Source organism: Echiichthys vipera (assembly GCF_963691815.1).
Source record: "Echiichthys vipera genome assembly, chromosome: 10".
Taxonomy (NCBI): Eukaryota; Metazoa; Chordata; class Actinopteri; order Perciformes; family Trachinidae; genus Echiichthys; species Echiichthys vipera.
In genome coordinates this window covers 22,281,431-22,405,933 of record NC_139835.1, presented here as the reverse complement: position 1 = coordinate 22,405,933, position 124,503 = coordinate 22,281,431, and the positions used below count along the sequence as shown (strand labels likewise).

The 124,503-nt window shown below is 40.4% G+C and overlaps 11 protein-coding genes across 13 annotated transcripts in view; 8 read left to right on the top strand and 3 right to left on the bottom strand.

Annotated features, from left to right (window-relative positions):
* Positions 1-5,447: 5,447 nt before the first annotated feature.
* On the top strand, positions 5,448-17,633 carry rev1 (REV1 DNA directed polymerase). 2 transcript variants are annotated; one of them, XM_083922251.1, is made up of 22 exons: positions 5,448-5,689; positions 6,749-6,824; positions 7,695-7,827; positions 8,648-8,816; positions 8,914-9,435; positions 9,568-10,409; positions 10,739-10,837; positions 10,945-11,061; positions 11,858-11,984; positions 12,080-12,208; positions 12,304-12,458; positions 12,539-12,658; positions 12,750-12,970; positions 13,074-13,246; positions 13,363-13,586; positions 13,665-13,858; positions 13,945-14,229; positions 14,844-14,943; positions 15,052-15,257; positions 15,378-15,528; positions 15,608-15,710; positions 15,803-17,633. In XM_083922251.1, the coding sequence occupies exons 2-22, from the start codon at positions 6,759-6,761 to the stop codon at positions 15,912-15,914; spliced, it is 4,248 nt and encodes a 1,415-aa protein (XP_083778377.1). In that variant the 5' UTR covers positions 5,448-5,689; positions 6,749-6,758; the 3' UTR covers positions 15,915-17,633. The 2 variants fall into 2 exon arrangements, with proteins under 2 accessions (XP_083778377.1, XP_083778376.1); XM_083922250.1 differs by having other exon boundaries at positions 15,049-15,257.
* A 1,275-nt stretch (positions 17,634-18,908) lies between these two features.
* Positions 18,909-23,643, top strand: txndc9 (thioredoxin domain containing 9). Its single transcript, XM_083921318.1, has 5 exons — positions 18,909-18,974; positions 21,108-21,305; positions 21,959-22,077; positions 22,672-22,926; positions 23,045-23,643. Exons 2-5 carry the CDS (start codon positions 21,132-21,134, stop codon positions 23,163-23,165), a joined length of 669 nt encoding a protein of 222 aa, XP_083777444.1. The 5' UTR covers positions 18,909-18,974; positions 21,108-21,131; the 3' UTR covers positions 23,166-23,643.
* Positions 23,644-23,797: 154 nt separating this feature from the next.
* On the bottom strand, positions 23,798-26,807 carry mrpl30 (mitochondrial ribosomal protein L30). The gene is made up of 5 exons (XM_083922101.1): positions 26,514-26,807; positions 25,676-25,762; positions 24,916-25,062; positions 24,472-24,545; positions 23,798-24,190 (listed from the first exon to the last, which is right to left on the bottom strand). The coding sequence occupies exons 1-5, from the start codon at positions 26,553-26,555 to the stop codon at positions 24,058-24,060; spliced, it is 483 nt and encodes a 160-aa protein (XP_083778227.1). The 5' UTR covers positions 26,556-26,807; the 3' UTR covers positions 23,798-24,057.
* A 1,559-nt stretch (positions 26,808-28,366) lies between these two features.
* mitd1 (MIT, microtubule interacting and transport, domain containing 1) lies at positions 28,367-31,974 on the top strand. Of its 2 annotated transcripts, none has more exons than XM_083921363.1 (7): positions 28,367-28,556; positions 28,649-28,750; positions 29,792-29,928; positions 30,447-30,533; positions 30,613-30,725; positions 30,895-30,955; positions 31,565-31,974. In XM_083921363.1, exons 1-7 carry the CDS (start codon positions 28,412-28,414, stop codon positions 31,658-31,660), a joined length of 741 nt encoding a protein of 246 aa, XP_083777489.1. In that variant the 5' UTR covers positions 28,367-28,411; the 3' UTR covers positions 31,661-31,974. The 2 variants fall into 2 exon arrangements, with proteins under 2 accessions (XP_083777489.1, XP_083777488.1); XM_083921362.1 differs by having other exon boundaries at positions 28,646-28,750.
* A 4,897-nt stretch (positions 31,975-36,871) lies between these two features.
* cracdla (cracd like a) lies at positions 36,872-43,632 on the top strand (the record flags this gene model as incomplete). The annotated part of the gene is made up of 9 exons (XM_083921065.1): positions 36,872-36,920; positions 37,348-37,492; positions 37,582-37,717; positions 37,808-37,948; positions 39,593-39,847; positions 39,939-40,950; positions 41,211-42,139; positions 43,034-43,154; positions 43,248-43,632. The coding sequence occupies 9 exons, from the start codon at positions 36,872-36,874 to the stop codon at positions 43,442-43,444; spliced, it is 2,985 nt and encodes a 994-aa protein (XP_083777191.1). The 3' UTR covers positions 43,445-43,632.
* A 4,180-nt stretch (positions 43,633-47,812) lies between these two features.
* On the top strand, positions 47,813-51,701 carry creg2 (cellular repressor of E1A-stimulated genes 2). Its single transcript, XM_083922324.1, has 4 exons — positions 47,813-48,271; positions 49,566-49,735; positions 50,809-50,922; positions 51,032-51,701. Exons 1-4 carry the CDS (start codon positions 47,858-47,860, stop codon positions 51,171-51,173), a joined length of 840 nt encoding a protein of 279 aa, XP_083778450.1. The 5' UTR covers positions 47,813-47,857; the 3' UTR covers positions 51,174-51,701.
* A 2,376-nt stretch (positions 51,702-54,077) lies between these two features.
* mgat4a (alpha-1,3-mannosyl-glycoprotein 4-beta-N-acetylglucosaminyltransferase A) lies at positions 54,078-86,511 on the top strand. The gene is made up of 16 exons (XM_083921164.1): positions 54,078-54,528; positions 68,951-69,118; positions 70,076-70,216; positions 76,975-77,108; positions 77,219-77,265; positions 77,375-77,488; positions 78,543-78,618; positions 79,198-79,312; positions 79,752-79,882; positions 79,970-80,077; positions 80,174-80,248; positions 80,965-81,083; positions 82,955-83,033; positions 83,364-83,424; positions 83,852-83,964; positions 84,082-86,511. Exons 1-16 carry the CDS (start codon positions 54,435-54,437, stop codon positions 84,106-84,108), a joined length of 1,602 nt encoding a protein of 533 aa, XP_083777290.1. The 5' UTR covers positions 54,078-54,434; the 3' UTR covers positions 84,109-86,511.
* Positions 86,512-87,272: 761 nt separating this feature from the next.
* Positions 87,273-88,846, top strand: coa5 (cytochrome C oxidase assembly factor 5). The gene is made up of 3 exons (XM_083921200.1): positions 87,273-87,465; positions 88,308-88,391; positions 88,564-88,846. The coding sequence occupies exons 1-3, from the start codon at positions 87,364-87,366 to the stop codon at positions 88,603-88,605; spliced, it is 228 nt and encodes a 75-aa protein (XP_083777326.1). The 5' UTR covers positions 87,273-87,363; the 3' UTR covers positions 88,606-88,846.
* Positions 88,847-89,235: 389 nt separating this feature from the next.
* Positions 89,236-92,878, bottom strand: LOC310952570 (inosine-uridine preferring nucleoside hydrolase; the record flags this gene model as incomplete). The annotated part of the gene is made up of 6 exons (XM_083921210.1): positions 92,802-92,878; positions 92,051-92,238; positions 90,807-90,986; positions 90,612-90,723; positions 89,685-89,821; positions 89,236-89,583 (listed from the first exon to the last, which is right to left on the bottom strand). The coding sequence occupies exons 2-6, from the start codon at positions 92,231-92,233 to the stop codon at positions 89,236-89,238; spliced, it is 960 nt and encodes a 319-aa protein (XP_083777336.1). The 5' UTR covers positions 92,234-92,238; positions 92,802-92,878.
* Positions 92,879-98,121: 5,243 nt separating this feature from the next.
* inpp4aa (inositol polyphosphate-4-phosphatase type I Aa) lies at positions 98,122-109,456 on the bottom strand (the record flags this gene model as incomplete). Its single annotated transcript, XM_083921489.1, has 22 exons — positions 109,324-109,456; positions 109,174-109,218; positions 107,870-107,988; positions 107,586-107,702; positions 107,392-107,471; positions 107,163-107,280; positions 105,904-105,994; positions 105,635-105,782; positions 104,930-105,060; positions 103,980-104,084; positions 103,762-103,870; positions 103,339-103,510; positions 102,427-102,729; positions 102,189-102,336; positions 101,988-102,020; positions 101,010-101,182; positions 100,768-100,891; positions 99,688-99,955; positions 98,794-98,891; positions 98,583-98,695; positions 98,340-98,494; positions 98,122-98,254 (listed from the first exon to the last, which is right to left on the bottom strand). The coding sequence occupies exons 1-22, from the start codon at positions 109,421-109,423 to the stop codon at positions 98,122-98,124; spliced, it is 2,883 nt and encodes a 960-aa protein (XP_083777615.1). The 5' UTR covers positions 109,424-109,456.
* Positions 109,457-116,069: 6,613 nt separating this feature from the next.
* The window catches only part of slc9a2 (solute carrier family 9 member 2), a 10,819-nt gene continuing 2,385 nt past the window's right edge, over positions 116,070-124,503 (top strand). Inside the window, exons 1-10 of the mRNA XM_083921286.1 lie at positions 116,070-116,560; positions 116,723-116,937; positions 117,031-117,279; positions 119,680-119,930; positions 120,021-120,238; positions 121,034-121,233; positions 121,356-121,445; positions 121,548-121,618; positions 122,653-122,820; positions 122,939-123,044. Of these exons, the coding sequence (XP_083777412.1) occupies positions 116,293-116,560; positions 116,723-116,937; positions 117,031-117,279; positions 119,680-119,930; positions 120,021-120,238; positions 121,034-121,233; positions 121,356-121,445; positions 121,548-121,618; positions 122,653-122,820; positions 122,939-123,044 (1,836 nt within the window). The 5' untranslated portion in view covers positions 116,070-116,292. The remainder of the gene's footprint in view (positions 116,561-116,722; positions 116,938-117,030; positions 117,280-119,679; positions 119,931-120,020; positions 120,239-121,033; positions 121,234-121,355; positions 121,446-121,547; positions 121,619-122,652; positions 122,821-122,938; positions 123,045-124,503) is intronic.

The following is a 124,503-nucleotide window of genomic DNA, read 5'->3' as shown; positions in this document are numbered from 1 at the left end:
AGTTTGAGACACTTCTCTGGCTTGTAGCTTTGAGAGAGAGCTGCTCACGTTCACAATTATTGATTGAACTTCCAGAGCCGGTGGAAATACCATGTTGGGATTCTTCATTTAGGTGGTGTTCCCCTTTAACCAGCGGACTGTTTCTCTCGGGCCAAAAATCAGGAGAAGATGAAGAAAACAAACAGACCAGTCGATCGTAATACCACTTTCTCCAAAGTAGGAAACTTGTCTGCATCTTTTTCAAATGAAGGATTTTAATTCTTCTTCTTTTTTAAATCTCTTATGTTTTCACTTTCATGTGTTTTTACTGTGCAATATTTGATGGAAAAAGAACAAAAACCAGAGTTTAAGAAGAAAATGTTGGTGAGTCTCGTTGCCAACATTCATGGTCCTTTGAATGCAAATTGTATTTTTGAGTTTATTATGTAATTTAATGAATAATGAAGAGGTCACTCACTTCTTGGTAAGTTAACTTGCATCTGGTTCAGGAGTTTGTATTTTAAATCCCTATCACTGTAGAGGTGATAATCTCATTACAAGGTCATCTGTGGGTCAACGCCTTCTTAAAATTATCAGCCTGACACTCCTTTAAAAATCAGGATCCTGACAATCAAACCCAAATGCCGTTTTACTGTTGTTATTTTTTTCTAAATTATTTAAATTGCTCAACAAATAAAAGATGTGGGCATTGATTAAAGGTCCCATATTATGCTCATCATGAGATTCATACTTTATACGTTGGGCTTCTACTAGAGCATGTTTACTTGTTTTAATGTCCAGACAACCCATTATTTTTCTCATCCTGTCCGTCTGAGTATACCTGTACTCACCTTCTGTCTGAAACGCTCCGTTTTAGCGCCTGCCTCCTGAGGACCCCATCCTGAAAAAGCCCACTCTGCTCTGATTGGTCAGAGTTTTCAGGTTTTCCGCACCTCCCCTTTTCTGCATCTCTGTACAGCCACTGTAGCAGCACGTTCTACCTATATTTAGGCTACGTTTAAACTTGGCCGGACATTTCGTCGTCCTTGTTTTCAAAAAAGACATCGTGCACACCTGTCCGATTTCAGAATAATGTTTGTTTACCCTAACCCGTGTATGTAAGCCGTTGAGAGCATGCCAAACCTGTAGGTGGCAGTGTAAAGAGAAGCTCAAGCCCACGTTAGCCACTGATCCACGATCACCACAGCCAAATGAAAATGTAAGCATAGATCCTGCCTATGATGCAGGGGCAAGTTCTGGTGCATACTGATGAAAACTCAAGTTTTTCTCTGTCCTGAGTTCTTAGAAAGAATCGTTTTCAGAGGTGAATTCTCCGTTTGCGTGTAAACAAAGGGGATAAACGCAAACCTCCAGCTCCATACTGCTTTACTCGCAGATCAGTCTGGTAACCTGCGGCAGAGAAATTTTGGGGAAGGTTGCCCAACCGACCGGACCAATCAGCGTTGGTTTTGAGGCGACTCGAAGTGTGACGCAACAAGAAGCGATTGTTCAGCGTAAACAATGGCCAATGGACAAGCCGCTCGATAACGCTTTTTTCTCTTGGATCTTTCTGGTGGAATATGGACCTTTTCATTCGTAAAGTCACATCCTCATCATCATATCCTTTACCGACATGTTGTTTACTTTCTCAGCTTACCCCCCACGCAGTTAGCATTTGATACGCGTCGGTAATCTGATTGATTTGGCCCATATGTTGGTGATAAGACAGATGGTTTATCCAATCAGCAACCAGTATTTTCGTCCCTTTCCAAAACGGACGAGAGTTCCCAGATGAATATCTGAGAAAATGTGAATCAATCCATCTGGCGGAGTCAGGTAAGACAAACACAGCGACAAGTCTTTGTTTTTAAAAATAACATGTACGTGTAAACGGGGCCTTAGTATAGTTGTGACATCACAATCGTACAGAAGTCCTGACAGCTCATTTAAAGGAACAGTTTCTAAATACGGGCTGTGTGCATCTCGCTGTGGATTGAGCGTTTTGATACTTTCATAGTATTAATATCGCACCTCCACCTGCTTCATAATCAGATATGGGGATCTCACTTTTTACAATGTGGGACCTTTAAGTGTGACATTTTGCAGCATGCACATACTTCATACTGAGACTTCACACGTCTCATCGTATGCACAGCGTCCCCCCTGAAACAATAGCTACTCACCCATCAGTGTTTGAGAGAAGCTCCCACTGATACATCGATCATGTTTATGTTGCCAGGGTCATGGGAAAGGAAAAGGATCCTAAAGGTTTTTCCTCTCTCTTTCTATCACTGACACACAAACACACACCGCATGCGTGAGTGTGTGAGTCAGACGGCCCCCCCCCCCTCTCTCTCTTCTCTCTACACACTCACACATCCATCAATCACTCTTTTGACTCTCCATCACTGAATCTACTTCCTGCTGCACCAACACAGAAGTTCAGCATCCGATGTCTGGTACCATAGCAACAGAGAGCAACCAATAAGGGGGCTCTTCAGGACACGACAGTCTCCTTAGGTCAATAGCATCGTGCTTTGATTCTGTTGAAGGTATTTTTTTTTTTTTTTTGCAAACGAATCCAATTTTCTCTCCCTGCACTATGACCTATTTTATTACACTGTAATTAACTTGAAGGTGACTGTTATACACATTTAAGTATGCCAACTGATTTAATTCAATTCCATTCAAATTGATTTACAGTGCCAAATCATAGCAAAAGTTATCTGAAGACACACTACATATAGAGTAGGTCAAGACCACACTCTATGAAGTGTTTATGATTTACAGAGACCCAACAATTTGTAATTAAATGAATGGTTCAATCTATTCATGCTCTTTGCAATCTACTCTTTGATGCTTTGATTGATCTAGAAATCTAATAGATCACATGTCAGTGAGTCCAGATGAAATCAGGCAAAAAATTAAAAATGCAAGAGACAAAAAAAAAGACTTTTTGTTCTGGCTCAGTTCTGCATGACCTTATTTCGCTCCATGATAATTGAATCCATTCATTGATCTGCTGACTGAAACATGCAGAAAAGACTTAAATGTGCTTTTTTATTTCAAATATAATGTTTCAGACTTTATGCTACATGGTTATTGTTGTCTCTATGTGACCACCACGCGCACACAGCCTGTCTTTGACGCTGCTGGCTCGTTCCTTCTGCACGTGCCTCTGCGTCACGGCCGTTAGTGCCTGTGTGTGTCGGGCCGTCTGAGGACAGCCGTTTGCTCGGAGCCAGACAGTACAACACCGAAAAAAAAAAATCCTAGACTGGGCTTACTGCAGGGGAGCAGGCGGTGTGGGCGCCCCGTGAACACAACCAATCCTGATTTAAGCCACAGAGACAAATGTAAAAGGTGAACAACGTGTCAGACTGTGATAACGGTTACCAACGGCGGATTCTAACCGCTAACAGCGTCACACCAACGGCTGTTTTGTTCGCGTCGAGCACTTGGGTGTAAATCGGTGTGAAAGCATCGATGTGGGTGGTTTTTAAAAACTGTACAAAGCTTCCCCGAGAGCTATGGTACAGTCAATTCAGGTGACATGCACTCAGTTGCCCGCATAGTGGCAGCATTTACAACACAACTTGAGGCTAAAAACAAGAAGCCGGGGATGAGCTGGATCAAGTTGCCCGGGAGACGATGCGCGGATACCGGAAACTGTGCGTATTTTGATTTTGAAAATAAAATACTCTTTTTTTTTTCTTTTTTCTTTTCTTTTTTGCTTGACAACATATCACTTGTCTGAAGTGACTTACCAAAAGGGAAATTATCAGGCTATAAAATCTTATATACAGTATATGTACAAAAAATATACCGAAGTTATTTGTTTTCTTCCACATTTTAAAAGACTAACCATTAGACTTAGACTTCTCTTTATTCCCTTTGGGATGACTCCTGCAAGGAAAATGGTTTTCCAGCAGCTTAAAGAACACTGTATACAAAAATACAGTATAAGATAGAGACAATAAACTCTGAGCTAAATAAATATAGAAAGTTAAAACAATGAACAGTAAACAATGGACTCTTAGTTAAATACAGAAGGTAAACAATATACAGTAAACAATAGACTCTTAGTTAAATACAGAAGGTAAACAATATACAGTAAACAATAGCCTCTTAGTTAAATACAGAAGGTAAACAATATACAGTAAACAATAGACTCTTAGGCCTGTGAATGTTCTCATTCGTCCAGGTCATCGTTATCCTCAAAGCAATTTCAGTCAAAAACAACTGGACTGGTTGTTTGTCTAGGAGGACGTTTCACCTCTCATCCAAGAGGCTTCATCAGTTCATGTACCCATCTGACCAGTGGGTCAGTCCCAGCCTGGTCAGATGGGTACATGAACTGATGAAGCCTCTTGGATGAGAGGTGAAACGTCTTCCTAGACAAACAACCAGTCCAGTTGTTTTTGACTGAAATTGCTTTGAGAATAGACTCTTAGTTAAATATAGAAGGTAAACAATATACAGTAAACAATATACAGTAAACAATAGACTCTTAGTTAAATGTAGAAGGTAAACAATATACAGTAAACAATAGACTCTCAGTTAAATATAGAAGGCAAACAATATACAGTAAACAATAGACTCTCAGTTAAATATAGAAGGTAAACAATACACAGTAAACATAGCCTCTTAGTTAAATATAGAAGGTAAACAATATACAGTAAACAATAGACTCTCAGTTAAATATAGAAGGTAAACAATATACAGTAAACAATAGGTAAACAATAGGTAAACAATATACAGTAAACAATAGACTCTCAGTTAAATATAGAAGGTAAACAATATACAGTAAACAATAGACTCAGTTAAATATATAAAAAGTAGAGATAAGAATGCAAGTTAAATTAAATTCATCGAAATTAAATTATTGCACTAAGGTGGTGAACAAGTTGTTGCACAAAAAGTAAGTAAGTGTGTAATCCATTTTTGGTTTGTCTTGATGTAAGTAATCAACTAGGTAATTTTCATGATAAAGGTTATTTTTTCCCTTATTTCCATGAGAAAATTAATGAATAGGCGAATACATAGGGTATATTTGGGTCTTTTTTTTTTTTAAACTTTCCCCTAATGGGATTCTTCTGGGCTTTTTTTCCCCTTACTCAGGACATATTGAAGATACAAAGTCAGCTGAGTTTGCTTCAACCTTTTTTCATAAAATGACTGGACTATAAGTCATTTAAAAAGATGTCACTGATTCAACAAACTTTAGATCAGCAGGCAGATCGTATACACATGTGTTTAATAACAGATTAATGTTATTTCCCTCTAAAACAAAACATTTCCCCAAGGTATTTTATGACAACACACGTACAAAAAGTGCAATAGTAAGCGAGTGTTTTATTTTGAAACGTCCCTCCCGGAACTACTATGCTTCTCCTTCCTGGCTTGACGCTCAGTGAGAAAAAGGAAAAGCAAAAAGGGATCAGGCGGTAGAAATGGAGAGCAAAGGGACTGGGAGGGAGAGCGAAAACGCTGAAGAGACATGGCGTGGGAGCGAGACAAAATAATGGGGATCTCCGTCCACCTGAAGGAGTTTCTCTGAAGAAAGGAGCGAAGGTTGACGAGTCGAGCCGATAACTGTCGTTTCGCTTTGCTCTTAACCCTCGTAACCAGGGCGCACTCAAACGTTTGTGTTGGTGTGTATCTGCAGAGAGAAGTGTGTGAAGAACGACCCAGTGTGACAGGATTCAAGGTAAACGACTTCTGTTAGCGAACAATCACTCAGGACTGTTTGTTTGTTTACATGTGACCGCGCTGAAGTCACTAAGTCGTATAACAGCGTTTCTTGTCTGCTAAGCTAATTTTGTTAGCGCGTACAGTCAACACACTTGGACTCGTGGGTTTTTTTTTTATCGCTTGCCTGAATTGACATTATGTTATATGCGTGCACGGTGAACTAGCTGTTCATCGCAGTGGCTAGGCTAACCTTAACTTACTGTTAGCTGCTTACATGACAAACGTGACAAAGTGCCACATGGGGCTGTGCTGTAACCTGCCTGTCAATCACAATCACTGTCAGCTTTAATGGCCAAGTCCGAATTTAACACAGAAGTAGAGCTAAAAACAAGGAGAACAAAACATACACATTTGACTAGACTACGCTGTACGTTTTTAAGTGAAAAAATCTCACAGGACAATGCATTTTTAAACATGACAATAGTGCAATGGTGCAGAGTGCAAAGGGTGCTGGAATAAATATGGGATTATTGATCAATGTGCAGAAGACCTGCAGGGTCATGGCCTTGGACACAAAGCTGAGCATAAAAAAACATAAAATTTATGCTGAATTGGCTGAATTAGACCCCAATTATACATTCACTTACAGTTGGTTTTTACAGTGCCTATTGAAAGTCATGATAGCCTTTTCAAATAGTCACTTTTTTCTGTTTTACTGAAATTATACTACATTAAAAAAATAAATAAAAAATGAAAAACTAGAATAGCAGTTTTGGAAAAGTGATGAGTCCCTTTAGAATAACCATTAAAACGTTGTCAGGAATAACCAATCACCTGTTAATTGGTGTCCACCTAAATTGTGGTGTTTTTGATTACTTCAGAAATAAAATTTCACTTAAATGTTGTAAGGCAAAATGTGTAAATCACACTGGAATATATATATATATATATATATATATATATATATATACACATACACATTTTTCCTCTAAAGAAAAAACCTAATAACCTAACTAAGCGCTTCGCCGTTTGAGCCTGGTGTCCATTGATGAATACCTCCTTGTGCTGCTTTCAGGTAGCTCAGCATGAGTCGAGATGGGTGGGCAAAGAAGAGAGCCAATGCCAGTGGTGACAATGGTTGGGCTGAAAGGGTGAGTATCTTTCATCGTAATCAGCAATGTAAGGCACTGGAAATGCCCACACTTAAAAGGAAAACCGTCAGACTGTTGAAGAAGTGTAACCTTGAGGTAGGTAGATAGGCAGCTGAATGTGCAGTTGTAAAGATTGTGTTAGGGGTTTTAGAAAAAGCAGTGAGAGAATGTATTGCATAGTGAGCTTAACAACATTACTTGGAAACTGGAAGAAGAACGACTGTTCTTCTTCACCCCCTGCGATTTCATTAAGGCAGCCAAGAGCCTGAAGCAGATCACAAGTCACTGTCTAATTAGGTAAAGGCTAGACTGCAAGGCAAAGCTTAAACACGACTGTGAGAGCTGCATATAGTCCAACAACATCCCATAATAACAGTAGCATCACTATGCAGGCAAGATGGTAATTTGACAATATCTAATGTCTGTGTAACTGAAGAGGGAGAGTATTTTTTAAACCTTAACGTACACACAGTAACATCAAGTTTGTAATCTGTGCAAAATGAGTGTTGGAAAACAAAGCAACAAACAAAGAAAGAAATATAGATATAATATAAAGTCTGTAATATACACAGAATTAAAAGTGCTGCTTCATGACAGAGTGTATACAGTATATAGATAATGTTTCCCTATCATAAGAGAAGGCATTGTAATATTCCTACCATCCTATCAAGACCATATATGTTGTATATAGATGAATCTGAGATATTACTACAAACTTGCATAACATGCATATGTGTCAGAATCATGATTATGTACAAATATAATATATTATAATGTCCTAGATGGTCGTTTCAGCAGTGGTATTCTGCAGGCACAGTTGTTGTGAATGGTTCGCTCACCCTGTTCTAACTCTGCTCTCCTTGTTTGCAGGGCGGCTACATGGCTGCCAAAGTTTCTAAGCTGGACGAGCAGTTTAAACTCGACGCCCCCAGAGAGAAACAGAAGGACGGTTCATGCTCCAGTATTTTCAGCGGAGTGGCCATCTATGTCAATGGATATACAGGTAGCACCACGCTACACTACCCCCATATTTTTACATATATCACTAGTTTGGGTCCCTTCTCCCCCTCACAATTTCATCAGTCATCCTCAACAGTTTGATGAACAGAAGGGGAATGTAAATGTAAAAATGATGTACAAGAGGAGCAGCTTTCTTTGTGATTTGACCTGGTGTTTCCTTTCCCCTCGCCTAAAATATTAATTTCCAGATTCAACATGGTTTATTTCATATGCACAAAGATTTCAGCAGCAGTCTGGCAATGACAGTCTTGAGTCTCAGGCTCCTTCAACAATGCAATATATATATATATATATATATATAAGAAAAAGTACAAGAGAAACACAAGTAAAAGAGCAACCTGAGACTTAAATAAACCAAAAAATAGTGCAGATTAAAATTTAAGTGAAGAGAAAGGTGTAACATGAATATAAAGTAAAATGTAGAATAAATGAAATGTAAACAAAATAGAATACTGGACAGGAAATAATCAAATAAAAATATAATAATATATAGATAAAACTCTTATAATGCTCTAGTGAGTTTATAATGCTTTTAAGACTATGCTAATGTTCATTGTCATGGTCGTATAAATCACGTCATAATTTTGGGTTAAACCAGAAAAACAAAATCCAGATGGTCTGAAGAGGGCACGAGTTGTTCTTTCACCACCTTTCAAGTCATGGTTCATGTGATAACTGGCTCATTTTTCTACTCATGTATATGTTTCAGTGATGATCAGTAAATGGGACATTTGTCTTGTGTAGATGCTCAGTTAACTGACATAATGATTTTTTTTGCTGTCTTTTTTATTGTTTGCGAGCAGACCCAAGTGCAGATGAGCTACGCAGGCTGATGATGCTGCACGGTGGCCAGTTCCACGTGTACTACTCTCGCTCCAAGACCACCCACATCATTGCCAATAACTTGCCCAACAGCAAAATTAAGGAGCTCAAAGGAGAAAAGATCATCAAGCCAGAGTGGATCACTGACAGGTGTGTTCAGTGAGAGTAAAGCACATTTTGCTCCTTAATATGTTGTAAAATATTAGCTGAAAATGATAGTGTTAACTTTGGCGTGTGTTTAAAACAGTATCAAGGCCGGGCGTCTCCTGCCTTACCTACAGTACCAGCTGTACTCCAAACAGAAGGGCCCACTTTTCCCCGGCATTACTCTGCGCAAGACGTCAGAGATCGCAGGACCAAGCCAGAGGCTGCTTCAGCCGAGTGTCCATCAAAAGCTTCATCTGCCACCGTGCAGCGTTCAAAACTCTGTACTCAACCATGAGCAGTCTTTGCCCAGCTGCCAGAATAACTGCATCCCCAGTCGACTTCACCAAGGCAACACCCAACCTCAATCCATCCAGCAAAGCTCTGCAGTTTGCTTCATTAACCCACAACCGAGTCACTTAGCTTCCGGTTACCTCAGTACAGATTCCAGGCACAGAAGCCCTTTACACCCCCCCCTGCTGTCTAACCCGAGCCCAACGAAGCACCCACAGTTTACTCCTCAAACTCCTCATACTAATCTCCAGCACCAGAGAACTAGCCAACCGCAACCTCAGAACAACTCTTTTTGTAACAGCACTGGCTGTAAGGAAGGGGAATTAAAAATGTGAGTATGCAAACTTTTTTTTAACAACTTAAATGAGAGATCATAGATATTTTCACAAACAACTGGAACATCTTGTTAAGTGAATTCTTATTAAATAAGACATCTCATCATCTTCATGTTTTTATCTCACAGAAACGGACTATTCCAGAAGTCACTGGACGTTACGAGCCATTCTAAAATTAAAGAAATGCAAGAGTGTGGCAAAGGAGATCCTCGCCCGCAGGTGGTGAAGGAAGCACATCTGACAAATGGACACACTCACCTTGTTAATGGTGCCTTAAAGCCAGAGGACCTGTCCCCTGTGACAGATGAACCCTTTGTTGCCGAGGAGCTGCCTCAGTGCGGAGTCAAGAGTTCAGATGATAAACCTCAGAGTCCTCCAGGACAGTTTCAGACCAAACTTGACCCTTATGAGTTTCCCCACAGTCCTCCAAAGCAATCTGACCAGTCTCCTGTCTTTCTGGAGCAATCCAGTTCACATGGAGCCATCGAGCAAAGACCTAAACCTCCACCACCAACCTACCAGGAGGCTGTAAAAGCCAACGAAAGCCACCTCCCCCCAAAACAGCTCCAGCCATCCCATCAAGTTGACTCAACTCCTGAAAAGACTCCTCTTTCACCTGCATCTCGCTCTCTCTCACATACTCCAGTTCGACTGAATGGAAGTCACCACAATGCCTTTTCATCTGACCCTGCCTCACTGAACACAACCAGCGCAACAGCCCAGCCTGATCCTCCAACTGAAAACTCTTCATCACCATCTAAGTCTTCAGCACAGCTGCTGGCACAGACGGGCGGTCTGATCTCAGAGTTTTACTCTCACTCACGTTTACACCAGATCTCCACGTGGAGATCGGGCTTTTCTGAGTATGTCAATGAACTGCACGGAAAGAGAAAAGCAGCAGGGGGCGCCTCCTTTCCTGGGAAAGACCGACTGAGAAAATCTGCGGCCCAGCGCTCTACAGACAGTCGAGGTAGGACAGGAAGGGTCACTGTTGCCTTTACCCGCTGTTATTCCTTTTATTTGTTAAATAAATATGTTTAGGTGTTATTTTTGACCCAATGGTCCAATACACATGTCACATAACTGCAGTTTACTGAAATGAATTCTTGCAATGTTTCATGTTGCTCTCGACTGTGAACTGTCAATAAAAGGCTAAACGTCTTTAAAAATAGGTACTCTCATCATGAATAAGCAAACCAGCACTCATACAATAAAGTCCTAGAAATACAGAAAGATGTCTTTTTGTGATTTGAAAAACATTCCTCTGATGATCTGCTGTGTAACTATCTGTTTGGTCAGGCACGTCGGCACCCACAAGTGTGAAATCCTGTATTCTTCACGTGGACATGGACTGCTTCTTTGTATCTGTGGGGATCCGACATCGTCCAGAGCTTAAAGGTAAGGCACCCACCTTTTATGTCTATATAAACTGTGTGCACCTGCTACACAGAATAGTCTCCTACACCCAGTCAGTGCTCTTGGTTGAGTTTGTGGTTTTCTTGCAGGGAAGCCTGTAGCTGTGACCAGTAACCGTGGACAGGGGAGAGTGCCCCTGAGGCCCGGAGCCCAACCTCAGGTGGAGCAGCAGTACTACCAGAGGAAACATTCTCATCCTCAACCGGGTGAGACTATCATACTTAACATTTGTCAAAGACAATGCTGACACTGATTTTCATAGACCTGTCTCAGTGTGTTTCCTGTATTTTGCTGTACATGTCTTACTTTATTGCATAATTCCTGACTTAAAGCAATTCTGTGTCAAACCTTTCTGGCAGTTTTACACTTTTTCTTTTGTAATTTCAAAATGCTTCTTATAAGCGTATGGCACATTCAGATGTAAAAGAAAGCCACCAGGTGTCGAAACTCACAAATATTTAATACAAATTGTTTTATTTGGTCCGAATAAAATGCTTTGCCGAGCTTCCTGCCTATCATCAAGGCTATGGAAGGAGGCATGGACATCGGTCAAAGATGGTGGCGCTTTGGGGGTGTGTCGCATACGCAGTGGAACTGGTGATGGCTTCTGCTCAGGTGTTGCTTGGGTGCGCTTGGGCCGTTTCTTCTTCTATTTCTTTGATAGTGCGCCACCTCTTAAGCCTCATGGCAATTGCAGACCAGATTTTACTGCACCTGTCATACCCCCAAAGTGGGTATGACAGGTGTCATTTTTGTGACAGCCATTTTTGTTTGGTGACTTAGCCTCTTTCTTCTAGTCTTGCCTGACATCCATTGTAGCGTCCCTTTCAGTTGCCTAGTGTGGTCACAGCTTTCAAGTCGTGTGCCTCTCTGGCAGAGCGGGGGGAGGGGGGGGGCTTTGGAGGGAGGCGGAGTTGTTCATGTTCAGATTTTTTCTAAGTGCTGTGCGACATGCCAGAAAGGTAAGAATTGCTTTAAGTATACCCTTGTTCTGCCTCTCAGAGAGGGCAGATGAGGATCTACACAGAACTCCTTCACAAGAGAGTCCTGACTCTCATGCTAACGGAGTGGACCATGATGCTGCTACTCTCTCAATGGCAGAGATTGCATCCTGCAGTTATGAGGCTAGGTAAGACATAAACACACAGTCGTGGGCCTTTCATTAATATTATACGGCACAAATATCTGTATTTTGTTCTAACCAGAATCGGTTGTCTCTTACAGGCAGGCGGGTGTGAGGAACGGGATGTTTTTTGGCAAAGCAAAACAGCTTTGTCCCTCGCTGCAGTCTGTGCCATATGATTTTGAGGCCTATAAAGAGGTCGCTCTCACCATGTATGAGACTCTGGCAGGGTGAGGAGAACTTCCTGGTCAATTGTTCACTTGCTTCGCAGTCCTTTACATAAAATGACTTGAAGAACACCTTCTCACATATCTGTTCATTGCAGTTACACCCATGACATCGAGGCTCTGAGCTGTGATGAGGTGTTGATAGACGGTTCTGCTCTGCTAACCGAGTTGGGCATCAACGCCGAAGATCTGGCCAGTGCGATCAGAGCAGACATCAAGGAGAAAACAGGATGCTGTGCTTCAGTGGGCATGGGTGAGTTCATGTTTGTCTCATACTGTAAAATACATCAAAACAGCGTTCCTGTTTAACAAACTGACTGCTCATCTGTTCAGGGTCCAACATCTTGCTGGCGCGGCTGGCGACCCGTAAGGCCAAGCCAGACGGGCAATACCTCTTAAAGTCTGAGGAAGTGGATGATTTTATCAGGGACCTGCCAGTGACCAGCTTACCAGGTAGATGCAGCACCACCTGCTGGTCATGACCATCAGCATACAGTTTTATCTTGTGGTAAATATTTGACTAATTGTCATTTATTTTTTCTAGGTGTTGGTCCTGTTATGGGCAGAAAACTGGCTGCTATGGGTGTGAGGTCATGCGGGGACCTCCGACAAGTGTCTCTGTCTCAGCTGCAAAAGAAGTTCGGACCCCGGACTGGACAAACCCTGTTCCGCTTCTGCAGGGGGCTAGATGACCGACCTGTCCGCTACGAGAAGGAAAGGAAGTCTGTCTCAGCTGAGATGAACTACAACATTCGCTTTACTAAGGTTAGACCTACTTTCTGCCCCTCGATCTGTTCTTTCTTTCTTATCTTCCCTGTATTTCCCTCCTGTCTCTCTGACCCTCCTCTCTCCCTACCTCTGTGATCAGGTTGATGAGGCAGAGTCTTTCCTGACTAACTTGTCCATGGAGGTACAAAAACGCTTACAAGAAGCAGGGCTGCGGGGTCGCAGAGTTACCCTTAAGGTCATGGTTCGCAAGGTTGGAGCGCCACTGGAACCGGCTAAATACGGTGGTCATGGCATATGTGATAATCTAGCCAGGTGAGAAAGCAATGTCAGCCGTGTACGTAACAGGTAGTTGGTAATGCCCTCTCTCCATTGCTCATCCATATCCATCTCTCTGTAGACTCATTTTTATCGGTCTTCCTTTCTGTCAGGACTGTGATGCTCTCTCAGTCCACTGACAGTGGTCAGCTGATTGCCGCTGCAGTCATCAAGCTGTTCCATGCCATGAAGTTGCAGGTTCAGGACATGAGAGGAATCGGCATCCAGGTTCAGCTTCTTGACAGACCTCACACTGTTCCAGAGGACTCAATGGGCCCCGGGACACGCTCCATTAAAGAAATGTTGCAAGGCCAACGTGTAAAATCCAGCAACAGAGGTTTGTATAAAGTCTTTGTTTTCTTCAGTTTATGTCTTTGTTGTCTTAAATTAATTGAGCTCAATATCAATATTACAGATGCTGCTGACAACAACACACATCAGAATAAGACTTCCTCAACCCCAGGCCCAATATCTCGCTCCTCTCCCCATCCTCTGTCCTCCCCCGAGCCGGTCCCAGGGACGAGCAGAGACCTGCAGGCATGCAGACAAACCCCAAAGCATTCTCGAGCGTGTCTCAATTTCAGTATCGAGGTCCCGTCCCCTTCACAGGTAAGGACTTAGATGGAGATGCCTGATTGATTAACAAAGAGTTTAAGAATTAAATGTTTTCAACAACTTTTCTTTACGTATCCAAGGTGGATCGGTCCGTGCTGGAGGCGTTGCCTGCAGAGCTGAGAGAACAAGTAGAGCAGGCGTGGACTGATCGGGATGGGAGACAAAGTAACCGTCGGCCATCCAGTCCACAGCCCTCTGCCCCTGTTCCGCAGCCGCCCTCTTTGAAGCCTTGTCCTACCTCCCCTCCTCGTCCTCCCGCCTCTGGTCCCGCACTCTACACTCCACCTGTTGGCACGCTGCTTCTACAGATTCCAAACCAGCCAGACAGTCTGGGAATTGTACTGGAACTACCAAACTTCTCACAGGTAGGGATGCAACCGCTTGACATTTTGTCTTTTGTAATTAAATCCAATCTAAGTTTGCCAAAAACCAAGTTGTCATAGAAAAATGTGAACACTTAAAGAGATAATTGACCTATTTTAATCCAGGTCTTTGTTAATGGCAATAAGGGCATTGTGTTCAGATGAACAGCGTTTAGGCTCTCTCCGTAGCAGATTTCTGCAGATCTGTTGCTCCGTTCCCGCCATTATTCAAGTAATGATGGAATGAGGAAGATTTTCATGTATATAAATGTCTGTTACGTTTCTATCAATCACATGAGGAGGTAGCACAATGATGATGAGCACACTGATACTGCAATATTTATATCTTTGCAGTATTATAAACTGGGTGTCTTTGGTGACATTTCCTGTGAAAATCTTTATTACAGTTCTCCAACCTTTACACACAAAAAACTCTAGGAGGCTAAACTCCATTATTTTCACACAAATAGAAATTCAAAATCTTAAGGATTGCCACTTTCAGAGGCGCCTTTATTGGAAGGGTAAAAGCTTTTCTCTAAATGTGCATATTAGTCTCCAGTTATACAACAGTTCAGTTCAGTTCAGTTTAACAAAGTCTCTCTGCTCTCTGATTGCAGGTTGATCCGGACGTATTTGCTGCCCTTCCCAAAGAGCTCCAGGACGAACTGAAGTCTGCCTACAACCGCGTGACAAATGTTCAGCCTCAGGCAAAATTATGTAAGTCCCCGGGTGAATTTTGTTAGGATTGAGTTTTTCTTTTTTCCTACTATTATCAGCATGCATGTTCTCTTTATCTCACATTTTTCCTTTTTTGTTTCTCAGCAGCGGAGCAGAAGAATCCACTATTGCAGCTAAAACAGTCAGGACTCGGGGTTGGCATCGGTCGGGTGAAGCGGCGCTACAAGAGGAAAAATGCAGTCAGCCCCGTTAAAAAAGGTCCTTCCCCTCTGAAGAGACGTCACGCTATGAACAGCCCAGCCAAAACCCTACCGCCTCCTATAAAATCACAGGAACATATGAACATATTAAAGGTTAGTCAGTGAAGAGTTTCATACATGGAGATGGTGGAAAGTATGTGAAGATAGACCATTTGTGGCAGTTTGTAATTGAATTATTTAACATTCCAGCTAACCTCTGTTTTCTCTTCCCAGACAGAAAATGGTCCCTCCACATCAGCCTCAAAAGCAGACACCGCAGTGTCTCTGTCCAAATTCATTCCTCGCCCTTCTCCGGTGTTGGCCGGAGCTTATGACCTCAAAGACATTAAAACACTCCTTCGGGAATGGGTCACCACCATAACAGGTATATAGCTCTCTCATAGTGCCTACTCATGCAGATACCTTTGCTGTTGTGCATTTAAATCACCTCATACTTTCTTTAGATCCCATGGAGGAGGACATCCTGCAGGTGGTGAAATACTGCACTGATCTGATTGAGGATAAAGATCTGGAGAAGCTGGATTTGATTATAAAATATATGAAAAGGTGAGTATTACAGTGTAGCCCCCTCCATTCCTCTACCTCACCTTTTTTGTTTTCATTTGTTCCTTTTGATTGATTGATTTTTTCTCCTGCAGGCTCATGCAACAGTCGGTGGAGTCTGTTTGGAGCATGGCCTTTGATTTCATCCTAGACAACGTGCAGGTGGTTGTGCAGCAGGCTTATGGTAGCACCCTGAAAGTAGCATGAAGAAGGAGGTTTCCACTTTGCGCTACCATTACACCACCACTCTATGTTTCGCTACTTTAACAAGTTCTGATGTCTAAATGACGATTTTCCTCCTTCTCAACTTCATGTTCTCAGTGGCCTCCTGAGAGAGACACACAAATTAATGACCACACACACACACACACACACACACACACACACAATATGAGAAAGTGTTAAAAGAGCCATGACAGTATTTGATGAGTGTGTACAGTTCATTCATTTCTGTATTTTCTTTTTTAAGGGGTAAGTAACACAAACTGAAAGGCAACGAATGTACTTACATTGGACTCGCCAAAACTCAGAACCGTGATAATCGTAGCAGCTTTTGGCTAATACATCATTTTTCATATGGAGTTCTTTTCTAAATAAAGATTTGTGACATTTTATATAAGGATTTTTGCAGGCAGTGCTTAACTATTTCTTATACAAGCCAGGGCTTTTAAGATTTAAACTGTCCCTTCCCGTGAGCGTTTTCCTTCTGAAAAAGCTGTTGACTTTTCCTAATTGTTCCTGGTTTGAATAATGTTACACAGGCACATTTTAAATTTTTTCCCCATGTATGCACTTAAGTGAGTCTAGGTTTAAATAAAAAATAAATCTAAATTGTGGTAAACACAATCATTATGTTTAAACACAAAGCACCTTTTAGAGATTTTAGAATCAGTCTTGTAGCACTCCTGTGATAACACCATGGTAGGAATCAAATGTCTTATTTTTCATCAGTGTTTCTTTGGTGCTTCATGCCACATGTACTGACCTGTGAACGATCTACTTCTGTGTTACAGAAAAAAGAAAGCAAAATATAGTCTGCTGCACACATTTACAGTATCTTTATGTAGTAGTTCTTTTTTTTCTTGTCTCTCGCAAAAAAAGTGCCAAACCTTGTTATTATAGTATGTAAATAATGTTTTTAAAGAGACTTAAAGTTTTAAAAGAAAAGACGTGCGTGTATTGTTTACTTGTAGTGAATTCTTAGTAACCGTCTTTAAATTGTAAAATCTTCTCACTCTTCAATTGTTTGTAAATGTTCCAACGCGGATATCAGAAGCTGGCCAAAGCACTTCATGTGAGGTTAACTGTTGATTCTCAGTAGCACTCTGACTTGGGCGGGGGTTATGGCAATCAATAAGTAGCCTATGCAGTTTCTTTTTTCAATGGCAAGCGAGATGTCTCTTAAAGATAATGTCAACTTTCATACAGCCTTTGTATCTGGAGTAGATCTTTTCTAGCACGTTTCCAGCCCAGTTACCAGTTTAACAAATCTGAATATTGAAATAATGCTGGATTTGCAGAGGAACAGGTGACCTGATTTTTAACTAAATGTATGTACTTGTGTACTTATACATTGGAGACATTTGTATGGCTTGTGGCTACATCATTGTATTTCTGTGAAGTCAACTTTTATAATTGGTGATTAGAAGAACTCAGCAGATGTGGCTTGTGATCTCACCATGACAAGACATGCGTGCGGTGGGAAAGTTTGTTTAAAGCAGTATCCCCTATATGCAAACCAAATCAATCTGTCATTTTTTTTTTCCTCAACTCGTTGAAATGAATGTAATTCAGAATGTGCAGAAAGTCTCCACTCACTTTCAAGATGTTTGCTTCTCTTCACCTGTCATATCTTTCCAGAAGGGAATGGCCAGAAGCTAAAATTGGCCAGTCTTGTCTTCTTTAAACTGGCTTGTGCCTGAAGACCTGAAGCTGTGAACTTGTTTGTAAGTTTTCTAAATCTTGGTAATAAACCGTAAACTCTGTATTAATTTATTTGTTCTTTGTCCTTTTTTAAAGTTACAACCTGAATTGTAGAATGGTTGGTTCTGAAAATAATTTTTCAGAACCAGAAATGTCTATTTGTTTTCTAATTCAATTCAATTCACTTCAATTTTATTTATAGTGCCAAATCATAACAAAAGTTATCTCAGGACACTTTACAGACTAGGTATAGACCACACTCTATGACTTATTTAAGATTTACATAGACCCAACAATTCCCCCATAGAGTACGGTGGCAGAGAAAACCTTCCCTTTAACAGGCAGGAACGTCAGGCGGACTCAGCTCTGTGGAGGACAGACGTCTGTCATGTCTACTGGTGTACAATTTGGAAAAAGTGACAAATGTCTAATCTTGAAAGGTCAAGGCCGTCTATCTTCATCTACACTTTGTACCTGATATGACAGGAAGGAGAAGAAAATTACAGTATTATTCAATACTTAAACACTTCAAACTTAATTCGACATAAAGGTTTTTTACTTTTTTTATTGTGTTTGCAGGACAAAAAGCAAAATCTAATATGCATATGTACCTAAGTATTGCATGGTTGTGCCTATAAACACATTGTGGGACAAAGACCGGGACCATGTACAAAATTCATTGGTTTCATAGTGTTAAAGGATAATTTGTACCTGATTCTAGCTAAAAGCTAATTTCCATCTACAGTCCATGAGCGGGTAAAAGCAATAGAAGACAAACACACACACACTCACACACACACAGAACACACACACAACAGTGTTGTTTTGCCTTTAAATATTTACAAATACAATGAAAAGCATTAAAAAAAACCTGAATTCAAACACATTTCAAAATGTATCTATATTAAAAGTCTCTGGTTATATCACAAGTTCAAGATTATTTAGACATTTCAAATGTACTCCCTTAGTTACATTTTAGTTTTTGTGGATCTTAATTCCTTTTTGTATGTTTTACTGTCTTTGTACATTTAAATGTACATGTCATGATTATCTCTACATTTAGAAATACATTATTGGCAGTGTTAATATATAAAATAAATGTTTATATTGAATATTTTCTATAAGACATCCCACATTAACAAAGAGGTTATAATAGTAGTAAAAAATAAAGTAGTAGTAATAGTATTATAACCTCTTTGATGTCAAGTTTGAAAAAAGACTTTTATTTTATGACCGGATGCACTTTGACATCAGACGGGTCTACTGTGACGTTGCTTCCGGAGCAACCGTTTGCATTTCGCGCTGCGCACGGAGCGAAGTGTCTGTAGGCTAACGACATATCAGGTGAGTAAACCCAGCAGTTTAACACGCGTGCTTATGAATTTTCACAGTAGCATTTTCTAAACATCATAAGCGTTTATATATTAATATTATATTATTTTAATCCGTGCGTCTGTGAAACTCTCATGGCTAACGTTGGCTAGCTTGGCAGGCTTACATAAAAGTAGGCTTAACGGTACTGGTATGTTTTTCCGTGATTACTGGCAAAAAAAAAGCACATAGCTACATTTCTCAATTGACTGGTGTGTAATACTTCGCTCCACATTGAGCAGAAAGGGAAATGGACAACCGTAACCAGGCAACGTCACGTTACAGCAGCTAGGCTAACGCTAGCAACCGGCGAAAAGGTGTGTCCAGCTGACAGCGGCTTTGTCTCTAGCGTTGCATGACTCCGCTTTCCTCGATGTCTGGACGGTAGCGTGACGTGCCGTACGTACACTCTTGTTATTCACGCTAAGTGGAGATCACAGTGAGTTGCTGTGTTGTTTTGTTGGGTTAGTTGTCAACCATTTATAGGGAATGCATCACCGGTCGGACGCCGTTATTAGCCCTATCCGGACGGATCTGGTCTGTCGGAGTTTCCGGTCTTTTGTATTTACTGGGTGATCGCCATCTAAGTGCAAGTAGACTTAATTTACACACTTCTAAGAATCTACAAGTGGAGTTTCAGATTTGTACATGAAGATTTACATGTCAAATTGGTAAGATAAAGTGGCGTTGATGAGAGAAAGCAGTAAACACGTTTGGGCGACGCTCAGGTGGTAGTTCACATTAAAAATGTAAATTAAGAACACATTACAGTATACTTTGGAGCTGTTAAAGCATGTTATTTTATTGTGAAGGACTTAAGTATGGTCCTGGATGTATTGACAGCATCGACGTTCATGTGGACGACCAGCAGCTACGGAGAGGAGATCGGGATGTCCGACTTGGGCCGCGATGAACACGCGGCTAATTCACCATTGTTAGCGTCCTTTTGACCACTTTTGTAAACTCAAAGATAAACCAGGCCGTTAAAACGGTATATGGTTACAAATATAAGAAGTTAGACTTTAGTTTAACACCATTGAATTAACTCAAAACACTACACCATCATTTATATTCGTAGGTTAAACAGAAAGTCTGATAGAAATTAGCCAAAAACTGTCCGACTGGTGACACAGTCCCGGGATGACAGTGTATTGGGTGAACCTGGCCTAATACAATAATAATAATACAACGGGCAGTGATGGAGGAAGTTCTCAGTAAAAGTACTCATTATGCAGAATGGCCCGTTTAAGAATATTATAATTAGTGATATGTTAGTGTAATATATAATTTTAATGTTGCAGCTGATAAAGGTGGGGCTAATTTACTTTTTATTCTGCTGTGTAGCTTAATCTATATATCCTATTTTATTTGTTAATAGTTTGTATTCACAATCTAAAGTAACTAGTTAAATCACCAAAAATGTAGTGGAAGAAAAAGTACAATATTTCCTCTGAGATGTTGTGGGGTAAAAGTAGCTTAACATGGAATTACTCAAGTATGTGAAAATTGTATTTATTTACTTGAGTAAATGGACTTTCCACCACTGACAACAGCAATAATAAATCCTGCTGTCATTGTTGTGATGTGCAGCTTGTGTTTAAACTATAATGTTTTGTCTAATCAATGGGGAAAGACTCAGTAACATAAACACTATTCAGTGTAGCACAATACAGTTTAACGTTTCATTACATTTCATTTAGTGGACATTTTTATCCGAAGGGACTACCATTCACACCCATGCACAGCACAGGGAGCAATTTGGGGGTCCAGTGTCTTTACCAAGGACACTTCAACATGTGGCCCAGAGGAGTCGGCCGATCAAACAGCTGATCTTTGGTATGGGGAACACCCACTCTACAGCCACAGCCGCCCCCTAACATCACTATAAACTACAGCCCCCAAAGTGACCATAAAGGTGAATCAACACTAGACTGCATTAGTTCCACAGAATAGTCTCCATTGTTCAACTGTGGATTTCAGTCGTGACAAATGCTTTCAAACAATTCTCTGATGTGATGATTGTGGCATCATGACAACTGGTGCGTTAACCTGTGTGTTGTCTGGTTTCACGTCTTGGCTTACAATATCTGTTTTCTACCTTATCAGATCCGGAGAGTTTTACACTGAGCCATGGCCAGCCAAACAATGGAGGTCTTAACCAAGGTTTTGGAGCAGTCTGCCAAGCTGGTGGAGGAGAAGGTGGATTCACAGTTGAGCAAACTGAATGAAATGGATGAAGATGATTTGGAAAGACTGAAGGAGAGGAGATTAGAGGCGCTAAAAAAAGCTCAGAAACAGAAGCAGGTATGTGGGTTGTTTTCTTTGAACTTTATATATGAAGCAGATTAAACGGTCTGGGCCTTTTCGTAAATACATTGTTACTACAGCAAGTGTAGTATTTCTATCACATCACCACCCACTGATATGAAAATATATTAAAAGTATCCATGACACCATTTTAAATGGTATCTTGAAGCGAGCTATAGGGAGTGATAATGATAAGTTCTTGGAGGTGTTTTGTTCTCATGTGGCAGGCTGATTTCTGGGATATTGTTGAGGGATTGTTTTATAAGCTTAAATCAGAAAGGTCTATACCCTCTTTACTTTTTTTGGACAAAAGCTGTTCTTTATAAAGCCATATTGTTAGAGCTCTTTTAGAAATATTTCATATTAGAATTACAGCAAGTGTATTTCAAAATGAAAACCTGCTTTGTTATGGAAAATGCAGGTAAAGTTATTTACTTAAGGAGCATGGTGAGAAACCCTGAGGCGATTCATAAACTAACTCTTACATTTGTCTATACATCAAAAGTACACATGGATCTTGTTTTTGGCACCTATTGCAAATCAGCCAGCAAAAATGACTCCATGTTTTCATGGTGCTTAAATGCAAAAGCCATTTCTCTACTTTTGGAGATTCATTTTTCTGCCACTCACCGTAGTCCTCTGTTTTTAAGGAGTGGTTGTCTAAAGGCCATGGAGAGTACAGGGAAATCTCAAGTGAGAAAGACTTCTTTGGTGAGGTCAAAGACACCAAGAATGTTGTCTGCCACTTCTACAGAAATACTACCTTCAGGTAAGTCCATCGCTGGTTTTTATTTACATCAAAGTGACAGCGCAGCGGGTGTGTGATTGAGTTCTAAAAATAATCAGAAATACTCAAATAATTAGGTGGAAATGATTTAACTTATTACTCAATTGTCATTGATCATTAAGGTCAGCGGTTTGTTGAACAAACAATCAGAATTGTAACACCCATACACTCTCTCTCTACTGTTGTTTTTGTCGTTGTAGCTGACCGGGAACATACAGCAGGGTCCTCTAGCTCAGGCGTTTCGTTTGCACTCGCCATAGTGTGACTGTCTTGCGCACCAATTAGTATGCTGTGCTAATCTCAACACGTGTTGGTAGCGGCGTAAGGCTAAACGTTCGCTGGCAGTTGTGCTTGTGAGCTTTGGGTCCGCGTGCACCAGACTGTGACAGTTCTGTGCGAATACACAGACAGTTACAGCCTCTATACGAAATGATAAATTGAAGAGAAATAATTAGAAACTTTAGATGCAGCCCATGATTTTGTCACTTTAGATCTTTGTTTTTTAATTAATGGTATGTTGTAGGTTATCATCAGGCTTCTGAACTAATCATTCTGTCCTCTGTCCCCAACGTGTAGATGTAAGATCCTCGACAAACACTTGGCCATTTTGGCAAAGAAGCACGTCGAGACCAAATTCCTGAAACTGAATGTGGAAAAGGCCCCGTTTCTGACAGAGAGGCTGCGGATCAAGGTTATTCCTACGCTGGCCCTGCTACTAGATGGGAAAACAAAAGACTATGTGGTTGGATTCGCCGACCTGGGAAACACAGACGAGTTTCCCACAGAGATGCTTGAATGGAGACTCGGCTGCGCAGACGTTATTAACTACAGGTGAGACACACACTTCGCTCCCACCGTCACCTTTTAGGCGTTGTAGCTACAGAAGTAATAAGCGGATTCAAATATTATGCGACCAGATTTTTACGACGTCCTTTGTTTCCTGTTCTAGTGGTAACCTGATGGAGCCTCCTACAGTGACAAAGAAGTCGAGCACAAAATTCACAAAGGTGGAGAAGAAAACCATCAGAGGGCGCGGTTACGACTCAGATTCTGATTCTGACGATGACTGAAAAGCACCAACAGTCGTCTGGGTTTCTCTCTCCGGGCTACCTCCTTTAAAAAAAACGTTCAGCAGCAGCAGCCCGCTTTCATTTTTCTTCTCCCCTTCTCTCGCTGACTTACGCATTCATTACATATTTCCATATTTGATTTGATCATACTCAAATCAGATTGTTTTCTAAAATATTTTACAGCCTTATTAAATGAACTGTCAGCCATGTTTTATATTTATATTACTAAAGAACAAAGAAACCTTTAGAGGCTACAGTAAGTTTCACTGAGTCGATCATGAATCAATGTTAAGCTTGTGTGAAGTTTGTCCTCATTTAGGTATTTCTGTTTATTGGATGTTCCTTGTTAGTGTGTGAGTCTGATGTTAGAGCAGATGCACGATTGCCAAGATCTTCTTTTCCCATCAGAATACATTTTTACACATTTCCTTGTAGAGTTTGACTTGACTGCAGACTTAATAAAAAAATGTGAAATGAGTTTTTAAATGTTTACTTTATTTTTTATAAAATATTTATTTTTGATTTACTTCTGTAAAGAGATCTAATGGTTAAAAAAATGAAAACCCCTGTGTGAGTGGATCCTCTGTGTGCAGCTGAAACACGGTCAAACTGCCTCTCTGACTCATTTCAAAAGGGTTTTTGAATTTTTAAGTCGTGTTTCATAAGGAATTTGTTGCTAATTTGTCATGAAAAACATTACACTCCGTCAATTGCAATAACTATGAATGACTGATGAGTTGGTATTTCATTTTTACATTTATTGAGTAAATCCAGAACCCGTTCAAACCGAACGCTCGCTATAGTTTAACCAGAACAGGGAGCTCCGGAGCACAAGACTTTCCACGATATTTATGAACAACTGAATAATTCATTGATAGGATTGAAAGCGGAGCTAAGATTCGATTGCCTTGGGGTCCACGGGTTGGAGGAGGCGATGAACAATCAGCTCTCCTTTGGTGTTGATGTAGCTGTCACCCATGTCCTGTTCAGCAGGGAGGCCATAGGGCGTCTTCAGCGGCTCGATCCTGGATGAAAGGGATGAAAACGGGATTAAAAAGGATGCACACAGCCTCCTGTGTGCTTATTGCTCATGGGGGGGAATTGTTGGTTCTCTGTAAATCATAGAGTGGTCTGACTTACTCTATATAAAACGTGTCCTGAGATGATTTAACACTATAAATGGAATTGTTTCTTTAAATGTCCGGACAAATATCTTTAATGTGCATTTATAGGATGTCCTAAAAAAAAATATATTCTGTTGCAGAGCTTTGACAACCATCATTCTGAGTAGATATTAAATTCTTACCTGACAAGGTGCTTGATGAATTTCAGCTGGCTATTGACTGCAGGTGTATTTTTGTGAATTACAGGTACTTGTGCCTAGAACATGGGGGGAAAAGTGTTACAGTGGTAAGAGAGTGATACAGATTACAAATTGAATTTCGCCTCTAGAAAATGTTACAATAAACGGTATTTATGCCTCTACGGTGAATAGGGATCACCCCTCATACTGCTTAGATATTTTGATGAAAGCTGTTTCTTCAGTTTTCAAGGCAAAGTCAATGCACACTGTGTACAATGCTTATTAAGGTGCTAATTTCGTGCTTATTTTGTAGTTGTAAAAAGCACTGAACATGACACTTTTGCACAGGTAGTCCTCAGAAACACACGTTAATATCGTATTTACCAAATCATGTTCACCGAAACATTTCCTTTATCTTTAAACACAACAGGAAAAAACAAGCCTTACCTTTTCTAACCCGAGGTGTTTCACGATCTCTTTCTCCCAGTACGGTCTCCGCATCACACTTTTGACTCGTGTGACTATATGCAGTTTATGCGGTTGGTCTGGATCTCCCCCGTATTTCTCATGTTCTTTTGATCTCTCTACAAAAAGCTGTGAAGAAAAACAAAGAGCCTCTGAACACTGACACCGGAGCAAATGAGCTGAAGTGATGCTTTAATTATTTGAGCAGAACAAAGCAGCATAATTTTTCACACATGCACCGCAATCCTGAACTTATCGCGATGTTACCCCGGAGGAGCTGTATGTGAGAACGCAACTGTCCGAATCAGTCAGAGCGGATATTAAACCGACTTTACCGTCCCAGCTCGCTACAGTCTGTGTGATGATCGATTGAGAATTCACAGCGAGCGAGTCCCGATTACATGTGACTGGCGTGAAACCAGAAAAAAAACCAAAAAACCATCCTAGGGTGAAGAAGAAGTGCGATTGACATGAATACGCCAATGTAAATGTCTAACTTGAGAGACGATGACAGTTGTGAACTCCTGTCAGTAAAGGCAGACACAGAAATCATCAGACAAGTCCAGCAAAGACAAGAGACTCCGGGACCAAATTATGAAGGACTGCGGTGTAATCCGTGTCACGTCCCACCCCCCTTGCCTAAACCAAAGTCTGCACCTGATTCGCAAGACATCGTCAAGGGTTCATATGAGAAAAGGGCAACTTTTACCGTGTCTGGATTTGCAATGACGCTCATTCTCACCTCTTTTGGGATTCTGGCTTTGGAAAATTTGGTGCGTGCAGAAACAAACCACGGGCAAGGTGGCAAAAGTGCAGCTTCAGTCAGGATCTGTAAACAAACAGTGACGAGACAAAAGGGAAAGCAAAGAGCATTAAGGCATAAAGCAGATTTGTTTCCTGATGTAGGGGTGCACAAACACTGTGTACTGTGGGGTTGGAGTGACAAAATGACATGAGACAATAAACATTTTACCATAGTGTTTTAACTGTGGTGGCTATCATTTTAATATATCTAAGTAACTATTCAGCTATTGTGGGCAATGTTTTAATTTTGCATGACTTTGCACTAATGTGATTAAGTACCGTAATGCGTCAGATACAACTAGCTGGTTTACATAAAACAACTTAAACTTACGTCATCGTCAGGTTGTTTTTTTATTTCATTTTTTTCAATAATTTCGTTTAATATAATAACATAATGACAACACAATGAAAACAGAGGCAGGGGATGTATCCATACTACCCAGTAATGTCCTCTATTTATTTATTTTTAATTTTATGACCTGAGAGACAATTTATGACGGATTCATTTTTGTGCATCTTAGAAAATCTATTGAACAAACAAATATTGTGGTTTTACTCAGTTTCTGTAAAATCCCAACCTGTTTTCATAACAAAAGGCAGCAAATCCTCACATTTAAATACAAAATTGCTTTCTCCACAAAACACAATTTATTTCTTATATAGTCCTATAAATATATATTATAATTCCTTGCATATTTAATTTATTCAAATAATCTAAACTTATTGATTCTGTCGTTTACAGTTTGAAACATAAAAAAACACAGTGGTGTTCTTACCTTTCCTGATAAAGAGCTCAAGCCTCGACACACACCTGACATGTTTATCCTAGTTTACACACACCAGGTACACATGAACTACTCGTGCACGCACCAAGGTTAACGTGAACGTGCCGCTCCGCGAACCGCAAAATAAGCGCGTGGCTCAAACTTAAATACACGTCATGAACAAAAACACGAACGTAACTAAATTCACATCACATTTGTCTAATTTACAGGTGCAACATTAACTCTAGAGGTGGAAAACTGCACACGGAATGTCACATTTGTTTTTATCTCCTTCATGGAGATCTGCGCCGGAAGTGTCCAGGAGTTACATTGAAATGGCGCCGATATGACACATGTTCCACTAACAAGGGTTCCTAGAAGTACTTTTATTTTGAGTTGATTTTAATTTTTTAGAAGGGATAATATACGAATTGTGTTTTATACGCTGTGATTTACATAAAGGTATGTTAGCTGCATTAATTAATTAATAATTAATACATTCATTTTTTTAAATGAATGTATTAATTATTTTTTAACAACTTTCTTTGCCAATTCTCCCAAACATCGTGTGACACAAATAATTATAGAATAGTTTGGCATCATACTGATTAAATAATTAAAATAATAATATAATAATAAAGAAATATATATATATATAAGGCAGTAAGGCAAATTATAATAGTATATTATGATGACATAACATAAGTACATTTAAGAAGACAGAGTACTTAAATACAAAAATAAAACAATAAATGAATACAAAGACATATCTGAAAGGTAGACTTTTTATAACCACATTTCTTCGAAAGAAATATTTTATATCAGCTTTAAAAAATACATTACAATCTTACATTATGATGACATAAGTACATTTAAGAAGAAAGAGTACTTAAATACAAAATAAATAAAAAGTAAAGTAAAAAAATTAATTAAAAAAATATCGAAGTGAGGCTGTATGCGTTATAATCACATTTCCTTGAAAAATCTTGTAGTATATCAGCTTTAAAAACACATTACAATCTTACATCATAATGACATAAGTACATTTAAGAAGGAAGAGTACTTAAATACAAAACAATTAAAAGAGTAAAGTAAATTAATTAATATAAAAATGTTGAATTGAGGCTGCATACAGTATAATCAAATTTCCTTGAAAAAAGATTGTAGTTTATCAGCTGTAGAAATACATACAACTTACATTATGATGACATAAGTACATTTAAGGAGACAGAGTACTTAAATAGAAAATAAAACAATAAATAAAAGTAAATAAATAAATACAAAAAATAATTGAAAGATAGGCTGTACATAATCACATTTCCTTGAAAAATCTTGAAGTATATCAGCTTTAAAAATACGTACATTACAATCTTACATCATAATGACATAAGTACATTTAAGAAGGAAGAGTACTTAAATACAAAACAATTAAAAGAGTAAAGTAAATTAAATTAATATAAAAATATTGAATTGAAGCTGCATACAGTATAACCACATTTCCTTGAAAATATCTTGTCGTATATCAGCTTTAAAAATACATTACAATCTTACATTATTATGACACAAGTATATTTAAGAAGACAGAGTACTTAAATAGAAAAATCCAAATAAAAGTAAATAAATAAATACAAAACAATAATTGAAAGATAGGCTGCACATAATCACATTTCCTTGAAAAGATCGCGTCGTATATCAGCAGTAAAGGTACTTTTCTACAGTCCCCCATTAAGTTTCTCCGGGAATTATTTTGGTGACGCACCTGTGTAGTGGTCACGTGGTGGAGGCGGTGCTACTCTTTATGTCTATGACTGTACCCACTGACTTTTCCGCTGACAGCTTAATTAGCATGAGTGCCCGTTTGGTTTCCCGGAAGCTCTAAAAACACTCATTAACTTATTACAGACAGAGAAATGACACAGAACCATGTGTCGGGGATGGAGACCTCCGCCGTGTCGGTGCTGAAGCGGGCGGTGGAGCTGGACAACAGCGGCCGCCTCCAGGAGTCTCTGGTCTGCTACCAGGAAGGCATCCAGCTGCTGATGGACGTGTTGAAAGGTGTTTATGTTACTAACACACACACACAGCAGAGGCAGCACAATGAAGACAAGGACCATGAGTTATTGTTGTTTCGTTTCTGCTGCCAGCAGCTGTGAAAGACGAGTCTAAGAGAGGACACTTCAGGCAGAAGATAAAGGGCTACATGGACAGAGCCGAGCAGATCAAAGTCCATGTGAACCAGATGAAAGAAGGTATCAACACAAACACTCACAGTTTAACTTTTCCACCCTACCCTTCATATAGACTGATACATGCACTGTTGCCTTCCTCTCTGGGATCTGTTGTTATCTGTTTATTGTATCGTCTGTTTACTGTTTTTTTTTTTTTTTACATTATCATCTGTTATCCCTTTGATGTCTTGTTGTTATTTAGCTGTTATTGTTAAATTCTGTGTTATTTCTGTGTTTTTATGTGTATGTTTGTATCCGCTAAGCACAAAATCCCCAGGTCAAATTCCTGGTATTAAATCTATTTACATACTTGGCAATAAATGATTCTAGTTCTTCTAATTTCATTTTTGGTAATTATTTGTAGTTTTTACTGATCTTTGATCTCGCCTTGTTGATGTATGTGTATGGATTTCTATGTGCTTTTGCCTTTGCTCTTGCTGTCAAAGCCCTTTGTAAACATTTGTTTTTAAAGGTTCTATATAAATACAATTATTATTATTATCTGTTAGATATTGCTACTGCATGTTTTTTAATACATGCCATACTTGTATTTTTAGATTATTTCTTGTGTGTAAATTATTTTCTGTTTGCGCTCTCACTTGCCTCTAATTGCCCAGTGAGGGAGAAATGAAGTATTTTGAATTGGATTAGCCTGCTGTGGGGCCCATTTGACCTCCTTCTTTATGGTAATTTATCTTAAGAAGCATTTCTTTAGGAATATGAACCCCTGTGTCTAGAAACAGGTAACAATGTAAAATTAGCAAACCAGTTGATAATGGGCTTTAGTGGTGCACAGATAATACAAATTAAATTCATGATATTTCCACAAACTAATTGATTGACAGAGCTTAATTAAAATAATAATTAAAATAATTAAAAACATGTCTTTACCATTTCAGTTAATACCATGCAAGTTACAGGGGTGCATATCATTGAACAGGTTTGTGTATAATCAGATATGTGTGTTGGGGGGTTTAATGGGGGTTTAATTATTGCAAGCTTCTGTCTGTGTCACCTCTAACTTCTCTTTCTTGTCTCTTTCTGTGTTTCCTCTCCGGTCAGATGGGAAATACCACGAGCAGATCAGAATAGCAGAGGATGCGACTGGTTACAGCTACGAGGCTCTCTTCAAGCCGTACATGAGCAGTTTACTCACAGAGGTCTGGGTACAAGACCCGTACATACGGCACACCCACCAGGTACGATCTCAGCTGGATGAGTGTTTTATTGTTTGGGTTTTTTACATTTTTGTTTACAGATTTTTATTTGGCTTTGTTCAAGGGCTGAAACTACTACCGGTGCTTGTTTTTAATATCAATCAGTCCTCTTAGGTACTTGATTAATACAGTGCTGATTATCAACCCGGGGAAGCAGGTACTCGCAACCTCGTTCTTTCGGTCATTGTAGCTAGCGATGAATTAATTAAGTTGTAACTAACTGTTGAATAAACATTAATAAAACACTTGAAAATAAGACATGAATAATGCCTAATTATACTGTTACTGAGTGTAGATTAATTTAATTTATCTTTCATCTGACACACAAAACAGTTCAGTTAAAATATTATCAAAGATTAATGTTTTAAATGTTGAATTTTTTATATATATATACATTAATATTATTATATTTTTCCTTTTTATTATGTACATTGCACAAAATACTTTGTACTTGTAATCCCAACATAAAACCCCACTGCTCCCCCTCCTTTCCTCTACAGTTGTACAACTTCCTGCGGTTCTGTGAGATGCTGCTAAAAGCGTCCTGCAAGGTGAAAAAGATCCATCTCCTCACTTCGCAGGATGAAGTAGGTAATTCAGCTGCGGAGGTCACACTTCTGTTCAGTCGGGCGATGTTGTTTAACTGTCAATCGTCCCGACCTGCAGGCGGATAGCAGCCAGCAGAGTGGCGCTCTGTCCGAGCTGAGAGAGAGTCTGAGTGCTCAGGGAGTGACTCTGGATCTGCAGTTCTCCTCCACGATACATGACAGAGAGATCAGGTACAGCTGCCACTGACATATGGATGTTTATAACAAAACCTAAGAGTTGTTTTCAAATGGTGGTATGTTCAATTCTTATTTCAGTTTCTAAGGATTCACTTTGCCATTAGCGATCTACTCTCTGTGATTTATTTTATGGCAATAATCCAAGAATTAATTGTGCTTTTAGGTTTGACAATGGCTGGATTATCAAGATAGGAAGAGGGCTGGATTACTTCAAGAGACCAAAGGTGAGACTTTTACTCATTCATATTAAAGGGCCCATATTGTAAAAAGTGAGATTTTCATGTGTTGATTATAAAGCTGGTCGAGGTGCTGTATAAATACTGTCAAAGTATCAAAACGCTCAATCCACAGAGGAATGCTCACAGCCCGTTTTCAGAAACTTTCTCTAAATGAGCCGTCAGGACTTCTGTACGGTTGTGATGACACAACTACACTATATTTAGGTAGAAAGTGGTGCTACAGTGACGTTTCAGTTATTACCCCGCTGTAATGGCAGTGAAGAGACGCCAAGAGCATACATGTGGTCAACCCAGAGACACTGACCAATCAGAGCAGAGTGGGCTTATTCAGGAGGGGTCTTAAAGAGACAGGTGCTAAAACAGAGCGTTTCAGACAGAGAGTGAATACAGGTATATTCAGACAGACAGGATGAGAGAAATAATGTCTGTTTTGAACATTAGAGCATGTAAACGTGTTATGGTAGAACCACAAAATACAAGTATGAACGTGAAAGTGATCATATTATGTCCCCATTAATTTTTCTCTGTTGCTGCCTAAGACAGAATTACGGTGTTTGACCTTTTTTGAATCATTTGTTCATTTTTGTGTTCCAGGGTCGATTCTCTATTGGATATTGTGACTACGATCTCAGGCAGTGCCAGGAGACCAACGTAGATATTTTTCACACCAAACACACAAAAACACTATGAGATTCATAAAGCCTCTCTCCATTATTATAAAATCTAAATGTACTCACCTGCTCTCAAACGCACAGGCATGTCTGCTGTGTTTTTGCATTTGCCTTAACTTACAGGTACATTGGTCTTATAACAACTGTGTTACTGAGCAATTTTTTTTCAGGATTAACAATGTGCTTTTTGTCACATTGGTATGTCTTTAATTCCCAACAACTGTATGATTCTGTATGACGTCAAACTTTGAGTGTCTGTTTACATCTTTCCTTTTTTTAAAGGCTATTTTTAAGACTGTTTTTTTTTAAAAACTTGTGTATTGCTATATGCTTTCAGGCTGACATGCCGCCATCTGGTGGAAAAATAAATTAAAACATTAAAATGCTTTTATAATATCACAAAATGTCTGTTTTATTATTCGATTGTGACCATGATTCGAGCTCATCCAGTGACTTTATATTCAGTGGCTTAAAACTATATTTAACTCAGTGAAGACTGATTTCAGTGTCTTGGTATGCGAAGCTACCACACAAGCTGCAGAAAATGATAAACGTTGTTTATTTTGTTTAAAAAAGAATCTCAACTCAAGGCCCATTCACTCGCTGCTCCGGAGCTTTTGACCATATCACACGGTCTTCATGAGAAGAGTGAGTTGGCTTGGAACGGTTCAAACTTTGCATTATTCTGGGCACCATTGGACTCCTTCATGATTTCTTAATATTAACTATTTCCAAGGTCAATAATTAACTTCATTGCTTGGTTGTATTCCAGTAGGTCGTAGATTTTGTCATTTAAATAGCATCATATCATTACACCATTGTTTCAACTTCAGAAAAAGCAATAACATGCAGCAGCAGCTTTATAAGGGAGGCATATATATATATATATATGAGGAGCTCTTTTCCAAAACGCTATAAATCCATTTTAATAGTTTTCAGGAAAATTACATTTTTTACCTAGACCCACACATTTGGTTAATATTCAATTTATCTTGTCAGAATGGTTTATGGCTCAGTCTGAACATGTTGAATGGACGGACGAAACAAAAAACTCTCCCGCTTCAGAGCGCCGCCATGTTGGATCGCATAGAACGCTCACTGAATTCTGATTGGTCGAGAGGACGTACCATATTTAGGCTAAAACTAGGTTTGGCGCTGGACGCGGTTTGGAAAGGAACTGCATCTTGCGGACCATTTTAAACAAGGAAATATAGCGTTTTGGCATGAAACATTGATGAAGCAGTGAATAGGTTCTGTATACAGCAAAGTGGCATGACAAACTAATTTTTTTTAAATTTGGCTTTTATCTCGTTTTGGAAAAGAGCTCTTCATATGTATCTGTCTATAGAAGTCAAGTCTGTTTTATGTATATAACACATTTAAAAACAACAGGAGCTGCCCCAAAGTGATTCCAATTGAGGCGGATGGGTTAGGATAGAAATACACGATTAAATAAATAACAGGTAGGGCAACTTTATCTGTATGGCACATTTAAACAACAAGGTAATTCAGAGTGCTTTACACAAAACATTAAAAGCATCGGGAAAAATGCATAAAATCACATTTAAACAAAATGTTTAAAAAAATATATTTTTTATATAAAAACAAGGAATGATGCTGAACATAAAACAATGACCATATATTCTGTACAATTTGAGACATGAGTTTAGAATTTAGTCTGGGAATCCAATCATTTGCATAAAGATGCATAGAAAACCAATAATACACGATGTAATACACAACAGAAAGGGCTAGACTCAGATAGATAGATAGATATTTTTTGATTGATTGATCCTAACTTAGAGAAACTCATATGTTGCAGCAGCAGCAGGTTATACAGACATATTTGATATACAGACATTGCATGGGAACAGTAAATATACGCATCGACACTAAAAGAGATTATCTAGAGGCTTTATCAATAGAAAATAAACACAATACATTTTAAAAAAGCTCAATACAGATACAAGAATAAACTTTAGCATACTTTATAAATATATGTATAGAATAATAAAAATGTATATATATAATGCAGAATATAAAGAATACTACTAAAATATAAAACAAACTTATAACATACTATGTACAAGTGTGCACTATGAGGAAGTATAAAAATGTGCAAATTGACCATGTGTACAGTTGCTGAAGGAGCAAATCCTAATGGCAAAACTATTTCCCCCATTAAAGAAAAACAGTCATGGGAAAAATATCTCCCTCATTAAATGTTCATGGGAAACTGTTAGTTTGAGTTCAAACAGCGCCGTGAACGGATTATCTATCGGCCTTAATCTCGATATGCACAGTCCTCATCTGGGCTCTGAGCGGACAAAATTATAATCCATCAGGGAATCACATGAACCAGAGATGACCGCAACGCACGTCCGCACCTTTTGTTTTCTAGGAGCAGAGAGAGAGGAACAAAAGGCTGCAGTTTGTGCTGTAAATGTACAGAATATTTCTATGTGTGCAGGCAGCTTTCATATAGGACATCGGCTGTAATCACATTATGAGATAAGCATACGTATGGTCCCTTGTTAGATTACAGACAATAAATCCACAAATAAAACCACATCCCAGTCTCTTATGTCACAGTTGTCTGTTAACATGTGGTCGGTTGCGTGTAATCCAGATGTCACAGGCTGGGGTTATATTCTGGTGGGAGAGATAAGGATTTGTGTGATGATGAGGAGCCTCATCAGAGGAGCGTCTCAGCCACAAACAAAAATATATGGATTCAGAGATTTCCTCTTCTTGCAGGCCTGCCTTTTAATGCTTGTAGCCCAGTGGCCTAGATAGTGCTCCCATCTGTGGATACTATCCTGTGTGAATGTGCAGAAAGTGGGAATCATTGATGATAAAACATGTGCAGGAGATATCTTTGTTACCACTCTTACTTTTTTATTGTTTCAAGCTTATTTGTTTTGGCATTTCTTTTACTTTATTACACAGTTTACAGTTGAGATATAGTGGAATCAACAACAAAGGTCCATTCTATGCATTCAAAAGTACTTAATTAGTGTTGTTTGGACATTCGTGTATTTATAGAAACACACTATACACACTGTAGAACAGGGGTGTCAAACTCAGGCCCGTGGGCCAAATCTGGCCCGCTGTGTAAATATATTTGGCCCTCAAGATCATAAGGTTAAGACCTGTCTGTCTTGTCTGCAGAGCCACCATGGCTGTAACAAAACAATATAAAATAAGAAACACCACGACAAGTACAAGGACATGCACTGAAAAGGTTCAACATTACATATCTGGAGAGAAGGGAAAACATGCACATTTGCAGTCTTTTTTTATTTTTATTTTTTTTAGTAAATATTGAGTTTGGCCCACAACTTTGTCCCAGTCTTTACATTTGGCCCACTGTGAATTTGAGTTTGACACCCCTGCTGTAGAAGATCACTTAAGCTCTAATGTCTGGTGCATTCAGATTTGAACTCTGGATCTTACCAGGGCTCGGAGATGGCTAATTCATGGTTGGTGTTTTTTTTTAATTTTTAACTTTCTTAGATACACATTACCACACACACACACACACACGTACGTAGACTCCCCTCGGCGATCACCTGGGGGTGTTAGCAACCCGGTGTAATGTGTAAACAGTCCTATGAGCCATAATTCCTGCATGCCTGCCCTCTTTCTAACTGGAGCTTTATTTTTTTCCCTCTACTCTCGTTTCTGGGCCTAAAATCAGGTTAGCGTTTTATAAGAAGCTTAGCGCAGAGGGCCACAGTGTGCCACTAATGTAATAGAGTATCTCTCTCTCGCTCTCTCTCTCTCTCTCTCTCTTACTCTCTCTCTCTCTCTCCTTTTCTCTTCTGTCCTCTTTTCTCTTTGTGCATTTGCTTACCCTGTCATGGAGTGTCCTTCTCTCTCTCTTTTTCCCTGCCTGTTTTTCTCTCTCCTTCCACTTCCCTCGCTCCCTTCCCTCTGCAACTCGCTCCGTCTGCAGATGTGGACGACTCAAGCCTGAGGTTTAAGCATAAGGACAGTGACACAGCTGAGACAAGACAACACGGCCCAGGGAGGAGAACACACAAGGAGGAAGGGAAGCAGAAGTGCTGCTCTTAGACTTTGGGTATGTTCACTCATTTTTGTACTAAAACAGTGAATGTGTGTGTGTTTTAACATGATAAGGAGACATATGCAGTACCTGGCATGAGAAGTTTCTGATTAAGCTCCTGTTGTGGATTATGGTGCTGTGAAATCTCACAAGGATCTCTCTGCAATGTCAATAATCCACTGGATTATCCGCTGTTTCTGGTTGGGGCCATAGTAAAAAAAAAAACTCTGAGTTACGGCCTGATTTATGAGCACATTAGTTTCATTCAGGGCTCTGGTGGGAAATCCACTCACAACTTTAAATGTATTCATAGGGAAAGAGGTTTCAAATGCTGCGTAAGTCACAAGCAACGTTTTGTCCTCATACACTTATATTCTTTTCAATCAGGTATGCTTTTATTCTGAGAGCAGGCTGGGTGATATGAGGTGCAGTGTGGACTTTGCATCCACAACCTGCCACATCTTGTCTTATCAGGCGCTCATGCTGATCACACTGTTAACAGTTTCTCGGCTACACAGCGAGCATTGTACGATTTACAGACCAAAAAGGTGCATCTCAAATAGCTCGCCAGATGTAGCAGTAAAACAAAGGAAACAGGCACTTTACGCTTTATCTTGCACCCAGTAAAACATCAACCCCAGATCTGAATGTTTGTCAGTGTTCATTGAGTAAAGCTGTCTGACAGCAAGATTTTAGCTTTGTTCACAAAATATCTGGCTGCACTGCTGTGTGATACTTATGTCCTACTAGTGCAATGTCATATAAGAGATACTCCTTGTTCTTGATGACGATGCATTTATGCTTTCTTATGTATATGGTCCTCTTGTTAAAGCTCCTTTGATTATATATTGTCCACCATAACTACTCCTCAGCACGCCCTGCCTAGCTACAGTTCCTGATAATGCCAATAAACCTTTGACCCTCTAGTGCAGAGTCATATCTTCAGGCTATCACACCAGTGCATTAAGTTGCACATGTGTGCCTGCCAGAGAACAGAGAAGACACCGCTGGAGTATTCACACCGCCTGAGATGCCCTCCAGCATGTGACAACAGCCTCTAAAAAACTGTACGCCTGCAGGTTTTTCTTGCAGTTGCTCCTCATTACTGGCACTTTTTTAATCACACACTTTCCTGTGGCCTGTTCTGCACTTCTTTCAGCGATGGAGTCTTTCTCTGGAGATACAGAAGAAAGCACTGAGGACATTCCAGGTGAGATTATCTGTCATGTAGTTTTATAGAAGAGTGTTACGGTGAAGAGAAAGCAAGTTGCTGACAAAAACGAGCGGTCAAAATAAAGATCAGTATAACACTGAAACAGTCGCACACATCAAAGACTATTTATTGTCAGTGATAGATGATAATCTAAAACATGGGTTGACATGCACCGGATGTAATCATTTAAAAAAGAGAATATAAAAGTGAGCCGAACCCAGATAAGCGGTCGAAGATGAATGAATATAAAAGGTAAAGTGAGGAGATTAGGGAGTTCTGTGTGTGTGTGTGTGTGTGTGTGTGTGTGTGTGTGTGTGTGTGTGTGTGTGTGTGTGTGTGTGTGTGTGTGTGTGTGTGTGTGTGTGTGTGTGTGTGTGTGTGTGTGAGAGCTACTGTGACCTGGATCTGTCTCTCAATCTGTCAGGGCGTAAAAAGTCCAAACTAAAGTCTCTCAAAACCCGTCTCTTCGGGAGGAGTAAGAGAGGAGGTGCAGAGGAAGACGCCAAACTCAGCCAGTCGGCCAGTGACATCACTGCAGGAAAGGCACTTGGATCCGCTGAAGATTTGGCGTGAGTGTCAACATGATAGTTAATGTTTGCTTAACAGCTCCATTTCTGTTTGGCTTCTAGTCAATGCTCTTCCACTCCTGCTACCACAGATGCTCCCAGGGGATGATGGGATCACGGGCATTGTCCCATGACAGCATCTTTCTGGCTGATCTGGTCCTGACAGAGGCTGAACCAGCCAGGGTCTTATCCCAGGAGAATGTACACAGCAAAATCAAAGCTCTGCAGGTATAGCCTTTTATTCTAGGCATTTTGTTGCGAGCTGTGCTTTTCCAAATGTAGTTCTTTTTTAAAAACACACGTGCCTCTGTGTCACAGATTAAGCTGCAGCAGCAGAAGATGCATTTGGGACCACCACCTCTGGTTCTGCCAATCAGACGTCCGGAGGATCTGGGAAGCAGCTCCGAGGATGGCGGTCTTCCCCACAGCTCCCCCGAGAGCTCAGGAGCCCTCAGCAAGGTGATTTATTATCTCACTTAAATGACACATGGTCAGTTATCTGCTTGATTCATCAGTTCAAGTTCAGTATAAGAGTATTTGAGGGCACATTAGGATTTTGAGAGTTTGCCCTGAGTAGATTTATCATTCAGACTCTACTAATTACTTTTAATCAGGCATTTTGGCTCTTCTCCATCCGTGTGCAACACTCACCAGGAGCCATAGCCCTTTTAATTTAGCAGGGTAGCAGCTTCTTTTTAGAGTGTAACATGCATGCAAATGTCTTTCTTATGCCTGCAGTGCAGTAAGCGCTTATGTGAATGTGTCCATGTGTGTTTCTTTGTGTGAATTTCGGTTCTTCTATGTTTATAGTTATGCAAACCCAACACGCTGCAAGAAGGGATATCCCTTTCAATTTTGGACATTTCTTTCAGTCCTAAATTCTTCTGGTTTCAAATCTGAGCTCAGGGTTTAGTTTAGTTTGAGGCAAAGTTTTGATGACTGAGTGGCAAATAAGGGAGTCGCATATGATTAAGGGACGCACACGGAAAAAAACAGTTGCAATTGTCTACCAGCATTAGATTAGATTCCTGTGATTCTCTCGTGAGGGGCTACCAGTTGAAATCTGGGGACCCATCAGCTATTTGTGTGAAGAAGCCTCTGGGAGTAATGGGAGCAATGTTTCCGGTTTTCCAGTGTAGCCAGCAGATATCCGGACTGCAGATGATTAAAATTTAGTGCATGCAATTAATTTCATGTTCTGGGGTCGCACAAAATGCTTGCAGGCCGCACCTTGAGCAACTATGGTTTACGGTAATTGTTAAAGGCAGTGTGCTCCATATTCAGAACATTAATATAGCAGTAAACAAATATTTGCTATGTAAAGATATAGTAAATAATGGCGTCCTGAACAGAAAATGAAGTCACTCGCCCTCTGCGTTTATTGTCTGGAGTTTATCTGTTGTTTGTTGTGTCTGAAACACTCCAAGCCTCAACCAAGCTCATTTATTTCTACTTAAGGTGCAAATTGAAAACAATGGATCACAAATATACTTTCACAGTAATCCCTAAACAGCTGTACACTGCATGCTTTTTGTAAATAGTGCCTTTGTTGGGCACTATTTTCAGATTAATCTAGTGAGTATTTACATCAGCAGGGTGGTGTGTGTGTGTGTGTGTGTGTGTGTGTGTGTGTGTGTGTGTGTGTGTGTGTGTGTGTGTGTGTGTGTGTGTGTGTGTGTGTGTGTGTGTGTGTGTGTGTGTGTGTGTGTGTGTGTGTGTGTGTGTGTGTGTGTGTGTGTGTGTGTGTGTGTGTCTGTGAGTGTGTGTGTGTGTGTGTGTGGGGGGGGGGGGGGGTAACTCAAAATAAACAAGCATATCCATGTTCACTGTAATGAAGGACCATGTCCCCCAGTGTAATAGTGTGGCTCATTGCTGTATTCATTCATTCATTTAATAGCTGTTGGTCTTTTCAGGGAATTTGTTGAACACAGCCAGTCTTAATATTTAAAGTCAGGGATGTAGGAGATGATCAGCTTGGTGTTATGCATTAGGGAATACATATGATCAATACGTGTTTTGTTATGACACAAATTATACAGTTTATGTATCTTTGCATTCAACCTGTATTTGCAGAGTTATAGTATGATTTTCCTTTCTTTTCAGACCATGTCCCAGCCATCCTCTCGTCCACTCTCACCTATCCCCAAGCTTGCACCAACCAAATCAATGCCCCTGACTCCACCTCTCCTTTTGCCTCTTTCTGTCTCCTCCAATCCCTCTTCTTCTGTTGTTGAGCCCCCGTTGGACTTCAGCTCTCCAGCACAGTTCACCCCCTGCCTGGATACCTCAGCTGCACGCCACCGGATGTCTATCAAGCCCAGAAACCAGAGGGCCAGCACCAAGAAGACACTCCCTGCAGTGAGTGAACATTGTTTCACCTTATATATAGTTGACAAACACACAATTCATGCACTTCCCTTACCTTCATTCTCTCTTTCTCCTTTTGCAGAATGACTCCAATTCTGACTTACAAACCCTAAACAACATCAACCAGCCTGAGTCTGTGAGAGAAGAAGAGCATCGGCTTATTACTCGAGAGGAGGTGACATTGGAAGCAGAACCAGAAAGGGTCATCACGCCTATTACATCTGAGCGTCTTCCTTCAAAATCCCCAGAGGTGGCACCAATCACATCAGAGGCAGCATCCAAATCAACGAGCATAACGCTTTCCCAGCAGGACCAAGCTCTTCTTGGGAGAATGCCCTCTGTACCCTCCCAGGTACTTAGAGTTAAGCCTCACAGACCAGCGGATGCAATGCCAAGTGGACGGCCACACTCATCCTTTATACAGTCAGAACTGAAGGACAACAGAGAAGAATTTGAGATACAGGTAATGTCCTATGACCAGAGAAATGCTCTAAAAAAGGTAGAAGTCTCCTCCGACGAGCCCTCGCCTTCCTTCGTCTCAGTTCACCAGCAGGTTCAATGTGAGACAGACAGCACAAGAGGATTTAAGAGACCCACCCCAGGATCTGGGTCCTTCCATTTCTCCATCACCACTACAAAAAACCGGGATGGAGAAAGACCCCGGTCAGGCAGTTTTGTGGAAGTGCTGGAAGCCAAGCACAAGGCCGTCGGCGGAACAGAGGATAAACCCTTCTCAAGAGGGGGCCCCTCTGCTGTGGGAAGACTTAGACCAGAAGGAGCTCTACACAGAAGTCCGGCTCCTCCTTGGGACAGGAGGGACAGCCTCAAAAAGGTGGAATCAGTGACACCATCTAAAAATGTGACCACAGATACAGAGGTGGAGAGCAGCCAGGAGTCTGTGGAGGAGGCAGTGGAAGCAAAGGAGGTCGGAGAGGATGAAGGAAAGACAGCATTTGGTGTAAAACTACGCTCTACATCTCTGTCGATCAAACTGCGGTCTGACGCCTCTCCTAACCATAACTCAAAGCCACCGGTGTGCGAGGAGCAAGCTGACAAACTAAAAAGACAGGAAATAAGAGACATCCAGCCGACAGGTGAGTCTTATTTTACCATGTAGAATACTGTATGTGTAATCTCAGGTTTACTTATAGAAGAAAAGATATTTACTTATTCCATACTGTGCTAATTCAGTCCCCTATACAGTTAAACATTGCACAGATGCTCACTGCAATTCACACTCCAGAGTGATAAGATTTGTACTGATCACAGGGGACCTTTGTACTTGAAATAGTAGTTAAAATACCACTCAAGCGGGGCTGCCAAGTGTGTCTAACTGAACTGTGTCACTCTTTAGATCCAACCCCATCTGGCTTCTCGCTTCCAGTAAAGCATGACCCACCATCTACCAGCAACTCTCACATAACAGCGACAGAAATCCAAACAACCTCTTCAAACCTCATAGAAGTTGAAACTGCTGCCGCAGTGACCCACGAGCCCCAGCCTGCCCCCCAAGCGGCCTCATCTGAGGTCTCCTGGATGAGCTTGGCAATGGAAAAGACCAGAAGCCTCCAGCAACTTTTTACTAGTAGATTTCCCAGAGATTTTACGGGAGCGCAGACAGTGGTTCAACCAGCAGCACAAGTGCAGACAGAGACACCGACCGGGGTACACACGCAAACTGTAAAAATACTTCAAAGTGCAACACCACTAGAGGCTGCAAATCAGCCACAAACTGATGCAGTCAAAGCAGAAACGGTGCAAAGTAGAAGTCAAGAACACACTATCAAAGCGTCACTAATGGCAGCGCAACAGAAGACGCCTCGTGTTCAGTCGACCACCTCCAGAGAACCACAAACCTTAAAACAAACCAGTGAACCTCAGTCTGCCTCTCAGCCAGCTGCACAGACTAATCCATGCACAGCACAGTCTCCCTTCCTCTCCTCCACACAAACAGAGACCTCATCTCAGTTTGCACAAGGGAGTGTCACACAGTCTCTTGCACAATCTTACCTTTCCTCAGGCCAGCAGCAACCCCCGCGGAGCAATCGAGGTCTTCCCCCTGCCAACCAGCTAAGATCAACAACCTCAGTTTCTAACACTTTGTCAGCTCCAGCTCCTCCTCCAGTTTCTGCATCGGGGAGAGGGGAAAGAGAAGTCACTGCGCAGGAAAAAGAGGGCGCATCACAGTCAGGAAGACGAGCAGTTTGGGTCGGATCAGTAAGCGAGAAGGCTGCTTTTTTGGAGAAACGATCAGACTGGACCACTCCACCTGGAACCAAGGGGGTCTGTGGTACTTCTTTGTAACTATCTTTCATACTGCGTTTAACTGAAGGATTAGACTGGTGTATTCTATATTGTTCTTACTGTCAGCAAATCTCATGAAAAAGCAAAAATAAGAGAATACAAATGGGAGAGTCTAGCCAAGTACATCCATGTAAACCAGTGCAATGTAGTGACTCTGATTAATTTAAGATAACTTTTAAAGGTCCCATATCATGCTCATTTCAGGTGCATACCTGCATTTTGGGGGTTTCTACTAGAACATGTTTTCTTTAGTGTTCAAAAAACACATTATTTTACCTTCTGTCTGAATATACCTGTATTCACCCTCTGTCTGAAACGCTCTGTTTTAGCGCCTGTCTCTTTAAGACCCCCTCCCAAAAAAACCCAGTCTGCTCTGCTTGGTCAGTGTTTCAGAGTAAGCTGCATCTGGTTTTCTCTACAAAATCATTGCAGCTGGGAAATGACTGTAACGGCACTGTAGCTGCACTTTTTATATTTAGTATAGTTGTGACATCAAGACCGTACAGAAATCTTGATAGCTCGTTTGAAGCATGGACACAGAAAAAAGAGGTTTAAAGACACCGTTTCTGAATAACGGCTGTGTGGATTTCTCTGCGAATTGAACCTTTTGATACTTTGAGACAGTATTTATATCGCACCTCAGCTTATAAAAAAAAAAACCATGGAAATCTCACTTTTTTACAGTATGGTATCTTTAATAGTTTTTGAACAATGATGCTCTTTGGCTAGACACACAATTCTTAGTGAGTTGGTTGAATTCCATGTTGGTTTGGTCTTCATGTTGCAATTTCAGCAGATTTATTCTTTCTAACTACTATTGTTTTATACTGAGAGGTTATCCAAAGCAGATGATCTAATTCAGTTTTTCCTCAGGTGGAATTGAAGAAAGCTCAAACAGAGGTGCAGACAAAAGGTGAATCCCCGGCCTCAGTCAAACCAACGGCTCTAAGCAAAGACACAAAACCGGAGGGAACACAAGCGGTGAAACCTGCAGGTGTGTTGACATACATTAATTACAACTGTAGAAATACTTAATGCAGTATTCAGCATCTCAATGTGCAGCAACATGACCTGCTTTTTATTTCAGAATCAAGTCCCACCAAAGTTCCAGACAGGCCTCGTGAGGACAAATGGCTGCGGAAAAATGTGGTGTCATCTTCATTACGTTCATCGTCTCCTACAATCCCATCAGCGTTGCAGTCCATGCCTGACAGCGGCCAGCCATCCTGGATGGAAATGGCAAAAAGAAAGTCAATGGCCTGGAGTGATAAGTCCATGGACTGAGAGGGAAAAACAGACCGACACACTGTTAGATACAACAGTATGGACAGACAAATTATTATGTTGAATTTCTGTTGAGTCTGTCAGAAAGATGTTGATTTAACTCTGTTGTGTTTGTTTTGACTGGTATTCAATTGTTAAGTTTTAATGTTATATTGAGAGACAGAGAAGTACAGTATATATTGAAAATGCCCACATTTATTATAATCCATCTCCAGTGGAAGCACATCTAAATAAATAGTATTTCTGAATGTTTTAAGTGATTCAGCATGGCACTGCTGTTATTAGTTTATACTAAAAATAATAAAATTTCTAATGCTACGTTTCTTTGAGTAATTTATCAAGTGAGTTAATGTAAGGTGACTGCAGAGAGGTTAAATGACTTAATTAAAATATATAATAACTGACTTCATACTCAAAAATTATGCCAAAACTCTCCATACATGGATAAAAATGTTTTTTTTTTTTTAAAAAAAACCAACTGTTTAACTCGTGATGATGAGGCAATAAGGGTGAATGTGGAACAGTTCTCTAACATAGCCAAATTGTAATATTTCTTCAACACCGTATGTGGAGTGTGGGTCAAGACTGAAGTAAGTGTAAGGACATTTGAGTCTGTTGTCCCGGTTTTTCCCTGTGTATAAACTTGGCACCAGTGTACCAGCATAACATGGGACATCCATTTTCTCACTATCTCGGCCTACAGCCCCTTCTGCAGGCCTTTCCCGAGCTGTACATCACCACTGTGAAATGGATTATTGTTGGAAGGTTACACTGCATCTATGAAACGGACACTTTACCTATTCTAACCCAGGCCTCACTCATGGCAGGAGTCATGGTAACCCTACGAAAACTTGCAAAAACTCCCGTGAGACTAGCTTCCCGACCACCTACCCTTAACCATTTGAGTTCAATGCTTAAACTTAGCCCCACTCCAGACACATTATTTACAGTGATATGATTCTTATTTTGTTTTAAATGGTTTTCCCGCATAGAAAGTGAAACTTCTGCAAATCTTGGGTTCCCATCGAGACACAAGAGACAGGCGAAACACTTATCTGAGTAGTGCCCACACTGCCATGACCAGGACCTGGATTAAAATCAGCATAATATCACTTTCATATAGTTTTCTTTTGAAACCAGAGTATGTATTGAACACGTGCTGCCAATACTTAATTGGGTGCAAAAAACTTAAGACCAAAGAAATTTAATTCAATTTCGACACTTGCTCCAATGCCCACTCCTGTTGCAAGATTTTTTTAATTACTTGCTTTTTAAGAAAAACAAACAACAACCCTATAATGGTGATTAAGGCTCATTGAGGGACCCTGTGAGTTTTGGCCAAGGGCCAGAACAGACTCTAGAGTGGCCTCTGGCTGCAACTACACGCATGGCAACTTTAGCTTTGCTGAATCTTTATCATACATTTAGATTTGGATATATTAAAAGACACAGTGCCCAGTAAATAGAAAGATTTCCAGTTCAGACACCTAAAGAGGTAAGTCAGAGTAAAAACTGTAGCAATGTCTTTTACTGTCCATTTAATCATCTTCCAACTCCTCACATTTATATTTGGACCCCCTGAAGAGTCCTGACCCTCACATTAGGAACCATTGGTTAACCTAGAAAAAAATTATATAAAATCTTAATGTGCAGTAACCATGTGAAGTTAGTTAAGTAAAAACTGCCACATGTCAGTTAAGTCATTCAAACCAAGGGCCTCTACACTTCCTGTTCATTTTGGAAAAAATAAAAACAATTAAATTAAATTAAATAACATGCTAGTACAGCAGTGTTATGGGCCTTTTCAATGACTGCAACAGGAAATAAACTAGGACACATTGAGTATGTTTGTGTCTTTGAAAATGTTGGTCTAAAGCCACAGCAGATATTCTGACAAATTCTGAACAATAAAAAACAGTACTTCAGAATAAATCAGGAATGAATCATTTGTTCTCTAAGTTTCTCCAGTGTACTTAGAGGGAACATCTCCACCTTGCCTATAATCCAGTAAACCTATCATCAAGGTTGGGTAAATGTATTATTTTAACTTTTCACAAATTTCTCCTTGCTCATAACTCGTTAGATTCATGTAAATGTATATTTGCAGAAATATATATATATATATATATATATATAAAAACAACAAAAAACATTGGAACGATTATCTAACAATTTGGAGGACCCCCTGCAGTGACTCTGAGGTCCTCCCTGGGGCTCCCGGACCCCCCTTTGAAGATCTCTGTGTAAAGGATTGAAGATTATCAGGAAGTTTGTCCATCCCTCCATCATGTGTTATAAAACAAATGTCCTTGTCTTGTCCGTAGGGGGCGCTGTGCAGGGCATGTGTAGGTTGTGAAACCTCCTCGTGTTTGCAGAGCGAACACACGTAAGGTTATAAACATAGATATAAAGAGTAGATGCCGCATCGAACGTTGGGCCGCGAGAAATGCGGCCGCCATCTTGGATCGGTCCTTCTCCCAGATCAGTTCTATGAGTGACTCGTTGAGCCTCTGAGTTGAGCAGCAGAAGGAACAAGATGCCAGAGCACTGTGCAGCGTATTCCTGCTCTAATCTAATATTACAATATTACAATTCATAATCAGTACGGTACAGTACAATTTTAAACAATTATACATAAATCCATGCATTTTTGAATGTAATAGTGAGTCCCTCAGGCTGTGGCAGGTAGATAAATATTTAGCTGCCAGAGGAGCTGCTGTCCCTTATTATATTATTATTATCTTGTCACAGTAGAGGCGTGGAGATTAGCCTCTGTGGGAATCTTAGTTAATTTACCCCCGGCCAGATGTGTGTGTGCAAGCCTGTGTGTTTGTGTGTGTGTGTGTGTGTGTGTGTGCCTGTGTAGATATGAAAGGAGAAGCAGGGAGGAGAGGGGTTGTCGTACATGTGGTCTAGTGTAAATGGATTGCACATTTCCAGCAGTAGGTCAGCGGAGGATGTGCTGTGGTTTCATGAGAGGAAGACACTTCAGAGACAGTTCATCTCAGGTCACCTCAGATATTCTCAGTTTTGTTTTTTTAAATATTGAACATGACATTGACATGAATTATGAGATAATTTTTCATGTCATGTCACTTTTTTTTTTAAAGTTTAGTCTATCAAAGGAGAAGTGGCAGAATCTGACCAATATCCTTTGCTGTTAAACTGTTTCATCAAACAGGAGCAACATGATGTGGGGTTTATTATAAAGAATGAATTAGAGGTTTACGAGGCAAGCGTGAACATGTATTTCCACTCTGTGCCCGATATTCTCACAGCTGAACAAAATGTTCCATACATTTTTACTTGGTTCTCCACATCTCCACTTAAAGCAGGACGAACGTCACATGTTTGTAAACCAGAACTGATGAGTCCAGGCTTTTTTAGTTCAGTTGTACCAGAGAAGTTGAAACAGTATGAAAAGAAAAAATCATACATTTATTTAACTAAGGAAAAATCTTAAATGGTTTGTATAATTTAAAATGGATATTACTGAACTATGCCCCGTGTTTTTGTTTGCACATTAAATACAATTACTACATCATTAAAATATGTAATAAAGAAGACATTCACATAATTAGACCTTGCCTAAAAACAAAGGACACAGTCATTTTAGATACTATACAAAGTACTCCTCCAACATCACTGTCTTTACCAATTAGAGCTACACTCTAATTGGAAACTGTGCAAGAACAAAACAGTGTGAAAATTATCGATTTAACAAAATGTTATATATATTTTTATACCACACACACTCGCTCAAATGTGGACCCTCCCTCTCCTCTCCACTACCACGACTATGCGACTGGCAGAGCATGGATCATTTCTGAATATTTATTAACATATAGGGTTCGGCTCTTGTTTTTGTTTTTTTAGTGCTTTAAATGGAAGTGTGTGTGTGTGTGTGTGTGTGTGTGTGTGTCTGTTTGACTTGTATTTAGTTGTGTCCAAAATGTCATCTCTCTCTCTGACCTAATTGTATTGATACTCTTGATTTATATGTATTTTAATTTTCTCTGAGTGTGTGTGTGTGTGTGTGTGTGTGAGAGAGAGAAAGAGAGAGAGTGAGTGAGAGAGAGATTTATGTATTCATGTATGAAATACAGCCTATTAATACTCTATAAATGATTTATCTTGTTGTGTTTATATTTATAGTGTTTGTAAAACACCTATCATACATCACATATATCATATATCAGAATATTCTATTACTGTTAATCCCACTGTGAATATTAAAATACGCTGAACCGTGTCCTGTCCTTACACTGAGTGGAGCGGGCGACCGGGCCAAGATGGCGGCTCCACCGCTCGTCAGCGCCAATAGGCCCAACGTTCGATGAGGCGTCTACTCTTTATGTCTATGGTTATAAACAAACAGTGGTCTGAGGACGGCCATTGTCACAGACCAGGGTCATGAGGGCCCGTTACTTCACCCTGGCGGTGTTGGCCAGTGTCCTGAGTGTGTGTCAAAGCTACACCCTGAGGAGCTCGGTGTCATGGGTCGTGTCCTCCAACGACGTGGTGGAGGAGGCGGACCTGTCGGAGGAGGTCGCCCCGGCGTTGCTGGTGGACGGTGCGGGGCTGTGGAAGCAGGCGTACCAGCCCTCAAACGTCCTCGGAGACAGTCTGGAGAGCCCCGGGGAGCTGGTGAAGCCGGAGAGCGACAATGTGGCGCAGCTTTCCTCCTCTCGCCTGTTTTCATACCGGCTGGAGAAGGTGAAGTCCGGCAGCAGTCCTCCCCCGCACCAGGAGACCGCCAGGACGGCCAGATACATAGCTCATTACAGTGACTGGGGACATCTGGCCACCATTTCCACTCTAGACAAGGTAACACACACACACACACACACACACACACACACAGCTGATAACTCTTTGTTTTGTGTTTTACTGTCACCCCCCCCCCCCTTTTAAACGGTTTATAGCAGATTTTTAACTGCCATGCTCTGTTACTGTTTACATAGGCTATTGTTATATTGTGCATCTATCACTGATGTGTTTATTTATGTGCACTATCCTCTTTTGCTGCTGTAACACTGACACCAAAATCTTCTTTTAATTGATTTAAATGAAACTAGAGTCAGGGCTGTAGCAAATGTTTTAGAAATACTGAGGTCCAGTGGTAGAAAGCAATTACATTTGCACCTTTCAAGTAGCCTTTAGTTTTGAAGTAGGCCTTTTTATAGGTGTGTTTACAGGTGTCTTCAGTTATGTGGGTCTATTAGGTTGGAGTTATGCAAATACTGGGGTTTGCAAGGTCACCACTATGTACTAATGAGAATGGCAAAGTTGTAAAGTACCCCACAACAAAAGTAATAAGAAAGCTGAAAAAACAGAAATACCTTGTGTGAACAACTTATTAGGCTATTTTGCACATAAGACTACAAATAAAAAAACAAACAATCATCCGTCAGGACCATGGGGAAAGTGGACCATTCTGCATAATGCGGGTGAATGCAGACAGAGTATTTTTTACATCAGGTATATCTACTTCTGAGTACTTTTTCTGCTGCTCGAGTCATATGAATGAAAACCCCATTCTTTGTTATTTTTATTTTTTTTACCCATTACGTTTTAACAACCTAAACAATTTTTACTGGTTTATTTGGTTTAAGCTTTATTATATTTTTACTATTAGTATTTACGCTGTATCTTAACATGATGTGGTTAAAGATACTTCTGGACCTGGGAGAAATTTTAAATTTGCCAGTTCCTCTTAATTTCCACTGTCTTAAGTTGGATAACCTGTGATATGTGCCTCTATGTGTATGTGACTCGACTGCAAACCAAATCTACCTCCAGGTACTAATAAAGTAACTTTAACTTGTGTATCTAAAATGTTTCTAATACTCTACTGAACTCTATATTTAGGCTTTATTTAGTAATTGAGTTGGCCAGTAACAATGTAATGTAAATAGTTTGAAGTTCAAAACTAGTGGACATGAACTCAGTGGTAGCTACAGCCCGACAACTACCAACCAATCTTTGTATTTTACATTTTATGGATTAAATTAAACATGGACACCAAGGTTAAATCCTTGTTGTTTTTTTCGTGAATATGGTTTTAAGCAACCTATTCCAAGACATATTTGGTAATTTCCTACTTTTTTTTGTTGCACAGATCAAAGGTCTCCCCTTTGGGAACATCTTCTCCGTCAGTGATGGACCGCTGGACAACAGCACTGGAGTCATCTATTTTTATGTGACTCCAATGGACAACACCGTATCCGACCTGAAAAGTAACCCCTACGCTTCTCTCACGTTCTCGGAGGCTGAGGGAGAATTCTGCAGGTAAACCTCAACTTTTGAAATATCTTCCTGAACTAATGAACAGATTAATTTGCTTAAGGGTCCAGGGGGGAAAAATAGTTACTGGGCCCCAAAACTGAAATAATGAAAGTCTTAAAACTCACTATATTAAAACAGAGACCCTCTTTAACACAGGTAATAAAGCAGGACCAACCTGAGGGACTTTATTATGTCAGTTGAAATTGTGCTTAAACAGTGTTTATTTTTTCAAATTAGTTAATATAAGTACAAACAAGTTGACACAGCTTTTTGGGCTCTTTGTTGCCAGATTTGCCTACTTGCTGATGTAACACCGACTTAATAAAATGACTTCAATGGGGTTTAAAGCAAGAAACAGTTTTTTAGCCTAAAAGTTGTCCAGGAGGAAACGTGTACAATGAATTTAATAAAAAATTATATCAATTTAAAACTGCTCTGTGACTGAAATCAGGCATTGTGTCCTGCTTCAAATTACCGCAAGGCTCAGAAATTCCTATTACTGTATATGTGTAACAGTTGTCTGTGTTGTGTAGTTTATTTGCAAGAAGGACTGACACTCTCTTAGCTTCAGGACCGGACTTTTATTGCTGGACAATGATACAGAAATGACTGGTCAGCTTACGGTCAAGCACAGCACTCGTTCGGCACAGCTTCACGGAGTAAAATTAGCAAGTTGGCTCAGCCTTCGAGCTAAGGTTGCTAGTTTTAAACATTAAACAAAATAAACTCTCTGTAACACATTTAGTTACATGTAAAAAAAAACTGTCCCCAGCTTCCTGAACATGATATCATGATAACTGAATCATTACATTACATTGTTTACACAGTTGCAGTAGGTTATAACGTTGTGCTTTGTGTAACAAACCTACCATGGGCTCAATCCTCCCACACTGGCACTGTGTTTCGTCACAGCCCATAGTTATGTGGGCTGAGGAGAGCCCTGCTAACCAGTGAGCGTCCGTGATACATGAATAAAGATAAATATGATTGGCTGTCACTGGGGAGGTGGAATCAACAGCAAAACTCTGTTACATGTGCATGTTTTACAATGGTAACATGGTCCTCCGTGTTTCAAGGCAAATGGTGTATGATCCAGAAGATCCAAGATGTGCACGACTCACTTTAACAGGCAAGATGGTGGAGGTGGCCCCAGAGGAGCTGGTGTTTGCAAAGGAGGCAATGTTCTCAAGGTAACTCAGCTAATGGAGGATGTAGTAGTGCATGAATACATGTTTGGCTTCCTTCAACCCTGAAAATAACAATGTGTTGTGTGTCTGCGTGTGGCTGTTGTTTTTTTAGACATCCTGTGATGGCAAAGTGGCCAGTGGGACACAAGTGGTTCTTCATGAAGCTGGAGTTGATCCAGGTCTGGCTGCAGGACTGGGTCGGAGGCGTATCACTCATCCCACTAGAGGACTACTTTAAAGCTACGCCTTTCTGAGAATATCCCTCCTTCTGCATCATGTCTCCACCTCTACAGATCAATTCAGCTTTCTGCACCACTCCTGTCACTCGAACAAGGGGCAAGGATCCCCACAGCAGCAATGAGCAAAGAATATTTTTTACATTTTCAAATACTGTTGCTGTTATAATTTGTGAAAGTCAATATTCTTCACAAAAGCAGCTCATCAGCTTCCTGTTTGGTGTGTGAATGTATTTAAAGTCAAGAAGCCGATTAAACTGAATGGTCACAGTCATTACAGCTGACAGAAAAGTCATTACATATATTCTTTATAAGCATTGATTACTATTGTATGGGTTTGTATTAAAACGTGTGCTGTTTGAAAAATCAATGAATGTTGGCACACAGTTATCGTGCTTACTTTTAATATTAATATTTTGTGTTCAGTTAGATTTAAATTTTCAAAGGGAATTGCAATGTATCCAAGGTCAAGAATGAACTCTGATCCTAAATAAGCAATATGATTTGATACTGTGTGCATACAAATAAAACAAACGTCGATCTACAGTGTTGTCGGACTCATAACCTGAAAATGTATTACGGTGTTGTTCTGCTTGCATGCACAGAGCGAGCCAGACTCCAATACTAAAGAGACAATGGTGACAAATATTATCTCTAATAAAGTTTCACCAGCTCACTGAGTGCTACAGTGATACAATGAGAATTTAAAGGTATAAATATTTTTGATTGCAGTCATCTCTCTCCACATTTGTTATCAGAAATCCATCTGTTCCTCATTTCTCTCTTTCTCTCTCCTTTTCTTCCTGCTTAACCGGTGCAGACTGATGTCCGTCCTCCACAGAGCTGGGTCTGTCCGACGTTCCTGCCTGTTAAAGGGAAGGTTTTCGTTGCCACCGTACTCTACGGGGGAAGAGTTGGGTCTATGTAAATCATAAATAAGTGGGCGTGTGTGGTCTATACCTAGTTTCTAAAGTGTCCTGAGATAACTTTTGTTATGATTTGGCACTATAAATAAAATTGAATTGAATAGAAATAACATTTAAACATGTGAAGATGTTTCTTGGTTTTAAAGAAATAAAGCTCTTATCTATTAGTGAGTGCCACTGGCTTTGAACATGCCTGATGAAACCAGGATGAAACAATCTATGGACGAAACTGACAACGCCAATTACTTCTACTTTAATGGGGTTGAGGGCCGACCACTAGATGGCGCACTTTCTACTTGAATATAACTAAGAGTGGCTGCTCAGGTTAACTTTCATTAAAGGACTTTCAACCTTTAACTCCCAGAAATTCTGATTTAATTTATATTTTTGATACTAAAATATATCAAGTTTATAATTTTTGACTAAATTACATAAATATGCAAGAAATTAGACTATACATTTGATACGAATATATGATACATTAATTGTATTTTCTAAGATACTTGCTTAAAATTTGGTTGAGTCTGGAAAAAAAATAATACTAATAAAAAAATAAAATAAATGTATGACAGGGGAAGCTGTCTAAATAACAATGAATGATGGAGAAAGTGTGGGATTAAATGTGTATACGTCTTCCCTTCTTTTTGGACATGTCAAAAAAGAAAAAACAAATCAAATATGTGCTGTTTAAGTATCTCTGTGCTTTCTAATTGTGTAAAATTATTTTCTGTTTGACTTATTCTGTTTTTTTTTTTACATGTTTATAATAAGATTGAATCAAAATCAAATCAGATAGACATTTGAATCTTGACACAGCAGATTGAGTTGTCATATATTTGAACTGATAAAATGCAGTTTCTTTAATAACAGCCACCATTTCGAGTTGCTCGAAAGACCCCAGGCTATGTATGTTTTATTTTGAAAGTGTTACCGGAACCTGCCCGTACACACACAGACAGACGTCTATGAGTGCCTCAGCGGTTAAAGTAGGGGGTTTTAAAGCAGTTTGTAGCATTTATTTAACTTAATTTATATTTGTTACATGGAGAGGACGGCCTCAAAGTCTGAAACAAACGTAACCTCTCAACGAATAACAAAAATATAACCTGCTTTTTCACTCATGAAGACATAAGTCACTCTTTTTCATTACTGTCATAACTTTATAAGTCACCATAAACGACAAAATGTAGTAACTGTTATTAAAAAATCAGATTTAAAAACATATTTTTAAACGATATCGAATTTTAAACTACTGAAGAAAAAAATAATTAAAATAATGTATGTAAATCGTATCATTTTATAACATATTAGGTAAATCCCTGTATGTGTTCATGATTGTGTTCAAATCTGTATACCTTTATCTTATTTTATTTTTTATTATTTTACTAATGTCCTGTACTTTTTGGTTTCTTTGTGAATCCTGTTGTTTCTTTAAAATGTATTTGACAAGTGAAAGTAGCCTACTTTTGAAAAATAAACGTTAACAAAAATAATACATCATTTAAAAAAATAAATAATAATAATAAAATAAACTGACGACAAAATGTCATCACTTGAACAGATAGAATAAGCCAGTTAAAGTTTTTCGCGTCAGTTAGTTGCTACGGTTGCTACCGGTTGCTACGCTGATTCGTTGGGTTCGTTAGCAACACATGCTTTTATTTTTTTAAATTCATCTGTTGAAGCGGAATCAACGTGATTTTTTTAACCGTTTTTTAAAATTCTTTTTTTCATCATATTTTCACCATAAAATTATTTTTACACACAAGAAAAACAAATACGAAAACATATATAGGGTAACACAACAACAACAACCAAAAAACATAAAAAATAATAAAAAATTAAAAGAAAAAAAAAAAAAAATCAACGTGTTTGAGGCGTTTGCCTTTCGGGCCACCGTCAGAGAGCGAACAGCCAATCCCAGAGGACTAACCGTCACACACTCGAAATGCCTTCTACTTGTAACTTGTAGCTAACGACTGGCTGTAAAAAAAAAGACAATTTAAAAACAATGTATCAGCAGTTAGTTTGCTCTATCTTAACCGAACATGTAAGCGGTCTTGTCACATAAGGCAGTTGACTCGTGACCGATCGCCAGTAGGACGGTACAGGAGGAGCAGCTGAAGGCAGTTACAGCCCTCCGAACAACGACGAGAAAAGACGCACCGACGGTACACCCGAGTCCGTGCTCACAGTCCCGTTAGCTACAGCGGTTTTTTTCTTTAACCGTTTAACGCCCCGTATGCCGCCCGTCTCGACACCCTGAAGGCAGAGACAGAAGGAGGGAGGAAGGGAGGCAACGGCAGCTCCGCTAGTCCCCGACACTCGAGGAGAGAGGCATCGCTGAAATGAGATGAGGCTCAGAAATGGAACTGTGGCCACTGCGATTATTTTCTTCACGTCCTTCCTCAGCCTGTCCTGGTACACAGCGTGGCAGAATGGCAAAGGTAGGGTTCAACATGTCTACCACACACACTTAGAAGGTGTAAGGCCTCATTAACAAACTGGCTGACATGCAGTAGGTCCAGCAGCAGCAGCAGCAGCATGTCGTATAGGGCAGCAGGTGTTGTTCAATCCAGTGAATGTGTCCTAACAGGTAACGTGACGTTCCTGACATTGTTTTGGTGCAACACATATAGCCCACTCATGCGTTTTCACACTTGATGATGATATAGTGAGCCCCCCCATGTCTCACAGCTTCATTGCTCATCTTGCTTCATCTCCACACTGTTGTTTTCATTTAACCTCAGTTAGTCACTTCTTAGGGTCAGTTTAAAGCACCAGGCAACACAGTTTGCCCAACACTTTAAGATAAACACACCATGCAATGTCATTTCATTTCCTGCACAAGCATTCCAGTCTTTCACTTGAATATTATCCCTATTTATCACACAAGTGCGTCCGTGTTTCATTATAGTACAAGAGTGCTTTTTTTTTGCCAGGGTTAACCCAATCCATGTGGGAGGGTTATTGGCCTTAGTGATTTGTTATCAGCAGAGTGTAAATAATTGCAGCCTTTAGATAAATTCCGAGCCAAGGCTTCATGGTGTGATTACTCAGGAGCTTATCAGCTTGATGAAATTTTTTCCTTTAAATGGAGTCCAGTGAGTGCCACCACTCGAGCACGCTGGGACTGCTCCATGGCTTGACGAAAGTACGTGTGCTAAGCAAAGGTCAAGTGGCATTGCCCTCTGTTCTGTGTGCTTCACCTGTTGATACAGTGTGTAGGCAGAACCCAGAGAGTACCCAGAGTTGATGATATTGGCAAAATGTACAACATTTGAAGCATTAATATCTCATCTCATCTCATCTCATCTCATCTCATCTCATCTTCAATCGCTTATCCGGGGTCGGGTCGCGGGGGCAGCAGCTCTAGCAGGGGACCCCAAACTTCCCTTTCCCGGGCCACATTAACCAGCTCTAATATTTGCAGTGAACTACTTTTGGTTCCCTGATCATAAAGGAGAAAAATGTGAGAGAATGTGTGCATTAATTTGACATGCATTTGACCGTAAATTTTAGTATATAGATGTTTTTGTCCTATTACCCTAAACAACCTGAACTCTCAAAGAAGGTCACTAGGCCATCTTTCATAGCACACTCTTTGACTTGTGATCATGGGACAGTCACAGGTGTTACCAATAACATTAACAATGGCTCTGTTGTGTGTCCCAGGAAGCTGTGACAGTGAGTCAGCATTCGCAATATCAGGACCTTGAAATTCAAGCAAAAATTAATTTCAGACGCCATCAAATGTATTATTTGCTCCAGCGCTTTCCCAACTGTCACATGTCAAAATGTCTTCAGTGAGAAAAGCCTATGAGCAAAGTAACACTCGCTGCTATTGAATTAAAAGAAAATGTGCCCGCCTGTATGGTGGCAGAGAGAGCTCAACACACTGCAACCTAAGAAAACTCAGGCAAATAGACAAAACACAAGCAAATGAAGAGAGCTGGGGGTGTCCTTGTATCTGATCAAGCACGGTATCAACAGATAACCAATATTAAAGGACTTGGATCAGGATCTGGGGCCAAAAAGAGTGAATAGGGACTTAAGGAAAACCTCTTGATAAATAAAAAAACTAGCTAATTTTAAAGAGCAAACAGTAGTAGGCAGAGTTAGAATGGAGACAATGAACCACGCCTAAACTAAAACAAATATGGTTAATTCTTTTTTGAACACCATCGTTATAGTTTTAGTGTGGGTGTAGTATCGCAGCGTTTCCGTATTTTTAGTTTTAGTCGTATTTGTAACAAGCTTCTCCATGCCACATACATGTTGAAAAATCGGAGGTAATGCTTTTTAATTTGATTCTGTTTTGCGTTTTTGCAGCGTTTCTTTCCTAGAAAGCTGTCTCGAATACGTTATTCATTTGTTTTTTTTCTTAAGATGCAGTGCATTAGCGAGTGCTGGATGATTTGGCCAAAGTGTTCTGTTTTGGAGAAGATATTTCATATCTGGACAACGATACATATCACGATATAGAATGTACTCTGGTAATTCAATAAATAAATAGTCTGTGAAACAACCACATTTTAACCCTATTTTTGTATTCTCCTGTGTGAATTTAATACAGAAATGAAAAGTATTTTCTAATTTTCTTAAGAACTGTAGTGCAAAATCTAATCTCAAAATAGATTTTCTGAAACATTAGTTAGTATGTGATTTCATCACGATACGATTCCACTGAAAGACGATAAATGATCATATCGAATCATCAGCCCAACATTAAGCAACATAGTATTGAAAACATTAAACCTATTTGTTTACTCAAAGGATAATTTCAGTTATTTATCCATCTATCTATCCATCTATCTATCTATCTATCTATCTTGGAATACAAACATGCGTCACATATAATCATGTTCTTGGGGTAAACAGGGTTGTGTGCAGTAATGAAGATCTCTTTTGAGCCTTTTAGTGAAAGCTGGAGTATTGATTTATACCATAATTTCTGGGCAGCATTAGTTTTTGTTAAGGCCACTGACACAAATAGCTCTCATTCTCTGCTGAAAAGTTGCATTTCTTGTGCGCAACGCTCTGCTGTTTTCTTTCTTTTTGGGACAGAAATCAAATGTAACACTTAGGTATCCTAGCTAGACGCTAAAGACTTCTCCCAAATAAAATGTGCTTTACTCAAATGCACACTTACATGCTTACAGAAAATTATTTTGTCACATCAAGATGCCTGACACTGAATGTTTATCAGTCTATCTTAAGCTTATATGTCAGTATAATAACCCCAGGGTATAAAACTCTTGATTAGTGTGCAGGCTTTTTTCTGTATCAACATCACAAGCTTGCTTCTTGACTCTATGCTTGTGTTGTTCCTTGATTTAACATGAGATGTGTGAATACAGCTTTTCTTTCTTTCTTTCTTTCTTTCTTTCTTTCTTTCTTATTACATAGAAGGTTCTTTTATGTTCCATATCATTTCTCCCTGCGGTTATATATGTCTGCATCTCTCGATGCTGCCCAGCGTGGGTGTTTGTGTGCTTGGTTTCAGGCATTGAGTCATTCTGAAAAGGAAAATGTCCGGTGCTTGTACACCGAAAGCATATTTGTACATGGGCTCTTAACTGTGTTGTATGATTCAGTTGAGAAGCAATCTTGGGCAACGTTTTTATTTAGAAACAATGATTAGCCTAGCTCTTTGCTTCTGACAGCCTGTCTTGTCCCTGGTCACTTGACTGCTGTGAATGAGAGCTGTGCCAGTCAGCTGTCCAAACACTTCATGTTGAATGACTCTCCAGAATGTGTACTTCTCTGTCAGAGTCCGCCTCATCCCCCAGTGAGAGACTGCTCTCTGGTATCTCACTGGTTGTATTTCAAATAGACCTTAACAATATTGTTGTTAATACAGGATGGATAGGACTAATAATGTAGGGGTTTGAGATGAGGGTGGCACAAAAAGTTAATGCAGTAATATAGTGCAATAATTCCTTTCACATAAGGTTAGGACAAACAAACTACACGGACAAAGTAACGTACACTGGTGACCCAGCAAACGTGCAAAAACCCACCGTGTTTATTGTCAACCTAATGTGAAGAAAGGGACGCTGTATTATTATTTTCCTTGTTTTAATGTATTTTCTTTCTCATTCATATCGAAAGAGTCTCAAAATCTCTTTTACAAAACAGACTTAAAGAATATCACAACAAGATGTGTCAGTCAGACAAAGCCGTCATTAAAACTGTCTCAAATATGAGTAACACATCAGTAAGTAGAACTTTGAAACACCACAGAGGAGTGAGTGTATTTGACTTGAGTTTAGTTTTGCAACACTGTTATAAGGAATAAAAACACATCACCTTCCAGTTGCGAGTGATGACTATCTGACCTTTCCATATAACTGGTGAGTGGTGAGAGAGATATATCTCTTGAGTAATGAATCGAATGACACTGTGGTGTAGACATCGAATTTTAGACAAAGTTTAGAGGTAGCATGAGCATACAGGATATTGTAAATGATGTGGTATTTAATTATATCCTGTTCTTCCTGTTCTTAGTTGTTCTGATACTCATACCAGTATCGGAAATGCCTCATACTGTATAAAAGGTCGGTATCGGTATCTTTTTAGCCTGAAAACTTTACAGTAGATTTGAATATGCTTTTTTCCGTGATGACTGACTGTGAGGCTAGATCATAAAAGACAATTATATGACATTCCCTGTCTTTTTAATATTTTACAAACCTGAACCAGACCATACAATCATACAACAATGATAGCAACCAAATCACATCCATAAAGGGTGAGTAGTGTACAGCTAGGAGGAGAAACTAGCTCTGTTCCTGTATAAGGATCCACGTTAAAATTTTAGTATAGTGATAGAAACAGATATTTGTTTCAGGTGACATCCTTGCTTGTATTTGGATATCACTATAATTGTGGGATTTTAATGTATCAATGCGTTCTCTGTGATTTCTGAGAGTTACAGTAGCACTTACCAATCACAAAACACTTCCTTTTTTAAAAATGTGATTTCCTCCTTGCCTTTCTTGAGACCATGCGTCCCCCTTCCTCTGTCTTTAAAGGCATGGCTTTCTTCCATCATCACGTCATCCCAAACACAATGGGCCAAAAATAGCACAAGTGATTGCAGTAAAGAGGGCAAATGAGTCGGCGGGTAGGGAAGTTGTTAGGCCAGATACATGGTGTATGTATTAGTTGGAATGGGAGAGAATATGGCTGGCACATTGTGTTTTCTCACAGTAGTGTCTGGCTGTATGTGTGGCTGTGTATACATTTAGTCTGTGTGCACTGTGAGGTAGGGCAGTTTGCCAGACAACTCCTGAGTGGCCTGGAAGGAAGAAAAGCGCGGAAAGGCCAAATCTTAAAAGAGAGAGGATGAGAAAAGCCTCAGGTGGGATGTAAGATGGAGAGAAAGGATGATAGTGCTGACAAGGCAGTGAGACCGTGGGATATGTTTTTTTTTTCTGCATTTTGTACCCTGCTTTAGACACACACACACACACACACACACACACACACACACACACACACACACACACACACACACACACACACACACACACACACACACACACACACACACACACACACAGAGTCCTTTTTCTGGCAAAACAGGAACAGGCGTGTTCAACACTTATTGAGTTAACAATCAGCGTTGTTTCCCTCCCTGTGCCTCTGCTCACTTCCTGTATCACACACTGCCATTCATTCATTCATTCATTCATTCATGTTCCTTCTCTTTTTCTGGACAGATTCCCCAGACCGCACACAATTTCTCCTCAGTGTCAGGGATGAGAGATGGTGATTGTTTGGGCTCTAACCACTCTCTTTTTATTAATCTGTGGCTAAGCTAGCCTTCAGGGCTCGGCTCTTCTTCCAATATAGAAATACTCCCCAGTTCTGATATAAATGATGCCATTGCAGCTTCAACGCTTACTTCATTAGGAGTATAACAAGATAGATTTTAGGGCGCACTCACACTGTCCATCCGTACCGTGCCCGTGCTTTAGGGTACTTGTCCCCCCTCCCTCTCCCCCTGCGGCCCAGGCCCGTTTGTACTCACACTGCCTGGGCCTCGGAGCGAATGCTTCTTGCTTGCCTATACGTCATCACGCCGTAACACGTCACACGTCACACGCATTGATTGATGTCATCGCGATGCGCCTGTTGCACTCACACTGGTCTAACGAACTAGACTTTAGCCGTGAAATGTGCTACGGTACGGATGGACAGTGTGAGTCCCCCCTATTGTGATATGTTGGTAACTGGCATCCTGGCTCTGGCTCAAGTAATTAGTATAAATTAGTGTTTTAGTATAATAGTATAGCATTAAACAAAAAGTATATAATAGTATAATGTTAGTATACTATATATATATATATATATATATATATTAATTATACATTTTCTGTACATTTATAGAATTGCATATACTGTAATTGTTTAATATCATTGGTTATTAATTACAATTGGACATACAGCAGCTTAAGAAATGCACAGTTAACATTTATAATTTTCATAGGTTTTGTTCTTTCATCAAGTCCATGTGCAAAAAACTAATGCTCTGCATTAGTGGTTATTCAGGTTTTTAATGTGCTGTCCCATCCAGGCGTTGATTAATCGGTTCATGAAAAGTGACACTGAGGAGCACATTGACTTCATCAGAAGGCAGCCGCTCCCTCCTCTCTGCTGCCGGTGCTTCAGACTCACTAGGCTGTGGGATTGACCGGCAAAGGCGCCAAATGAATAATTAGTTACTTTAGAACATTTGGTTGCATCAGCCTCAAAGGAATTGAACCTCTTTTCTCTCAGCCTTGCAGTACCAGCTTTATGTTTTTTTTCTTTTCGTCCATCTTGATTCACTCCACGATTTCTCCAAATGTCGCTTCTTAAGGAAGATGGGAAAGGGGCGGGTCCAAAAGGACTGGACTAAAAGTAATCTGCTGGGAGAGAGATGCTGTCACATGTAATACCAAGCAGTGGCTGGCAGCCCACTAACCTGGGTCAGTCAACCACACAGCACCTTTTTTTATGTATATTTTTCCAATTGTCAAGTGGCCCAACGGGAAAACTCCCAGTGCTCCAGATGGCCAGTCTGACTATCTGCAGACCTACAAGCACCGTGACAGCTGTGCTCAAGGTGACGGCCTTTTTCATTTGAAGAACAAATGTTCATGACGTGAGTCCTCGTGGCCATGTAGATGCCTTTAGATTTTAGCTTAAGGGCAGATTTATCACTTTCGTACTGCTTACACAATAATTTCAGATAACCACATCAGTGTTTCACTGTTACTTAGTTGTACCATATGTACGTTGTATGTTTTTTTGAAAAGGGAATCTGAAAACAGTGTTAAGACTGTCTACTTCACGATCAGTAAACATAAATTTAAATTAAGATGTATTAGTAGCCTGCCTAATCCCAAATGCTGATTAGTCTGGATCCTCTCATTTGACTTTTGATTTCCAAGAGGCGTAATCAACTGTGCAGAGGAAAATGCTTCTCGATGCAATTGGATAGAGAAATAGGCAACACAGTACAGAATATAACGGTATATTTGATCAGCTCTGCCTAATTTGATGGTTTGATCTGAATATGGTGAGCCTGAAAAACTTTGCTGAACGGACCAGCAGACTGGACAGGGGTGTTGTCAGTCATCATTTTAAACCATTTGTGTCTCAGCTGTTTTCTTAAAGTTGTAATCCGTAAGAACTGAGGTACTTTGTTTTTAGCGGCCTCTTTGGTGGTAAGATGTAACTGCAGGCGATCCTGTTCTCTGAGCCTCCATCTTGTCACATTCATGATCACTATGTGTGCTGACCTTTTTTTTGTTGCTCTTTTGTAAACTTCATTAACACACTGCTTCTCTACTTCCAGTGCGTCCCCTATACGTTCCCCTCCTAAATCCACACACACACGTTCCTATTATACTTCTGCCCTGACTACAAGCCTGACTCAAAAGTTGGAAGTCCCCATTTTCCAATTACAAGTGAACGCAGCAAAACCGTTGGTGATGATTGAGGCCGGGAGACCAACCGCTATCAGCAGTGTCACCAACATGGCGGCCTGTTTACATTTAGCGAGGGAATGTCGCCGCAGACATGAATTTGTAATACTTGGAAAAAAAGCAAGTAGACGTGCTTTCATTAGTGGCGCTTATGATCAATCGCCATTGTTTTAACTCACTATTTGATAGATAGTAACTTAAAAGACAATTAAATTAAATCTTACGGAGTACAACTAACGTATTAATAATTTTGTTTATAAAATGACAGAATACCAATTATAATTTCTCACAACCCAAGATGACATTGTAAGATTGGTCTTTTTTTCTTTTTTCAAAAAGTCAGATATTTAGTTTTGTATCATATTCACAAGTATTAGCATCTAATCCTGACTCAAAACTGTAAATGTTTGATAGTTTTGCTTGAAAAATTAAATTAGATGATTATCAAAATAGATTATTTTCCTGCAGCTGCGGCTCTAAAATTTAGATTTTGTAGTGGAGTCTGGACTCCCGTTGGATATCATTATACAATTGATTGGTGAGTGGTGACATCCCTGAAAGTGGAGCTTCCAAAAAAAGAGTTAGTCTGGCTGATAGTAGCCTTCCAGGAGCCAAGTGGAGCCAGAAATTAGCAGTAAGCAGAGCAGGGACACGCTCTCAGCTCAGGGCTGTCAGACAGCATGCTCTGCCACAAAGAGACACAGCCGGCTGCAGGAGCTTATCATGACTTACAGTATGGTAAAGGAAAAAGTGTGGGTGGGAGAAACAATGAGCCCATATTGAGGAAGCAAAATTAGGAATCCTTTTGACCCCTCAACTCTTTGTCCTTACTCTTAAAGGTGAAGTGAAAGGTTTGTGTTGTTTTGCGAAGAAAAAAAGGACAGAATGAGATGAAGGTGTGCATTTTCACTTTCTGCAAACTATACGAAACCTTTTAGGGAGTATCACTCGCCCACTCATGGATCGACTTGCACCTCTCCTCAGGAAAATACCACCGAAAATCAATACTACTATTGTGCGTGTGCAATATCGTTTATGTGTGTTGGTGTGCTTGTTTTTTCTCTGTGTGAAGATAAGTGTTGCTTGGTTTATACCCAGTGAGACGGTTTAACCAAAAACGTTTAACTTGTATTAACTAATATCACATATTAACACATTGTTCAGATCTTTTCAGTGGATATGATTATCACAGTACAGCAAGATTCTTCACATGACGGTGGCAAAAAAGAAATACAGTAACTTCTGAGGTGTACTTGTCTTTTCGACTCCATAACTCATGTTTGATTAATGATGAGAAATCTGTGAACTATAAGAACTATTAACTATTCCTATTTTTATGTTCTTATTCCTGTTAATCTCTAGTTCATGTTTTGCATCTTCTTCCCTACTTAAGAGACAACAGCCTGGTTAAATGCTCTGTGTTGCACATATCAGATGCTGTGTAGAACCATGTGGCTAGCAGGTGCATGACCATACATGCATAATGCATTTGGACATGTTTTGCATACATGTGCATCTAATTCCTATGTCTGGCAGGTGGAATCTAGCTGCAAGTCTTGAAGAAAAGTCTCAGTGACGTGGCAACTCGTGCCTTTTCAGCATTTACAAAAGAAAGTGTAAGGACGGTTACATGCTGATTTTATAATCTAATGTGAAGTACTTTTGAGGGAAATTGTCTTTCTGTCGCTACATGGAGACAGTCTGCTGAGATTATAATTAGAGGGAAAACGTATTTGGATAAATGGGGCTTCTGGCAAAGTGCCGATTTTAGGGTTTAAATAGGGTGCATTAAAAGCAGGAAGGACAACTATTAAATTAATGGAAACTTGGGATGATAATTTTGGCTTAACACTTAATAACCTTTCAAAAATAGAAAATGAAAGTGTGAGGTGAAATTTTAATAATGTCTGTATATAGTATATATAAAACACACACACACACACACACACACACACACACACACACACACACACACACACACACACACACACACACACACACACACACACACACACACACACACACACACACACACACACATATTTATATAAATATATATATATATCCATCCATCTTAAACCGCTTGTCCCTAGTGGGATTGCGGGGGGCTGGAACCGATCCCAGCTGACATCGGGCGTAAGGCGGGGTACAACCTGAACAGGACGCCAGTTTATCACAGGGCACTTAGAGACAAACAGTGACAGGCAACCATTCACACTCACACCTACGGGCTATTTAGAGACATCAATTAACCTGATACGTGCATGTCTTTGGACTGTGGGAGGAAGCTGGAAAACCCAGAGAAAACGCACGCAGACACGGGGAGAACATGCAAACTCCACACAGAAGGGATTCGAACCAGGAACCCTCTTGTTGTGAGGCGACAGTTTAAAACCACCAGACCACCGTTCCACTGTGTATATATATATATATATATATATATATATATATATATATATATATATATATATATATATATATATATATATATATATAAAATACACATACAGAGAAAATCGTCAAAATTTCCAAGAAAAAACAGAATCCTCTCCTTTTAGATTCCTCATATTTGGTGTCAATGTGGTAACAGTTTGGGCTGGAAGGTCACCTCACCAGCTCTTCTGTACCTATTTGCTTGGCTTTAACTATTTTATCCAATTCCTGCCAGGTTTTGTGGCACTGATGTGTAGAAACAGGCAGAATCTATAGTTAAAGGGAATAGTGCAATAATTTGGAAGAGCTTGAAGATCTATGTTCCCAAGCGTATGCTGTTTGTCAGCTCTCTTTCTCTGACATAGAGTCTTCAGATACTGTAACGCCATGACTTAATGTTGAGTTGGCAGAGCATAACAAGTACGACTACACGGATGTGGTGACTGTGAATCAATAAGTGCATTTAAAAGTTGTTTACAAAGGAGAGCTTCGAATTTATACATGTATAATAAAACCTACAGGCGGTTCATGTTCACAGTTTTACACCTTTGGCTCTGGTTAACATCTATTTTCCTCTTTCCTGATAAGAAACGTCCTTCAGGTGTGTTTAGTATACACCGTAGCTTTAAAAATAACCTGGACAAATAAGAGATGAGAAACTTACATTAAAACATTTCCCAAACACAAGCTTCTTTTAGTGTTTTAAAGACATCTGCAGACACCTCTGCATACTGTCCTAAGTTGAAACGTTGACTTAATATAATCATTATTTGTTCAACTTTATGGTTGGAGCCAGTTACGTTTTCTTAGTTACTGAACTCAGCACATATGGTTGGACACAGTTACCCCAGTGTCACTTTTGCTATGAAGTTGTAGTAAACAGAGTTTTGTCATATATGCTCACGTTGATTATTTTTGCAATAGATGCCATGACTGTATTGGTTTTTATTTATTTAAAAAGCAGACATTTTTTGGATTTAACCCATGCTCGTCAGTTCATTTTAGCCCTATATTTTTTCTCCTATCATCTATCTAATGATTTGATATACGCTAATCCAATACTCACAACATGGCTGCTGTGAATGTGAGTGATGCTTATGCATTTGGCTGAATGGCAAATTGAAGTACCCTAAATCAGCTCATTTATTCGATTAGAGCATCCTTACCGAAAAGCTGAACTAGGTAGATGAGAATTAAAAGTTCTTTAGACTCCATGAGGAAAAACGTCCTTTAGAAATGTGTCTGTGACTGACTGGGGGGCCTTGAGTCTGATCATTATGAAGGGTAGTTGTTTGAACGCCCATTTTACTGTATATCCGACTCCCCGTTCCTCCCACATACCTCATTAATAAATCAAATGAACAGGATTCAAGGATGACACATCAAGGCAAAAATACCGCCGGAGAGGAAGGACGATGGATACAGTGAAAAAAACAAAAGTGTATACCAGGATGGATGGACAGGTTGTGTAGAAAGTTCATCATACGGGACACTAAAAAACCGTATAAAATTAGGAGGAAGGGATGAGACAATGTTGAGTAAAGAGAGGAGAGGTTGTTAAGCTCAGAGGCAGCCACTTAGCCCTTCCCCCACAACTCATGGCTCTAGAGAGCAGAGAAGAATAACGAGATTGTATAGATGTACTCCAGACCTCAGGTAATTGTTTAATGCATTATGTTTACCCATTCGGTCATCCACTGCCTGTATACCAGTAAAGTAGGTTCCCCATTCACTATATTAATTGAATTTCATACCATTTGAGTTGTAAAAAAAAAAAAAGGCAAGGTAAACTTTTCTTTGCAGTAATGAAAGCATATCAAGAGTGACATTTAACTGACGTGTCAAGAGATTTGTGTAAACACTGCCCGACACACGGCGTTAACACACTCCTCAGGTAGAGGGAAAAGAGAATGTGATATCCTCAATATGCAAAACATCAACAGTCCCACCACCCAATACATCTGTGCAGGGGAAACATATAGCTTAATAGAAGCCTTGTCTACTTCTTGTTTCTGTTCCCGTAGTGCTCTGTGTCTTTGTTTCTTTGCACAGTGGGATTACAGGTGTGGTTTCATCTCAGCGGGCCTGGAGTCCAGCAATCAAAGGACTGATGTGGAGATGAAAGTCTTGTTTTTAGTTTGAAGCTGCCCTTTTCATGAAGTTTGGACCAAATGACAGCATCTGTCTGTGTATCTAGGAGATCAGCATTTAGGAGGAACAACATGGTTCTGTACGAAAGAGGAGCCAGGGCAGAGTGGATGGACAATAGCTCAGTCAGAAAGAGAGTGGTGGAGAGTGGAAGATAAAGGGAGTCTGGGTTATTGTACTGATAGGTTCCCCGAAAAGGGCACAACAAATCTACCCACAGAGGAAGATCAGAGACTGGCCAAAACCACAACCCCACCTAACACATGCATTCTCATACATCTGTCTCTGTGAGGCCGCTCACTGTTATAATGCATTCCCTAGCTACATTATCTAACATCAACTATCACAACTAAATGCCTAACCCAGACCCTCACCCTTACCTGAAGGCTGAACCTTAAACCAAAACCCCCACACAGGCCTTTCATAAAGTGAGGGCTGACCAAAAAAGTCCCCACTTTATAACAATGTTCTCACTCTGTAGGGGAAATTGTAGAATGTCCTCACGAAGACAGCTATACAAGTACAGACACACACCTGTAACCCTTATGAATTTTGGAATAAAATCAAATCTGTCCTGCTTATATTGACACTAAAGACTTGCTCTGTAGGTATGTCTACGTTAAACACACACACACACACACACACACACACACACACACACACACACACACACACACACACACACACACACACACACACACACATGCTTTCTTGGCTTTAAATCATCTTAATTCCTAATAATAACCTTTATTTGTGTTGCACTTTTCAAAAAGGTTTCAAAGTACCAGTACTTATAAAACAACAAAGCAATTAAATGGTTAGGTAAAAGCTGTAACTAAAAATACTAAAATAGAATACACAAGCACTTAAACAAGTGAAGTAAGATTAGCAGCCAGACTGACTCACTGTACTGTATCTCTCTTATTGAATACATCTATGATCACAGCCCACCAACGGACCAAAGCTACTCCCTTTTTCATAGAATTTCACAGCCTCTACTTTCAAACTCCTACACCAACCACTATAATATCTGTTTCCTGATAACGGCACTCCCAGGGGCAGGTTTCCTCACATGTTTGCAGTAAACCGCCTCTAACCTCAAAAGTAATTTCCAGTTAAAAAACAGAAAACAAAAAACATGTATCTGGTATTGCCAACAAGTAGCTGCTCCAGGGTGCTGTATCATTGTCGAGAATACCCTCATATGTTACTGCAGTAGTTCAGAGATTTGTAAAACAGCTTCGGTGCAAGTGCTGTAAATCCCTATACAATCTTGGAAATTGAAAAATAGCCCGCTCCTTTCCCCCAGTAGCTTGTCTTGAAGTACTCTACAGATCCAATGGTCTTCTACTCCAAAGTGCTTCAGTAAACCTGATGAGAAAAGATGAGATTAGGACTGTATTTACTGGGCAGCAGAGACCAACCGATATGGGATCTTTGAGACAATACCGATTTTAGAGGGAACATTTCACTGCTAAGGCGGCTGATCTAGTGATTTTTGAGCCCTTTGAGACTTTTTCTACGTGGATTGTGCAAATATAACACCTCAAATGAACTCTGGATGCTGCTTTCCTAAACAAATAACTTAATTAAAGAATTTTTAACAATTAACATTATACATATATCCATCATCATCTGCAACAGTGCTGACCACTACACCACCTTGTACAATTGTACAAATTAACACAGAATGAATAAAACAAATAGCTAACTAAATACTAAAAAAACAAGTATCCCCAGGGAAAGTGTTTAGTTTTTATTTTGTATCTGTGTCCGGGAATTTTAAACACATTTTATCATCACTGTGAAAAAGGGCATACTTAAACACATCTTCTTCCAAACTATACTTGAATGAAAAACAACCTGGTACACGTGAAGCATTAATGTTTATCATCATCAGTATTTTAATGTTGAGCCAAATTAGTATGCAGATTACAAATTTCTCAACATTTTGTGTTATTAAAGTAACTAATTTAGTGCTTTGTGTAGCCCTGGTAATGGCTTTATCACCATTCTACTGTATGGTATTGCTCATCTCAATGATTAACAATCAAGTACAGAAGAGATGCAAAGTGGTCTTTCTTTTAACAAACATTAAGCCAAACAGAATTTTAAATCAATCACATTTTCTTAATAATTCATAGCAAACTTGAGCTTTCCTATTCTTGAAAGTAAATGGTAATTCCTAAGAAACATATATCCTCGTCTGAATGACCTTAAATTATATATAATTCTTATGTTTTTCATTTCTTGAACTTAATCTAGCGACTGCTAATGCATCTGACCTTTCTTATTTTTGTCTTTATAGAGAAGCTGGTAGCGTACCAGCGGGAGTTCCATGCCTTGAAAGAGCGCCTTCGTGTGGCCGAGCACAGGACGCTGCAGCGCTCGTCGGAGCTCAACACTATTCTCGAGCAGTTCCGACGCGCCATTGCCGAGACTAACAACAGCAAAGATGCTCTCACAAACTTCTCAGGTAAGTGACACATACAGACGCTCATACACATTAACTGAGCTTTTACACTGTGTGGAAACATTCAAGTTTATCAGTCATTTGTGTGAAACAGATGTTGTAGCATAGCTCATCGAGCATTTCCCTCTTGTACTGGATCTGCATCACCTGGTTAAAATAAATAACACGCAGTGCTGCTAGATGCAACGAAAGTTTCTAGAAATTGTACCACAGTGTCATGGAGAAGATTAGATCTCAAAGAAAATGCTCATAGAAGTATGGTCTGTAAGATTAGCTCATTTCTGTGGAAAATGAAAATAAAACTTTCCATGGTCATTTTCTGAGTGGCAGGATTCTCACATCCGTGTCAACCCTCAAAAGCACTGGGTTGACAAAGCCATCAAGAGACAATTTCACTGCTTGGTACAGCACATGAGTGAAAGATTCAAAGTCTAGTTTGCAGTTTTGTTTTTAAGCTTATGTTGCACACTGTATGCCAATTTTACAATGAAAAGTCCTTTCCATATTCAGTTCCTTCACCATAATGGAAGTGTTGTGCTACTGAAACAGAAAAGTATTTCAATTTAATTACATTTGAATTTCTATTGTGGCAGTTATTCATGCTTTTTCAGACATTTTTTATTTTAATTTTCTCATACATCATGCACCCACAAATGGAAAATGAAAACTCAATTATATGCTTTTGTCTTATTATTGGCTGCAGTGGACTAGAACAAAACTTGAACTTGTATAGCATGCAGTATAAGTCACAAGCATCGACAGGGTCCTGCAGCCAGTGAGTACTCATATGCTCGTAAAGAAGTCACCTCTTCTGCTGTGTAATGTTTTATTCGATGATTCTGTTGATAAAGCATCGCTGTTCTACCAGAGCCACTTCACAGGTGGTGCTTTAAAAGTCAGCTTAATTTCACTGTCTGTCATCAAAACTGAGAGGAGTTTTCTCTGTGTGCCCGCTTTCAGATGAGACGCAGAAACTCCTGAAGGAGCTCGCCAATAGGAAACCTCTCCAGGTGCCAAATATCTACCATCACATGCCTCACCTTCTCAACAACGAGGGCAGCCTTAACCCTGCCGTGCAGGTTGGTCTCGGCCGCACAGGAGGTGAGAAGCGTACACAGCACATTCAGTGCAACAGTAACTGATTAATGAGCTTTCTCTCCAGAATATGAATGCTACAAAAACATTAAAACCCTCCCGAGATCCTCTTTACACCAGGGTGAGAATCAAGTCCCAACAAGTTTTCATTTGGTGACTTCTTCACAACAAGTATCCCCTCTGGACTGAGCATTGCTATAGGATAATTCTGGGGAAGATAATAGCATAATTGTAGTGTATGTACAGTGTAATTTCCCTATTTACTGTACAAGGTATGTATCCTACCGCTAAGCTTGATCGAACAGGGATTTCCCTTTTTTGCTTCCACATCTCTTTCCTACGTCTTGTTTATGACATGTGCTCGCCCTTTGTGTTCTAATGCTTGTTTGTTGTCCTCTCTTTTATCAAACATGAGAGGTGCACTGTGATGTTTTGAAAAGCGCTACACAAAGAAAGAAAGGAAACACTCCATCACTGCGTGGTTTTCTTTAGCGAAGACACTACTTTTTCAAAGCTCTCAATGCTGCTGTCTGTTTGTCAATAGCCTCCTCTTTCATATGGATTATTTTTCTTCCTCTTCACTCTTGTCTATTAACTCCTATTCTCAGCAACCCCGTTTTTATTTTTAAATGTCCTCTCCTTTCACCCCTCAAACGTTCAGCATTCAGCATGTGATCTCTGCTATATCAAGTTCCCTCTAAGAGGATTACTTATCTGGCATTGTGAGTGTGATAGGTGGGGTGACTTTGGGGTGCGCGTTTAGGGGCTGAGCAGCGCAATTGGTGTTTCCACATTCCTGATGACAGTGACCTTGGGGAAGAACAGAGCCCCCACACAAATTAGAGGAAAAGAAGGAGGGACAAGTCTGGAACAAAAAAAAAGACCTTCTTGTCCCTGGGCTGTAGCACAATGAGTGCAAGGTATTCCCACAGGAAATAAGGAGAAACGCAAGGCCTATCATTGTCAGTCTGTCTGGTTTTATGACAGGTGGGCAGGTATTTGTTACCTTTTTAAGACACTTTTTGGTTTTCTGTAGAGAATGTCTAGCCACTGATAATGCACAGTTTGTTGCTGCCTACGTCTTTGTTCTCACAAGCTTCCCACCCGAAAACACTATCCGTTGTGTTCCCTGGAATGCGCAACTAAGCTGGAGGTACAGCTACAGGGAAGTGATTGTGGATCTCTGCGGTGGTGGGTCACAGAAACACACGACTGCCCCGTGACATGCTTGATTAGCCATCGGCAGTCTTTAGCTCATTGTTCATCTTAGCCTTACTTTCCCCTTTTTTGTCTGCTGGTCCAAGCATATCTGACTTTGGGATATTTATAGCTGTGCAAATGAGGACATCATCATCGACTTTTAATTGAACAAGGATTGCGGGAAGAAACAGTTTAGAGAACCGCTGAGTCTGAAATGGTTGGAGCAGGGGCTGACTGGAGCCCCTTTTAGAAGACAGAAACAAACAAAAGAGCTTTATTGTTAATGCAGCCTTTCCTTTTCCAAATACACATACTGTATATAGCCTGTAGGACCCACCAGCTTGCCAACTTGTGACCTTTTAAACACAATCCACACTTATTTTGTTGCTAAGCGCCACCAGCATTTGTTTATACTGACCGACTATTAAACATGTCACAAGCTGCTGCAGTTGCTCTTGAACCTTCTGTTGGCCTGAAATGAGTGCAGGCAGTCATGTGTCTGAACCTCACTGCAAGGGCCTAAAACACGTGAAGGTTCACACAGTCTCCTCCAGATCCCACCGCTCTCCGTGAAGCTCCTCTCACTGGCATCCCACTCACTGCTGCTAATCACGCTGCCAATTGTATTTTTCATGATGTAATAGTGGTTTTTGCTTCTGTGTGAAAGAGCCATCAGTTGACAGTAACATTAACTTAATATTTGCATATCTTGTAGCTTCTGTCTTTGCTGGTTAATGTAATGTATTGCCTCTGATATCATTTCTTTTACACATCAGCAGCAGAGGGTTTGATTTGGCACAGAAAACCTTTGATTCTGCCGATTTCTCACTCAGTCTGAAGTTGTGATCTCAGTTCATTAATCAACACCATCTTATCTACAAGATCTAATCTAAAACTAATTGCAACTCTGTTTTTAACCCTCTCTCATACCCCCTCATACACCAAGAAACCCTATTTCCTAACACAGTGCTAGAATCTTGTATATCAAACAAATGTATCGGCAAAGCTTTAAAACATCACTTGGTTTGCCTATTTCTTCCAGCATGGGCCCTGATTGGCTAGCTGCTTCGCTGCAATGCAACACTGGGGGGGGGGAAACATAGGACATAGTTCTGTTTTCCTACTGCAAGCAGTAACGCATGGCATGTTGCAATTCACCTGCAAATGTGTGCATGCAGTCACGATCAGAACTGACACTGGAATATAATGACCTTGTCTTTTTGTTTATCCATACCCAAGACGTGGGCGTTATGGGATGCTTTTTAGGAAGGGTCATACGACCTATATTCAACCTTTACTTGATATTTTAATGAAATGTTAGGAGTGGAGTATAGGCTAATTACTTTTTGCTGCAAAGGTCCCCTCTATACACTGATGGTTGGATGATTCAACTTATATAATGAGGAGTATGATTTATGACTGCTTTGCTTTTTGTTTCCAGGCCGGAAATTCAATTTATTGAACAAACCACTAAAGATACTATGAACGTAGAGTGAGTGTCGTGACCATTTTAACAAAACTCTGAAGGATTTTTAATAGGTGAGGCTTTTCAACTCTAGGAGCAAGGCGTCTCTTCATGAGAAGGTATCGTCTGTGTTGACTTTGATAGAGGCAGTTAATTTGACATCTAATTAATGTAATATCAAAAGCAAATATATGTAATCGTGTAGACAAACAAGGTCATTAAATATGCATAAAACCCCAGCTTCAAACAAAAAGACTACAAACTCCCCGCCCTGTTGTTGCGGATAGGACAGATGGGCATTGTTTCTTTCTGTCTCTCATAAGAACATTTTTTTATTTTACTCCATTTAGCCTTTATCTTTTATATTTATTAATACATTATTTTCTGAACTCCAAAGCTATAATAAATAGCATGCTCTCTCTCTCGAAATGTTTCAAATACTGTACATACTTTTTTATGCTTTTTTTTAAACATGTACTCATACCTTAGATCCAAAGGTTTCTTCCTCGACACTAAAATGAACTAAATAATATGTAGCTGCAAGCAGCAATTTGCTGGACATTCCTAACACAGTCGAACACCAGCTCCTTTACGTGTATGGCATTCCAAATCATTCCCTTTCACTGATGTGACAGAGAAGATGACATAAATGTAGATTGTTTTGCTTTTTCTCTAAAGGACATGAAAGGATGGCGGAGTGAAGAGTCCAGGCTGATCAAGGGACACGGGGAGGGGCAGTCTTGGAGTCGGCCCTGCTCTCGCTGCACTCGCATGCATTATCACTCATTCACTGTCTGCCACCCTCCCTTATTCCGTCACTCTCTGTCTCTTTTCCTTCCACCCACATTTCCCTTTCATCCTCGACCTACTTTCATAGTGGTGGTGGGTGTCGCTATACGACACGGAGCTCAGTGTGAGGAACACAAAGCAAAACTGGGACAGATTCTCCACGCTGCACAGATCACTCTGCACCATTTCTCCAGTCCACTGTGCTGCTCGCTCGTTCTGCACCTTAAGTTTGTTTTGTTTAGGCCCCTTGTGCCCCACATCAGCTCAGTCAGCATGCTCCTCTCTTTAAACTCAGATATGCACGCATTAGTCCATGCACTCCACAGTCAGTACTGCCCTGCAGGGCTCGATTATAGCAAAACTCAGAATCCAGATTATTTTGGTCTATATTGAGATGACGATTATTTAACATGACCAATCACTGACTTTGGATGCATTTAATAAACTTTTTTTTAAATGTATTTTTAACTTTGAATATAAATTTATTGAAAAACAAATGTGAAAAAATGAGACAAATCAAATACATTGAATTTAGAAACACATTTTAAATAACTATTATAAAAAAAAATACAAATAAATTAGACCAAAATAAATTACATTGAATATGTTGTAGTGCACTGCCACAACCTACCTAAAACTCCTAAATGTATGTTTATCAGTCTTTATGTTCCTGCTCTCTGGAGTTCTCTACCACAGGAATTAAGGTTGGATACAACAGTCTCCTTTTAAAAGCTTTTAGGTAGTTTGAAGTGTTCTGTTAAAGGGCAACACTCAGTATTGTTGTTTTTATTATGTCTTTTTTAATAATAATAATACTTTAGTATTTTATTTCCTCTTCATTGTAATACACGTTTTTATGCTATATTTTGTTTATCTATTTTTATATTATACATTTTTGTTCTTAAATTGAGTCCACATTTCATAGTAAATACTAATATTTATCAATAAACTTGACTTTATTCAGTATTTTGAAAAAGTATAATCCAGTCAGTAACTCAGTAAAAACAGGTGAAAGTGCACGGCTCTGAAGGAAAGGGGTGCTGGATTAATTACACATGACAAAACAAGAGCATCATTGTGAAACAGAATCCGATTTTTTTTCATTATCGTTGGAAGCCAAAACCATGATTGAAACTTAATATTGGATAAGTCGGCCAGCCCTACTGTCCCCATTGGGCAACCCTGCTCCTGGAGAGCCACTGCCCTGCATGTTTTAGATATCAGCCAAGTCTAACACACCTGAACAGGGAGAAACCTAAAACATGCAGGGCAGTGATACAAAGCAGTGTACATGTTATGCAAAACATTATGCAAAACCACCTTTCTGTGACCCTAGGTTTTTTCCTCCAGCAAAGGACAAGTACACCATCCAATAGACACTTCAACCACCTTGCCTCGTGTGAATGTGTACGACTGCTGTATGTTTGAGGAGGTGGTCGGAGGGGCCGTAGGCACTGATTAGCTGCCACGCTCCCGTCAGTCTGCCCCAGGGCAGCTGTGACTACTACGTAGTTTACCACCACCATGTAGGTCTGTGTGAATGAATAGAAACTGGACTCTGTAAAGAGGAAGAGAAAGCTCAACATGCAAAAGAGCGTTCACAGGCTAATAGGCAATTCTATTCTGCTGTTTAGACTTATTTTCCTTCGCATGAGGAAAACACTGATTCAGTGTCAGATAAGCAGCCTCATAATTTGTTCACATTTGCTTTTGCTGTGACGCCGCTGTGGGCTTGCTGTACACTCTGCTCTCTCATTCCCTCACTCTCTTTCACTAGTGAAAGTGATCCTTGTATTCTAGTGAGTCAAATGAACTGGCTTTATGTCTGCGACAGTCTTGTTGTGGGGAATCTCCACGCTAAAGAAGGGGCTGTCTGTTTAGCCACAACCACCGAGCGATAAGGAGATGACAATAGCCACTCTTTTCCTCTCTTTCCTCTGTCTCCCTTCATCAGCCTCTCCTCTGCTGAGTGTAATATCTGCTCCTACTTGTGACTTCAGCTCAGAGATGAACGGTCGTTTAATATTAGTGAAGAGTGGGTTTTTGCTGACATGATTTATCCCTTATTTGACTGACAACATTAATGTATGACAACTTAAGGGAGGGGAATTGAGAAAGAATTTATTGATGCCAATGCCATAATTGATTCTGCTTATCGATTTGGTTCTTTATTGACTCCGTTACTGATTCCCGATCGATTTTCTGTGTTATCAACGCATGTTTTATTATCTCTGAGTTTATTTGATCATAATGCAGATGATATAAGAGACTATTTGTACAGCATCCATGTTCTGCTAAACCTGCCTGCATGACGTTAGCATAACAGGATATTTACCGTCAGTAACAGACATGCTGCTCCGTTGGGAAGCAGTGGAACTTGAGGGTTGAGTGTCAGATCCATGGCATTCCTGGAATTTAGGCCCTTGTAGATATTTGTTTCAGCATATTGTCTCGTCGTTACTTGAAGTGATCTTTTTATAGACATTACAAGCTGCACTATTGGCGTCTTTTCTTTGTAAAATTAAGCCAGGCTTAGGACCGTTTCTTCCTCTCTGCCATGACTCCTTGTTGAGAGTTTCCAGCAGCGTAGACACGTGTTTGATGTCATTGTTTTGCAATGTGCAGCTGCCTGACTGTCAAGGGAATTGATAAGGACAACTTGGAACCGCTTCGCCAATGGAACTGGTTCTTGATTCCCATCCTTAGACGATTTAGACTGTTTAATTAACCGTTTGGTATCAAATATAAAAACACTTGAATCAGTAATACGATTATAGTGGCCAGACCCTCTCTGAAACAGTCAGTTCTGCTCTCTAGTTTCTTTGCTGTTGGCGTTGGCCCGTCTGGCTTTGTTTACTTAGCTGGCAGCAAAAGCTCATAAACTAATTTAGCTTTAGCTTTGCAGATCTCAAGATAAAAAAGGATGTTGAGCAAATGCCAGTTATGATAAACGTTTGTTACCTCTGTCTAAAGTCCAAACGTCGTTGCCTCTATGTGGTGATTCAGTGACTCTCTCTTGGAATGAATTGCTTTACATCCATGATGTAAAAGTATATTTAAAGGATACTTTATTTTAAAATCATGCAGTATAGTAGTGCAGATGCATTCCAAACTACCCCATCATTTATCCTTCCCACTGCCATCTGTCAGTCTGGGCATGAATTTCTGCTCCTGTGGATTTAGGCCAATGTAATTAGTCATTGTCTAACAAGCAAAGATGATTCTGTTTTGGATCCAATCGATTAAACCACCAACCCTGCAGCCTTTGGTACTTCCTGTTCTCACCTCACACTTCTCTTCTTCTTCTCAGTTACCATGGTGATGGGGATCCCCACAGTGAAGCGAAAGGTGAAGTCTTATCTGGCAGAGACGCTGCATTCGCTAATAGACAAGCTGTCACCAGAGGAGAAACTTGACTGTGTCATTATTGTCTACGTTGGAGAGGTGAGCGCTCCTATTTGTACAGTATGAGTCATAGCATGATGCCTCTGCACAATGAGTTACAGGAGTATGTGAAATCAGTGTGATGTGTTTTCCTTGTTTTGTCTCTGCAGACTGACGTAGACTACGTTAACAGCGTGGTCGCTGGCCTGGAGAAAGAGTGAGTGCACTTCTCTGCTTCCTTACAGACCCACAACACCGTGGAAATATTGGGAAGGAGTGAAAGTGAGACGTGCGTCACACTGTCAACATCACCTTTCTTTCTTCAGGTTTTCTACAGAGCTGAACTCGGGCTTGCTGGAGGTGATCTCCCCACCAGCTGCTTATTACCCCGAGCTCACCAACCTCAAAGAGACTTTTGGAGACTCCAAGGAGAGAGTCAAGTAAGCAACTTGCACAGCAGAGACATCTGTGTTATCTGCTTTTCCTGCTCTCACATTCAATTAGGCAAACTGTGATAGAAGTCGTTATTGTAATCATTGAGAAATCAGCCTTGAGAGAAATGAAATGCAGAAAAGCTGGGATGATGAGGATTGCAGAAAAAGTAGAAGGATGAGTCGGGGGGGGGGGGGGGGGAGGGAGCGAGCAAGGAAGGGAGAGCTTTTACTGTAGGTAGGCTGCTTGGGTACTTAGTATTCCACGGGCGTTTGTCAAAGTTAGATCAAGGTCATCAGAAGCAGCACCCTCTATCTCTTTCTCTCTGTAGTGTTCCCTCTTACTATCCTATGTACTTATCTTGTCTTTACAGTCAGCTAACAACTGGCTTCATTAGGAATCTGGTTATGGTGCAGTTTGTACCAACTACTTACCGTATGTACTCTGATAATGGCCTTTAGGCCCAGAGGACTGTGTTATGTTTGTATGTGGGTGTTTGAGCCAGATGCTTCTGGTGGCAACCTGAACAGTCAGTATTCTGTTCAACATGGAGCACAGTATAAAAGTATTATATATATGTAAGACACTTGTTTTATGTGTGTGTGCAAGCATCCGAGTGAACGGCATAGAAAAAGGCTTATTAATGTACATTCCCTCACAGGTGAAAATGCAGCAACACTCAACCACCTTGCTGAGTTCAGTGTGCATCCTTGCCCTCATTTATTGCATCTGTTCACCTGAGTATTAAACGTGTGTGTGTGTGTGCCGCCTTCAACACCTGCACCCCCTGGAAACATTACAAACACCTGCAGCCCGCGGTGAACAAAAGCCATGAGTCAGACTGCAACAAGGGCAGATCATTCAGATCAAACAATTAGTGTGACAGCAGCATCGGTTTATAAATTATTCAAATACAATCTGTTGTTCAGTGAACCTGGGAATAACTGATGTGCACATAAGAGCTTTCTGCACACAGGGTAACTTTTAAATTGCCCTAAAGGTGATTTTACTTTTTTATGCGTGTAAAGTTTTATTATGTGTGTTGATTTCTTCTTTGTTTAGATGGAGAACCAAGCAGAATCTGGACTATTCCTTCCTCATGATGTATGCTGTGAGCAAAGGAGTTTACTATGTCCAGGTATGTCCGTAAATAGATGGTTGGATAAAACAGATGTTCCCATAGCAACTTGTTGGAGTGGATTTTAAGAAGGGCTCTCTAGACAGATACTCATATGTTACAGCGTGAAAACCTGTTACTAGGCAAACATCCGAGCCTGTGTTGTTTTCATCAGAGCCGAGCCAGTTTCACTTATTCTTGACCTAATCCTTTAGACTTCCACAGCTCTTATCTGTCCTCTTTGCTAAAATAGCCGTCCGATTTGGGAATATATATATAAATGTATAAATGTTTACCCTCAGCAGATTTGAAATGCCAGCCATTCCACGGTTTAATTTCACTGTTAATCTCCTGTCCTTCTGTCTCATGCATGGGGTCTGTCATTTCCATTCTCTGCTCTCACCTGGAGAGAAGAGGTATCGTCTGTCTGACACCTGCTGCTACTCTAGTTTAGCGACTTTCTTAGCTAAGTTCAGAGTGCTGTACTTGAGTGAATGTAGATGAGTCTCATTTCTGCCTCTCACCCCCTCCATCAACAATAAACCCCAACTCGTAAAGGGGTTTCTCCTGTCTTACATTTCGTTCTCTCTGCTCCTTCAGCTGGAGGATGACATTGTGGCCAAGCCCAACTACTTCGCCACTATGAAGAACTTTGCCCTGCAACTCTCGTCAGAGGACTGGATGATCCTGGAGTTCTCTCAGCTGGGCTTCATTGGTACGATCCGTAACACACGATCAATACTCTGCATACACCGTAGGGTGGGGGTGTCTGTCAAGTTAAGCGAGATCTGCAACGCCAAACAATAGCTTATACAACAATAATTATTCTCTTAACTCAGGATTTTACAATCCACTTGGCAAAGCATTCATATGCTGGAAGACTTGTTGGATTTGAAAAGCAGTCAAATGTGCTGTGGATGGATCTGAATATATTGATCGGCATAGAAAGGTCATTGTAAAGTACTATGATTTGGCAGGGAAAAGCGATTCCAAATAAAGCCCGTCGCTACAAAATTTAAATGAGGAATGGTAACATTAACAAGTTCAAGTAAAACAGAATTTTTGTTCAGATTAATGCTTTAATTATCTTGTTGATGTTTCTGAGCAGGATCAATAAACATCTATAAACCGCCTTTGTTCTCTCTTTCCTCCAGGAAAAATGTTCCAGGCTCCAGACCTAAACCTCATTGTTGAGTTCATCTTCATGTTTTACAAAGAGAAGCCCATCGACTGGCTGCTGGACCATATTCTCTGGGTCAAAGTCTGCAATCCTGAGAAAGACGCGGTACGCACTGTGATTACTGTATGGATATCATCAGTGTCTGTAAAGGGGAACGGGTCCTCATCATTCTTCCTTTGTCCTTTTTCAAAGAAACACTGCGAGCGACAGAAGTCCAGCCTACGTGTGAGGTTCAGACCCTCCCTGTTCCAACACGTGGGACTCCATTCTTCTCTTGCTGGAAAGATCCAAAAACTCACGGTGAGTCTCACGCCCTCACAGTAATTTTTTTTGCATCCACAGTAGAGGCTACTTCCTGTGTAAAAATGTTGATTTCCTCTGTGTCTGTGTCTGTAGGACAAGGACTTCCTGAAGCCTCTGCTCCACAAGATGCATGTCAACCCCCCGGCTGAGGTTTCCACTTCAGTGAAGGTCTCATGTCAATCTAACGCATATTATCTCTAGATCTTTACTTTGCAGTTATCTAGTTCACTGGTTCCCAACCTGGGGGTCCCAACTCCCTGTACGGTTTCACCAGTGCTTCACGATTTATCAAAATATATACAGTTGGTGGCCTATTTCTCAGCATTTTATTCATTAATGCAAAGAATACTAGATGAAACTTTATGTCTGAAGTATATTATTTAAGATATAAAAGGATAAGGGCATGGTGAAAACCTGAACACAGTTATGAAGTTGAAACAACCAATCGCTAATAGAACTATGGCTAAGCGTCAGGGAGAAGAAAACACTGAATGTATCCAAAAAGAAGCCTTATTGAGTATGTATGGTTGTAAAAAAAAAATAAAAAATTGTATTGTATTAAATCACTGCTAAATCTTCTAAGGAAATATTCTGCTCAAAATTCATCCACATCGCTCGATATGCAAAATTGCGTTGACTATTTGGGTTAATTGTAGTTGTTCAGTTGTTCTCTACTGTTATTGCTGTGCATTGAATATAATATGAAATATCCATAAAATATGTCACTTATTCTTGGTCATCGGTTTACTAGATGATTAAAAAAGGGGTCCCCTGAGGTAAAATGTTGGGAACTGTCAGAAAATAACTATAAAAAAACAATAATTAATTTAATGCAGTGTCCTTTAATTTCAAAAGCAAAACAAAATGTCTATTATGTCCCACAGGTGTATCAGGGTCACACGCTTGAGAAGACGTACCTAGGAGAGGACTTCTTCTGGGCCATCACTCCTACTGCAGGAGACTACATCCTCTTCAAATTTGACCGACCTATTAGCATAGAGAAGTACGTATGAAGTGCTTTATTACTCTGATAGGTTTGTGTGCACAGTTTCTTATCAATTGCATTCAAATAATATGGTGAGCGTGTGTCATGCACATATTATCATCATCGTGATTGTAACATTCCAGCGCACACGCAAAAACACTTTTCACTAATTTCCGCCTGCTGCCTGCTCAGTGATTCAGGTTTAGCTTCAATGTGTGTGTGTGTGTGTGTGTGTGTGTGTGTGTGTGTGTGTGTGTGTGTGTATGTGTGTCCCGTGTGTCTCTTCCGGGATCAGGCTGAGCTAATGAGAGTGCTCTAAAATAAGCATTCTCTGGCCAGCCCCCTACTCTCTGTGGAGCCCGGGGTAGAGAGGGAGCGAGACGGTGAATGTAAAGAGAGATGAAAGCGAACCTGACTTCTTGGTTGGGAGCAGACCTGAGAGGGTTTCTAATATTTGGTCATGCGGATACTCATTTTATAGTGATGAATGCATTATCTGCTCTTGCAAAGATAAAAGGACACACAGGACAGAGAGACAAGTGTGTGAGACAGACTGTCAGTCACTCCGCAAGTAAGTGGCAGTGAATGGGAAAAGGGCCATCTCGTGTTTCACTGTCTGACTCTGGAGTGTTTTGTCTGCTTTTGAATGACACCAGTTGGCTCCGACTCTTTTGCCACACTGATTAGATAACAAATCATCGGCACTTGGTCTAGAGATACAGCGTGCTTTATGATCTGTCACAGCCTCTGTCTCCTACTCGCTGGCTGTTAGACATTTTATACAAGGAAATGGGGTGCACATGCAAATTCTACCAGAAGAAAAAACACTTGTTTCAAATAGAGTAAGGGGATGTATGATCGTTTATTCCTTCTTCCAATTTTGCCTACCTTGAACCCCCAAACCAAATCAATTATTACTATTATTATACTTTATTCCATATAGCGCCCATGCTTTGTGAATTCAAATCATAGATCGTGGTCTCGACCCACTCTATATGGAAAGTGTACTGAGAGAACTTTTTGGTTATGATTTGACACTATAAATTAAATTTAACTGAACTGATTATCCTCCAGTTGCTCTGAAATCTACTGAGTTTCCCCAGCTGGCTAAAAAGGGAGAAATACTGGAATGTATTGTTCAAAACTTAAATATATATAAAATCTGAATATGAGATCTAACGGTCAAATACAAGGGGGCATGAACACGCTGTTTCACGTAGGCAGTAGGCAGTAGGCAGCTGTTTCTTTTTACCCTGCTACACAGACTCAGTCTTTGTAGCTTGTGGTTGCTACTGTACACATATTGAGTTTCGCCAGGTGATAAAGCAGTTGGTTATGCAGGTTTGGAAGTGCAGGCTACATTTACAGGTACTGAATTAATTATTTGGGTTGTTTTAACTACAGGATCATGGATACACATTGATTTATTTATTCAAATGTGAAATGTAAAAACACCCACAAGGTTGCTGTGCTGCCTCACGTTGCCTCTGACACTGAGGTATTTATTTTAAATCCATACACGCTTCTATGTGGTTTTTAACCTTTGGAGGGCCACGTGGCCAAGTGTAGAGAGAAAAACAGAACAGCCACGTAAAAATAGAGTTGCGAGGCCCGTGCAGGTGAGCATTGCTTCCGTGTTGTGGTTTATGCAGCAGCTTCAGTCCGTGCTCCATGTATTTTGGCTGTAAAAAAGCATAAGCTTTATAAAATAAACCCTACTGACAGTTCACCCCTGATGACAAAAGGTGTGTCATACCTATTTTTTTTAATTTAATCTTTACTTATCTACTGTCCATGAGTGACTTGGTGGACTGACCATGATGAGAAAAGTGCAAAAATGCCTATCCATGGATGTGAATAATAACACAACTGCTTGATTTGATTGGCAGATTCCTGTTTCGCAGTGGTAACCAAGAGCACCCGGGGGACAAGATCGAAAACACCACAGTGGAAATACTGCCAGTTTCGGTAGGGATACACACACACGCACACACACACACACACAAACACAGACACATAGACACACAGGCAGTGTGTCACCCGTCTGTGGTGTGCTCTGCAAACGTTTTTGATTAGATTACATTGAGTGGTTGCTCTCAGGAACGTATCTTATTGATTATTGACAGGAATGTGAGCATGACAGAATAGTTTGCTTTGCCAGAGGCGATACATTCTGTCAAAGTGATTCACGCTCCCAGTGTAAGCACATATACTAGCATCTGTTTAAGTGCTGATCAATTCTCATTTGTGTGTCATATTTTACGTTATTGTGCATCTTTGCCTGTGTTCTTGTGTTAGGAACCTGGACTGCAGACCAAAGAAAAGTACAAGCGAACTGAAGACCGCTTTTACAGAATTGGTAAGTGGATTTGATGGTCTACGAGTGCGATATGTGTGCCTATAAACACACTGTCATGTCGTGGTCAGATTACACACTGACACAACCTACAGTGATAGACGATGTTTGAAAAGTGTGTGAAATGTTCTCTGTCACAGTCACTTTTTCTCTTTTTATACTTTCCAATTTCCTCTTAAGTTTCCGCCCTTCCTGCAGCCATTTTATCCTCTTAATTATTTCACTGACTTTCTTTTCTTTTTCTTTTTGAATGAAGTTTATATTCTTCCAGTGAGTCATTTAATCAGAATCGATGTTTTTTCACATTTGTTTTTTTCTCACTTGAGCTCCTAAGTGATTGGTTAATTATTGGCAGTGCACTCACCCTATAAATATGATTGATAGTGCTTGATATGACCTTGTGTGTGTGTGTATGCGCTTCAACACGCAGGTCAGTTTGAGAAGGGCGTGGCAGAGGGAACCGTAGATCCTTCCTTCAATCCCATCATAGCACTTCGGCTTTCGGTTATCAAAGACTCAGCTGTGTGGGCCATCCTCAGCGAAGTAAGCCAATCACGCACCACACCTGTTCGGCTGCTGTCCAATCAAATTATAAATACCTCTTTTCTCCAGATGCACACTGCCTCCAACAACATGTTCTGCTCTGCTCCCCTCCTGCAGATACATATAAAGAAGATAGCGGGCTGACAGGTCCTGGAGCGGGCACATGAATCACGGCTCCTGGGGGACCAAAATCTCCTAGATTGCTTACACAGAGCCTCCGGCACCTAGCAACCAGCAGTGAAGTCATTAGAGCCCACTAGAGATGCGCGCCTAAGCTTGTCTGAGGAACGCCACCTCCATGTCCCCTAATGTACTTTATTTTGCTTCTCATTGATCGATTTCTCCATTTGCTTTCTGCATCTCTCTCCATCACTCTTGTGCTCTTAATTCATTTGTGAGAATGTGAATACTACTGTCCTAAAGAACAACAGCGGATTGTGTGGAAGACACGTGTTCCCAGCTCTGGCTCTCAAAGTGACTGTGTTGTTCAGCAGCTTTGACCACAATCATAAAAAACCGCTCGGATGAATGAGGACAGATCGTCACATTTGGGGAGAACCAGTCACCTGGCCACTGGTATAGATGCTGCCAAATCCTCCTCCGTTTCTCAATGCTGCCACCTTCGGGCAAGCTGGGGCATTGCACTGTCACTAGCGCCTCAGCAGAAGCCCATGATGATCAAGAATGTTGTCATCGCTAATGGCCAGTTGCTCTCTGTTCTCGACAGAGATGACGGAGCTCTAGATCAACACCAGCCCAAACAACAATGTTTCCCTCACTCCCAGAGTATTTTCAGCCACACTCAAATACTCCACTTGTCCTGAAACACAAACTCAGGATGAGCTCTCTGTTCCAAAATCCTGCCTGTAGCCAACCAGAAACAACTTTGACCGTATTGTAGGCCAGATGCCATGGTAACGATCCCAATCCATCAAGAAAAGTACCGTAACACCTTTCTCACCTCCTGTCTGACGGGCCGTGTATGACCTCAGTGTCCATTTATAGTAAAAACCAATCAGACATTGCCTTGGCGTCATTTTCCCGAAGGAATATATTGTTATATTGATATATTATTACAGCTATGACGATCTATGAAGGTGACTTAATTTATTTGAAATAAATCTTTAATTTGTACAAGAGGTAAAATATATTTTTATTCTATTAAGAGATGTTTATGGTAGTTCAGAGTCTGTTTTATTTGTGTACTGTTGTGTTTAGTTTTTCTAAATTGCTATTGTAAATTTTCTTTTCTTCATTATTACAGCTACTTGCGTAGTTGCTTTCGTGTGCTGGTGCAAGGAGCTTGCTTGAGTCTGTACCAGGTTCTTTTCACTTGAAGCGAAACGTTAAAAACTAATAATTTTCTCTTCTTAAAGTCTAAATGGTTGCAGAGTTGTGAATAGATTCAGTTGTGGGTCAAATTGGAAAAATTGTGCCTTATATCCGGGTCCCTTAGATTGTCAACATTATTCCAATCTCCCAATCTTGCCTCACTTTGATTGCTGGATATACTAATATTTATAAAACATCACACAGTCCAATAGTGATTGGATGTTAAGAACAATATCTCTGTGTTATGCTACGTGAAAGAGGTAAATAGGGGTTTTGTACCGGATTACCATCTGAAACAGCGTGATTTGCACTGCTTTTTCACTATTTTTTGTTACCATCACATCCCTCACCATTGTACTTAAATTTCCCATCTTCCCATAGTAGATGCTCATTTCACTGAGTCCTCCAAATCTACATAACAATCTATTTTGTCCAATCAAGTATCTGTTTTTTTTCGATTGGACTGAATATAATGACTACTGATCATTGCAGAGTGCACCTTTTTGTTGTAGGATTTTGCTGAGGTTGTGTAGTACTTTCACTGATTGTAAATATATATAAAACAAGCAATGAGCATTATCTATCTCTCTTTCCCTCACTCGCTCTTTTCTGCCTTGTTTAATAGTGTCTTGAAATTCACTTCACATGTTTTGTTTGTCTGTGTGGCCAACGTTTTTGAGTGGAAGCAAGTCTTTAAGTGACTCATTTTACATCTTATTGGTTTATTCAAGTGGGGTAGTGAAGTGCCTTTTGATGGAATTGGACAACTTTTGCTAATCATGTTGTTCACATGCATAATTATAATTTGTAGTTTATAAACATTGTTTTTTTTGGTCACAGCCGGCTCCTCCACCCCCTGATCAAACCATCTTTGCTAGAGCTGTACTCAAGAAAACTTAAGTGGCTTGATCACCGCCTCTTTTTCAGATTCTGTTTTTTTTTTTTAATTGGGCGAAGATGAGCGTGAGCCACTTAACGGGGGGAACAGGTTGTTTTGAAAGGGGAGAAAGACTCTCAGTACTAAGAGGATTTGCTTCTCCCTCTGGATCCACATACAAACAGAAACTGAATGCATGAAAACAGCATGACCGGTCATGTGATCCCTCTGATCCCCCTTTCTGTGTTTGTGGAAAGTGGACTGGAGACCAAAAAAGCAAAGATAAAACTCCACACACACCCATCAGTTCATGTGCCTTCGTCATGTACATGTGTATGCCTGCCTCTGATGTTTTTGACATCATTTTTCATGGACATCTTTGAAATAAATGATAAAAAGTTGTTAGTGACGTCATGGCCATTTTTTCCCGTGTTGATTTTGTTCTACTTGCATTACTCATACCATCTGCATCACCGGGTTTGAATTCAGAACAGATGTAAAGTAACTGAGGGAAAGCAAAGCACATCTGTTGCAAACATGGAGACGAAGTGTTTGGCCTCTAGATTTTGTGTGTTATTTGTGTGTATGACTGTTTGGTTGTATGTCCCACTTGTAACTATGTAAAGTGTCCTTGAGTTCCTTGAAAGGTGCTATATTAATCCAAATTATCATAATTATCATTAGATGAGGTAAAAAATGAAAAGGAAGATTTAAGAAAAAAATGCAAATAAAAGTATTTCTCAGTAATAGTGCCAGGCATAAGAAAAGAACAGTCTGGGTTTTTTTTGCATTCCCAGAATAAAGTTTAACATTCTGGATATTTCGACTTTATTTTTTGAAATGCCAAAAAGGAAAAAGAAAATCTTCCTCCTCATGTTTTCCTTATGCCTGGCCCTAAAACGCTTCCGTATAAACAATCGCAAAATTAATTGGACACAGTTTATTTTTCTTTTCACAAATATACTGTATGATCATCTTTCTGCATTTCTTTCAAACTTCATAACAATACAGGGAAAAACTACAAGCCCTCCCAGCATGCACTTCTCTGCACCAACGTACTTCCGGTTTCCCATCATGCAACATCAGAAACATGGTGGATGAAAGCTGTCATAACTGGCTGTTAACTAACACAGTTTTGCACCTGAGTCTGTAAACAAAGCGGATATTGGTGTTAAAGTGGATTCTGTACTATGCCGAACTATTACGAGGATAAAGAGGAGGACCCCAGAGCCTGCGCCGGGATCAGGGAGGACTTCAAAGCGTGTCTGCTTCAGCACGACTGCGTGGTAAAGGTGAGAAAACGTCCTCTGTTCATCTGCACATCTGCGGTGACTGCTGTGACACAACAACAAGGCGCTGCGGTCCCGTCACTTAGTCCAACAATCTTGGAGTTAACTCAAGTCACCTTTAGTCAACCTGCACAAACATGAAGCCTCAACCTGTCACCCCGGTGTTACACACCAACTGGTTTCTACACCAACTGGTTTCTACACCAACTGGTTTCTACACCAACTGGTTTCTACACCAACTGGTTTCTACACCAACTAGTTTCTACACCAACTAGTTTCTACACCAACTGGTTGTGTCTGACTGCGGTCACGCCAGCAGCCGCTTAATATATGTTGCGCATCTATTCCTGGACTTACATAATATGTGTTGCGCATTTGTTACTACACTTACGGTACGGTTCTTACGGGTGCCCAACGTAGCCAAAATGGATTAATTTATGACTGAAGAAATTATCCAATTGCCAATAGTACGAGGGATTTGAGCTGACTTAACTCAGAATAAGATATTTATGTTAATATGTTTGCTACAGTAATAGTCAGGATACTTTACAACAAATAATACATTGAATATATTAGCAAACTTATAATTTTTCTTATGTTTAACACCGAATACCGAATATCGGCCGGCCGAAGTATCGGTCTATCACTAATGGAGAATGAGCAGAACACCGCCCTCTAGTGTCTCAAGATCGTAGTCGTACATCAGTAGTGTTTATAAACATTATTGATGTAAAAAACTCAATTTGACTTTGATAATATGTTCTTATATTACATTTGTTGGAGGAAAGGCACATGATTTTGCTCGTGAGAATGGCCCAGTGTATTCTGCTTTCTTCATTTGTCAGGAGGGGAAGATGCCGAGTGAGTGTTTGAAGGAAGGCCACTGCAAAGCCCTGCAGACGTCCTTCTTTGAGTGCAAGAGGTCAATGGTAAGTGGGAGGTCATCACATTGTACTTTTGAGGGCATTTGAACTGGTAAAGAGAACGGAGAATGTTTTATCTTCCTCTTTCCTGTCTGTAAGCTTTTCCCAAGTTAACCAGAAACATAACGAAGCAGACATTATATCTGCACACTAACAGATGTCTGTCCTCTTTTGACAGATGGACACAAGGTCGAGATTCAGAGGAAGGAAGGGATATTGAACCACGTGGACGCCGAGGCTGCCACTTGGTTGAGTCGATCCTGCAGCAACTGTAAATACATGCGATTTAAATCAACCTCACTTCAAGGATGTGTCAAGAAAGTGGGTAGAAAAGGACTACAACTATTAAAAGAACGATGCAAGGTGACGCGCAAAAGGATTACCAACTCCTCTGCAACATGTGCTTAGAGAAAACCCCGGAGCTGTCACTGGCTGGAGCTTTTTTTCTGGATGAATGAGTGTGCCGTGCTGTGTGAAACTTGATGTAATGTAATGAATAAAATGTCAAGAAAGACTTTCTATTAAAAGTTTTAATGAGGTCCTCAAAACACATCAGAGTGAAACACAAGATATTTATCAACATTCAAGTTTTGCATAACTATTTCTTTATGGTGGCATTATAAAATGTATATACACATACAGTAGTAAGTCTTCCATAAGTATATTTAATTATACAAAATTAGTGTTCTTGTTTTGCTCGCTATAGTTTGTTGTTAGTTACACAGTATTAAATACCGTACGTTGGACAAGAAACGTTAAGTAGAAAAATGAATCATTAGGTGAGCCAAAATATTTGGACGGAAAAGCTAATATGTTGTTCACTAATGCTTAATTAATGTGTTCAGAGCTGTTATTTTAAAGCAGCCATCATCATCTGCTCAAACTTCTCCATATCTATTTTCTTCATGATAAAAGCCTTGTGAGTCTTCTTCAGGTGGCCCAAAGTATCGACTATCATCATGCCTCTGGTGTGTGTGCCCGTCAGCTCTACGCTAACTGGATAATGGTCGCTCTCTGTGATAAAAGAGTCGTCCACGGCAGCTGCCATGGCGTACGAGTCACAGGAAATGAAACCAGTGCCGGTGAAAAACTCTTTTTCAAAGCGCTCGCTTTGTGATGCTTCCATGCTGTGGCGGAAGATCCGTGCCATGAAGCGAGCTTTATCCGTGTCCTGTGCCAACCATGCGTCGCAAAACTCCTGTGAACACAGCAGATGCATGGATGATTGTCATGGATGCATTAACTGATTACCAAGGTTATGTGCTGTAGGAATCTGGACGTCACAATGCGTGAACGTACCCAGGACAGTTTGCTGTAGCAGGTAAACTCCCAGCAGGCCAAGTAGGTGGGACACTGGTAGTCGTTTAGGACAATGTATGCAGCTTCTGGATCAGCAGCGAAATTGAACTCGCCACACACTGTTATGTTTCCTCGAGCTGAAGGAGCAAACCACAGAAAAGCACTGATCACACACTGAACTGACAGGATGACGACAGAATAATGAGAAGGATTTGAAAACAAAAAGAATCACAGTTAGGGCTGCAGCTTACGATTATTTTCCCTTTTCGATTACTCTTGCCTTATTAACTAATTCATGTTTTTGTTTGGATAACACCGGAAATTAAAGGCATACTTTACCCATTTCAATCCAGGACTGTGTCACGGCAATGTGGGATTGTGTTCAGATGAAGTCCTCGCAGAAACACTGTTCATCTGAACACATTGCCACGACAAAGACCTGGATTTAAATCAGCAAATATCTGATTAATGAAATATGTCATTGACGTATTCGATACCGCTCGTTTTGTCCGGCCAGCATTCAGGAACCCAAAGTTGATCAGGGAAAAGTAGAAAATCCATCCAAAAGTTGCAACCAGGTAATTAAGCTTCAGAAATTAACGATTAATGAATTATCAAAATGGTTACAGATCAGTTTTCCTTCGATGGAACAGTTCATCCTTTCAGCTACAGTCACAGTGAACTGAAGTGAAAGATCTCTTGTTATCAGTTTTTAGTTTTCGACAACAGATGTATGAAACGAGACGACGGACAATTAGTTTGTGCCCATTAGAGGTGCATGGGTAAAATACGTAAATGGAAAATAATTAAAACAAGTCCTTGTTCTCAGAGAACATTATGGTGTCACGCTCTCTAATGCTGTTCACTTTCACCGCCTTTTGATAAAAATGCAGTATGAAATATGTAGAAATTCACGATATTACTGACATTCAGTGTTGCCTCCCATGATGTAGAGCCCTCTGAGTTTGCTCGGTAGAGAAGGATCCATCCTCACAGCCAGAGCCAGGTTGGTGAGGGGTGCCGTGGCAACCAGAGATACCTGGGGAACGAACCCAAACCTTAAACACCTGAAAGAGACGCGCACACACACTCACACACAGAAAGCGGTGTCACACCTCTCACCTCTCCTGGGTTCTCATTGACGATCCTGATCATGGCCGACACGGCGTCCTCCTTCTGAAGCAGGTCCAGCCCAGGAGCGTTGGGGTCAGGAGCGTCTCCCAGCCCGTCCAGCCCGTGGAAGCTTCCCGCATTGATGGCGTTCCCAAGGATCGGCTTGGCTGCACCTTTAAACACTGGAATCTGACTCAGGAAAAGAAGAAACAGAATGAAACAGACATAACACGAGGGAGGATTTATACTGATGTTATTATCTGGCACATGTATGTAAATAATATTGCAAATTATGTTTTATGACAACATTAAATCAGTGTGAATGTGGCCTGCCTTAACTTGACGGAACTAGTCAAAAAAGATATTTGCATGTTATTCATTTTATCTATTAACAGTTAATGAATTGAGGTGGACAATACATCATTGCATTACATATGACAATGATATACTGAAAATAACATGTGGTGCCAGAAGCCCACTACAAGAATGAATGTGGGAAGCTCTGCTGGTTAACACACTTGTGCAACTCAAGCTAACTGAGCCCATACATGTGTTGTTTTGTCCAGTTCCTCATGTCATGTGGCTTTAGGAACAACAAACTCATTGTTGGACAACTCATTTCTAAACAGCGCACAAGCCACCAGTAATGCACTTGAGCGAACACAGTGAAGGTCCCAGTTTCAGGTTGGTACTTGTATTTTGGGTTTCTACTAGAACATCTTTATGCTTTAATGTTCAAAAAACACATTCATTTTCTCTTCTGTGTGAATATACCTGTATTCACCCTATGCCTGAAACGCTCTGCTTTAGCCACAGACTGTATAAAAAATGGATGTAGCTTCTCCGTCGAGGTCCGTTCTCTCAACTCGATCCAATCGTCTTCGCCTACGGGAGACGCCATCTTGTCAGACTTTAACTCTTTAACCTCCAATAAAATAAAAACTAACGACTAAAAATGTCACCCCCGTCAGTGTTGTCATGGAGATAAGACCTAAACATACAGACTAGAATGTGTTTTTGTCCCAGGCCTTAAACAGGTTAAATTATGCTGTGAATCGACCTGTTTAACATGGGGGTCAATGAGAAACTGCTCTATTATAAACAATGCCCCTAGTGGACACTCTGAGAACTGCATGTTTTGACACAACCAGGAAGTTGCTGTGGTTGGGGCTTGGTTTTAGCGCCTGTGGGTTGAACGTTTTAATACTACTCCTACTACTACTACTACTACTAAAAAACAGTGCTGCACCCACCTCGAGTTGATTACAGGCTTGCAGAACTCGCAGTGTGTTCTTACACACATTCTCCAATGAGGTGTTTCCATGCACACAGGTGATGCCCAGGAGCTTCACTGTGGGAGCAGCCAGCGCCAACATGATGGCCTGAGCATCATCCACCCCACAGTCCACATCCACCAGAAGCTTTTTACTCATCATGAACCCTGAGGAGGGGCACAAACTTCAGCCGATAACAACACAACACTGCTGTCTTTTATGTTTTATGTATGTCAGCTGGAGCGGGTTGGGGTTGGTTAATACGTTACTTAGTCCGTTTCTCAGCAACGGTGCGCATAGAATGTCTGCTGCTCCGACCATTCTACAACTTCATTTATGTGCTCAGCTTCGTTGGTTGTTTAATTCAGTGACATTATACGCAACTAAAACAGGGCTGCAACTAACGCTTTTTTTTTCAGTGTTGACTAACCTGACGATCACTTTCTAGTTTCATTCGTTGTTTGGTCTACAAAATGTCAGAACACAGTGAAAAAAGTCAAATAGTGTTTCCCAAAACCCAAAACAACGTCCTCAAATTTCTTATTTTGTCCACTACTCAAAGATATTCCGTTTACTGTCATAGAGGAGTAAAGAAACTGGAAAATATTCACAATTAAGGAGCTTGAATCAAAGAAATAACTATTAAAACATGTTGCAGATGAATCCAATAGTTGACAACTAACTGACTCATCTTTGCAGCTCTGAACAGAAGCACATATTTCACACCTACCTGAAGCTGAGTGTGAAGAAGATGAACTGTGTTTCCCGGCTGCTACTCTTCCTCTCACAGAGTGGACCTGGTTATGGTCAAACAACCTTTGAGCAGCAAGAAGAGAATCAGTAAAGTAACAAGAGGATAAAGTTAATCATTCATCAGCTTCCTGTGGATGAAGGTCTTCCTCCAGTGAAAGGAAGTAAAAATATTATCAGAGGTGGAGCACACACACACACACACACACACACACACACACACACACACACACACACACACACACACACACACACACACACACACACACACACACACACACACACACACACACACACACACACAACCTGTTGATTCCCAGTTTCTTTGCTCTCAAGCATAAAAAGCTTCAGTAATGCGTTTGTAACACATGCCACTGAAATGTATCATAAAAGTCAGGTGGTGGTGTGTGACCTAAAGGAAATTATAATCGCTTTGAACATAAGTGTTGGAATAAGTGTTCCAGTATATGTTTATGTTACGTTATATGTAGTGTTAAAAAAGTCCTTATTACACAAATATTATATCATTCATATATATATATATATAAACATGTTTTCCCTTTTCTTTCTTGTTATGTTTCTTATTCTATTTTGTTTAATATGCTGCTGTTGTTTTTTTGTTGTTGTTGAATTTTACATGGTCAAAATAAATAAATACAAAAAAATGTACATGCAAATGTATATAGGAATTTATAACAGGATTCAAACTATTTTCTGGCTACTTTTTAATATGTCACAGTAGAAAATGCAACCAAGTTAACGATGGCTGAATTAAACATATAATCAAAATTAAATATAAATATATGGCTGTTAAATATAATGTAGCATAAATGTAAAAATAGCCTACTAAGTTACCAAGACGTACAAGTACTCACAATTATATATAATATTATTGTTCCTAATCCTATCTATGAAGGAGGTTACCGAGTTTCACTGCTGCTGCACACTTGTCATGATGTGAATGTGTTTGAATATATGTCATTTCTGCAGTCATGCGCACGTGAATGCCTTTCACGTGCTCTTTGATGCATGCGCCGAACAGAACAACAAACTCATCTGACAGCTTTCAGAAACAAACAACAACAAACAACCCTTCCTCAAAGGGTTGTTTGTTGTTGTTTGAGCGCAGCCTCACATGCACGCTGCAGCGGCGCGGGACAGACGGGACGTTTCTGCAACACACCGGATGATCCCCGCCATGCAGCCAGGGGGAAACAGAGAGGGGGACGATGCAGAGAGCTCTCACTCTGCCGTCATTTCTCAGCACCAGAAACTGCACCGGGAGGCGGAGCAGCAGCTGAACGGTGTCATGAAGGCAACCGTCAACCGTTAGCCGTTAACCGTTAACCGTTAACCACATGTAGAATGAAATATTAAGTATGTCGTGTCAGGGCCAGAGAGGAGGAGGATGAAAACTCACATTTAAAATGAAGAACACTGCAGAGGGGATTCTTCTTTAATGCTAATCAAGCTGAGCAAAGACGTCACTTCCGGAAATACCCTTAAAGTGAAACACGGGTTTGTTTTGGTTTGAGTAAAGGTAATTTCTCCCTCCCTCTCTCTGTCTTTTTTTCAATCCGTCTAAATTTACAACCCCAGGTTACTTTTGTTATGCACATTTTTTAATTGTATTCTTCTTTAATGCTATTCAATCTGAGGTATGACGTCACTTCCGGAAATACCCTTAAAGTGAAACAGGTTTGTTTTGGTTTGAGTAAAGATACATTCTCTCTCTCTCTCTCTCTCTCTCGTTTTTTTTTTTGTAAAAAAACCTTTCTAAATTTACCACCCCCAGGTTTCTTTTGTTATAGACATTTAAAAAAAAATATATTTTTTTGAGGTGATTCTACTTTAACGCTAATCAAGCTGTAGCGGTGACGTCACTTCCGGAAATACCCTTAAAGTGTAACAAGTGAAATGGGTTTGTTTTGGTTTGACTCCCTAAAGGTACACTTTCCCTCTCTCTCTCTCTCTCTCTCTCTCTCTCTATATATATATATATATATATATATATATATATAAATATATTTATTTATTTATTTTAAATCTGTCTAAATTTACAACCCCTGGTTTCTTTTGTTGTGCAAATATTTTTTAATCACAGACTTCCTGTTGTTAATATGTAATTTTGGATTTTATATGTGACAAGTATGTAAATAATGATTTAAATTTAAGGTGTTGGATTAAATAAGTTTATACTTCTTCCTACTCCTTTTGGCGCATGTGAATAAAGGAAAATGGCTAATGAAATGAATTATGTTAACTCTTATTTTCCTTTCTTTCTTATTCTATTTTGTTGGATATAATGCTGTCTTTTTTGTTTTGTTTTTTATTTTTGTTGTTGAATAAATAAATACAAAAACAATTTTACATTCAGATGTATATGGGAAATAATGACAGGATTGAAACTAGTTTTTGGCTTCTTTTGGATATGTCACAGTAGAAAATGCACTGATGTAAACAGTTAATGATGGCTGAATTCAAATTAACTGCTTTCTGCTTATTCATAAATATTTTGCATTTGTCCAAGTTTCCACAAACGATACACGCATTGAATTTGGAGGTTTTGGGGAAACTAAAGGTCGTTCAGGAGCTCCTTTTGAGGAATAAAAAAAATGAACTGTGGAGATACTTTTTAAAGATGCTTGTCTTTGAGAAAATTTGTGTGGGACAAACTTAAGAGGTCAATATTTTTGCTGCTCAATTCACAAACCGTGTTTAATTTGCTGACACTCATTTGGCATTGACAAGCCTTTATTAATTATCCTGTTTCACTTCATTCCTCTGTGGGGGTGCAGGTGTCTCCCAAACTGTCTTTGTGCATGTACATCTGATCAGGTCCGAACTTATTCAGTAACAATGAACAAAACTATAACAGCATTTGGCCACAGCAGCCGTGTTAACATAAATACCTGTAAGCAAAATAACATTTTTAAAATAAAATCCACTGTCTCTGTAAGTTTTGTACAATAAGATACATCGTAGCCTGGAGCTGGTAAACTGAAACAACAGAAGAGGTGTTGTTGATGATCGGAAGAAAAATGCAATATGCATTATTCACATCAATCTGAAAACCTATATCACATCCTCATGGGTTCTCTTAAATGCAACAGTATACAATTGCAAAAGTGCAAAGCATTTTTTACATTTTCATGCATGTTAAATCAATTTTTTTTTTTGATCCCATTCTGCATAATTCAACGAGTGTTGTCAAACTTAGAACACACACTTTTAATGAATAAAAACGCAGGTTTGAAAGGCTACCCAAAAGCTGTGGTGCTGCATATAACCTGCAGAAATATCTGTAGATACGTTTATAGAATAAAGTGATGCGACGCTTCTGAAGCCCTTCATTTTTTAAAGAACCTCAGAAATCACATTAGATGAGACTTTACTGTAACAAATGCCAGATAACGGTGTCAGATGTGTATATATATGTGTCTGAAAGGTCTGTGCTTATTGTAGAGAGATATGATGTTAAATATTTATGTGATTTAAGAAGGAAGACAGAGACAGTGGGAGGGAAACAGACAACGGGCTAAAAGCAGGGAAATAAACAAAATAAGTGTTTTGACTTTAGGTCCAGAGAAATATGTTGATCGTCTAATCACAGCTACACCAGGCAACTCCACACACAGGCATCTCCAAATGGCAGTAAGCTACACAGGCATCTTCTTGTCACATTTTGTAATTTCCAGACAATCACACCATCTGTGGGCGCCCAAAGCAGCTTCACTTTGCCGTTTAGGCTGAAAATGAGTGAATGAATATGTTGCCTAGCGTAGGTTTAAAGGCTATGGTTGGTATTATTCTTTATGTTTGTTATTGTCAATAAATTCCATGAAAAGACCAAAACCCACAATGAATTATTTAGTGTTTCTTAATACTTTCCCAGCACTTCCATACCTGTGCTCTTCCTGAACACATAAATATTAAAAGAAACAAACAAAAGGCAAACTATATATATTTAAAGGTCTCCTTTCTTAAAACAGCAGGCCACTGTGTAACAACTGTTACTCAAGCAGGAGTAAGAGACGGTTATGAAGCGAGGTGGTTCGACCCAGTTATTTCCTGTATCTGTGTCACGTGTGGTTCATTGGGTGGTCTGTGGACTTTGCAGGTCCTGAGTGTATTGATGGGAGAAGTGAATGAAATCACAGATTATGACCTTTCCCTTACCTCCATAATAACTAAAGTTAACATTTGACCCCCTTTTCCAGAGTCACATTATCTCCCAAACATTCTGACATCAAAATTGCATTTTACAGAACAGCAGAAAATGAACTTTGTATGACACCTTTTTCTGTCTCAAACTCTGACAGAATCTGGGAACGACAGCAGACGTTTGCAGTGACTCAGAAAATGAATTTTTGTCATGCTAAATATGGCTGCTAGCTGTGTAAATATCTAATGTTAGCAAAAGAAAATCTATAATAACTAATAATTTTTCATCCATCCACATGACGTTCACGACAATTTCAAACGAGGCCACGTCCATTTAGGGGACCTGTTTACCGTTTCATACTTGTGGCGCTGCCTGAAATGCTGTATCTTTAGTATAGATAATCTCTGATAGCAGCCTTGCATCCCCAGAATAATCCAGAAGTAAATAGTGCATTTTTTGGACTATTTTTAGGGCTGGATTACTGCACATTTGGAGAGCTAGAGTTTTCCAGCAGCAGCACGGGGTATGTTGAATTTACTCTGAGTAAATGACAGTGCCCATGTTCACCATAATGGAGGATACTGGAGCCAGGATCAGGTCTCTGCATGTGATTTGTTGACCATAAGAAAACATAGAATAGCTACAGCCTTATCCTTTAACCGACAAACTGTTAAAATAAAATAAAAGCAGCGAGGACAGTGACAACCGTGTCCCACATAATCTTCCTAAAGGCCGAGACATTTTCACATCTTATTTCTAGGGACACAAGTTAAAATGACTCAGCTGAATGCTTCCTGATGCTACGACTGGTGCGGCAGTCAACAGTGCTGTCTGCACACTGGCTACAATGTAACACAGAAAGCCATTTTTTAGGGTTTCTTATTGTGACGTGGCCGTGACAAGTGTGTGATTCTAGCACTACTGGAGGAGAGGGGAAACCGCTATAAAACAACCTACAGTAGCACTGGCACTTGGACATTAATCATCTCAACAGTGACTAAGCACAAAACAATGAGCTGTTCCAGTTTGTGGTTTGGTGTTTTTGTCTGTGTGGTGTTATCATTGTTATTGTTTGTGTGGTGCTATTGTTATCCCCTTCAGTCTTTTGGTTTTCCTCCAGTCCAGAGGAGTCCACTTAGGTCTCAACTTTCCCGTACGTGCCCTCTGGAGGGCGATATTGTTTGGGGAAGGCCTTGAGCTGGAGAGTGTTAAAGGCGTATTTACGACATCCCACATTCTTCATGGTGTTCTCTCTCCGGCAGCCCTCACTGTGGACAACAAGACGATATCCATTACTTATTTTCAGAATGAGCTTTCGGTGTAAAGATAATAACGTTTGAGATGTCAGCTGACCTGCGCATACAGTCCAAAGCCTGGTAGAAGACCTGTGGGGCGAGGGCGTGCTCCTGCTGCAGGATCTGACACTGCTCCAGGGTCAGAGACATGGCCGTGCGGTCCTTGGCGCTCTTACAGCTGGTAAAACGCACTCCGTTCAGGCGGCGGCATGCCTTTTAGGGAGTGGAGAAAGAGATTAGAGGAAGACAGAAGGACAGAGCTTTTATATTCGCATAGAGAAGACATTAGAAGCGAGTTTACCTCGGCCGCTTGCCACAAAATCTCCACGTTCTTGCTTTTTTTGGCGCTCACATTCTGGCTCAGGTGTTTAAGCAGCTCGGGCAGACTAGTGGTGCTGCGGGAACGAGGCAGGCCTGAGGGGAGAAGAGAAATGAAGTGAGTTAAACCTGAGAAGGAAGAAGATACACATTTTTCCTTCTGATAAAAGTGTTTTGTATGTATGGAAACCCACACTCCTCTGGCAGGACTTCTTTGAATTGGTCGTAGTACGAGCTGAGGCGAGTCATGCTCTCCATGTTGATCACCTCTTGTAGTGACGTGTCTCCAAACCTGGACACACACGTAAGATGATAAAATGATCACACAAACCTTTCACCGCTCTACAACACAACCTATGCAGGTTTAATGTGTTATCCAGGGAAGTGATGTTTTTTAATGTCATATTCATATTCTCTAATTACTCCATCTATTCAAACCCCTTTTTCTACTTTTCTAATCTAATGGATTGAGGAGCAGCAGGAGAATATAGAGGAGAAACACAGTGATACAAATACAAGATATCACTGTAAAATGACTTCTATTCATTTGCCTATTTACACTGTGAAATTGGCTGGTACTGCCTTTAACATTTAATTTGCATAGGCCTATTAAAGATGTTTTATTGATAATGAATCACAGTGTTGTTTCCTCTTTCGACCTTATGAACGAGCTAACTTAGTTGGTCATTTACAGTTTGTTTTTTAGGGGAAGAAATATCATCACACAGCTGAGATTGGCTCCAGCCCCCTGTGACCACATTAGGGAAGCGGTTGAAGATGATGGAGATGACAAACATGTATAAAAAAAACCTCCAAAACAACTCCAAACGACAAAAGCTATTTGAATAATTACACCATGTCGAATTATTCAACATTTATACAGACTGATGTTTAAAGAATGGCCATTCCTTTTTCATTAGCTAAAGTCACATAAAATTTGTGTATATATAGGTATCTTATCATCTTACCAAAATGTCTAAAAAAGGACCTATACAGCCAAATTTTCCATTTTTCTTGTTGGTGCCCTTTCTTCTCTCCATTTTCTTTTTGCCCTCAACCTTTCCTGTCTTCCAAACTCAGTGACTTACTTCTCAGCCAGCGTCTGCTGTTCGTTGATCCCCACATTGAACAAGACGGGCTGCACACGCAGCAGCATCCCGTTCTGAATCTCTCTCGGCAGCGTGTCGAACATCGCCCCGGGCATCGGGACCCTAACGTTGAAGCCGTTCCTATTTCCTGTGATCACTGGCAGCATGTCCGGGGCGAAGCCCGAAGTTGCCTGAGTAACTTTAAAGGTGACATTTCTCAGGTCCATCACTCCGACGCTCATATCCTCCAACATGGCCAGCTCCTCACCTTTAATGAACAAGGAGTCACCATAGAATTACATCAAAACAAAATACATCATAAGCTCTGACAATAATGTAATGGTTTTGGACCTGTGCGTTAGCGTGTTTGTCTTACGATAACTCAAAAAACGCTGAACAGATTCCAGTGGAATGTGGCGAAAAGTAAGACCATGGGTTATTAGCACAAATGTAAAAATGGCCATTAAAGGGACACTGTCTCCGATTTGAAACCAGCTGTGTATCATGGCAGTGTGTGCACATGAATGGTGCTTTGCTCCCCTCAGTGGCGGAAATCCCAGCAGGAGGTTTGCTGAAATCCACCTGATGACACGACAATCATCCGCAGCATTCCTGTGATGACCTCCAATGTTGAAGCCAAATACCGTTTATTTTTCAAACACTGCCATGACACAGAGCTTCAAATCAGCAAGATATCTCTTGAAAAAGGCCCTTTACAACTTCATAACTCCTGAACTGTGTTCTCTTTGGCCATTTTGTTTTTGTATTGATTACCAAATTCTTTGGCAAGTATGGCATATTTAAACGGATCGAGCTGAAGTCAGATTTAGACCGCACATGTTAACATTTATCTGAGCACTCCCACTGCTATTGATTTAGTTATGATGGCATTTTTTGTACTTACTGTAGAATAAACCACAGCCTTTATCAACAATTTGTCTATTTTGATGCCGATCTAGATTGATAAAATAGCAAAGATTTTACAGCCTTGGTGGAGTTGGGCCCTCTCATAGTTCTGTGTGATGATACATTTCTAAACATGCACACAAACACTCACACACATCCTCACACACAGGTTACCATAGGTGCTGAGCAGGCCCTCGTACTGCACCAGTAAGCCGATGGTGTGTAGCTGCCTGAGGAAGCCTGAGTCGCACAGAGAGTTCCTCAGCTTGATAATAAAGCCGCAGATCAGCGCTGTCAGCTGTAAGAAGCACAGCTCATGTCAATACAGCGTTGAATTGTCGTGTTTTTAAAGTGATTCTCCAAAAACTACACATGTATGAAAGACATAATTGCTTGAACGGCAGGAGTTGACGGACCGTTTGACAGAAGACGACGTCGCGGCGGTACTGTAGAGTGAGGCTCATGGCGATGGTGGGGGCGCTGTCCTGCATCAGCAGGAACACCATGGCCTTCTTGGCTTTGTCGCTCATCAGAGACGCACAGTCAGTCAGCGTGCTGAGGAGCGGGTACAGAGCGTCGCTCCACTCACCTGCAGACACAATACACTCAATACACACATTTACAAAGAAGGAGTGTGCAGACAAAAGTTTAATAAAATAAGTGTGCCTGCATTTATAGACTTTAAGTTTTTAAAATGAATGAAATCTGGGGCGGCGGTCCTTTGCTGCATGTCTCTCCTTCTCTCTCTCACCCCATTTCCTGTCTGTCCGATATAATAAAGGCTTGGAAAACTGCCAAAAAATAATCTTTAAAAATGAATGAAATCCAATGTACTAAAATAAAAATGTTTTGATCAATTGATCACATTTGTGGACCACACATCGATGAAAAATGCCATAATGTCCCCAAACAATCGTGTTTACTTTACTGGTCAGTTCAGGTTCTCTCTTTTGTTTTCTGTTTACAAGTGAATGGAGGGTTTGCCAGTTGGATCATATGGAAATTACATTTTTAAACCATATTAATGTTTATTTTGAGTTAATATAGGAAATAAATATCAATACATTAGTCCAAAAAAAAAAAAATCCTGACACTTAATCTGCCTCTTGAGCATCTCCACATGGATTTATGGCCCCAAGACAGAGGAGCTTTGTTTTTTCATTTTGGTTTTGAAATAAAAAAAAAAAATAATCCAGAAAGGTGACTTAAAAAAAAAGTGTATTACTTGTATGTTGGTGTATTTTTCTGTTTATGATGAGGACGTCCAAGTTTTGCACCATCCCGTTATTTGTTTGTTAGACAACTGAACCATCACTTTTTGCAGAACACAGATGTATCATCATAAAAGTCATCATGAAAATTGAAACCTAAAATCTTGGAAATCTTGCTCTCACCTGGGGACGTCTTTTCCACCTCTGGGCTGATTTCTACGAGTGGGAGAAAGTAAAGGATGTTTAGATACGGACAGAATTATTCCACATATAACTCAGTATATTTTAAACATTCAGCAGCACTGAAGCAGTGGGAGAATGATGAGAGATGATTGTGACACACACACACACAAACACACAAACACCATACAGCAGCGTGCGTACCTTTCTTAGTGTTCCCTGGCTCCTCGGTGGCGAGCAGGAAGACATCCTCCGAGCTACTGTCGCTCTGGAGTTTGTCTCGCTGCAGCAGCCTGTCCACCTTCTGGATCACACACTCCAGGCTCTTATCAACATTTAGCCAAACCTTCTCCTGCACACAGACATTTTACAAAAATGTAACATAAACATTAAAAAAAAAAACCTTTAACGGACATCAAACAGGCTAAATTAACTCTCTTACCCACTCTTCGTGCAAATTCACCGACGAGGAGGCACGCTTGTTTCTACTCCCCTCGATGCCCTCAGGAGGAGCCGCCTGGCGAGAAGGCGAGGTGGCAGCACGAGACGGGGAGGTTGGGTGGCGGGAGGGGGAACGAGAGGGGGAACGGGAGGGGGATCGCAATGGGGAACAAGAGGAGGGTGAAAGGGAGGAGGAGGACGGGGATGGGGTGCTTTGCTGAATGGACTCTGGGCGGGCGGCAGCCAGGGCGAGGATGGCTGAGGACAGCAGCTTGGAGTCGCACACGGTCACCAACTGTCGAGTCTGCAAGAGCAGAAGGAGAGAGGCGGGTAAATATGTGATTAAACTGTGGACATTAAATGAACAGTGACTCGGGGCAAAAAATGCTCTTTAAAGTTCATAAACCGTGACGTGAAAACGTGTATTTTCTGGTAGCAATGGGCAATATTTCAAACTATTCTTATTTTTGTATAAAACCACATGTTACCTTGTTATGTTATATTATACTTTAGATTCAAACATTTGTTTTGCTATGTGCAATGCAACTGTTTATTTTACAGTTTAACCACAGACATGATAAAAAAAATTGAATCAATTGGACGAAAGGCAATTCAATTAAATGAAAATAAATTAAATCAGATTGTTTTTCTTGGTGTGTCAGTGATTCTGCTCACGATGCTGCAGTCTTCTAAGTGCAAGACGGTTTTTTATCTGTTGTACAATATTCTGTTAGTTCTTTTTTTACTGCACTCCACTGCAAAAATTTAATTTAAAGATATTTTCAGCTTACAAGAACCGATCATTTCTATCTAGATAAAAAGTTGAGAGGTTAGAAGACTCAGACTCAGAAGCAGAGAGGGAACCAGCACTTTACAGCACCCTCCAGCTCCTGTGAGACCTCACTTACTGTACCTTCTCTGTCAGGATGGCCAGGGTTCGCTCCAGGGCGTTGGCCGAGCGGTCCTTTGCGGCTCGAGACAGACGTTCGGTGTAGTAACACACTTGTGTCTTCAGAGTGTTTATTTGACCAATCAGCTCCTTCGCTTTCACAACATCCTGAGGCTGGTACGCCATTCCTTTAGAGCTAGAACCAGCAGAGCTTTGTGTGTGTTTGTGTGTGTGTGTGTGTGAAAGACAAAGATAGATAAAGAAGATAAATTGTTGAACAAAGCAAAACACACAAGACATTTGTAATAATTGACACTTAATCTCACCTTTCCTCCTCATAAGTGCTGAATGAGTAAGGCAAAACAAATCACACACAAAGAAAGATTAATTAACCACTTAGAAAAGGAAAAACCACTACGCAGCTTGTGTGTTGTTTGCTTTACTCACTGTTTCCTCGCTTCTTCAAGCTTGTGCAGCAGTTTTCGGAGGCCGCAGCCTTTAAAGCCTTGATGATGTGCTGCAGGAGCACCGATAGTCACAACATCGTATGTGTGGTCTGATCAGAGAAAAATAATAAAGAGGACAAAATCAGATACTCTATAAACAACGTTATTAAAACCTCGGACACACATCCTCACATCGTCACATGCAGTACAAATACATACCATAGCCAGACTCTCCCTGTACTCTCATCCTCTGGATGTGCAGGTTAGTAGGAATAAACTCCAACTTCCTCTCAGCTTTCAAGGTACTAGACTTAAATGAAGGTCCTGCAGGAGAAAGGAGGAAAGGTGTTCACAGTAGATTCAAGATTCAAGATTCAAGATCTCTTTATTGTCACTGAGCAAAACACAATAATGTAAAGCAGAAAGAAATTGCGTGCACAGCTCTGTTAAAACACAGATGAGTATCTGTATATACTGTAATAATGCATAGGTAAGTCCAAAGGGGATTTTTTTACATGAAAATATAAGATGTCACATTGGTTATCTAGTGCAAATGTGCAACATTCATTTATGTATTTACTTTAAAAGAGGCACTGGGCACTTGAGTGTTGAAGGTGAGTTTCAGGAGCAGGACCACACCTCAACCACGCCTCTTTCGGCATTCTTATAAATACCCACCTAGCCCTCTCCTCCTCCTTCGCTCTCATATTTCCTCTCCAACTTTGCTCTCTGTTTCTCATTCTTCCTCTCCATGGGGTCCTAAGAGGGTCTGTTGTGCCCGGGTGCTACGACGGATTTCTTACCGAAGCTTTCCCACAATGCAGAGAGCGAACGGAAGAACTAGCGACTTTAAGCTTTGCACGCCAATCATTTTTCATTCATAAATGGGTTAAACACATGTTGTTGATGGTGTGGTCCTAGCTAGTGAATTGCACTTTCATAAAGTTGTTGAAATTGTGACAATGGTTCAAAACTGATGCAGGTTGAGATACCAAAGTTTTAGTCCCTAACAGGGGTCACGCTCCAAAAACGCAGCGTCCTACACTTCCCATAATGAAACTTTAAAGTGTCTTCCTGCCTGTTAGAGCAGTACTCCCTGTGACTTTGACATGTAAAATTGTCAGAGCGCCCCTTTAAATGATATATAATAAATAGCTTGTGCTTCTAACCTTTGTATTCGTGCAGGTCACTTATGGTCTCCTGGTAAGTGAGAATGATGGTCTGATACTGAGTGATGATCTGCCTCCTGAGGTTCTCCCAACACGCGGACAGCTCACCGAGTTCCTCCAGCTCGCACACCCTGCACATCACGCAAATGCTTTTACGATCAAGGCATCTTGCTGAGGCACTGATGGTCTCACAGCTGGAAGTTCATGGAGCTTGTTCAATTAATGTCCGCAGCTGAGCAGCAGCAGCGGGAGTCGTAATGTTTTGTCGTTGACCGACCGTATGATGATGATACGGTAATAGTGTATCATCACACAAAGCACACACACATTTTAGTTTAATGTCTGCAATTAAAGGAGGCAATAAAAAGTTTTTGTACACATGCACAGGTTGCGATATAAACATGAGTGGTTTCAAGATTAATATGATTAATTTGATAGGAAATAATAAAAAAAACATTCTGTTATAGAAATATGAATTTTATGAATTTTGACTCTATTTTCACTTTATTAATATTTCTTTAATTCTTAAACTTTTATATCTCTTAAAACTGCAGTAGGTAACGAAACAAGTCTGACGCAGAGTGAGACCTTTTCTCACAGCTCTCCCTCTCTGAAAACTTGAATTTCAACACCATTAATAATTGTTATGATGCAAAGACGTCGAAGCTTCTACTTAATAAAATCAAGACAATGCTCAGACATTACCTGACGGCGTCTTCCTCCAGCAGCAGTTTGACAAACTGTCGGGGAATGTGCAGGGAAAGCGCACTCTCCGACATCTGCTCCAGGATCCGAAGGTGGTTGCCGTCCGTGGTCGGGAACCGGTACGTTCGCGACATGACGCCCCCAAACACTAAAGCAAACAAAAACAATACAACCACAGCTGTGAAGACCACCCGCACCGCCATGGTGTCGCCTGATATTGAACTTTTACTTAGTGATGCAGGAGGCTGATGTTCAGTTCATATACTCACCGGCCTTTAGCAGCGGGTCTTTACACAGAGATGAAGACTTGGATTTGATGCCCATGGACTCAGTCAGGCTTTCATCAACAGGGAGAACCATCTGACACACACGAACACAAAACTATCACAATAATGTTTACCCAAAGAAAACCGTCATGTGTTTTTCTTTCCTCATTCATTGATCTGTGACCTGTCATTAAAACAACACAACCAGAAAACGCCTGAGGAGGGCAGAGATACCAGGCAATACAATAGGAAGTTAAACTGATTTCCTAGGGCTGAAATTTTATATTTATTATCAGTCCATTGTTTTCTTGATTTCTTGATAATTGTTTGTCATAAAAAAGTCAGAAAACAATGAACCATGTCCATCCATGTGATCTTATAGGAAGCCGTAGAAAATAGTGCGCCACTTTATTAAGAACATTTTGTGTGTCCAAAGATACATTTTCAGCTTTTCACGTGTCGTTTGCCCCCTGTTCTTATTCCCAACTGTTCTGTTTTAAACACCCGGTGAACGTTGTGAATTTAAAAGAAAAATACTTTGTAGGTTTAGGAAAAGATCAAGTTAAATAGTCAACGCAAATAAGTTACTTTCGTTGACTTAAGGTTTCATATGGGACATGAAATACTGCCCTGTGTTTGTTTGACCTATCTATCCAAAAAACAAAGCAAAAACTCACTTCCCAACCACCTATCCTAACCAACCTTTCACAAATATTTAGTTACCATCTAGACATCTTTGTCACTCTTTATACGTCACAATCAGTCAGTGGTAGAGACTAAATGCCGTGAAATGACACACGAAAAGCAAAAATAGTAATAACATGTCAAATGACCTAAGAAATTGTCTTATTATTCATATGACATTTGATGATACCAGGCTGGCCCATCACAGTTTTCAAAAACCAGAGAGGATGTCAACAAATTCTTTTTTCGGACCAGCAAAAAAAGATATTGTTTTCATCGCAAGCTGACAAAAACTGAGACGCTGTTACAAAGGAAAGTTGAGTAGGAATTAAGTGATGAATTATCAAAAATAGTCGATAAACTGACCAATCATTTCAGTTCTATCCCTTTCACACTAAAGGGATAGAGCAGAATAAAGCAGAATACTCTCACGACTGAGACGCTGTAACAAAGGAAAGTTGAGTAGGAATTAAGTGATGAATTATCAAAAATAATCGATAAACTGACCAATCATTTCAGTTCTATCCCTTTCACACATGAAGAGTTTTTGTCATTTTGTCTTACTCATCACAACTCACCCTTCCATTAACAGTGTCTCCTCTCTGTAGTCTTGCAACAGGAGCCCTCTGCTCACGCTTCTCCTCTATCTGCCAGGCGATGACAGTGATGTTCCCAACGCGCTCGTTCTCTGTTGACCTGACCCACAGTGACACTGAGTAAATAAAACATCCCTGAACCCAAATCCAGCAAGCGGTGGCTATCGTTATGTCTCTGACAGAGAAACCGTGTGTTGTGTCAGCCTGTTACCTGAGAGTCAGGTGCAGTCTGTGGTGTTTGTCCTGCAGCAGCTCTTTCACGGAAAACATGGACGAACCGAGCATGTACATCTGTCACATAAAAGCACAAACCCAAGTGTTAGATTATAAAAGACTTTGCTCGCTTTCTAACAGGACATTTGAAGAAGTGGTTTTGCAATAAATGTTTCTGGTGTTGGGGCTTACCGTGCCCTGTGTGCGGTCCTTTACATCGTAGACAGAGAGCTTGACCTGAGTCTGCTGTGTGATCAGAGCGTCCTGAAAGAACGCCACACTGCTCAGGAAGATGGGGTTACTGGTGCCCTGCAGACAGAGAGACAGAGAGACACAGAGAGAGAGAGAGAGAGAGAGAGAGAGAGAGAGAGAGAGAGAGAGAGAGAGAGAGAGAGAGAGAGAGAGAGAGAGAGATGAACTGGTTTTCAAGTCTCCAACAGCAGACAGGAAGTAAGGGTAAGTGAACAGTGGTATACCTCAATGATTTCAGTTTGAGCGTGTTTGGTCCAGAAGGCCTGAGGCGGAGTGGTGCAGCTGATGGCGACGAAGCTGGTTGGCTTACGGTCCAGAGAGGGAGTGACCAGCTCGCTACAGGCTGCAGCGACATATAAAGAGGAGGATTACAAAACTGTGGGATTTAACAGTGGGATGGTGACTAATCCTTGCCATGGGAGGAATGTGATACAGTACTTTTGAGTTGTTTACAGGGATGAACAGGGTTGAACAAGCGATAAAAATAAACAAGAGGTTCCACCCAAGTAATGCAGTCGCCTCAAACACATCCGTCCTTTAAAGCAGCATCAATTTATGATTTTGCCCAATTAGGGGCACCTGAACAAGCTGTAAACATGTACTTTTAGTGCTCCATTTTCGAGCTGCATTAGTTACTGAGAAGCCTAAAAAGGCCTTTTTGCTGTGTAATCCCTGATGACGACTCAACATGTTGGAAAACATTGAGAAGCGCAGAGAAAGAGGCTCAATGGACTGGGTATAGTTTGCTTTGAACGGGCAGAGACATTTTTCAGACAGTTGAATAAAACAAACTCTCAACATCGTCAACCACTGAGGTCATTTTGTCGCCCCATTTGGTCACTTTGGAGTGTTATTCCAATATTCACTCTGCTCTTAAGACTCAACCAACTCCTGAGTGAAAGATCTGGCTCTAATTGCTCCACTTTGTTCACAAGATAGTAGCTAAGTTTGGTCGGCGGTGCTTGGTTTTGGCTCAACTTGCTCACAAAATTTCTCATTTTGCAGCTAAACAGTACACTGACAATTTGTTTCTGAAAGCACTCTATGGGAGAAATAGGCAATACAGTAACAGAATATTGATTCATATATGATGCCGGAGTTCAAGAGCAGTCATTGACAACTGCGTCAGAGACTCCTCGGCTCTGATTGGCTGTTGTAGGTCGGACGTGTTGGAAACTAGTAGATTACATTAGGAGCAGACAGGGAGCAGAAGGTGGAGGCAGAGCTGCATTACTGTTTCACAGATCGTCTGTCTCATTGTGCTGTCAGGCTAAAGTGACAGTTTCAGCAAATATGAAAAAAACATTCTTTACAGAAAGTTGCCGACTTACGATGCATCAGACTTTGGATACACAGACGCCAACAGACGTGTGTTGTCAGTGTAAATAAGATCAATTCACTGTTGTCTGGTCATAGCATTTGTTAATGCTCATCTATATATCTATATCTAGATCTTAGACGCATTTTAGGCATGTTGATGTAAATGACTCCACAGTCTGATGTATCTAGGACTTCTTCCTAAACTTACCCACACTAAACTCCAGCGCGGGCTCATCTGGATCCTGGCTGTTGCCTGTAGGATAGAGAGAAAAGAGGAGGGGGAGCTCTTTTTTAACGCCCTGCTATTTCATCATCAATAGAAGTAAACAGGTTACCATGGTAGCAGTTACTTAGTTACCCGAGAGAGCCAGCCCCATCATCTCAGCTGAGAGATCAAACGTGTTGGCCCGGTAGACCGACCATGGCCGGTGGCGGGGGCTGCGCTCCTTCCCGGACATGGTGGGTTCACGTCGGGGCTGAGGATGGATTTTTAGAATGAAAAAGTGGCTGAAGAGCAGAACGATGTCGAGGACGCTTAAGATCAAAAAACTCCCTTAGCTCTGTGAGATGTGCGCTCTTTGGTTTCCCTTGTGTGTCGATCTGAGCAGTCACACGTTTGTCAATGATAAACCTGCAAGACAGTTGGAAAAAAACACGTCACACACAAGTGATAATCTGCTGTTCCCATAGAAACAGCTGAGACAGACTGGACACCTTAAACACTTTGATACTGCTCCTTTTATCGATGATCAGCTGCCATCTCGATAAAAGGATCAGAAACTGCTTGTAGTAAGCCATTAAGGGTACCGGCTGCACGCAGACAGAGCATCACATTACACTCTTCAATATACATGTTAAATAATAACTAACGTAAATTGGCATGATGCTCCAATCTGGGATGAACAGAATTTCCTGTCAGAACTCGACTTATGTCTTATGTCTCGGAGAACGTGCTAATGCAGGCAGTGGGAAAGAAATCAGTTGTGGTGACGGTGGGGGGAGTGTGACTTTTCACACAACTGTCGGGAAATGAACCACAGAGTTTCAAATCTGTGAGTATAATTGGAAACCTTAAAGTGTCACACGAAGAAGAAAAATTTCTTGAGATAACTTGTCATGGACTAGATATTTTGAGCTGCCGGTGGTGTGACACATACGGTCAGGGGGCCACCAAATGAATGAGCCATGAATGTAAATACCAAACTTGATCATAATCTGAACCTGCAGTTAACGAGATATGCTGCTTTAAAACAAACTGTTGGATAATAAAGACTGAACAGGCTGTACATCTCTCCATATCCAGCATCTAACACGTGAGAATTCAATAAAAATACAAATGAAATGATGCCTTGTTTACAACCTCCTCACTTTAACCGCACACACTTGCATAAGTGTTGTTGTCCCACAACATCCAGTAAGTGCTTGTGGCGTAACTCATAGTGAAACCGCAGACACTAATTTTTATGTTGCATCCTCATTTTGGATGACAACGCAAAAGCAAGGGTGATAAAGGGATGCTCATGTTGTTGCCTGGATAACACTTCACCTGCCAAATGCGCGCGCAACAGTGAGAGAACAGGAAACTGACGCCGGGCCAAGTGACACAGGGTGGAAACACTGGCGTAAGAGTGAGAATCAGCAACAAGCCAATCAAGCTGTCAGTACATTGATTTCAGCAAAGCACAACTAAGCGCAAATATGAACCGCAGGAGCAGTGAGACACACAGAGGAAGAAGAAAGATAGAAAACAGAAAATGTGAAAGGAGACTAACCTCAGCTGATAGAGGAAAACATTTAAATGTCCTGTGGCATGTCAGACTCAGTTAGCATTTCCTTTTTAGTGCTTGTGTGTGTTGCGTTTGCTCAGAGTGATCAGCTGGAATAAATATCCCTCCTTCTCACCCCTGACACACACACACACACACACCTGGTGGTCCGAGGGCATATATGGTCTTGTGTGTCTTCCGGTTTATTCGACACAGACAAAGGGAGAACAAATGTGTGTGTGTGCCACTGTGCATTCATGTGTAACGACTTCAGCATTGGAGGTCTATTTTTACATTCAAATCTGTCCTGACGTCACACGACGCGCACGCACAATTGAAATGTCGCGGTGACGCACACACAACACTTGAAGTCATCACACACCAAGTCCAGAAAGTGTGTTTGTGTGTGTGTGTGTATGTGTGTGTGTGTGTGATGCTCTCTGTTTCTGCACCTTCACGAGACCAAGGCAGATGACAATTACAGCGTGGATGCTCTGCCTCATTAGGCTGTGTGGGAGTTTACTGTCGATGGGAGCTGTCTTGTAGAATGCAGCCTGGGGCGCTGATGGAAGCTCTCTAGGAAACCCACAGTGGATCTAATGGAAAGCAACGGGGGGCCACGGATCATCGTCATCATCACATCTGTCTCAGCTACAGTCTGCTCGAAGCAAGACAATTTGAACCGATTTAACGGATGGAAAATCAATTTATAAACAACTTTGGTAACTGTGTAATGCGAAAACGGAAATAATCCTCTCTGGGTCCAGCTTCTTTTGCTTTGTTTTATTTAATTATCAGAATCAGAATCAGAAATACTTTAATAATCCCCACGGGGGGAATTTTTTTTGTTACACAACTCCAGATCTACAAACACAGTAAACTATAAACATATAAACTGAATATCTTTGAGTTTTTTGGACAAAATGAAACATTTGACAAACAAAATGACTACTTGATTAAATATAAAAATATCAACCAGATAAACTAAATCCAAATTGAAAGTTGTTTTTTTATGATCAATGTTTTTTTAATTATTATTAATCTTCCGGTTATTTTCTTGATTAGCTGATTAATCAGTTTGTTTCTAAAATACCAGAAAATTGTGAAAAATCTTTGAGTTATTCAACCAAAAGTCCACAACACCCGAAATATTAAATTTATAACGATATAAAAAACAAAGTGAAGAGGAGCAGGTTTTCACTTTGAATGATACATTGTTTATTAATCTTAATTTCAACAAATTGATTATTTGACTGTTCATTTAGCTCTACAATTATGCTGTTTATCTTTGAAAATGAATGTGCTGATTATTTTCTCTTGCTCTACAGAGCTTCAGAAAATGACATGACATGAAGTGATTATTTGCTGACCAATGATTCAGCTCTTATTGTCACATAATAGTTAGTTTGTATAAAAGGTTTCAGACTCATTAACAGCAGGCATCGTCACTGATGAAGTGCCACTGAGCAAATGTCGAACACTGAGCGGCTCCAAAGCTGCTGCTCTGCTCTGACCCCTGACCTCTGACCTCACAAAGGCAAAACAGGTCAGTCGGAGACATTTTTTGGTCTTCCAGGTTTAAGGGAAGAAGAATAACATGCAGGGAGGAAGTGAGTGAGGGTAGAGGAAAAGAGGAGGAAGAGGATTTAGGTGGTCCTCCAGGTAGACCGTTCTCTGGAGACAAAAGTGACCCAGTTAGAGGGGCTGTCGGCACTGGCTGCTCTGCAGTGCCCCTCTTTCAGATGTCCTCTCCCTCATCCCTCTAAATCTCTCCCAAATATCTCCCTTCTTCTGCTCAGCCATCTCCATTTCCTGTGTATCCCTGTAACCACGATGTCCCTCTCAATTTCAATCTATTGATCCTGTTTCTGTCCTCATGAGCTGAGCTGCGCCAACGTGCCGTCCCGTGAGTGATCTACAGTCGCCTACTTGATGTAGAAATGTCTGGCGTAACCATGGACACATGGACGGATGACTCCATCCACACATCTATTAATTGCTTTCTGATCCGACTGATCAAAGAGGAGCTGAAGTGTTTACTACCAAGACAACATTAATCCACACACGCACACGCACACACACACACACACACACACACACACACACACACACACACACACACACTAACACACACACACACACACACAAATGTGAGGGGGAAGTAACGTTGTGCATAAAAAAGCTCTTGTTACCAAGACAGCAATAAACTGAGCATGAGAGAGAAACCTTGATGCTGAATGAACTCTTGTTAATTATGACAAATGAGGATCACACACACACACACACACACACACACACACACACACACATATAACACTGTATGTGGATCTGTAGGTATTAGGGAAAACACTGAGGGCTCAAATCTCCATCATGCACACACAGATGCAGGAGACAGACAGAAACAGAGGAGGCAGTTGTAGGTGAGCCACAGAAAGTGTAATTCTGTTCCCTCTGTGATGAAAACAGTGAAAACAATGATTCAACAGATCAAATCTAATCCTCTCCTGAGGGCATCATGGCAGGCCTGCAGTGGCATGACACGCTGCTTTATGAATCATGAGCAGCACATCCGGTTTGAGATGTAATAAGTATATATGTATATAAAATCCAAATATGTATCATTGTTCTTAATGACCCTTTATCCTGGCCTTCTGCAAACCTGCGTGGAAAAATCCTGTCTGTCCACCAGTCCAGGTGCGTGGAAACAAACAGGCCAGAGCTGTCCAATGGAAATCTATTTATGGCAGCACTGGCCAATAATGTTGTCATTTTACGTCAAGTGTGGATACATATTTATTCAGTGACACTGAGACAATAACAACTATTGCGTCATGATATCTGGTGATGCTCATTCAGTGATGCTGCTGCCGCTGCAGGACGTTCAGCACAATTAAAAACACGCCATGAATGAGAATAAAAAACTGATTCATCGACAGTGGAGGTGTTGCCAAGGCTGTAAACACATTCAGATCGTGCTGTGATGTGCTGTGCTGTTCTCTCTTCACGACAGCATCTTTCAGTGAGAACAAACGCCCCTCATCAGACCCTTAAATGATGCGAAGCCACATTAGAAACACATGCAGATTTAAATATGTCATACCGTTCAGAGAAATGCGAAGGTTTCTGTTCATATTGATGCGCATCCTGGTTGCTACTCGACGATGTCTGCAGTCAAGACTCGCCCTGACTCTGTGACACATCGAGTCGTAATACCTCCGAGGGACGCAGCTCCTCCTCTCTCCGCTGCGGGGCGCTGCAGGCCCGGTCTGCAGGGAGCCACTCAGCCGCCACCACCAGAAATAACCTCACATGGGTGGAGAACTGTGGGTATTTAATGTAGGACAATAAGAAAAATAACGTGTGACAATTGAAAAACGACGGAAGAACAAGTCAGGGATGATAACGCTGGTTTAAATTGTTATTCTGTGTTTTTAAGTCTCTAATTTTTATTTACATTGGTACCTATGTTTTGCTTGCTCACTTTACTGTTTGGCTTTTATTTTAACAAATGTATCATGTGATGCAATTTGTGACTTTGTATGTAAAAGTTGATACATCCAATAAACGTATTATTATTATTTCCATGCTTGTCATTTATTTATTTTAACACAAGCGGTTACCGTGTTGTTTGTTGGTTATTGTTTGTTTTGTTGAGCGTATTAAAAAAACAAAAACAAACAGGATACACAGGAAGTAAGGAAACCTATAGAACTAGGTACTAAGTGGAGAAGGGGTAGGAATTAATGAACTAACGCTTCTTCCTGCTCCTTTTCAAACATACAAAGGGTTTTAATGACTAGTGCTTCAAGTGTAATTTATTTTTCAAATGTTTGAAATAACGCATCCATTCATTCAGTATTATTATTATTATTATTATTATTATTATTACAACAATAATTATTTTATAGCTGCTCTTTATTCCCAAATCAGTGAATGTATTCTCAGCATGTTGCTGTTCGTCATATAGGTTATATAATTTTGAGCTATGGCAGGAAGATATTGCAGATTTCAAGAGGAGGGTCCAAAGAAAGAGTTTTAAGTCATTTTTTTTATTATTGCCTTGAATCAAAATTGTGAGATATTAAATCATAATTTTAAGATACGAGTCAACATTACAATTTAAGTTGAACATTATTGTGGAGAAGTAAGAAATTATTTCATACAAAAATAATTTCAAAATAATGTTTTTGATAAACACTACATTTAAAGTTTCTCTGTGTAACATTCAGAAAACGTGTTATTAGTGACACCAAGTGGCCGTTAGTGAGCTGCAGTCAGCACCTGTTGACCATAACTGTCTGACTGAACATAATTTGATCAAAAATGTTGGAATAAAACATGTAAAATGTTTTAAATTCATATTTAGAACAACGCCAGCATGTTTGCAAATCACTCAGTCAGCAGTAAAGGTAAAAGTAAAGTAAAGTAACTAAAGAGAGGAGGACTCGACTGAGCATGCGCAAAAACTCACATTTTTGGATTTTCATCCGTCCAGTCCGCAGCTCATCATCCTTATGGACAACCATACTATGTGTTGTGTTGATGTTACACACAGCACCTTTAACCTATTATTGAAAATTTGGAATGATAAAAAACAATCTGTCAGAATTAGGATATGAGGTTCAACTTTTAACTAAATATCTCATATTATGGGAAACGGATTTATATTTAATATATATTTTGCACTGTTTTGTTGTTTTTGTTTCTGTTTCTGTTTCACGTATAACTACCCAACACAGAGACTGTGTTGAACTACCACATGCGCCTTTGAATTGCCCCTCAGAGACAAGTAAAGTTTCTAGAATTAAATTGAACTGTTGTCTTTGGCCTACTAACATTTTATTTCTGTTGATTTTATTTCTTCCCTTCATGCAGAGCAAACTCAACCACAGATGGACAGATTGAAGAAATGTAAAATAATGTGTCTTTGTTGGCACTTTTTATGATCTGATATTGATCTTTGAGAGGTAAAATTGCATCTTTAAAGCAAGTAACCACTTCATAATAACCAATAACTGTTTTAATGTTTCACATTTTAGTGAGATGTTCGGACCCATTAACCTTTGTGGTGTGTAATTAATAAATCACTTCCGATAAATCAGGGATTTTTGTTACAGGTAAAAGTTGAAACTCGTGTCTTTCAGGAAACTGGTGTCACCGAAACTCAACAGTGGGCCCTGAATGTCCCGCGGACACACCGCGCCCCACCCTTTTTTTTTATCAGCTTCAGGTGACACCCAATCAGAGCAGGACTCGGGGCCGCGCCCAGCCTGTATCGGAACTCGTGGACGCGCTGCAGGTAAACCGCAGGTGTGTTGTCCTGCAATTTGAAGGAGACTCACCGGGACCACACAAACGTGAGCTCTGGAGAGAAACCCGCCTAATTAAGACTTCACTGCTGAGGATGGAGTGAGAAGAGGCGAGGGGAACTAAAATCATCAACTTTAGAGGAGAAGCTGAGTTTGTTGTTTATTTTTATTTTCTCTTTTCGGCTGTGAAGTTGGATGGATTGATTGATATTCAGTTTGGATTACTGTGTAGAGGCTGTTTTTTTCTGCACAATGGATTTAAGCGTTAACAGGCGGACAGGAGTTTTACTCACTTTGTTCACATTTTTAAGTCTTCTGTATGGCTCCAGAGGAGAAATCCCACCCAAACCTACCGGCGGCAGTGTCACGATCCTGCCCCCTGTTAAGCCCGATAATGTCCCGCAGGCCTTTCCAGACGCGGAAAAGGCAAATTTACCAGTGTTTACAATGGATTACCCAAGAATACAGATACCATTTGAGATCACTCTCTGGGTGCTGCTGGCTTCATTCGCAAAGATCGGTGAGTAACAGTAAACATATGCTAAAAAAAATGCTGATTTTATTGACATGACATCCAAATCTAGGGGATTATTTTGTCAGTAATAGGTGTGACCTTTAGGATGCACGTGAGCTCTTTGCAGGAAGTCCTGTTCCTGTTTTTGAACTACACGTCTTTTGCCAGGTTTCCATGTGTACCACAAGATCACCATCTGGGTGCCAGAGACCTGCCTTCTGATCAGCATTGGTCTGATCGTGGGTGCCATCATGCACTCTGTCCACGAGGAGCCCCCTGCTGTGCTCTCCAGCAATGTCTTCTTCCTCTACATGCTGCCCCCGATTGTCCTCGACTCAGGCTACTTCATGCCCACCAGGCCATTCTTTGAGAACATCGGCACGGTCCGTTACAAATCAGCCACAGTTTCCTAAAACAGATTTAACTACTTCTTCACATAAAAGACACTTTGACATGTTCTCTCTGTGCGTCTGCAGGTGCTGTGGTTTGCAGTGGTGGGGACTCTGTGGAACAGCATCGGCATTGGCATGTCTCTGTTCGCCATATGCCAGATTGAGGCGTTCGGTGTGCAGGACATCAACCTCCAGGAGAACCTGCTGTTCGCCACCATCATCTCGGCAGTGGACCCTGTGGCGGTGCTGAGCGTGTTTGAGGACGTGTCTGTGAACGAGCAGCTCTACATCGTGGTGTTTGGGGAATGTCTCTTCAACGATGCTGTCACTGTGGTGAGTGGTTGGAGTGTGTACATGCTTTTAAACTTTTGTTGTGCCCTTTACTCTAAGCTGGGACTTGCTGCAGCATGTTGGCCTGTTTTGCATACCTCAGTGTTGCTGCTTGTTGTGGAAACATTTAGAGAAATGGGCATGGTGCCGTTACAAACTGTTCTTGCGCTCAGCAGCGGGAAACAATTGTTTTATTGACCAAATACAACCTGAGGGAGCACTCAGGGGCCCGGCACGCCAGTGGGCCCTTACATGTGGAGAGGTGAAATAAAAGGTAAATGGGAAAGCGGTGCAACTAGTGTGGGAACAAAGCAGAATTGCACACCTTTTATTAATCCTCCAGACTATTGTGACTCCACCTTAAGACCCAGTTTGGACCCTTAATTTCAAGACTGCTATTATATGAAGTGGCAGATCCAGTATCGTGTTGTTTAGAGCTTTTCTATTCTTTCTCTAAAGGCTCAGCTCAGGTTTCGCCAAATACTGTACAACTAGTTCACTCTCTTTTCTGTTTTAGTATGCGCGCATGAGGACATAATGTGTGTCTGTGCACTGGCAAGATCGCTGAACAGATAAATGACTCAAAAATGGAAGTGAATGTTGTAGAGACATGAAACAGATGTGTCCACAGGCCTTGTTTGCTCAGATGCCACCAAACCAGTTTCTGAGGTCACTGTTGCATTTGGCTTAATGGGAGGAGTTAAAACATGCACACAACATCATCTGAAACTTGACTGAACTGAGCTCCCCCCACCCCTCATCTTATTGTGTTCAAACACACCCACCCACCCACCTACAATAACCTGCTCTTAGCTTTGGTGTGGCGACCCTTTTGTCTAGTTCACAGTAGCAGAGCCGATGCAGAAAGTGAAGACAAACATTTACCCTGGAGACTGGGAAAGCCCAGGCGCGGTCTGCGCAGTTTCTTTGTGTTGCAGAATTTCAGCCATCAAACAAGATGTTATATTTGCCAGAAGTAAACTTGCTGCAATTCCAGTAGGATACTATTATTATAAAGTGGGGTCCCAGAGTTTGTATCTCCACCCTCCACGCATCGAACCAGTCCCAGCCTGGTCAGATGCATGCGTACATGAACTTATGAAGCCTCTTGGATGAGAGGTGAAACGTCTTCCTAGACAAATAACCAAGTCCAGTTACTTTTGACAGAAATTGCTTTGGGGATAACGATGACCTGGACAAATGAGAACATTCACAGGCTTATCTCCACACTCGACTGAGAGTGCCAGGTTATCTTCTGTATCATCTGTTTCCTGGATAATGATCATGTAAAACAGGGATTTTTTTCTCTGCCTTACTCTGCACACAGATCTGCTTTTAATAAATGTTAAAAAAAGGCTTCTCTTTGCCTTATCGCTGATCTTTTAAAGGCATGTTAACCCAGACAAGCCCGTCCCAGAGCAGAAAAGTCTCTTTAAAGGATAAGTCTGCTGATACTTGTATTTTTCTTATGAATGAATGAATTCCTATGAAGAGACCAAAACCAACGGTGAATTTATCAGACTAAGAAGTGCCATAGAGCTCCTTTTTGTTGTACAAAAACTGTTAAAAACACACCAGTGAGCCACACTGTTGCACCACCGTCCTGCTGCGGAAAATACTCACTTGCACACTAGTTTTATAACGCATGTGGTGTGATCTTCTGTAGTTGTCTTTCAACTCTGTGCTGCGTGTTTAAACCGCACCTTTTAAAATTTCTATCAAAGTCTCCATCATGATTATCACATTAAATTTATGTCTCATTGCTTATTACACGTTTGCATGTGTCAAAAAATGGCAATAATTAGCATTGTTCGGCTGTGTTTTGTGGCACCACATACTAAATAGTGGACATTCTGTGTATGTACTACTGTACTTATGTTTTGCTGCTTTCTGTTGCTCTGTGTCTTGAGAATGCTTATTTTGTTGTTGTCGTCTTTTAGGGTGTCTTGTCTTCTGTCTGTGAAGTTTAACTATTTATTCATTTGCAAATTTCTTGTTTTCACTGAAAACATACTTTTAATGGTTGTATGCAGTCAGACAGTAGATTTTAAACAGCCACATCACCATGAAAACAGCAGGCAGTTGCCTCGTTCTTTGTCAGACTAATCGTCACAACAGGAGGAAAAGGAACAAAGACAATTGCTCTGGCAAATATTCTTTTTCGGCGAGTCATTCAGCGCGCTTGATGAAATGAGATTGTCAGACTGCAAACAGTGCAGAGTAAATATTTCAATAAATCACTGTTATCTGCAACTGTGTCATTAGAGGCCGCAGCCCCTGACACCACCCGTGACCTCACAGGGATGTTTGCACATGTGCATGCATTCAAAGCTGCAGATAATAGAGTGTGTCTGCATGAGTGTTTTAACATGTGTGTGTGTGTGTTTGTGTGCATGTTTTCAGGTGTTGTACAACATGTTCAATTTTGTGGCGGAGATGCCGGTGGTGGAGCCAGTGGATGTTTTCCTCGGGGTGGCGAGGTTCTTTGTGGTGGGGCTAGGGGGGATGGGCTTCGGCATCCTGTTTGGCTTCGTGGCCGCCTTCACCACAAGATTCACCTCCAGGGTCCGAGAAATCGAGCCACTCTTCATATTCATGTACAGCTACCTGGCTTATCTGGTGGCTGAGCTCTTTGCCATCTCCTCCATCATGGCGTGAGTAGATTAACATTTTTCCAGGTTCAAATATTTAATGCTGGAAGAACACAGCAAAAACACAGCTGTGGTTTATTTTCTTCTCTGCAGCATTGTGACCTGTGCCCTCACCATGAAGTACTATGTTGAGGAAAATGTCTCTCAGCGTTCCTGCACAACCATCCGTCACGTGATCAAGATGCTTGGCTCCATCTCTGAGACCCTCATCTTCTTCTTCCTCGGCGTCGTCACCATAACAACAGAACATGAGTGGAACTGGGGTTACATCCTGTTCACGTTGCTGTTTGCGTTCGTATGGAGAGGTCTGGGTAAGGAGAGGGCAGGGGGTATCTGTGTCATGTTAGAGGTCGGGATTTTGTTTGCCTTGGCTTCTGTTGGTTCTGGTTGCAGGATTAAAGGTGCCCTGTGAATTTTTTGAAGCTTTGAAACAATTTTTTTTATAAGTTATAACAGACTAAAGGATGCACATACACACACAAGCACAAGATTCACAACATGAAAATGGTTTCGTGGCTTTGCCACTAATAATAAGTTGTAATAATGCAGCAATAAAAGCAGGGAAAACGAAAACATGGATGAAAACAGTGCAAGATTTAAAATATATTTAAAAAATAGCAAATGTGTATCCTTTAAGTTTACTTTATCAGACCTCTAAGACATTTCAAAGAAATCTCCACAGGGCACCTTTTAATTATCTCCATAGATATGAATATCAACAGAAACTTGTATTTTCCTAACTTCACCTTACTTTAGTGATGTACAAGTGTACATCAGGACCCTATAATGTCACTGCGGGATGTAGTTACAGACCTGTGCATTCATTGATTTTCATGTGATGCTTCTTTTTAATCACTTGGGGAAGCAGATCAAGCTGTAAACACTTAATTGTATTATCACTGTGTAACATTGTTAATGGTGAAGTAAAAACATGTTTAGCACTAACCACACACCTTCTTGCTCTGTTTTGCTCAGTAAATCTGTGGGTTCATACAAGCGACCTCCTTTATACAGAGTCACTTGATTTATTGTCACTATAACAATGTTAGTTAATGCAACTTTAAACTTAAAATATCATCCTGACATTGTTCTTTCTTCCCTCCCAGGTGTCTTGGTGCTGACTCAGATCATTAACCCTTTCCGCACCATCCCATTTAACTTGAAAGATCAATTTGGTCTCGCCTACGGTGGTCTGCGAGGTGCGATTTCATTCGCCTTGGTCTTCACCCTTCCTGATAACATCGGCCGCAAGCAGCTCTTCGTCACTGCCACCATTGCGATTATCCTCTTCACTGTCTTTCTTCAGGTGAGAGAGCATCTGTGTGCTTATACTCAAAACATTCAACATGTCTTACTAACTTATGAGTATGATATATATATTAGTGTCCTGTGTCATTTCTCAATGCAATGTTCTTCTCTCTTCCACAGGGCATCAGTATTCGACCTTTGATCGAGTTCATCAACGTCCGCAGAACCAACCGCAATCTTGACGGCATCAACGTAGAGATTCACTGCAGGGTACGCTGCAGATTGTGTTTGTTGTAAATGCGGTAGACTGTATGTTTTAGGTTTTTAGGTTTTTGCGCACAGTGTTAACAGTGGTCTCACTTTGCTTGGCAGCTCATGGAGCACACCGTCGCTGGCATTGAGGACCTCTGTGGACAGTGGAGCCACTTCTACTGGAAAGACAAGTAAGCACTTTATCTCTGCTGATTTTTTTATTTTTTACCTCATATAGCCACAGGTGGACTGCACAATGTACACCTAAGTACAATGTACTCCTATATTCTTAAACTAAATCTTTTAAAGAGAAATAATCTGCAGTGAAACAAGAGGAGGCATGGCAGTTTTAGTTCACTGCTCTCAGTTTCCTTTTTTTTTTTGTTTGACGATGCTTTTGTTCACACCGGGACTTTGTGGGAGAGTTGACAGCTAATCACACTTCGGTGTCGTGTTCAGCTTCGCCATCAGAAGTGACAGTTTTTCTTCTCAAAGCTCTGAAATGTCTTCCTTGTTTGTGTTTTTCCTTTGAATCTTTTACCCTTTACACAGTTTAAGTATTTACATTACAGGACTGCATTATATTGTATATATCCGAGTAATAGTTTTCAGTTTGGTGTTGTTACCTTCTGCGGCTTATAACAGTTTTCTTCCTCTTTTTTTTACTTGTGTGTTCCTTATTTTCATTGTTCCTTTTAGCTTTGTTGACACTCAGACAGGTTCCTCAAGAATGCAGATTTTAAGTTTAATTCAACAGGACAATGATCCTAAACGTTTGTCACGCAACCTCCCTCCTAGTCATCCTGTGTTTCATTACTAAAAACCAGACTGAATGCAAAAAAGCCTCTGAGACAAGCAAGAAGTGTAGATTAATGCAGCACAGACTGACAGAACATTACCAGGGAAAGATACCAAGTGTCACTAAAAAAGTACAAAAATTGCACTCGACCATATATTATATTTTATATTATCAAATCAAATAATTAAAATGTATTAATAAAGTACATCAACCTAAGTGCTATACAATAACATAACAAAATAAAACAACCCAACATGATAACAGTACACTATCATACTAAGAAATATTGTTTGAGTCTGATACAGTTTATTAGTTTGTGTAATAGATCCCCAAAACCAATTATAACACATCAGTGAGCCACACCGGTTGCAATGAATGACATCAAGAACACATTATTGTCTTTAATCTCCGCTGTCTCTCCGTCAGGTTTATGAAGTTCAACAACCGAATCCTGCGGAGAATCCTGATCCGAGACAACCGGGCCGAGTCCAGTATCGTGGCGCTCTATAAGAAGCTGGAGCTGCAGAACGCCATGGAAATCCTGGACACGGTGTCTGGGGACCTCAGCGCTGCCCCGTCCATCGTCTCTCTCTAGTATGAAACCGTTTCTCTGACCATCACACCGCCTCCTTGTTTTCTGTTCAGATCAAAGGGGGTAGAGAACATGAGAACGTGAGTTTTCTCTTATTGTCTCTTTTCATCTGTCTTTTAGTGAGGAAAAGAAAAACTCTGCTAAACCCAAGAGGAAGTTCCTGGCTCCTGACCTGAGGAACATGCATGACATCCTGTCCAAGAACATGTACAAGATCAGGCAACGGGTGAGATATCAAATAATCTTACCGGATAACAGCTGTGTGCACATCCATTCTGCTTTCTTCCCTTTTTCTTTCCTTCTCTTATTATGCAGCACAGTGGTAGAAAGTAACTAAGTAGTACCCTTTCCTTATGAAAGTGCATTATTTCAGCACAATTTTGAGATAGTTGTACTTTACTTGATACAAACCTTCCTACATTTCAGAGGGAAAATGAAGTATTTTTTGTTCCTTAAATCTAACAGGTAACACGTTTTATAAACAAACATATGATAAGCTCATTAAATTGAGTGCATCGTTAAAGATTAAACCAGTGGTTTCTGTGACTATACAGGGCTCCCTGTCACAATTCAGATGTAGGAGAGACATTTCCCCTTTACATGGCTTCATTTAAATAACTGCTTAGGTCTTAAAGAGGTAAAAGTGTCCAATATTTCACAAAAACAGCAACGATTTGGGGAAAAATGCTTACAAATTTGAGCAGGAGAACATTATCTTCTTTAACACTGATGCATATTGAAAAGTCATACAGGTGTATAAGGCACACACAGGAGTACTGTTACTTTTTCTGTTGCTGATAATACTCAACTTTTACGTAAGTGGCAGAAATTAGAGACTTTACACATAATAGAGTATTTTTACAATGTTTAAGTTCTTCCATCTGTGATGCAGCACTACCCATAGCCGCAGTTTGAGTAAAGGCAGAAAGCTAAGACCCGTCTTCATGCATTTGCATTTTGCCGTTGTTGTTTTCGTAGTAAACATTCAGCTGCTTACATACAGCAGAGTCTGCCCTACATGTATCAACACCAGCAGGCCACATATGCTTCTGCACAAAGCTAGAAACTTCTTAAATGAAGCCACATACGTTTCCTTTTTGTCCAAACACAGCAGTCGTAATGCCCTATTTGTTTTTTGTTTAATATGGAAAAATCATTAGTTAATATACAAATAGAAATATTGGTGAACATACAAATGACCAGAGCACTGCATTCAATTCTTTAACCTAACATCCTGTGATCTCTGTTTGTTTCACACATTTATCAGGTGAACAGATGCCTTTTTCATCCCACTTTGATAAACTGGAGATACAGACTTTCTGTGACGACTTACACACTAATGTGCTTACTCCAAGCACACTGTGCGTTGTTTTGCATAGCCACAGGCTGCGGCCGGCAGTACTTTTCCATTAGTGACATGACATCACCCACAGAGCTTTGATGTGTAAATAGGGAGCATGTGCTTCTGTTCTTGGGTAGACGAATTGTCTGATTATCTTAATAGCCCCTCTTTTCAAGTCTTTCTCTTTAACGTATTTCTCAAACTGGTGCCTTTTTTTTAAACCGTGTGCCTCGTGTGTTTTTATGTATTTGACACTGTAAGAGGATCATGTAATTTATAATAACATCACGCGGAATACATGTCATTAACACGAGACACTTCTCTAAAGAACAAGGTAACCTTT

What these genes read in the sequence shown, in the direction of transcription:
- txndc9 (XM_083921318.1), top strand. Translation starts at nt 21,132, where the DNA reads ATGGCCAGCCAAACAATGGAGGTCTTAACCAAGGTTTTGGAGCAGTCT. An exon ending in AAGCTCAGAAACAGAAGCAG is followed by an intron (nt 21,306 to 21,958) that starts GTATGTGGGTTG and finishes TCTGTTTTTAAG; the next exon opens with GAGTGGTTGTCTAAAGGCCA. An exon ending in TACAGAAATACTACCTTCAG is followed by an intron (nt 22,078 to 22,671) that starts GTAAGTCCATCG and finishes CCCAACGTGTAG; the next exon opens with ATGTAAGATCCTCGACAAAC.
- mgat4a (XM_083921164.1), top strand. Translation starts at nt 54,435, where the DNA reads ATGAGGCTCAGAAATGGAACTGTGGCCACTGCGATTATTTTCTTCACG. An exon ending in GTCGCTGGCCTGGAGAAAGA is followed by an intron (nt 77,266 to 77,374) that starts GTGAGTGCACTT and finishes TTCTTTCTTCAG; the next exon opens with GTTTTCTACAGAGCTGAACT. An exon ending in GAAAGATCCAAAAACTCACG is followed by an intron (nt 80,078 to 80,173) that starts GTGAGTCTCACG and finishes CTGTGTCTGTAG; the next exon opens with GACAAGGACTTCCTGAAGCC.
- mitd1 (XM_083921362.1), top strand. Translation starts at nt 28,412, where the DNA reads ATGACACAGAACCATGTGTCGGGGATGGAGACCTCCGCCGTGTCGGTG. An exon ending in TGTGAACCAGATGAAAGAAG is followed by an intron (nt 28,751 to 29,791) that starts GTATCAACACAA and finishes CTCTCCGGTCAG; the next exon opens with ATGGGAAATACCACGAGCAG. An exon ending in ATACATGACAGAGAGATCAG is followed by an intron (nt 30,726 to 30,894) that starts GTACAGCTGCCA and finishes TTGTGCTTTTAG; the next exon opens with GTTTGACAATGGCTGGATTA.
- rev1 (XM_083922250.1), top strand. Translation starts at nt 6,759, where the DNA reads ATGAGTCGAGATGGGTGGGCAAAGAAGAGAGCCAATGCCAGTGGTGAC. An exon ending in ACATCGTCCAGAGCTTAAAG is followed by an intron (nt 10,838 to 10,944) that starts GTAAGGCACCCA and finishes GTTTTCTTGCAG; the next exon opens with GGAAGCCTGTAGCTGTGACC. An exon ending in CTGTGCTTCAGTGGGCATGG is followed by an intron (nt 12,459 to 12,538) that starts GTGAGTTCATGT and finishes TCATCTGTTCAG; the next exon opens with GGTCCAACATCTTGCTGGCG.
- creg2 (XM_083922324.1), top strand. Translation starts at nt 47,858, where the DNA reads ATGAGGGCCCGTTACTTCACCCTGGCGGTGTTGGCCAGTGTCCTGAGT. An exon ending in GCTGAGGGAGAATTCTGCAG is followed by an intron (nt 49,736 to 50,808) that starts GTAAACCTCAAC and finishes CCGTGTTTCAAG; the next exon opens with GCAAATGGTGTATGATCCAG. An exon ending in AAGGAGGCAATGTTCTCAAG is followed by an intron (nt 50,923 to 51,031) that starts GTAACTCAGCTA and finishes TTGTTTTTTTAG; the next exon opens with ACATCCTGTGATGGCAAAGT.
- coa5 (XM_083921200.1), top strand. Translation starts at nt 87,364, where the DNA reads ATGCCGAACTATTACGAGGATAAAGAGGAGGACCCCAGAGCCTGCGCC. An exon ending in AGCACGACTGCGTGGTAAAG is followed by an intron (nt 87,466 to 88,307) that starts GTGAGAAAACGT and finishes TTCATTTGTCAG; the next exon opens with GAGGGGAAGATGCCGAGTGA. An exon ending in TTGAGTGCAAGAGGTCAATG is followed by an intron (nt 88,392 to 88,563) that starts GTAAGTGGGAGG and finishes CTCTTTTGACAG; the next exon opens with ATGGACACAAGGTCGAGATT.
- mrpl30 (XM_083922101.1), bottom strand. Translation starts at nt 26,555, where the DNA reads ATGTCAGGTGTGTGTCGAGGCTTGAGCTCTTTATCAGGAAAG. An exon ending in TGAGCTCTTTATCAGGAAAG is followed by an intron (nt 25,763 to 26,513) that starts GTAAGAACACCA and finishes GTTTGTTTACAG; the next exon opens with ATCCTGACTGAAGCTGCACT. An exon ending in TTCATCAAGCACCTTGTCAG is followed by an intron (nt 24,191 to 24,471) that starts GTAAGAATTTAA and finishes CCTTTCATCCAG; the next exon opens with GATCGAGCCGCTGAAGACGC.